Source organism: Biomphalaria glabrata, chromosome 9 (genome assembly GCF_947242115.1).
Source record: "Biomphalaria glabrata chromosome 9, xgBioGlab47.1, whole genome shotgun sequence".
Classification (NCBI taxonomy): Eukaryota; Metazoa; Mollusca; class Gastropoda; family Planorbidae; genus Biomphalaria; species Biomphalaria glabrata.
Genome location: NC_074719.1, coordinates 20,783,410 through 20,927,588, shown reverse-complemented (window position 1 = coordinate 20,927,588; position 144,179 = coordinate 20,783,410). Strand labels below are relative to the sequence as shown.

Sequence of the window (144,179 nt, the reverse complement as noted above, 5' to 3'; positions counted from 1 at the left end):
GTGAGGATTTTCTACTTTTATGCCGACGTTTCGGCGGGCCGGATGAAACCACGTCGCGCGCCAGTTCTGGCCTTCGGGCCGTACTTTGGGCATCACCGGTCTAGAAAATGTAACTATCTTATGTCATGAACTACAGACGTTTCTTCAAAAGAGAAGATGATTACGTCCTACTCGTGTTCCTAGGTCAGTCATATACGTTGATAGTAAGCATGTCAACAATTATAGACATGATGTCTGTACTACACACATTTTGTTCTACACTACTTATATTAATGTAAGATTTGAATGAGCTATGATACTCTATTTCTCTACATGCATTAACAGTTGTTGATTAAAGTTTATTAAGTCAAATGTTTAGGATGTTGTTTGGCAGTAACCACAGACCAGCCATGGTGACTATTTTATGATGAAGAAATGCTTTGTGTGTCTATGTGTCAACATTTTCCCCATTTCAAGTAGATTGAACTCCACACATGCTTCCAGATTGTATAAACAATTTATGTTTAAATGCATCAAAAGTTTTCTTCTGAGATAAGCCCCTTCACTTGGATCATATATCAAATGTAGCCATCATCTATGATGTTAGTGTCATGTGTGTGTGAAGCAGAAGTAAAGTTAGTGTGAAGCAGAAGTAAAGTTAGTGTGAAACAGGAGTGAAGTTAGTGTGAAACAGAAGTTAAGTTAGTGTGAAACAGAAGTTAAGTTAGTGTGAAACAGAAGTAAAGTTAGTGTGAAACAGAAGTTAAGTTAGTGTGAAACGGAAGTGAAGTTAGTGTGAAACAGAAGTTAAGTTAGTGTGAAACAGAAGTAAAGTTAGTGTGAAACAGAAGTTAAGTTAGTGTGAAACAGAAGTAAAGTTAGTGTGAAACAGAAGTTAAGTTAGTGTGAAACGGAAGTGAAGTTAGTGTGAAACAGAAGTTAAGTTAGTGTGAAACAGAAGTAAAGTTAGTGTGAAACAGAAGTAAAGTTAGTGTGAAACAGAAGTGAAGTTAGTGTGAAACAGAAGTGAAGTTAGTGTGAAACAGAAGTAAAGTTAGTGTGAAACAGAAGTAAAGTTAGTATGAAACAGAAGTGAAGTTAGTGTGAAACAAACGTGACGTTAGTGTGAAACAGAAGTAAAGTTAGTGTGAAACAGAAGTGAAGTAGGTGTGAAACAGAAGTGAAGTTATTGTGAAACAGAAGTGAAGTTAGTGTGAAACAGAAGTAAAGTTAGTGTGAAGCAGAAGTAAAGTTAGTGTGAAACAGAAGTGAAGTTAGTGTGAAGCAGAAGTGACATGAGTGAGAAGCAGAAGTGAAGTTAATATAAAGCACAAGTGAAACTAATGTAAAGCAGTGAAATAAACATGAAGCATAAGTGAAGTTAGTGTACGTTTGTTTTCAGGAAATTATCGGAATTTTAACAAATTAGCCAAATTACTCCGGGAATTTCCGCCAGCTCCGGCTCACTTTGCTTGACCTGTCAACATCAGAGAGTGACAACTTCCAAGCTAGTCACACTTAAGACCATCGTCATGTCACAGCAAAACCTACTTGACTATTCTGCCACTATAAAACTACACTCAGTTCCTAGATTTGATCATGAGAAAAGAGGTAACTAAATAGTGTTGACATCTGTTTCTATTAGCACCATACTGTTAAGTACTGTTCAATTATTGTGTGTTATACACTTTTGCTCTATTATTATTATTATTATTATTATTATTATTATTATTATTATTATTATTATTATCATTATCATTATCATTATTATTATTATCATTATTAATATTATTATCTTTATTTTAGCTCCTTTTTTTTTATCTTATTTAATCCCATTTGCTTTCATATTTGGTATTTTATTTGCTATCATGTCAAATTCAACTGCTTTCCTATAATCTCATTTTGTTTATTGAACTAAATCCCATGCTTTCCAATATAACTTAATCATTATTTTTGTTATTTTATTAAATCATCTTTCTTACAGATTTACTAGCATTTAATTTGTTCTTACTGAGTGTTTCTTTTTAATATAATTTTAATTATTTTTTTGTTACTCTTAAGTAGACTTATTAAGTAGAATCCACTGATAAACTTATATACTGGAATTTAAATCTAATTAACTATTCCTTTGTATGTCTATCATCACTCATTGGCCTCCTTCAGTCGTAGAACGACTATGGTTTATCTCAGAGCAAGTGAAATGAAAGCCTGGGCATTGTTTATGGTCGGAACGATGTCGCCCACACATCAGTTCCCCCCTCTCCGCGCAGGTGATGAGACCAAAGGAACGGAGTATCCAATACAGTTTGGGATCAGTAGCGCGCAGGATCTGCCAGGCTGTAGCACGGTGTGCCACAGTCTGCCCTAAGTCTATATATATTATATAAGCCGCATATTCTTTTGTTGGGAATACTTTGTTCTGTTGAGAATACATTGTTTTGTTGCTGCCAGGTCATGCGGTATGCGCGGTGGATGGTCGTTCAGACATTGCGATGGTTCTGGGTTCATCCCCTGCCCGCTCCCATTCCCCGTCGTCCTGCGGGAGGTTTGGACTAGGAAGTAAATTATCTTCAACTCGAAAAAACATCCGAAACATGAAAAACATTTGACAAACATTTTGTATTTAAGACAATCACATCAAGCTTCTAATATATTGAATACCTTAGCGGGACCATCATTGTTCTATGAAAGGCATGATGACACTGACCTATTTATTCTTCTTTCTTATAGCTTGTATTGATTTTTTAATAGTTTTCCTGCTCAGATCAAGAAGTCGAGTCCATTGTCAAAAGGTCCTAGCATGATACCCTCCATCAAAAAACCAGGTTTATTGAAGAAAGAATTGAAGAGATGGGTGAAGTACTATGTCTAGTCACTGGATGAAATCCTTTCCAACGTCTAATTGGGATAATCGCGCCTACCACGCCGATTCCATACTAAACGTTTTTCAAGGTAGAAACGTCATTAAAGAAGGTTTGGGGGGACAAACAAAATTCTCAACAGTTCTTAAGAATGTGAAGAAGATCAAAAAGATGCTCGCTCCTCTCCAGTCCCTATCCATCCTCACAATGGACGTGAAGAAGATCAAAAAGATGCTCGCTCCTCACCAGTCCCTATCCATCCTCACAATGGACGTGAAGAAGATCAAAAAGATGCTCGCTCCTCACCAGTCCCTATCCATCCTCACAATGGACGTGAAGAAGATCAAAAAGATGCTCGCTCCTCACCAGTCCCTATCCATCCTCACAATGGACGTGAAGAAGATCAAAAAGATGCTCGCTCCTCACCAGTCCCTATCCATCCTCACAATGGACGTGAAGAAGATCAAAAAGATGCTCGCTCCTCACCAGTCCCTATCCATCCTCACAATGGACGTGAAGAAGATCAAAAAGATGCTCGCTCCTCACCAGTCCCTATCCATCCTCACAATGGACATGAAGAAGATCAAAAAGATGCTCGCTCCTCACCAGTCCCTATCCATCCTCACAATGGACGTGAAGAAGATCAAAAAGATGCTCGCTCCTCACCAGTCCCTATCCATCCTCACAATGGACGTGAAGAAGATCAAAAAGATGCTCGCTCCTCACCAGTCCCTATCCATCCTCACAATGGACGTGAAGAAGATCAAAAAGATGCTCGCTCCTCTCCAGTCCCTATCCATCCTCACAATGGACGTGAAGAAGATCAAAAAGATGCTCGCTCCTCACCAGTCCCTATCCATCCTCACAATGGACGTGAAGAAGATCAAAAAGATGCTCGCTCCTCACTAGTCCCTATCCATCCTCACAATGGACGTGAAGAAGATCAAAAAGATGCTCGCTCCTCACTAGTCCCTATCCATCCTCACAATGGATGTGAAGAAGATCAAAAAGATGCTCGCTCCTCTCCAGTCCCTATCCATCCTCACAATGGACGTGAAGAAGATCAAAAAGATGCTCGCTCCTCTCCAGTCCCTATCCATCCTCACAATGGACGTGAAGAAGATAAAAAAGATGCTCGCTCCTCACCAGTCCCTATCCATCCTCACAATGGACGTGAAGAAGATCAAAAAGATGCTCGCTCCTCACCAGTCCCTATCCATCCTCACAATGGACGTGAAGAAGATCAAAAAGATGCTCGCTCCTCTCCAGTCCCTATCCATCCTCACAATGGACGTGAAGAAGATCAAAAAGATGCTCGCTCCTCACCAGTCCCTATCCATCCTCACAATGGACGTCTTCCCATGGCTGCCTTGGAGGTTTATTGTAGAAACGTCAGGATTAAGGTGAACTGCTTAACATGTAGCCTCTTATTATTTGGAGTTAGTATTAAGGATCAGGATACAAAATAAACAAGGCTGACATTTAGCGAGCCTGATGGTGGAATCCTTCAGAAAACGAAAACGCTGGAGATGAACGTTGGGAGCAAGTCTTTTCATTTGCCGAAGAGTCTCAAGAGTGAAACCTTGGCCTCAACTCATACAGGGGCGTATAAAGCATAAGACCAAAGGTTGCATACAAATTACTTCAGGTCCTCTCTAAAAATACATTAGGTTTCTCTCTCCCAACCCACTACCTCAAGCGGTTGTATACATTAATTATATTAAAGAAACACACAGCTGTTGTATCTTCAATACATTTATGGATTGGTTCCTAAAGACTGGGATTGTGAAACATTGTCAGCCCTTTCTCCTTCCATTCTCAATGCTCCCAAATCTATATTTAACACGGAAGCAGCTTTTTTATTTTTTAAATTGGAGAATCTCATGCATGGCGGATAACTATAAATAGCTAGCTTGTTGGTGTATCCGGTGTACGGGATATCAGTGTTGAAAAAGATATAACGGTATACAAGCTTTTTCGCCTGTAGTAAAATTTAATTTTTTTTATTTTATTGTCAACAGTGATCATTGAATAGGACATCGCTAGCATTGTTTATTTTATTTGATCATTGAATACGACATCACTAGCATTGTTTATTTTATTTGATCATTGAATACGACATCACTAGCATTGTTTATTTTATTTGATCATTGAATAGGACATCACTAGCATTGTTTATTTTATTTGATCATTGAATACGACATCACTAGCATTGTTTATTTTATTTGATCATTGAATACGACATCACTAGCATTGTTTATTTTATTTGATCATTGAATACGACATCACTAGCATTGTTTATTTTATTTGATCATTGAATACGACATCACTAGCATTGTTTATTTTATTTGATCATTGAATACGACATCGCTAGCATTGTTTATTTTATTTGATCATTGAATACGACATCACTAGCATTGTTTATTTTATTTGATCATTGAATACGACATCACTAGCATTGTTTATTTTATTTGATCATTGAATAGGACATCACTAGCATTGTTTATTTTATTTGATCATTTAATAGGACATCATTAGCATTGTTTATTTTATTTGATCATTGAATAGGACATCACTAGCATTGTTTATTTTATTTGATCATTGAATAAGACATCACTAGCATTGTTTATTTTCTTTGATCATTGAATAGGACATCACTAGCATTGTTTATTTTCTTTATTTCTTCTAAAAACTCTAACACACTTACTTCTCTTACTCATACTCTTTCTTCATGTCACTTAATGTCGCCTTACTTTATATGTGTACATATTGCTTTTTCTTCTTTATATGTTACTGTATTTATAACCGGATCCTTTAGTCATCCGAATTTGTTTATGTTAATTTTTTTTTTTCTTTAAAAGTTTTTTGAAATGTCTCTAAAACGCTCATGACTTCCTTGTATTTTTTTTTTATTACAATTCCTTAACTAACTTAATTTTCACAGAAAATGAAATCACGGATTCCAAGAGGATTTCTGATGTTTGCAAAACAAAGAAAAAGATTTGACATCTACAGATTGACTCCTTCAGAGCTGCTTTGGTTTCGCTGAAAGTCTTGTGGCACACAATTAAGAAAAGTAGGCTATATAATTAATCAAGTTAATGTATATGTTTCATTTGTATTTTAATGTGCACCAGGTTAAAGTGGATATTCCTTTTGGAGCTCACGATCACCTAAAGGTATTGACATTAAAAACACAATGACACAAGTATTTGTGATAATAAGGATGGCTGCCGTGTGGTATGCGCTCTGGACTGTCGTCTCGATGGATCTGGGTTTGATCTCTGTCCCCCTCGCCTGCATCCTGTAGGAGTTATGGGCTAGGGTGTAATAGTCTTCAATTCTGAATGAAGCCACAAGCTCTTTACCTATATGGTGACATAGCTGCATTACACACAACAGCAGGGCGTCTGGCCAGAGTTTTTTTTTAAAGAGACGATTTGAGCCTCTCAACTCTTCAGTCAAATAGAGTTTAATGATCATGGTGAAGGGTGATCCAAAACATGTAAAACATAAATCAAACTTAGTAAAAGAAGCCAATGTGAAGAGAATAGTGGGTCCCTAGATAATCTTTTAAATTATTGAAAACATTTCAGCTTTATAGATAGAAACAAGTGTAATATTATGAATCATCTTCATCATGCTAGTTTTTATGTTTTATTTTACAACTAACCAGTTATGGCCTGCGGGACTTATGTTGGGTAGTACTAATCTAATGGATTGAATTTAGATCTGTGTCAAACATGGCGAATGTTCCTTTCACATTTTTTTTTAAATTTTGCCACGAAAAAAAGTAGATTGTGAAAATGGGTTTAACCGTTCCGCCGATATATTCACATTTAATATACGAAATACTTTGAAAACGGGTTCACCCGATTAGTTAAGTTGTTTCATTTTTAAAAAGCGATTTACATATCTACCACCAGGCACTCCATTAAACCCAACAGACATGGAGGACCTATTGAAACAACTCTCCCGGTCTTATTTAATCCTTGGGGATTTCAACGCCCATAACACGATATGGGGATCCAACAATACCGACACAAGAGGTCGTATGCTGAAGGATATCTTCCTCCAACATGATTTATGCATACTTAATGATGCATTACCGACCTACTTGCACCCAGGAACTGGATCACTCACATGCATTGACTTCACCGTATTCGTCCCCGGACTTCTGGATGACTTTAAATGGTCAGTTAGCAATGATCTACGGGGAAGTGATCACTTCCCAATCATCATTACCAACAATCTCCCTTCATTAGGACGACCTCAGCGGTGGAAACTGAATAAGGCCGATTGGGAACAATTCCAAAAAAGATGCTCCGAGGATATCACAGAAAATATCCTCGATGAACAGAACTCAGCTGATACCTTTGCTAGCAAGCTACTAAGTATAGCCAGGAAAGTTGTACCCCTAACCTCTGCAAATCCAAAACGGCCTAGCAAACCATGGTTTGATACAGCTTGCAAAAGTGCTATTGGCGATAGGAAAAAACGACTGGCTGCATTTATAAAGAATCCTTCCCAGGAAAACCTAAAGCTATTCAGGATACCTAGAGCAAAGGCTAGACAAACCATACGGTCAGCCAAAAGGAATTCCTGGAGAAGTTTTGTCGGCGGTCTGGATGCCAAAACTTCTGCTAGATCGATTTGGAAGGCAGTAAGGCGAATCAAAGGGAAAGAATCAAATGCAATAGGGCATTTGAAAAACCAAGGACGAACTGTCACGTCCCCCAGAGAAATAGCTGACTGCCTTGCATCCTTAATAGCAGAAAAATCATCCACTGCACACTACACGCCAGAGTTCCAAAAAGTCAAAACCAGGGAGGAAAGACACCCCATTGATTTCAGGTCAGAGAACAATGAAGACTACAACAAACCGTTCTCGCTTGAGGAACTGAGGGAATCGCTGGACAAGTCACATGACACAGCGCCTGGAGAAGACGAAATCCATTACCAGTTCCTCAAGCACCTTCCCGAACCCTCATTGGCAGTCCTACTAGTGGTCTATAACTGTGTATGGCAAACAGGCGCTTTCCCAAACAGCTGGAGGAAAGCCACAGTTATACCGATACCTAAACCGGGAAGAGACGGCTCTGACCCAGCTAACTATCGACCTATAGCACTAACAAGCTGCATCTGCAAAACCATGGAAAGAATGATTAACAGTAGGCTGGTCTGGTACCTGGAAAGGAATAAAGTGATCTCAAACTACCAGTGCGGATTCCGGCAGGGGCGGACAACAACTGACCACCTGGTAAGGCTGGAAGCTTATATTAGAAATGCATTACTCAGAAGAGAACATCTAGTAGCTGTATTCTTCGATATAGAAAAGGCCTATGACACAACCTGAAAACATGGCATTCTACGTGACCTGGCGCTTATGGGGCTTAAGGGACACCTCCCCCGTTTTGTGGAGGAATTCCTGAAAGATCGAAAATTTCAGGTTCGAGTGGGCAACTCCGCTTCTGACACTCATGACCAGGAAATGGGTGTACCCCAGGGCAGCATTCTGTCAGTCACCCTGTTCAACATTAAAATAAATAGCATCATAAATGCGCTGTCCCCTGGCATAGAGTGCTCTTTGTATGTTGATGACTTTGTCATTTTAACTTATGGGAAAAACATGAACACCTTAGAAAGAAAATTACAGTTATGTTTAAACAAAATTCAGGGTTGGGCAAACGATAATGGTTTCAAATTTTCAGACTCCAAAACAGTTAGTATGCATTTTTGTAATCTAAGGGGACTCCACCCAGACCCTGAACTATTTATACACAAAAAGAAGATTCCTGTCGTGAAAACTACAAAATTTTTAGGCCTTACCTTAGATTCCAAATTTAATTTTCTTTCCCACATTAAGGAACTTAAGAAGAAATGCCAAAAGTCATACTTAGAGTACTCAGCCATACGGACTGGGGAGCTGACAGAGATACCTTGCTGCTGCTTTATCGGAGTCTAATTCGATCCAAGCTAGACTACGGATCCATAATATATGGAGAAGCAAGGAAGTCGTACCTAAAAATACTGGAACCAATACAAAATGCTGCCATGCGTCTCTGTCTCGGCGCGTTTCGTACATCACCTATCCCAAGTCTCCATGTGGAGGCTGGAGAACTCCCCATGGATATAAGAATGAAAAAGCTTGCAATGCAGTATATAGTCAAGCTATATCCAACCCCACAAACCCTGCTCTCGACTCCATATTTAACCCCACAGAGGTAGAATTATACAATCGAAGGCCTAACGTCATACAGCCGTTGGGCCTTCGAATGAGAGAACCCATCCAAAATTTAACCCCACCCATTGACCAAATCTCTAAAATAGAAACCCCTCAGAATTCTCCTTGGCTAATGAATAAACCCAAATTAAATTTATCCCTCCTTAATTTCAAAAAAGAAAATACAGACCCAAGCATACTACAAGTCCACTTTAGGGAACTACAGGAGAGCTACGGAGATTGTGGCACCATCTACACAGACGGATCCAAAATGGATGGAAAGGTCGCGTGCGCCTGCTCCTTTCGGAACAAAACAATCTCCCGTAGACTCCCCGATGGCTGCTCCATCTTTACGGCCGAATTGCACGCAATATCGCTTGCACTTATGGCCATTAAAGCATCAGAAAGGAGGAAATTTATAATCTGCTCCGACTCCAAATCTGCATTGCAAGCTTTGGGGCGGATGAAGACTGACATCCCATTGGTACATAAGAGCCTGAAGCTGTTGGACCAAATAACAGCCGACGTAGGGATGTCACCTTCATCTGGGTCCCTTCCCATGTTGGCATTGAGGGAAACAAAGCCGCATACAGAGAAGCAAAGAGAGCCCTAAATCATGCGGTGTCAGGAACCCAAATTCCCTACTCGGACCTGAGACAAAGTATTGCCTCTGCCACCTATTGAGAGTGGCAGAACCGATGGGAGGCTGAGATTCACAGTAAACTCAGGGAGATTGTGGCGGATGTCAGGTGGCGGCCCACATCTAAGGGTCTGACAAGGCGTGGTAGCACGACCATGTCCAGACTTAGGATTGGCCACACCTACATCACGCACTCTTTTGTACTGAAGAGAGAGGAGCCCCCACTTTGTGAGTACTGTGACTCTCGCCTCACCGTGGAACATATCCTCGTTGATTGCCCCAGATACCAGGATGTCAGGGCGAAATATTTTAGAGCCACTAATTTAAAAACACTATTTGATGATGTGGACCCTGGGAAGGTACTGGGCTTTATCCGGGAAGTGGGGCTATCTACGAAGATCTGATTTATGAATTTGTGAACATGCACTATTTACATTAGATTTTTACCAAATATTTAAATTATTACTACCTTTACTATTTTAACTGTGAATAGACCTTGATTTTAATGATATGACTGTATAGAATCTGGCCCTTGTTGTTTAGAGAGAGAGTGGTCCTTAAGGGACTGCAGGCACGACATGGCCTAAATTGTGCCGATGTGCCTCAAATCAAAAATCAAATCAAATCTTTTTTAGCCTGTCATAAAATCGTTTTATTTTAATTTATTTTATTTTTTTACAGAAACTTTCTCTCCATGGCTTTATCAACACCAAACCAGAGTAACACTGATGGTAAGTCTATTTCAAAGCTTAAATATAAAACAGAATCTTATGAGACTTAAAACTTATTTAATGTCATAGTACACCAGCCAACACAAACCTACATATTTTTCAGATTGTTCGCCGGTTTCAGACAAACAGACTGTTGATCAATGGACAGTTGAGTCTTGTCGGCTTAATGGTAAGAATTAGTTGATCTACCAAAAACCGAATGAGATTACATTAATGCATGTGGCCATTTCTCGAGCTTCAGGGCTGCAATGAGTTAATTTCTTGAAGCAACATTACGATTGGAGAAGTCTTTGTGGAGTCTCTTACTTTTCAAACAGTGGAGCAATTATTCGGTTAATTAACAAATGAGTTATATTACTCTTATTAAAGTTATTATTTTAAAATTTGTTAGATCTTGTCCTCTGTTATAAGTATGAGGAATGTTAAGAGATCAGTAATGGTCACAAACCCTGACAGGTCATACTAATTTCTTGATTCCCTTAAAAGTTCGATGGGATTTAATAGCCACCTTCTGGGCATTTCAGATTACACTAGCAGCGCGTGATCTACTGCCTGGTTAGCCAAGTATTAACGAACTACACCACGGACAAGAATGAGACCTCTTAACCTAAACTTTCGCTACTTGCGGCTAAGCCGAAACATGGGAAAGACTTTGGGAGTAAATTCTGACCCTTGGGTAGCTTGCAGCACATAGTGCTCCATTCTGTCAGACAGTGAGATGCTCCTCCTTCGAAACTTTAGCGGCTATTTATCGTTTTATTGGGCTCAACAGCAGCGAGGTGATAGGAAACTGCTGTCTGTGCGACCTATTGTAGCTAATGATCGTATTCTTATCTCGTTCAAAGCTCTTGTACAAGAAAAGTAGGCCAATGAGGAATGAACATTTTTCAATGACATTAGTTTTCATAAACATAAATAGGAATAAGTCCACCTAAGTCTTTCGGGTACCGGTCATTATTTGGGGAAAGTAAAGGCAGTTGGCCGTTGTGCTGGCCACATGACACTCTTGTTAACCGTCGGCAATAAAACGGATGGCCTTTATTATCATTATATCATCTGCCCTCTTTTTTGTCTTAAATAATAAGAGAAGGTTATTAATGACAAGTTTACTGTTAGGGAAAGAGTTGAAATAAGTTTGTTTTAACTCCAAAATATGTGGTCTTTAGTTCTCTTCTTAGCCTGCAAACTCTTCATGGCTGGAAAGGGGAAACTAAAACCCACCTGGTTGGACACTGATCTCAAAAACGGATGTATCAATTTTATTAAAACTTTGACAATTTATGTATATCTTTCGGGGGAACGGTGGCTGAGTGGTTAAGCGCTTGACTTCCAAACCGGGTTCCTAGGTTCGAATCTCGGTGAAGACTGGGATTTTGAATCTCGAGATTTTTAGGGCACCCTCTGAGTTCATCCAACTCAAATGGGTACCTGATTTTAGTTGGGGAAATTAAAGGCGGTTGGTCATTGTGCTGGCCACAGGACACCCTTCTCGTTAACCGTTGGCCAAAGAAACAGATGACCTCAACATTATCTGCACTATAGATTGCAAGGTGTGAAAGGGGAACCCTTTTTTGCATATCTTTTGGAAACAAATTACTAGGTCACGGAGGGAACACTCCGGTGATAGTTTTTCAAAATATAATCATCTTCAACTTACATTTTGCTTACGTATTTAGATAAAGAGTTGAATAATATACAGACGTCCAGAAACTTTATGAGCACCATCATATGTAGAAATCATTATCTACACTGCTAGAATTAATTTGTAACAATTTATACATAAGTATATATGTCTCTTTCTGTCTCGGACGACAATGGTTTTAGTTTCTTCTTGAGACGGGCAGAATCTGGTGTAACTAATCAAGCCAATTCTGGGGCAGCAAAGTTTGCCACAGTTCGTGCATGTGTACGCATCTGTTTTAGGGCTTATTGATAGGGCAGTTTTCTTTTTTTTTTCTCTTGACTAAGGCCGCTTTGTTTCTTTTGCTCTCGGTGAGGTTCGTACCAGAAGGCACAGTCTGTCTCCATGCACTCCGGTCTTGGGCTATTTCCTCCCACATACTTTCGTTGATGCCTGTAGTTCTCATGTCTTGCTTGCAGACATCACTGTGGGTTAGTATTGTGCTGCCCTGGGTCTGCTCCCTCTGAAAGCTCAGCATAGAGGATGTCTTTAAAAATTCTTCCATCTGGCATGTGGGTAACATGACCGAGCCAGCGTAGTCTTTTCTGTGTCAGGAGAGCATAGGTAATGTGCGTTTGGCCAATTTCAAAACGTCCTGATTGGAGACACAATCCATCCAGGAGATGCACATTATACGTCGCAGGCAGTGTAAGGGAAAACTATTTAATCTATGCTCTTGATACATTTGTATTGGCCAGCTCTCACTACCATTAGTACATAATGCAATTTATAAATAATTAATACACAGTCTCAATACTGTATCTCTAACTAGATCCAGTATTTTATTCTAGACTAATGTCTTCTATTTTTTCCAAGTCTGTCTCCATATCACCAAACTGTCTATACTCTTAGATTTATACAGGTTCGTGACCAGGAGATTTTCGGGGGAGGGGAAATTGGAGCGGGGAAAACAATGTTCCTTTTTTTTTTTTAATTTATCATTTTTTTTAGTTATTAAGAACGAATTAATCACTCTAATATATATTATTCTTAAATCTAGCATTCATTAGTTATCGCTCTTACTATACATTGTGAGCTTTATAAAGGAGAACTTGTCTTTTTAAACAAAATCATTTTGTTTCTTGTTTACTCTAATGTTATAAACTGGCTTGCTACAGGTCAACATGAAACTCAACTATCCAACAGTGAAGCTGCACTTCCAAGCCACTACAAGAACTGTTCCAAAAACCCAGGACATCGCAAAACTGTGAATGCTGCAGAGTTGACTGCTAATCATCTACCCGAAGGTTACAAAGACAATGATTTTTTGGATTTTGTCTTAGCTGCAAGTAAATTGACCGTTAGGCTAGAAGTGAAACAAACCAGTACGGCCAGGCCGGCCCTTTGGCCTGACAAACTTCCAGAAATCGCGTATCCTTTTTACGAAATAAGAAATAGTGCTATTAGTAGGTTTGGCAGCGGCAGAGTATGGCACGTTCTTAAATTCACGAGCGGATATGACGACAACAATCGTATGCATGGCGGGAAGTTCAAATGCTGTAGATGTCGCAAGTGCGAAACGTTAGACAACCCTAGCAAAGTGTGGTGGGAGGTGACCGTGTCAACAGCCACTCACGTGACCTTCGACGAGTTTGAAGCCAGACATACTTACCTGAGACTGTTCTATAGTCATCCAGACAGTCCTCTCGTTACTCTAGACTGTGTCAGTCTCAGAACGGCAAATATCGCCGACGACAGGAGCCACCTGACCTGCGTGACTTGCGATCCGACTCTCGGTGAGAAGCTGGTCCACCTGGTGGAAGAATACGAATCGTTGTGGAAGGTTGTGCACGAGAAGTTTAGTGGATATCTCGCGCGTGACAAGATCGCGTTCATCGTGTCTCATCCCCATGGGTGTCACGCGCATGTCAGCTTTGGGCAGTGTCAAAGCAAGTCTCAAGTAGGAGATGATGTATTTAATCACTTTTTGACCTACACCGTAAGCACGTGCCCTGGGAGTAGCGGGGCTTCGCTCCACGTCGTGGGTTCCACTGTTGGCTGGTTCTCAATAGTCCAACATGTCCATAGTGGCTCGGTGCGAAGTGGTCTCAATTTCAGTAGCGTGGGTTACAGTAAAGACACAGACGAGATCCCGTCCACGGGGAACCTATGAGAAATCTCACTTGACACGGAGTATGTCAGAATAAAGACACTGATTTACTAATGACTTTTACTGGTAGACCTAAAAGGACCTATAACAACTGTGCGTCGATTAGTGGTCTACATTAAAGTAGGTTACAGTAAACAAATTTACCAACAACTAACATCGACTAGTATAAAGATGAGGAAGAAATAACAGACTATGTTGAATAACGTTAAGTTACTATGAGCAATGTGTGTCCTGGTTGATGTGAACACATTCAAGTACTGTTATTTAAAAGTATATCTTTGATGTCTAACAAATCCGGTGCAAAATATATTTTAAAGAGTTATTTATTTACTTTATCAAATCTGTTGACTTTTTACCATGTAATACGACGCTCTATTTTGTTTAAAAAATATTTTATACATCACAAAACTATAAATCTAACTTTTTATTGAAACTGCACACAAAGATTTATATTTTATAGTGTTTATGCATTCTATTAGATGCTGTTTAATATTACCATTTTAACTGTATATGATGTGCAAACATTATACCTTATATCTTGTATATGTCTATTAATGTTTCTGTAATAACAAATACTTTAACAGCTTGCATATGAGAACTAACGGTTTATGCAAATATAAAAATATATACTTGAGATCCTCATCTGTTTCTGTTATCTCCCATACCTAAATAACATGAATAAACTTGAGATTCTATTACTGTTACTCAATGAATGTGGCGTGCATTACTTGGTTTTGGGATATTACGACATTCTTACATTATTGAAGCTGTAGCTGCATCCAGTGGCGCAGCTGTGCATTTGGGAACATCCACTGCCGAGGACAAACGCAGACGGCGAAAAGAAAATCTAAATCGACCACCTGCGGACAATGGTTATGCTTGCCCTGGATGTGGCAAAATATGTAGATCACAGCTGGGGCTTCGCAGCTCTCTTCTATGTCAGCTAAGAAAAGTTGACGCCTAAGTTGGTCTTTGAAGCGTTTCCGTTGGGCGCCTCTTTTACGTCGACCACCTTTTAGCTCACCAAAATAGACTGCCTTTGGCCTACTTTCGTCTCCCATACGGGACACGTGCCCTGCCCAGGGTAGGGGGAGGGGGTCCAAATTCGAAAGTCCCCCCCCCTCGGATCTTAATTTTTGTGTTTATGTTGAATATTACGCCACTACCAAGTAACGTTGCTATTCAATAATAAGGCTTGTCTTCGAGTTCGAAGATTAGTGAGGAATGCAGTATTTCCCGTGGCTGCAAAGCCCCAGCTGTGATCTACATATTTTGCCACACCCAGGGCAACCATAACCATTGTCCGCAGGTGGACGCCACTGTTTCTTCGACCACATTTTAGCTAACCAAAAAAGACTGCCTTTGGCCTACGTTCGTCTCTTATACGGGATACGTGCTCTGCCTAGCGTAACTGTCGGACAATAATCAAACATGGATGAATAACTATAATGAATATACTTTTTTCTTTGCCCCTCGAGAAAGAAATTGACCAGTTCCCACCTAATCTTTTTTTTTCAGGACGTCGCCGCCCCCCCCCCCCCTTGAAAGGAAATCTTCCACAGTTTGAGAAACGCTGGTTAAGCCTTTTGTCATGTTCTGTTGTTAATGTGATGAAGTCTTGCTACTTGTAAAACTATATATGTACACGAAATAAACTCAAACCAACTGTCTGGCCAAAGCACGAGGTCCTCAGAGCAAGCAAAGACATTACTGGAAACATTAGGGCCTATCATGGAAAGGAAGAAGAGACAGATTCTAGTCATGGCAAAAAAATAGAGATGAATGGAAAGAGACGGTCGACAGATCGTGTGTGGTACCCCAAAGACTAAGAGATAGGTGAGGGTGAAGGATAATTCTGTATAGTGATCTAGCTCAGTTAAATGTTAAAAAGTAAAGTTCCCCTTTCAGCCCTAGGTAGACTCAGAGGCGCGCAAAGCTCAATTAAATACTATTTCAAAATCAATTCGATCGGCCTCCTCCGAAAGAAATGTCTGAGATCATTTATACTTCCATAGCTCAAACTATAGATCCGCACTTTACCTACCTTATCTTGCCCCATATAGATTACAGAAGTTATTTCAGTGAAGAAGATAATTACGTCCTACGCATTTCATGAAACATTTATACAGTCAGTGTTACATGTTGCTAGTGATGGGCAAAAGTTAACTAAAAAGTTGCTAACTTTTAGTTTAACTAAAAAAAATTAGTTAAGGCCAAAGTTTAATTAAAAAAAAAAGTTTAGTTAAAATCCTAGTTTAATTATTTTTTTTAGTTACAAACTAAAAAGTTTAATTACAAATTTTACAAACTTTTTTAACATACATACCAATAAATATTTAGATCTATGTAATTTGGAGAATATATATCATAGATAAGAAAGAGGAGAATAAACTAGAGGGTGCACAGGTCACTAGAAAGCCTTTTGACCTTGACCCTATAATGGTCGCTAGGTATTTGAAAGGCGAGAAAAATAAACGTGTTCATTATATTTCTAGCAAGTTTCGCTGCTTGATAAATCCTGATAATTCCTTGCTTATATAGATCTAAATTTTGCTGCTTTTTATTAAACACCAGTGTGTTCCTGTATAGCTGCAGGCAAAGAATTTTGCTTTACTATAGATCTAAAAGAAATGTTGACTCTTTTTATTTTAAAACTTTTTACTAGATCTAGATTTTAGTGACGTCTAGTCTATTAGTATTAGTCTGTTACTACGATTAGATATATAGTCATAATAGTCTATATTTCTAAGTCTAATTCTAGAATAGTAGAATCTCTAAACTAATAGATGTAGTCTAATAAAGTAAAGTAATTTAGATTTCAATTAATAGATCTATATTATTGACTTATAATTTTAAATTTACATCTAGATCTAAGACTACTAAGAGTTAGACTAAACTTAAGACTAAAATAATTAAATATAGAGTCTAGTAGCTAGATCTAATTCTAGATCCAGATTATATTTCTAATCATTTTGTTTGTAGAAGATATTAGATCCAGAATATTCTAGAATCTAAAGTTAGTTAGAGAGTCAACATGTAGTTTTATCATTACTTCTAAAGTTATTCTATAATAATAGAATATGCATCCTCTGTTTGGGACCCCTCAACTCAAGAAAACATTAAGAATCTAGAACAGACACAAAATAGAGCAGTGCGATTCATAACAAACGAATATTCACATTTGACTAGAGTAACACCTTTAGTAAAATCACTAAATTTAGAAAGCCTTCAGGACAGAAGGCTCAAAAGTAAAGTAGCAATAATACATAAAACACTGAACCATAATCTTCAAATACAAAAACAAAATTTAATAAAATACTCTGAAAGACACAAAGATAAAGGCACATTCCTCGTCCCATATGCTAGGACAAATTTGTACAAATACTCCTTCTTCCCTAGTGCTATTAGAGCATGGAATGGGTTGCCTGAGCTAGCCAGGAAAACCAGTGACTTGGCAGAATTTAAGTCATTGGTTAATATGCATGACTAAATGCATGACGCGTAGGACGTAATCATCTTCTTTTCTGAAGTAACGTCTGTATTATATAAGATAAGATGAAGGTAACTCATATTAGAGCTTGGACAATTACTTCTAATTTCTTTCTATAATAGTATCATTCTAATTCTAGTGATTCTATTAAGATCTAGATCTACATCTATCCCATAAAGACATTTAAATCTTTTTTCATGTGCACAAATAAATGTTTATTACATTTTGCTAAAGAGATTGGTTGTGCTTTATACTTTATATTTTTCATGTTTGGCTGTTTCGTCCTAAAAAAAAATGGTCAAAATAGTTAGTAAAAGTTTAACTAAAGTTTCTTAGTTTAGTTTAACTAATTTTTTCAAGTTGTGATTAACTAAAAGTTAAATTACTTTTTTTTAGTTCAAACTTAGTTTTAGTTTAACTACAAAAAATTAGTTTAGTTTCCATCACTACTGTTGCCAATTGTAGAGTATTGGCTGTGATTTGTTAGACAGTAAAGTATAACGTTATTTTGGAGACATGAGTTGTCAAGTTTTTGAGTTGGTAGTTTCGTGTGGTGCAGTTTGCAGAGAGCCTGGGTAGGGAGCTTCGTTAACATATTTACGCAATGATAATGATATGAATGTTGTGGATAATGAGTAATTAAAGTTAAATATACAATTTCTTCGAGGTGTGATTTGGTTGTAGAATGAACAAGTGCTGGTAACATGGGTGTAGCCAGGGGGGGGGGTTCTTGGGGTTCAAACCCCCCCCCCCCCCGAAATGAATTTAGTGAATGATTTTTTGCTTTGATTTTGTTTATTTTAGGTGAGATTTTAATACTAAACAATCACTTGCCCTAGCACAACCAAAGGGGTTTTGAGTTTAAAACCCCCTACCAGGGGGGTTCGAGTTTAAAACCCCCTACCAGGGGGATTCGAGTTTAAAAACCCCTACCAGGGGGGTTCGAGTTTAAAAACCCCTACCAGGGGTTTTGAGTTTTAAACCCCTTACCTGGGAATTTTGCAGTTAACTCCCCCTCTTCTATAAAACAAAACAAAAAAAAATGCAAACGAAAATCCCCTAATTCCAAAAGCACAGTTAAGGAAGATTTTGATTTTAAAACCCCGTCTAAAATTTACGATAAACCCCCTCTTGAATATAAAAAAAGCTAATTACGCACTAAAAATGTTATGAGTGTAGCTAAATGGGTTTTGACTCAGTTTTGAATTTGAAGGAAAAAATACCTCTTTTTAATAATAAAAAAAGCAAATTATACACTAAAAATGTTATGAGTGTAGTCTATGGGGTCTTGAGTTTAAACTCCCCTCCAGTGGAGTTTGAAGCTAAAAAGTACCTCTTCAATATAAATAAAAGAAAATTACTCACTCTAAAATCTATGAGCGTAGTCAAAGGGGTTTTGAGTTTAAACCCCCCGCCATCTTCAGTGTAAGAAAAAAAGCAAATTACGCACTCAAAATGCTATGAGCGTTGCCTAAAGGGGTTTTGAGTTTAAACCCCCATTCAGAGGGGTTTGGTGCTAAAAATACATCTTCAATATAAAAAAAAAAGCAAATTACACACTAAAATTATTTGAGCGTAGCTTCTTCTACAGATGGCTTTTTTTTAAAGTTTAAAACCCCTCCAGATGGATTTGAGTCTAAGATCCCCCTACAGAGCATTTTGAGGTGGAAAACCCCCAACAGAAGATTTTGACGATAGAACTTCTCTTTTCTATATAAAATCTAAAGCAAACTACAGTCACTTAATTCCAAGAGCGTATTCAAGAGAGGTTACACATTTTTACCAGTGGCAGGGCTCCATTAATAAACTGCAGTGAATAGTCATCTACCGAAATCGAAAAACACTAAATGTGGCTCAACAAAGATGGCTAAGACAGATTTCAGGAGTCAGTTATAGAGATCGGATCTAAATCAAGGAAATCCTATGCCGAACTGGGAGTCGACCCCTTAGTAAGATTGTGAGAGAACGACGCATGAGGTTTGCGGGACATGTTCTCCGACAAAATGAATTACGCATAAGAAGAGTTGCAATGATATCCTAGTACAACTTGACGCCACTCATTCATGGAGGTCCTCATGGTAGGTGGGAAGAAGCTTCAGAAATTACCAGTGACATATTTTTATGGAAACTGCTTGACGTCAAATGCTCCGAACGGCGTGGGAGGGTCTAAGTCAGTAAGAATAGCACATTAGGTTTTTGAAATAAAACTTTTTAATAGCATTAAAATGGACTGTAGATACCTCAGAATATGCATTTTGTTGGCTTTCAATACCAGAAATAATGCTCCTGGTGCTCCCCCAGACCCCCTTGCTAGTAATGGCGGGGAGTCCACAATTTTATGGAAACAGCTTGATGGCAAATGCGCCGAACGACGAGGCAGGGTCTAAGTCAGTAAGACTAGCACATTAGGTTTTTGAAATAGAACTTTTTAATAGCAGGAAAATGCACTGTAGATACCTCAGAATATGCATTTTGTTGGTTTTCAATATCAGAAATAGTGCTTGGCGGCGGGGCTTCGCCCCGCGCTGGGGAAGCTCCTAGCGCTCCCCCAGACCCCTCATTTGCTAGTAATGTCGGGTTATCTACAATTTTTTCACTAACTCATGGAAGAACCTGTTCTAGGGCACAACAAACGTCTTCCGAAAGAATGAAGGGTCAGAATGTAATAAAGATTATGTACACACACACACACACACATAAATACATATATTTTTTTTTCGCGAAGGGGGGGGGGGGGGGAGGGAGGGGGGAGAAAAAAATTCACCCCCCAACCCCCCCCCCCCCCCAAAAAAAAATCCTGGCTACGCCCATGGTTGGTAAGCTATAAAAGCTATAAATCTTCGTTACCGAACAGCTTTATGACTCGATCTTCTATGCAGACGCTTCTCAAGAGAATAGTATGAAAGGTTCTTCTTAGGAGAAGATAAAAAGTATTTTTTTTTTATCATGAGCGTAGACAGGATTTTTTCTCCACCCCCGCCATATATATATGCATATGCTGAGGTGTCTACATTGCATTATTCTACTATTAAAATGTTTTAATTCAAAAATCTAATCTTCTATTATTACAAACTTAGGACTTAAATTCTCCCGCGCTGTTCGGCGCATTGCGTGGCAAGCTGCCTCCACAGAAATCTGTCACTGGTAATGTCTGAAGCCTCTTCCTACCTGGTGTCCACTGCTCTGTGGTCCTCCATGAAAGTTTGGCGTGAAGTTGTACTAGGAGGTTCCTGTTTGCGCTATCATCGTAATGGCCTCCATGTCATCACAACTCTTATTATGCGTAATTCATTTTGTCGAAGAGCATGTCCCGCAAACCTCATGCGACGATCTGTCACAATCTTACTAAGGGGACGACTCCCAGTTTGGCATAGGATTTCCTTGAAACCCGATCTCTATAACTGACTACTAAAATCTGTCTTAGCCATCTTTGTTGAGCCACATTTAGTGTTTTTCAATTTCGGAAGATGACTATTCACTGCAGTTTATTAATGGAGCCCTGCCACTGGTAAAAATGTGTAACCTCTCTTGAATACGCTCTTGGAATTAAGTGACTGTAGTTTGCTTTAGATTTTATTTCGAAAAGGGAAGTTTTATCGTCAAAATCATTTGTTGGGGGGGGGGGGGGGGTTAAGCTAACAAAATCTCTGGAGTTTTTTTTTTAACAAATTAAAATTGCCATAGCTACGCATATACAATTTGGTGACTGTAGTTCGCTTTAGAGTAATATTGAAGAAAGGGGGTTTTCATCCTCAAAACTATCTCTAGGGGGATTTTAAACTCAAAATCATCTGAATGGGTTTTAAACTTAAACTGGAGGATCGTAAAAAAAATCGGAGGGGGTTTTAAAATCAAAATCTTCCTTAGCTATGCTCTGGGAATTTGGGGATTGTGTTTGATTTTTTTTTGTTTTATAGAATTGTAGGGGTTTAACCGAAAAATCCCCTGGTAGTTTTTTTTAACTCACCCCGCCCCCCCCCCCTTTGGCTGCGCTGGGGCAAGGGATGGTTTAATATTAAAATCTCCCTTAAAATAAACAAAATCATTGCGAAAATCAGTGACTAAATTCCGACCCCGGGGGAGTTGAACCCCCAAACCACCCTAAGCTACGCCCATGATGTTGATAATATCATTTTTACTTGCCTAATACTTAAATATGGATTATAACTACACTGCAAATGCAAGAGTTTTTTTTTGTTTTTTTGTTATTAGAAAAAAAAATTCGCGCCCCCTTTTGTTATCAACCTAGGAAGTGGGGGGTGTCCTTTAGTGTTTGAAACACTGACCTAAACATTTTCTCAAATGAAAAAGAAATTACATTATTCTAAACTAGAAAAACAATATGTTGTTTGTAGATCTAGATGTAGCCTAAAATATTGTCTTTTTATTGTCTAATTATTTATTATTTTTTAATTAGATTTGTTATTAAACAAATATTTTTAAATTGAAAATATGATTATGTTATAGATGGCCATTATTAATAAGTTGTGATTAGACACAACACAATATATCGAACACGAGGAGTACATCAGTTACCAAAAAGACAACAAAGGAGATAGAGAAGTACAAGAATAGGAGATAGAGAAGTGCAAGAACAGGAGATAGAGAAGTACAAGAATAGGAGATAGAGAAGTGCAAGAAATGGAGATAGAGAAGTGCAAGAACAGGAGATAGAAAAGTACAAGAATAGGAGATAGAGAAGTGCAAGAACAGGAGATAGAGAAGTGCAAGAACAGGAGATAGAGAAGTGCAAGAACAGGAGATAGAGAAGTACAAGAATAGGAGATAGAGAAGTACAAGAATATGAGATAGAGAAGTGCAAGAACAGGAGATAGAGAAGTACAAGAACAGGAGATAGAGAAGTACAAGAACAGGAGATAGAGAAGTACAAGAACAGGAGATAGAGAAGTACAAGAATAGGAGATAGAGAAGTACAAGAACAGGAGATAGAGAAGTACAAGAACCGGAGATAGAGAAGTACAAGAACAGGAGATAGAGAAGTACAAGAACAGGAGATAGAGAAGTACAAGAACAGGAGATAGAGAAGTACAAGAACAGGAGATAGAGAAGTACAAGAATAGGAGATAGAGAAGTACAAGAACAGGAGATAGAGAAGTACAAGAATAGGAGATAGAGAAGTACAAGAACAGGAGATAGAGAAGTACAAGAACAGGAGATAGAGAAGTACAAGAACAGGAGATAGAGAAGTGCAAGAACAGGAGATAGAGAAGTACAAGAACAGGAGATAGAGAAGTACAAGAACAGGAGATAGAGAAGTACAAGAATAGGAGATAGAGAAGTACAAGAACAGGAGATAGAGAAGTGCAAGAACAGGAGATAGAGAAGTGCAAGAACAGGAGATAGAGAAGTACAAGAACAGGAGATAGAGAAGTACAAGAACAGGAGATAGAGAAGTACAAGAACAAGAGATAGAGAAGTACAAGAACAGGAGATAGAGAAGTACATGAACAGGAGATAGAGAAGTACAAGAACAGGAGATAGAGAAGTACAAGAACAGGAGATAGAGAAGTACAAGAACAGGAGATAGAGAAGTACAAGAATAGGAGATAGAGAAGTACAACAACAGGAGATAGAGAAGTACAAGAATAGGAGATAGAAAAGTGCAAGAACAGGAGATAGAGAAGTACAAGAATAGGAGATAGAGAAGTACAAGAATAGGAGATAGAGAAGTACAAGAATAGGAGATAGAGAAGTGCAAGAACAGGAGATAGAGAAGTACAAAAACAGGAGATAGAGAAGTGCAAGAATAGGAGATAGAGAAGTGCAAGAACAGGAGATAGAAAAGTGCAAGAACAGGAGATAGAAAAGTGCAAGAACAGGAGATAGAGAAGTGCAAGAACAGGAGATAGAGAAGTGCAAGAACAGGAGATAGAGAAGTGCAAGAACAGGAGATAGAGAAGTACAAGAATATGAGATAGAGAAGTGCAAGAACAGGAGATAGAGAAGTACAAGAACAGGAGATAGAGAAGTACAAGAACAGGAGATAGAGAAGTACAAGAACAGGAGATAGAGAAGTACAAGAACAGGAGATAGAGAAGTACAAGAACCGGAGATAGAGAAGTACAAGAACCGGAGATAGAGAAGTACAAGAACAGGAGATAGAGAAGTACAAGAACAGGAGATAGAGAAGTACAAGAATAGGAGATAGAGAAGTACAAGAACAGGAGATAGAGAAGTACAAGAACAGGAGATAGAGAAGTACAAGAACAGGAGATAGAGAAGTGCAAGAACAGGAGATAGAGAAGTACAAGATCAGGAGATAGAGAAGTACAAGAATAGGAGATAGAGAAGTACAAGAACAGGAGATAGAGAAGTACAAGAACAGGAGATAGAGAAGTGCAAGAACAGGAGATAGAGAAGTGCAAGAACAGGAGATAGAGAAGTACAAGAACAGGAGATAGAGAAGTACAAGAACAGGAGATAGAGAAGTACAAGAACAGGAGATAGAGAAGTACAAGAACAGGAGATAGAGAAATACATGAACAGGAGATAGAGAAGTACAAGAACAGGAGATAGAGAAGTACAAGAACAGGAGATAGAGAAGTACAAGAACAGGAGATAGAGAAGTACAAGAATAGGAGATAGAGAAGTACAACAACAGGAGATAGAGAAGTACAAGAATAGGAGATAGAGAAGTGCAAGAACAGGAGATAGAGAAGTACAAGAATAGGAGATAGAGAAGTACAAGAATAGGAGATAGAGAAGTACAAGAATAGGAGATAGAGAAGTACAACAACAGGAGATAGAGAAGTACAAGAATAGGAGATAGAGAAGTACAAGAATAGGAGATAGAGAAGTGCAAGAACAGGAGATAGAGAAGTACAAGAATAGGAGATAGAGAAGTACAAGAATAGGAGATAGAGAAGTGCAAGAACAGGAGATAGAGAAGTACAAGAACAGGAGATAGAGAAGTACAAGAACAGGAGATAGAGAAGTACAAGATTAGGAGATAGAGAAGTACAAGAACAGGAGATAGAGAAGTACAAGAACAGGAGATAGAGAAATACAAGAACAGGAGATAGAGAAGTACAAGAACAGGAGATAGAGAAGTACAAGAACAGGAGATAGAGAAGTACAAGAATAGGAGATAGAGAAGTACAAGAATAGGAGATAGAGAAGTACAAGAATAGGAGATAGAGAAGTGCAAGAACAGGAGATAGAGAAGTACAAGAACAGGAGATAGAGAAGTACAAGAACAGGAGTTAGAGAAGTACAAGAATAGGAGATAGAGAAGTACAAGAACAGGAGATAGAGAAGTGCAAGAACAGGAGATAGAGAAGTGCAAGAACAGGAGATAGAGAAGTACAAGAACAGGAGATAGAGAAGTACAAGAACAGGAGATAGAGAAGTACAAGAACAAGAGATAGAGAAGTACAAGAACAGGAGATAGAGAAGTACATGAACAGGAGATAGAGAAGTACAAGAACAGGAGATAGAGAAGTACAAGAACAGGAGATAGAGAAGTACAAGAACAGGAGATAGAGAAGTACAAGAATAGGAGATAGAGAAGTACAACAACAGGAGATAGAGAAGTACAAGAATAGGAGATAGAGAAGTGCAAGAACAGGAGATAGAGAAGTACAAGAATAGGAGATAGAGAAGTACAAGAATAGGAGATAGAGAAGTACAAGAATAGGAGATAGAGAAGTGCAAGAACAGGAGATAGAGAAGTACAAAAACAGGAGATAGAGAAGTGCAAGAATAGGAGATAGAGAAGTGCAAGAACAGGAGATAGAAAAGTGCAAGAACAGGAGATAGAAAAGTGCAAGAACAGGAGATAGAGAAGTGCAAGAACAGGAGATAGAGAAGTGCAAGAACAGGAGATAGAGAAGTACAAGAATATGAGATAGAGAAGTGCAAGAACAGGAGATAGAGAAGTACAAGAACAGGAGATAGAGAAGTACAAGAACAGGAGATAGAGAAGTACAAGAACAGGAGATAGAGAAGTACAAGAACAGGAGATAGAGAAGTACAAGAACCGGAGATAGAGAAGTACAAGAACCGGAGATAGAGAAGTACAAGAACAGGAGATAGAGAAGTACAAGAACAGGAGATAGAGAAGTACAAGAATAGGAGATAGAGAAGTACAAGAACAGGAGATAGAGAAGTACAAGAACAGGAGATAGAGAAGTACAAGAACAGGAGATAGAGAAGTGCAAGAACAGGAGATAGAGAAGTACAAGATCAGGAGATAGAGAAGTACAAGAATAGGAGATAGAGAAGTACAAAAACAGGAGATAGAGAAGTACAAGAACAGGAGATAGAGAAGTGCAAGAACAGGAGATAGAGAAGTGCAAGAACAGGAGATAGAGAAGTACAAGAACAGGAGATAGAGAAGTACAAGAACAGGAGATAGAGAAGTACAAGAACAGGAGATAGAGAAGTACAAGAACAGGAGATAGAGAAATACATGAACAGGAGATAGAGAAGTACAAGAACAGGAGATAGAGAAGTACAAGAACAGGAGATAGAGAAGTACAAGAACAGGAGATAGAGAAGTACAAGAATAGGAGATAGAGAAGTACAACAACAGGAGATAGAGAAGTACAAGAATAGGAGATAGAGAAGTGCAAGAACAGGAGATAGAGAAGTACAAGAATAGGAGATAGAGAAGTACAAGAATAGGAGATAGAGAAGTACAAGAATAGGAGATAGAGAAGTACAACAACAGGAGATAGAGAAGTACAAGAATAGGAGATAGAGAAGTACAAGAATAGGAGATAGAGAAGTGCAAGAACAGGAGATAGAGAAGTACAAGAATAGGAGATAGAGAAGTACAAGAATAGGAGATAGAGAAGTGCAAGAACAGGAGATAGAGAAGTACAAGAACAGGAGATAGAGAAGTACAAGAACAGGAGATAGAGAAGTACAAGAATAGGAGATAGAGAAGTACAAGAACAGGAGATAGAGAAATACAAGAACAGGAGATAGAGAAGTACAAGAACAGGAGATAGAGAAGTACAAGAACAGGAGATAGAGAAGTACAAGAATAGGAGATAGAGAAGTACAAGAATAGGAGATAGAGAAGTACAAGAATAGGAGATAGAGAAGTACAACAACAGGAGATAGAGAAGTACAAGAATAGGAGATAGAAAAGTACAAGAATAGGAGATAGAGAAGTGCAAGAACAGGAGATAGAGAAGTACAAGAATAGGAGATAGAGAAGTACAAGAATAGGAGATAGAGAAGTAAAAGAATAGGAGATAGAGAAGTGCAAGAACAGGAGATAGAGAAGTACAAGAACAGGAGATAGAGAAGTACAAGAATAGGAGATAGAGAAGTACAAGAACAGGAGATAGAGAAGTACAAGAATAGGAGATAGAGAAGTACAAGAACAGGAGATAGAGAAGTACAAGAACAGGAGATAGAGAAGTGCAAGAACAGGAGATAGAGAAGTACAAGAACAGGAGATAGAGAAGTACAAGAATAGGAGATAGAGAAGTACAAGAACAGGAGATAGAGAAGTGCAAGAACAGGAGATAGAGAAGTGCAAGAACAGGAGATAGAGAAGTACAAGAACAGGAGATAGAGAAGTACAAGAACAGGAGATAGAGAAGTACAAGAACAAGAGATAGAGAAGTACATGAACAGGAGATAGAGAAGTACAAGAACAGGAGATAGAGAAGTACAAGAACAGGAGATAGAGAAGTACAAGAACAGGAGATAGAGAAGTACAAGAATAGGAGATAGAGAAGTACAACAACAGGAGATAGAGAAGTACAAGAATAGGAGATAGAGAAGTGCAAGAACAGGAGATAGAGAAGTACAAGAATAGGAGATAGAGAAGTACAAGAATAGGAGATAGAGAAGTACAAGAATAGGAGATAGAGAAGTACAACAACAGGAGATAGAGAAGTACAAGAATAGGAGATAGAGAAGTGCAAGAACAGGAGATAGAGAAGTACAAGAATAGGAGATAGAGAAGTACAAGAATAGGAGATAGAGAAGTGCAAGAACAGGAGATAGAGAAGTACAAGAACAGGAGATAGAGAAGTACAAGAACAGGAGATAGAGAAGTACAAGAACAGGAGATAGAGAAGTACAAGAACAGGAGATAGAGAAGTACAAGAACAGGAGATAGAGAAATACAAGAACAGGAGATAGAGAAGTACAAGAACAGGAGATAGAGAAGTACAAGAACAGGAGATAGAGAAGTACAAGAACAGGAGATAGAGAAGTACAAGAATAGGAGATAGAGAAGTGCAAGAACAGGAGATAGAGAAGTACAAGAACAGGAGATAGAGAAGTACAAGAATAGGAGATAGACAAGTACAAGAACAGGATATAGAGAAGTACAAGAATAGGAGATAGAGAAGTACAAGAACAGGAGATAGAGAAGTGCAAGAACAGGAGATAGAGAAGTGCAAGAACAGGAGATAGAGAAGTACAAGAACAGGAGATAGAGAAGTACAAGAATAGGAGATAGAGAAGTACAAGAACAGGAGATAGAGAAGTGCAAGAACAGGAGATAGAGAAGTACAAGAACAGGAGATAGAGAAGTGCAAGAACAGGAGATAGAGAAGTACAAGAACAGGAGATAGAGAAGTACAAGAATAGGAGATAGAGAAGCACAAGAACAGGAGATAGAGAAGTACAAGAACAGGAGATAGAGAAGTACAAGAACAGGAGATAGAGAAGTACAAGAACAGGAGATAGAGAAGTACAAAAACAAGAGATAGAGAAGTACAAGAACAGGAGATAGAGAAGTACAAGAACAGGAGATAGAGAAGTACAAGAACAGGAGATAGAGAAGTACAAGAATAGGAGATAGAGAAGTACAAGAATAGGAGATAGAGAAGTACAAGAATAGGAGATAGAGAAGTACAAGAACAGGAGATAGAGAAGTACAAGAACAGGAGATAGAGAAGTACATGAACAGGAGATAGAGAAGTACAAGAACAGGAGATTGAGAAGTACAAGAACAGGAGATAGAGAAGTACAAGAACAGGAGATAGAGAAGTACAAGAACAGGAGATAGAGAAGTACAAGAACAGGAGATAGAGAAGTACAAGAACAGGAGATAGAGAAGTGCAAGAACAGGAGATAGAGAAGTACAAGAATAGGAGATGGAGAAGTACAAGAACAGGAGATAGAGAAGTACAAGAACAGGAAATAGAGAAGTGCAAGAACAGGAGATAGAGAAGTGCAAGAAAATGAGATAGAGAAGTACAAGAACAGGAGATAGAGAAGTACAAGAACAGGAGATAGAGAAGTACAAGAACAGGAGATAGAGAAGTGCAAGAACAGGAGATAGAGAAGTACAAGAATAGGAGATGGAGAAGTACAAGAACAGGAGATAGAGAAGTACAAGAACAGGAAATAGAGAAGTGCAAGAACAGGAGATAGAGAAGTGCAAGAAAATGAGATAGAGAAGTACAAGAATAGGATATAGAGAAATACAAGAACAGGAGATAGAGAAGTACAAGAACAGGAGATCCAATAACTATTAGTGAACATTACAGATTTTCTGATAGGCAGAGAACAAACTGTAATAGTAAATGGCTCTAAATCAACACCAATAACAGTTAACTAAGGCGTACCTCAAGGAACAATCTTAGGTCTACTACCATTTTTAATTTACATAAATGATTTATCAAATTGCATTAGTTCAAGAACAAAAGTCTGATTATTTGCAGACGATTGCATAATATATAGAACAATAAAAACAACACAAGACACACATTGTTTACAAAGAGAATTAGATGAATTACAGAAATGGGAATCAAACTGGAGCATGTCTTTCCACCTAGAAAAATTTCAGTTGTTAAGAGTAAAAAAAAAAAAATAAAACAAATTAATTCCTCTTATCTTATTCATGGCAAACCAGTAACACAGACTAAATACGCAATACTTAGGTGTTATAATAAATGAAAAACTGTCATGGAGTCCCCTCATAAATGAAACTATCAAAAAATCAAACAAAGCAATAGGGTTTATTAAATGAAATTGTTATAAATAAAAAAAGAACATAAAACTAAAATGTTATGTAACCTTGGTTAGGCCAATAATAGAATATGCATCCTCTGTTTGGGACCCCAAGTCAAGAAAACATTAAAAAACTGGAACAGACGCAAAATAGAGAAGTGAGATTCATAACAAAAGAATATGCACTTTTGAATATAGTTACACCATGGAACTATACTAATGGAACACCAGCTTCGAGATTTTATGATCAGAGTGCCGTCGCGCATTTTTTTTCGCGCACCATACCAATTTGAAAAATCGATGAGGATGCCAAAGAAGAAATTTACTCCGAGAGCCACTTGGATTGACCTTCATTGAGAGTAAAACTTCCCCACACTATATTTTATTAGATCTGTAAAAACTTTATCCATTTTCTGACTATCTGATAAAATAGATACAATTTCCCTGAATAATGGATCGTCACAAAAGATTTTTTTTAAAGGCCACTTCATTAAAATAGGTGTTTCCAGTACTTTCTCATTTGGGTATTTTACACAAAATCTGGATTTTTTTTATGTACATGTCATTTTTATCATCTGTCCCGCGCAACCAAACCATCCACTTTTCCCGGTCACCAATGTTCTTAACAAGATATCAAGAGAGAGAGGCTGGTCCATTATTTGCGTAGTCCAGCCAGCTTTTTTTTTTTGACAACCATTTTTCGTTCTCTCTCATGAAGGATATGTTTTGAAAATTAGTCTTACAAAATACAATTCCAAACCAACTCATGCAGTTATCGTCTTTTCACAGTATTGAGGAGTCATCCTTTTTGCTAGCCAGAGTATTAATTGGCAAAAGTGAAAAATTCATTTTCTTTAATTTTTTAAAGTAAATATTCATAACTATATCTTTTATATAATAATATATTTTTAAAATAATAATCTTTTATATAGACATGCTTTAATAGATCTAATAAATGATTAACTCGGACCTACCAATATGGGTATATAAATACTTAAATCTGGGTATTTAAAATTTCGAATGCGAATTTTTAAAAAACTGAACTTATATTGATCTAGATCTCTTGTATAATATCTAGAATAATATAGATCTACAACACCTAGGCCTAGACTAAAGTTAAAGACTAAGGTCTAGATTTATTTAACGTTTTAAAAAAAATCAATAGATCTAATATAGACAGTCATGAGATCCACTCTATTTTTATAAGATCTAGACCATAAATGAGATCAATAATTGTCAGTATGAATATTTATAGATCTAATCTAGTCAAATCTAGTGACTCTACTAGTCTAGAGTCTAGATCTATCGATCATCTATGATCTAGTCTGTCTATAGCTATACTTACTATTATACACTTTTACAGTATATGAGTATGCTCATACGAGTCATACTGGCTATACTATAGTATAGACACTATAGTTAGTATAGTACTGTATAGTTAATACTTTTTAATAGACTAATAGTAGATCTATAATCTATCAATTCTATCTAAATTATTCTAAATCTAGACTTCACTTTCACATCACATTCAGTCATTCACACGATTATTGATACAGACAGTGAATGAAACGAATGCAGTGGTTATACTGATTATACTTAAAGTGACAATACTACTTATTATAGATCTACCAGTTGATAAACATCATCATCATAGATAATAATCTACATCTATAATCATAGTGCCCTTTATTTAGTCAATATAGTCAAGTCAAGGTAGTGGAACGTAAACTCGAAGGTTTAATACAATATGGTATGAGTCTATGAGTTAGTATAAGATCTAATTATTTTGTTACTTTGTATGTGACAGTATGTCAATGTCTCAATTAAAATAATTAATATCACCAGCCATATCATTTTAAATATTTAAAAAGTAGACATAGATTTTTATTATATTATAAATAGATAGATTAGATCTACATATAATTTTACAAACTTTAGAAATGATTGATTTTATTTTTTATTGATTAGCCTTCTAGACTAGATCTAGCATCTCTAGCTAGACTCTAACATGTAGATTGTAGATCTTTGAATTGGATCGATATTCACCTTCCTAAATTGTCTCTAAAGTCTATAGCTGATTTGAGAGGCCCAACGAGGCAAGACAAGTCTATTAGTACTCTGTCTCTTGATCTATCTAGTAGGCCTACTAAGCTAGTGCATTAGCCATAGTGTAGTCAAATCTTGACAACTAGTCTTCTAGATCCAAGCTTCTAGAATAATTAGATCTAGATCCAGTTTAGATTTAGAGTATAAAAGTTTTTACTACCTAAAATACTAAATCTACTGATCTAAATTCTAGATATATAGATCCAGTTCAGATTAGGATATAAAAATATTCCACTAGCTAAAATTCTAAATCTACTGATCTATACTTAATATGTTAGATATTATATGACATCTATCTACAAAAATTATTATTAAGATATAATTATAGATTCTAGACTAGTTATATATGTACATAAAATATATAAATAAAAGATAAAATTTATGCAGGCCTAGGTCCCATACATTTATAATTGATCCAGATCTATCAGTAAAAGTTACCTTCTATTGGCAGTTTTACCCAATCTAATCTATACAAGACAATTTATAATCCATGCCTTGCCTACACCCCATATATATTAGTTTCCATTCCATGCCATACCCAGGAGTTCATGAAATAATAAATGATGTGGTGTCAAGTTGGATCTATCCCCTGAAATTCAGTACTTTAATATAAAACTCACATATCTAGTTAATTATTTGCTGACACTCGGATAAACTTGGACTTGTGTGATACATATATGTTTCTTATTAGATTTAATTAATGAAGTTTTGGTGCATTTTAACCAGTAATAAGGCTACAAAAGTAGCATCAGGTGTATTCTAACCATTGGTATTTTTCCCTGGCAACATTTCTATTCTAGTCTGTGATAAATTATAAATAAAAAAAAATGTTTGTAATGTTTCAGTTATTAACAAGTAGAACCATGGCAACCAGTTCTGATGATGTACCAGAATGGCTCAAGGATCATACTTATACTATTTCTACTCTCTGGGCATCCATTCAATATTTAATGTAAGTTGCTACTATACAATTTTTATTTTAGTTATCTAATAGATGTTTTATGAATTGTGTGATTTTCATGGTCAAGCAACATCCAAATATCTGGGATGGAATTTAACATTTTTCTCTAAGTTTTTTTTTTTTTTATTTATAACACTCTTAAGCACATTCTTCTTTCATGAATGCCTAATATACCTTGGCTGTTGTGCAGGCCATTCCTTTACAATAAACTGTTAGATGAAATTAGGCAAAATTGTCTGATAATTTGTATGTTTGATACAACGTTTTCAATTTAATAATATTATTTTTTAATTGTAATGTTTTCAAAAGAAATTAACCAATATGCCTAATTGTATAATTACAGTTATGTTTGGAAATGCAAGAAAAAGGCATGCATTCCTGAAAAGTCAATGATTGGTTGCACCTCTTAAAGGTAAGGTACTGCAATTTTTCCCATGTACTTTTCTCATAAGCTGAAGTACTTGTATTTTTGAAAAACTAGTTTTCCATGAAAATGTAAATCATAATATATGTTATAGTTGCTTTTAGATTAGTTCAATGTGCATCAAATTAACTGAACATCTGCCTTCACCTATAGTAATAATTCATAACTATTAAGGTCAGGGCCATGTCTACACATTAACGCAGTAGCTCCTTTTAGGTACAGACTATTTTTAGAATGGCAAAATTATATAACTATAATTAATAACATATATACGTTTAGCATGGTCAACACATATGTCACACATATTTTTTATTTTTTTTTTAAATCCTTTTATTTATTTTTATAACTAGATAACTTTCTGTTATGAGAAAAGATGAGATTCTTGGACTCCTGCATAGCACCACCAGAAAGGAAAATCCCATCATGTTGCAAAATAAAAGTCTTGGACCAATATTAATTTAAGATATATATATTATACTGTAAGCTGTATACATATTTATGTATATCCTGTCATTCAGCCAACAGGTTTGGATTTAGTATTTCTTTGAATCTGTTTGATATTGTACTTGAAAACTATTAATCTGAGCCCCATTAAAACAAGAGGGAGTGCAGTGGATGAGTGGTAAGGGAAATTTTACTTTTTTTAAATTAAAATAAGAATCTAACAAAAGTAAACATATAAAATATGGTGCATTCTCCTTAAAACTAAAACCTGGTGCAAAGGTTTAAAATGTTGGCAAAAAAAAAAGCATCAATTAAATATTCTTAATTCCCTTTGCAAAACTTACTGAGAAGAACATGCATGTTGTTCCCTCATAAGTTTCTTGACAGAGGAAATCTTGTTTATATTAGATTTGAATTAAGCAAATTAAGAAAAAAATTATAATCATTATTTCAAATGGTTGTATCTAAACCTTATGAATTATTTTTCAGTTATAAGTATATTGAAATGAATGGATAATCATGAAATTGTTAAATAATTGCTGCTATCATTCCATTGACTAAAGAACCATAATTTTTTTTAAAAATTAATTTCAAAATTAATTAATTAATTAATTTTCAAGCAGAGTTCACATAGATCTTGAGTGAAATTTTTCTTTTTTTGACTAATGCTTCAATTTTATTGTATCATTAGTTTTTTATTTTTATTACCCAGAATATTTTAAAAATGAGTACACTATTTTCATGTAATAATGTAACTTGGTATTCACACATCAAAATACGCTATAATCTTTAGGCCATATAGATTTGTATAAATATAAATTAACTTGCTTAAATACATTGTAAATGTATATTGTTTGGATAAGAATAAAGTTTTTCTGTAGACAATTATTGTTCAAGATTTGTTGATGCTCCTGCTTAATAAATTATATACACAGGTCATTAGTTTTAACACACTACTGACACAAGAAAAACTGGTCGCCCCCACTTCCATTACATAGATGTAATAAAACGTGACCTCAAATCAGTGAACATCAATACTGACAATTGGGAAGACATAGCTTTAGACCACAACAGATGGAGAGAGACAGTGACCAAGAAAGCTATGGACAGTGAAAGTACATAGGTCTCAGCTCAGGAAGAAAAACGTACAATCCGAAAAACGGCCAGCTCCTCTACCACCGAAGCAAAAACCACCTTAACCTGTGCTATCTGTGGATGGGAGTGTCTCTCCGAAATAGGGCTCAACAGCCACATGAGGAAGTGTGCTCTGAGATGAAACCTTAGTCTTTCTATTTCTACGACTGGTCTTTCTATTTCTACGACTGAAGGAGGCCAATGATGATGATACAGGTCATTAGTTTTAACACGTCTGATAATAAATGACAGTACAAGTTATTGAATGAAAATTTGTCATTATTTCAGGTGCTTTAGGCCTACATCGATGTGAGGTACCAGTACTTTGATTGTGTCATATAACAATTTAAAGCAACATTTTGAAATGAATAGTGTGTAGAATTGACAGTAAATACATTTAAGTGATGGGCTGTGATCTGCATGAATTGAATTTGTGTTTTTGATCTTTACTTCAAGTAAATGTTAATGAACAATTAATTTTTAATGAATAAATAATTTAAAAATAAATACAAAGAAACCATAAACATCTACTTTATTTTAATTTTTTTTTTCATCAGAACAGAATTTCCAACTTTGCATTCTTAAAATAAAATATAATTTATTTAGAGTAGAGTCAGAACACAAAATCATAGTTTTGAAATTAAGTAAATTAAGCTAAGCTGTGATCTCTTATAAACATTTGTATATAGACTACACACAATTTAATTATTATTTTTCATCAAATTGCAGGAACTAGTACATGTACTTATGCATATTTGACAATAAAAAACCTTAGTCAATGAAATAGTAATACTAGTAAATGAGATAAAAGTAAACTAAATATCATCAATGCTATTGAAGCCACACTTGTTTCTTTTTATCTTGTTTGGTGGACTGCAATTAAAGTTGCTATTAATTTTACTGATTGTCTTAGCTGAAATGCCAGTGTCGTCTCTTTGAATCCTAAGCTTATTTTCTTGGTTACTGGAAGTCCAGATGTTTGGAGTTTCATTTTAAACACCTATATATTCCGAAATGGCCTTCCGATAGGCAAAACCTATTTGCCTAACATGTCATATGCACATAAAGAGGTACCACAGAAATGCTTTAAAGACAAGCTTAGGCGCCAACTTGCTTTAACTGATATAGAATAAGAGAGCACCTGGTTGCATACAGCTTCAGAGCGAGACAGCTGGAGGTCACTTACAAAGGTGTGGTATACACCAATGAAAATTAATTGCCGAGGGTAGACGGCAAAAAGAAAAAAAACAACTGATTCTACCACAGGTGGACAATGGTTATGCCTGTGCTCAGTGTGGCATAATATGTAGGTCACAGCTGGGGCTGAGTAGCCACTGGAAACATAGCATTCCTCATAAGTCTTCGGAATCAAAGACAAGCCTATCATTTTTGTAGAATAGTTTGTAGCTTCTGTAAATGCATGAAATGCCGTCACAAATGACACAAGTCCTCTGTGAGTTTGATCATAGTTTGATGGATTATAAACATCTTACTTCTTTGCCTTATATTAAATGGTCCTTCTGTCTGTTCCACTAGGTTTATCTAAATATCATTGATATATCGTAACATGTCATCAAAATAAAAACTAGAATCTCTGCAACTGGTTTACAAGTCAGAAGTCATCAATAACACTTGCCATTTAAAAAAAAAAAAACAATTTAGATTACTGATTAGTCAAATTAGTGACTGATTATTCGATTCATTTTAGGCCTATAATTTTTTTTATGAATGTATAATGATCCTTTACACTTTGTTACTTTACTAGTAGATCTATACTTTGGAGTAGACTTGTTTGTTGAGCTAAAGTCGGAAGTACACATTGAATTTTACTGTGATCTAGTAATCATCTAGTCAAATGTAGTGATCTACTAGTACTAGATCTAGAGTCTAGTAGTAGAGAGAGTAGGTCAGTAGGCCTATCTGTCATATCGTGATCAGTAGGTGGCTGAAGTTTTATAAATCTATTCCATGACAAAAACCCTGGCTAGATTTAGATCTAGTGGTCTAGACATCTAGATCTAACTAGAATTAAACTAGAAAACTGAATTAGAGAAGTAGCTTTCTGGATCTAGAACTAGAATCTATATATTACTAATATTAGATCTAGTTGCGTCAAACGCTTAATTTTTGGTTGTTGTTTTTAATAAATGCACATAAAATACATTGTATTTTGGCAATAAAAATACCCAGATGGTAGTCAAGTAATTCTAATAATTAATTAATGAATGACTCTATCAGTATTTGTTTTAGATCTATCAGATTCATATGACTTATTATTTATACTTATTTTATATCATTCGTCCAAGAAAATCTAGCTAGATCTATTTCATTTTAGATTAGGCTATAGTTGTTTTTTTGTTGTTTTTTTTGTCATTTTATTTTGGCTACAATATTATCAAGATTAACTTTTTCTTTGTTTCCCACGAGACGTGTATGCCTATAGCCTAGTCCTTTCGATAATAAAAAAAAACGATTAGAAATGCGTAGCTTGGAGTGTCAAAACTGTATAAGCCTCCTATTTTTATTTCGTGCAATTTAGTATATCGTAACAAATACGCATTTGGCGGAACGGTAGACAGGTCTTCATCCAGATTTAGTGTAAATAAACCAAACACAGAAACACTGAAAGATTGTATTTTCGGAATTTAGATTCTATTTTTTGGAAAATAAGTGGCATTTTATAGGGTGATCGAAAAAAACACACTTTTGTGACGATCTCTTATTCAGGGAAATTATATCTATTTTATCAGATAGAAAACGGATAAAGTTTTTACAGATCTAATAAAATATAGTGTGGGGAAGTTTTACTCTCAATGAAGGTCAATCCAAGTGGCTCTCGGAGTAAATTTCTTCTTTGGCATCCTCATCGATTTTTCAAAATGGTATGGTGCGCGAAAAAGATGCGCGACGGCACTTCGACTCTCTTTGTCTTTGTAAAAAACTCGAAGCTGGTGTTCCATTAGTATAGTTCCATGGTTACACCTTTAGTAAAATCACTTTTGAAAGCCTTCAGGATAGAAGACTCAAAAGTAAAGTAGCAATTATACATAACACACTGAATCATAATCTTCAAATACAAAAACAAAATTTATTAAAATACTCAGAAAGACAAAAAGATAAATTCTTTCTCTTCCCTAGTGCTATTAGAGCATGGAATGGGTTGCCTGAGCTAGCCAGAAAAACCAGTGACGTGGCAGAATTTAGGTCATTGGTTAATATACATGACTAAATGCTTGACGCGTAGTATGTAATAATTCTTTTTGAAGTTACGTCTGTATTATATAAGATAAGAATATAAGATCAATTTTAAACGCGAATGAAAATCTCTTTTACATATAAAATAGACGAAATGGTAATTTATAAGACAGATCAAGTAACGAATATATTTTCCAGAACATAATTAAAACAAGGTTACAAAAGACAGTTTGTGTGGAAACACAAACTCAAAATCGGCCCCCGAACTAAAATGTTTTACATAATTCGGATAATCCTTCAGAGTTGAAGATAGTTTACTTCCTAGTCCAAACCTCCCTCAGAACGACGGGGGATGGGAGCAGGAAGGGTTTGAACCTTCGATCGTCGATAAATCCAAACGACAGTCCAGCGCGCAAACCACACGATCAGTGGTCCACCCAGGTAGGCTTCAATATTTTCAGAAAGAACATCTGAATGAAATTATATCAAAGACAAATGAGAGATAAGAATGGAGAAAGAAGGTTAACAGATCTTGTGTAGTGCCCCAACCGTCCCGCAGATCAAAGGATACGTGAAAGTGAATGTAAAGTTGAATGTGAACCTGGCCTAACTAGTTTGTGGTCTATAGGGCAGATGATGTAAAGTTCATCTGTTTTTGTGGCCTACGGTTAACGAGGGTGTCATGTAGCCAGCACAACGACCAACCGCCTTTGCTTTTCCCCAACTAATGTCAGGTACCCATTAGAGCTGGGTAGACTCAGAAGTTGAAAATCCCATAGACTCAGAAGTTGAAAATCCCAGTCTTCACCAGGATTCGAACCCGGGACCCTCGGTTCAAACTAAATAAATTAATTGTTTTGAATACGGATTGTCTCATATAGACAAAGAACACGAAAATGATGTTTATAAGATTACTATTCGTCTTAAATTAGGTCTAACATATAATGCATACTAATTAGCTTTTTCTTATAAAAAACTGTTTGCATAATTGATTTTAAAAATTAGAATTTTCGCTTTCAGGAAAAAAAAGTAGCCGTTGCATCAGAACTTTGAATGGTCTAAAATATTGTGAAGTCGGATTTTCAATATCTCTTCTAGTTTACGAGATCTAAACGGGACAGACGGACAGACATTTCGCACAAAACTAATAGCGTCTTTTCCCCTTTCGGGGGCCGCTAAAAAAGAAAGAAAATATCAAGAAAATCATATCTATCTTCAAAGTCTTTTGGTTCTCCTACGCTCTTCATATTTTAGAAATCAAAGTGGATCGGACATTTTCATACATGGCGAAAGTCCACAAATAGCAAGCCTTTTGGTGTATCCGGTGCACAGAATAAATAAAAGTGTTAATAAGTGATGTTCTTGAAAAGCACAGTCTACAGCAGCCCTTTCAAAACTAAAATAATTTGTAGACAAGGGCTTGGCCCTCGGCACCAAAAATCAGACTGATGCGCTCCATGGTCATGGCCACATTTTTATATGCTTGTGAGTCTTGGACGCTGACTGCAGAGCTAGAGAGGAGGATCCTGGCAATGGAATTGAGATGCTACAAAAGGATCCTAGGCATCACTTTCAAAGACCGCATCACAAACCAAGAGATTAGAGACAGTGTTACTGTAGCAATCGGACCCCATGGTGACCTGCTAACTATTGTAAAGAAAGGTAAGCTTAAAATGTATGGCCATATTTCAAGACCCACGGGGCTCGCAAAGACCTTCCTTCAGGGAACAGTACCATTAAAAAGAAGAAGAGGCAGACAGAGAAAACGATGGGAGGACAACATAAAAAAATGGAAGGGCTTACCATTGATAGAGGTTTTAAACAAGGCAAAAGACAGGGAGGAATGGAGAAAGACGGTCGACAAATCTTGCTTGGTGCCCCAAAGGTCCAACAGACTAAGGGATAGGTAAAGGTAAAAAAGGTTCTTGAAAAATGAAATGATAATATTTGTGTACTTTTAAACACTTCAGTTTTTACTTTGTTGGTAACATTGACATTTCTATTTAAAATTCTTAACATTGTTTAGTTTATCGTGATAAGGTCCAATACAAATACAAAATCTATTGTTATTAACCTATAGTGTGAAAATCCTCAATAAAAGACAGACTCGTATTTCTTGTGAAAAGAGTTGGAGATTTCTGAGTTCTGAGAATATGATATTTTGGGTTCTCAGAGACATTTTCTGCTACATGAGTTTAATATTTCAGTGTTCTGGGTGTCACGCTTGAATGCACACAGCGGCTACCAAACGTCTAGTAGCTGATCAGGTTAGAGATCAAGCTCTGCATGTGTAGAGCCAATTTGTTCTTACTTTTGGTCAGGAAGTCCTTGAAAAGGGATTTTAGCAACTAAAAATGTGAGTCGCCGTAGATAATTCACTAAAGGTGAATAAGGACGCATTCATCTAGAGAAGTCTTTCATTTTTTTTTGGTAGAGTAGAATATACATGGAAAAAGAGGCACGACTTCAGGATGGTTGGTCTGTAATTGTTAAAACATTTGCCATTATTCTTTGTTAACAGTGCTTTGATTAACAATTGATAGTTTTCAATCAGTCAAGTTATTTTACTACGTATATGATTTATACAATCTATGAATAGTATTCATCGTTGGAGTATTTATGTAATAGCATTGAGTTCGCAGATATTACACTCTTAGAAAATTCAATTCAACATAGTGTTTCCCCAGTGTGTTACTAATGTTACTATAGAGACACCTTCGAACCTTCAGATGGTACGTTAGTTGAAGAGCCAAAAAATTGAATTAATAGTGTGAATAACAAATAAAACAAACTAAGTCTTTTACATTCTTACCTTCATATATCCCGTATTCTTTTTGAGGCCCGGCCATTACCTGTTGACCATCTCTCTCCATTCCTTTTTGTTTGAAACTCTTTCATTGACAGACCCTGTCCATTCTTCAATGTTGTTATCCAATCGCTTTAACTGCCTGCCTCTTGTTCTTATCAATGGTACTATTTCCTGAAGAAAGGTCTTAGTGTGTCCTAAGGCGCTGGCGATATGGCCAAACAGTTTTAGTTTACCGGTACTTTTAAATATTATGTGGGTTATTAAAAAAAAACTAGCCCATCAGGCTATAACCATAGGCATAGCCTTGGGGGGGGGGAGGTTTGGGGCTCACCCCTCCCAAATGAAATCCCCGCAGGTGTGTGTGTGGTGGGGGTTAGGTGCAATTTTCGACTATTATTTTACTTTCTTTTGTTTGCAGATATTTGAATGTTAAAGCATCACTTGCCCCAGCGTTGATAGAGGGGTTTCGAGGTTAAAAAAAACCTCTTCAATAAAAAACTAAAGTAAACTACAGTCACAAGATTACATGCGCCTAGCCAAAGAGAGTTTGAAGATTAATCCCCCCTCTTAAATAAAAAAATAAAGCAAACAATAGTCACCTAATTCCATGAGCGTAGTCAATGTGGGTTTTTAGTTTAAAGCCGTCATCCAGAGGGTTTTGAATTTAAACCCCCTTCAGGGGGTGGAGGTTAAAACCCCACTCTTCAGTAAAAAAAATAAATCAAACTACAGTCACCATCTCAGATCTGTAGCTGGCAAGGGAAGGGTGTATACTATTCTTTTACTAACCTTAGAAAAAGCCTATTCTAAAGTACACAAAAAAAAAACGCCCGAAAATTAATTACTTGTATATGTATATATGTAAGTATATATGTATGTGTGTGTGTGTGTGTGCAAAGAAAAAAAATCAAACCTTTTATTATATAAACTATACATTTATTTACAGAGGCGTACTGCGTACTGAATCCGTGGACCTCAAAGGATGATGAAACAAGTGATACATATATTGTTTTCTGGAGAATTAAAAGGTTCAAAAAGAAGACAACAATTTAATAAAAAGATCCACCCTTTGTTAAGTGTGTATTTATATTGCTTTGTTTAATAGTCTACATAGTCTCATGACGCTTTGACAGGATTCAAATGATTTTTACAAATCTTATGTTAGTTTAAATATAACACTTATAAGCTTAATTCATAAGGGAACAAAATAGTAGTTGATAGTACCTCTGACTACCTCATGACATAAATAAAACTAAAACAAACAAAACATTGTCAATGTCTCTGTCTACTAAATACAATTCAATCTTTTCAAATATTCATCAAGGAGAATGTGTAGAGAATATAGCGAAACAAAACTGTCAACTTGAAAAAAGAAATATAACACTGTCCAGTATGTACAGAGTTGCCTCAGCAGTTCATTCAATAAACACTTGTACAGCAACATTGTAACTTATCAAAATAATAAATGTTACGTATACATAATGTAATAGAGTTGGTTACGAATATCAATATCATAAAATAAAATGATGGCATGATGTTAGACCTACACATGTACATGAATAGATTTGAGCTGTAGATGTCGAATGGTAAGTGGAGTCTTCTGGAGAGAAATAATCTGGATGTAGAGTGCATTCGGACAGTTTGTGACTTGTGGTCAATAACGAACAAATATCTAAATTTGAATAAAATGAAAACAAAAGTTGGTATCAGAAAAAACTAAGCAAAATGAACTGTGATAGAAAAATGTGTTTCTGACATCATAAAAATGACAGCAAAAATAATCTATTATCATGACGTAGCAGCCAAGATCATACAATATACATTAATAAAAAAAAATGAAAACAAGTTGAATTGCTGCTTCAGCAAGTCTTCTTTTTCCTCCTGTCTCAACTCATCAGCATTCCTAGTTGGTGCTTGGAGATACAGGCTTGGGTCACTCATCACAGGGCGATTCGTGTACCGTCGTATAATGTCAAACATAGGCTGCAGGTTGAAAACTACCAAACTGTGCAAATAGAATGGAGTCAATTGGAAGGACGCCATGAATGGAGTCAAAATGTTCTGAGGATGTTAGGTGGTTAGATGCCCCACCCAAAGACTTGTACAGTCAGTCGCCACCTTGTTTCTTCACTGTTTCTGTATTCTCTGATGGTAAAGTTGAAGTTGACAATGGCCAGTCTAGATCATCTGTCTGTTAGCAGCGATGTAAGCAATTACCAGGTAAACATTCTTCTCACACACAGAAGATCAAATATAATGGGGTAAAGAAATGTTAACAATGCTCTGTAGTCTGATCAAATGTAGTGGAGTAACGAGCTGTTTACAATACTCAGCAGTCTGAGCAAAAGTAGTGGGGTAACAAGCCTTTAGTGTTGGGGGGGGGGGAGGGGTTATTAACAATCTGCTCTGTTGCAGTGCTGTTCTCACACTTGATGAGCATTGTATGAATCAAGAGTGACTCAAGGGCGATACGAAACAGTTGTTAAGAAAACAAAAGCCTCTATACACATCAAACTTGTGACCAGAGCAGATAGATTCACATTGTCTCAGACTAACACACAGCTGTTTCCTTCTGGTCGCTAGTTCAAAAGTCACGTCGTAAAAACCTAAGTTTTCAACACCATTATGTTCACGTCGTTTTTCACAGCTACATGAACACACACACACACACATACATACACACACAAAAGGTCAGTTACAGTATGACAACTATAACGCGAAGAACTAGAGATTGCGGCACGAGCAGCAGTCGATGAGTTGATACATGTACAAACGTATACTTCCAGAAGATAGGTGAGTTACTACAGCAATAATGACACTTTTTGGTATTAAGTAGAGTATATATGTCTTATACTGTCTTATACTGTTCTCTATTCAAGTATGCATTTGTCTTTTTTTTTGTAATGTTGCTTAAATGCTTGAACTAATTAACATTACTATTTTATTGGTACATTTAAATTTTCTTATATTTGAATTCCTTGTAAATAAATGTATTATGTTCATAGAAACACCCAGTTGTCATTACAGTAATTAGTTTCTTGCATTATTGTTGCGCCAGCAGTGGTGTTTTTACGTCTCTCGTTTTGGAGGTCATTTTAGCTCTCGTGTTAGTGTTTGTAATGTTACAGCGCCTTGAGCCTACATTTTGTTTGTTAACAGTGCTTTATAAATAAAATTATTATTATTATTATGTTATTGACAAACACTGGCAATGGGGACGACAATACACCAACGTTTAAATGGGGAAAGCCAACACTGCAACCCTATAGAAATAAACAACAAGAGGATTCCTACCAAAAGAATTAATTAATAATTTAATACCTTTATGCGAGCAATTCTTCTATAATTAATTATTATTAATTATACAAGAATTGCTCGCATAAGGTATAGGATGTGTTAAGTTTTCTTCTCATTTTAATGCTGCTTCTGCTGTTGATTTCATTTGCTTATATTTAGTGTTTGACCATAGTTTTTTATAGTTATCCTTAGGTATTTTATTGATTATGTATTCACTCTTTAACTGTATGCTTACTTTTTGGGTTAGGTGTTTAATTTAATCTATGGCTTCCTTCAGTCGCTAAGCGACTATGGATCATGGAAAGGTTCGCCGGCTCCTGATCATTCCTCTGGGTTGACTCTTGAAGCCTTTCCTATGATTTGTTATAGCTGCAAGGCAACAGAGGTTTGAATTCAGAGTTTTCCTTCTCCTAGGTGGGTAGCCAGCCATGGCTAACGAGACCCTACTGTTTGAAGCTTACTGGTTAAGGTGCCAGTTACTCGCCTTTGTCCCGTCTCCTGTTTGGTGAGAACAGTTCCGCCGACTCAATATCTGAGCCACATGTGAAGGCCAGGAGTTGAACTGGTTGTCAGAGGCTATTTGAGACGCATGCCATTAGGAAGCATTTTATAGGTAGTGGAGTGCTTACATCCATTACCACTTCCGGTAATGACAACCTTGCGGAGCCTTAATTTTAATATACTTTTTATAAACACTTTCTGACGCAGGTTCTTAAAATTTTCTATATAGGTTTCCCTTCTGTTTACAAAGCTTCTTTAATTTATTTTTGTACCAGCATTTTTTCATTTGGTTTTATGAGTATTTAGTTGGTCTTTGATTTTCTAACATGTTTTTAAGAGGTCATCAACCGGTTGGTTAAAGTCTTTTTCTGATAAGAATGTTTGTTGAAAGTTTAATGCAGCTTAGTGTAATTGTGTTAGGTTGCATTTGTTCCAGAGTAAGATTTGTCTTTTGAATTTTATTTATCGACAGAGTCTTGACTGTGGCCTTTTGCTGTATTAAAACCATCAGCTGAATTGTGGGACAGTTTGGGACTTTTCACTTGTTACCTTTGTGTGAGTCTTCGTCCTAGTGCTTAGTCGCATTGAATTCAGCCGCACAAGAAAGCCAGTAATCTGTCGAAGCCAGACAGGCATCACTAACTACAAGGCAGTTAGGTACATCACAATTTGTTACTGTGTACATTAATGATATTACGGTCAGATAGTCCAGAGATTATTTAATAATCTATCACTAATGCAGATCTGTTATTTAGGAGTAGATCCGATGTGTTGTTTAGTCCAGTTTTTTTTTATTTTGATCTAAATTTAAATTGTGTAATGTTTGTATAAATTATTCATTTATAACCTTTAGGGATTTGATGATTGTCTATGGTCAATGATTTCCAATTAATATCGAAGGAAGTTGAAATGAAGAGTTATTCATTGAGGGATTTAATTAAGAGTGTTCCGGACCATCTCTCTTTCTCTCTCTCTCTCTCTCTCTCTCTCTCTCTCTCTCTCTCTCTCTCTCTCTCTCTCTCTATATATATATATATATATATATATATATATATATATATATATATATATATATATATATATATATATATATATATACCAACTATTTAAACCGTAGCGTAGCACGGGTATCAGTTAGTATATATACTGCGGTTTTGAGCCTCCTCGTGTGGCCTTTGCTCTTTTTCCCCAATAAAATAAATTATTATTTTACCAACAAGACAACATAAGCACACGCCTACCAAAGTTCTTTCATGCTTTTTGCAAAGTAGCGCTAACGTTTGGGAACACTGAGCGTAAAAGTTGACAACTGGTGGCTCGGGTTAATGAAATAATATCGATCAGACCACAGCCTTGACAAACAATTGTATTTTGTTTTGAAATTGTATTTTTCATGTGTTAAGTCTCATTCCCACTCTGTATAACATCTATGTTTCTTATACAACACAATTGTCACTCCGTTACTGAGATTTCCATTCATCTGTTAGAATTGTTTTTTGATTACTCCAAAGTTAAACCAACCAATAAGGTCCGTAACACCAGTAAGTTTATATTATTAAAAAATATACCAATCCAGGTCAAGGATAGATTACAAAATGATTACAAAAGGATATCTGACAATGAAATTCTTTGTCCGTCCGATTGCTTTCTTACAATCGTTCAATTTGTATCCATTCAACATTATTGAAATCTGATTGTATTGGTTACTGCCCTTCTCAAACAAAACAGCAAATAGGCGTTAGATGAGTTCAGTTTATCCAAAGAGAGATCTTTTAGGGACCGACTTTCAAAAAATGTCATCTTGACATTCAAAAAAACGTTACCTAGACTTTTTTAAAAAAGTCATCTCATCTCTGCCTGTGTCCCTTCTGGGCATAAGTCACTGTCACAAAACGCTAGCAGTGTGCTGGCGCCTGCTTGAACTGGTCGTAGTCTAGGGTGATTCTGGAGGCCCGACTGTTGACGCTGGAACTTTGGTGGCTTTAGCCCTGTCGCGATTTTGGTGTTAGTCTATATAATTAAGATATGAAACTAAACACCGGAATATAGTTAGAAACTATAACTTTAAACTGTAACTTTATTTACACACAACATATAAACTTCCAAATGAAACGTTATATACAGGTACATCAACTACTAAACTAAGGTCTCTAATCGCTATCAACGTTAGATTTCACTATCAGTTTCTCATACAATATTGAGAAGACAAGCAGAAGCGGGAAATACGACCGTCCGCTCTACAAGACCCACGCCAACTAACTCTGCCTTTCTCAGAGCAAAAATTCCTCCCACGTGGACTACCCCGCAACACAGTGGTTACGTCCCCTTGCATCATCAGTGACGCCTAACCTCAGTGGTTACGTCTACATGCATCATCAGTATCTGACCAGTGATGACCACTGCCCCTTTCCACAGATTTCCCAGATCACCCCGCCCTCGTTGTAGCCTAGGTACTCTGGTCCCGTGACAACAAAATAAACATTCCAATAATAAAACAAATCTAATTAAAATACATTAAAACATAAATAATGACATTAGATCTAAAATATAAATAACAGAAATCAACTTAAAACTTTACACAATAACTAAGGCCATGGTAGTGGACTGCGGTTGTTCTGCTACACACACACAAACGGTTGTGGGCTCACAGCGGTTTGTGACAGTCACTAACGTGCTTCCTCCAGGCGTGTCGGATTGGGCGAGTCTCTCCAACTCCCTTGTCTTGACGGTCTACCTCATCTTCTTGGCATCTGCTTTCTGGGTCGTCTTTAATCTTCAGTCTCTGAAAGATGATCTACTTCAGTGGGCTGCTATTTTGTTCTTTAACACAGTCTCTCATTCGAGATCTTGTCTGGATCTTAAGAGTTTTCCTTTGACAGGTATTTTTCATGGTGGTGACGATGGTTCTCCAGGTCTGTTCTGTACCTACAGATAATATAAATTACTGTAGACAATAAAACTTAAGAATTAATTAACATAGGCTTTATAATGATAGGAGTAAACATTAAAAGCCATCATTTTATTGCATCACATTCTTTCAAGTACTTTCTCACAAAACGTCCACAACAAATAATGATTAAATATATAAATATTAGCGCAAGCTGTACGCTCCATAAGTAGTATTCACTTAACAATGGTCTTGAAGAGCCTGATTTTGGTGGTGGTACTTATTGACCTGGATTCCCCTTGTGTTCTTCAGCTGAGTGAATCAATGCGGGTTCTGATATCTGCACCTCTTCCTGCATGCTTTTTCAGGATACTGCCAAAATAGATGAAAGTTTCCACCTTGGGCTGTAATGGATGTTTTGATGGACACCTATATCGTAAACACGTTGCTCTTCCCTCTGTTTATGATAAGAATAGGTCTATCTGTATCTAATCTTTTCATGCATCTGCAGTTGTTTGTATGAGAAAAGAGACAAGTCATCTGCGAAGTCGAGGTCGTCTAAATGTTACCAGTGTCCACTGCAAACAATTCAGCTTCTGGTCTGTTGCTGTCTTCGTGAACAATCATTGACAATCGAGAACAGGAAGGAAGAGAGTAAACAGCCTTGTCTAACTCCTAATCCAAGATTCTTTCACGTCCTGCAGATCTGCTATTCTTCAACAGCTTTATTATACTGCAGATCTCTTTCTTAGTGGGTGCACTGCATTCGAAAGGCAGATCTTTTGCAGCTTTCGGTATATGTAGAACATCTGCATTAGCTCCTTGAAATTCTCAATATACCTTTTCTTCTTTCTTCATCTTTTATCGCTTCTCCTTCTTGCCCTTTACTGCTAATCTCTCTTGCTTGGCAAATTGTCGTAGCACTTTGTTGAGGATAGACTACAGATCTTTAGTGCTGTTATAAAAAGCTGCTACTTCTGCTTTGTTGCCAGTGTGTTTATATGCAGTTACGGATGTATGTTCTGTTATTACGCTTAACGTTTATGTAGGCTTCTGTGTTTTCTATTTGTGCTTTGCTGCTCTTGTTTTACTGCTGTTCACGTCTGCTTTCTTCTCTCTTCTTTCCTTGGTCTTCTAAAGATTTTCTGCTGAAATTTACTCCTTGTGGGTGTAAGACTTGGGACCCACTACTTCTTGGCATGTAGAAGTCATTGTTTCCTTCATTTTCTGCCATGTCTGTTCTACTGTCTCCTCTTCTAGAAGCTTTTTCTAGGAGCTGGATTTTGTTTTATAAGGTGATCTTGAACTCTTCGTGTTTTGTGCAGCCTTTCAGCGTGAGGGTGTTGTAGTGTTGACATTGGCCGGATCCTCTGGTCCAACTCTTATACAACTTCAGTGTTACTCGGGCGACCTCGTTGGACACTCCATCCTGAAGAGAGTGACAGAACTTCTTCACAATGCGAATGTGATTTGTTTGTATTGGTGACCCGTCAAAATAGCGAGGACGAAATAGCGCAGACAAAATAGCGCGGTCAAAATAGCGCCGACAAAATAGCGCGGACTTATATATGATGTGTATGAAAGTAACAGATTATTAGTAATTTAAAAGTCCTGGGCATTAATTTTGTTGATGTCTCCATCTTTTTCTATATTAATAGATCTGAAATTATGTCATATTTGTAGAGAACGAGAGTACTTTAAATTTTATATCATTCCCCTTTTTCACCTTTGATTAAAAAGTATAACTTGCTAAAAATAGGATTTTAAAATGTGGTGACCCGACAAAATAGGATAGAAAATACGAAAGTGTGTTATACTATAATCAGAAATCTGCGGCATCTTTCTTTGATCAAAACAGGGCGTAAGGAATGTGTAGGACTATTGGGAGGACAACTATATTGATCGCCAGAGACGAAACCCCAGAGTTACTCCAAGATTTCCGATAGCATTATGGAATGTTAGAGATCGTGTGCAGGACAATCTACCACGAACAAACAATTCAGTGGAGAGATGGCACCATGCATTTCAACAGTCTATTGACGGTCATCATCCTAATGTCTACAAGTTAATCTCTCACTTCTTCAGAGAACACTGAGAACATGAGTATGAGGTACAATGCTGGAGAACGAAGTAAAGCTGCAAGCAAGACAAAGTACCTCCAACTTAACAGACGACTTGCAGCTATAGTGCCAATGAACGGAAACAAGCCAGAGATGGACTTGACATTTCCTACAATTTAACTTTGTGAAAGTTTGTGTGTGTGTAAATCTGACAAGTATCTTTGCGTGTTTTCTAAGTACCCTTTTATATTGTAAATAAATACTATATTTTGAATCTATTCATTTTACCTTAATATGATTTTTGCTTATTTGTGTTTTAAGATATCTAAAGTTTTTCCTGCAAAATGACGTAAATATTATGATAACTTTAAAAAAAATATATTAGTTCTGTTAATATTTTACGATATCTAAAGTATTTCTTTCAAAATGACTAAAATATATTTTTTTCTGCGCTATTTTGTTCGCGCTATTTTGTCGGCGCTATTTTATCCGCACTATTTTAACGGGGTACCGTTTTTATTCTCTATTGACAAGTCTGGTGCGTAGATAATATCTAAGTTAATCCTCTTCTTCTTAGTGTTGAACGAGGCTGCTTTGATCGTGGTTCATGAGCCTCACACCCAATAAATGTTCCCTGTGCCTGCTTGTACAGCATCAGTTTTAGCTACCTATTGGTATGTAACCTCCTGCTGATGTTCTGAGAATAAATGTAACTCATTGAAGTTCATTCACTTCTGCACGGAACCACTCCATCTTGACTTGATGATTCCTAAGATGGTGATGTGGAACGTTTTCAACTCTGCTGACACTTGCGCTGTCTTCAGATCAATGGTGGGGATAGTCCTGGTGGAGACGATGGTCTTCGGCCTGTTGGCTTCCAGATAACTTTCACTGACATGCGTCATACACATTCCAGCTCGTGGTCCATCTTCTACCAGGCCCAAAGACATCTGTTGATTTGCTGTTTAATGTATCTGTAGCTGGTATTTTTGACAAGGTAGAAGTAGGGTAACTATGCCCTTTTCCTTTTTCAGCCTGACTTGAGACCGTCCATGGCAGAGTTTATAAAATAAGCCGTTTTCTAATTTTAAATTTCTTTTTTAGCTTCGTGTCTTTGAAGGGTAGCACCTCTTGGGTCATACTGCCGTATCCTCTACAAGTGAGTAGTCAACATTTAGCAACAAACTCTCACCTGTGACTTCCAGTTGCTGAAACATGGCGCTTTGGGTACATCCCGGAAACTGTTTTGACAAGCCGGCTAAACCTGGTGGAGGCGTTCTGAATCATCCTCGACACTAAGTAAACTTTATGGTTTTGTCTGGACTTGTGCGTAATGTCCCCCTAGCAAGTCTAAGTAGACGGAAAGAAAATCCCCAGCACAACGTTGTGGAGCAAGTAAAAGCAATACATGACAAGTATAAAGACATAATCACTCGATGCGTCCAACCTTGCCCTCCCACACGTTTTGACTCAATCTTGTTATCGGAGAAGGATGATCTTTATGGTGTTATCGGAGAAGGATGATCTTTATGGTGAGAGAAAGAATGACGGGAATCCTCTTCACTCACTCTAAACCAAATCTCAAGGCAAGTCGTTTAGTCAACTCATCCAGCTAATCAAAATACTTTTGACGCATCGTCAATAACTTTAAGGACATGTACAGATTTCGGCCTCACTGTAGTATTAATAAGAAAGAGAATGTCAATCTTTACTTAAAAGCTCCAAGGCCAGGGAATCCTATAGAAGACTGTCAAAAAATAATTTTGAAACAGGCGAGGTTTTGCCACTAAAACAATGCTGTGGGTCTGTCGAAATGTTGTTATTTTTACCCTACATTGCTCTATGACTCTGAAACTTTGATACAGTCTAGAAAGCTTGCCAACAAGCTGAACTACTTCCACAGAAAAGATACCATAGAGTGGACTCGCAAAGCACTCGCACAATCCGTGTACTGGCTCAACTGCGATAGCTGCCATGTCTGCAGAATGGCTAACTCTCGCATCCCTAAAAGCAGTTTAATAGCCAGCTAACGAAAGGAAAGCGATTAAAAAGTAGTTGAATGAATCAAGCGTCCTTGAGAGACTTCAAAATTCCACCTTGAAAATTAAATAATTGGTAAGGCATCCTTCTAATTGCAGAGGACGCAGAAAAACGTAATAAAAGAAATGTATATATTGTGCAGTTTAACATTCAAAACTCAAATAGATCTCATCAGTTACATGGGAAGGCTTACAAATGTAGTGCAAAGCCCTCAGACCCCTGGATGAAAGCAATGGTGTTCAAAGACTTTCGATGGACGAACCAAAATTCTTAGTAAACTTTTCTCACGGACGTCAAGCTTTTAGTTGTTTTTTTTAAGCATTATCTCTTCCCTCCCAGTTTTTGTATATACCCTTGTCTCTTCAAGTCTCTTTCTGAATTGTTCAATCAATCAATCAATTAATCAAGATAGATAGATAGATGATATATATATATATATATATATATATATATATATATATATATATATATATATATATATATATATATAGAGAGAGAGAGAGAGAGAGAGAGAGATAGATAGATAGATAGATAGGATAGATAGATAGATAGATAGATAGATAGATAGATAGATAGATAGATAGATAGATAGATAGATAATAAGGTTTGTCTTGAAGTCCAAAGATCAATGAGGAATGCAGTATTTTCCGTGGCTACGCAGCCCTAGCTGTGACCTACATATTTTACCATAACCATTGTCCACCTGTGGTCGATTAAGATTTTCTTTTCGCCTTCTGCGTCTGTCCTTGGCAGATGATTTTCCTTTGGTCTCACATTTGATAGAGATAGAAAAGACCATTGTTAAAAAAAATTAGATTAAGCGTGCATGACAAAAGCTTCTTGGTCAAAAGTATTTTGTTTGGATCCAAACAGAATTACGCATTGTTTATCTACACTAAGCTTCTTCTAGTTTGGAAGTTTTAACTTATAGTATAATCATTATAATGTAATGTGATGGTTAATTATTTTTACACAAAGCAACATCTTCCTATCATAGTTGCAAATAAAGAGATTTGCAGTCAAGATCTAGAAAGACATAAAAGGACGCCATTCCATTGGTTGTCTCATAATTACCACGAGCAGACCTAACAGAACCTTGAATCCAAATCGTCATTCAAATTTATCAAAATCAAGTTCAAGTTATCACAGCTTCAAAGTGTGAGTAACCTAATTTTTGTTAACACACATAGAACAACTCGATCTATTAAACTTTTATACATTTTAAACCTTTTAATATTCAGTATGTAAATGCGACCATAATTTCAGTCTAAACGGATTTTCATCTGAAATTGTCTAGTAGAGTTGTGCGTCGCACTTGGAACTCTAAGCCCAGCAAAAGCGAACAAAAGCTCTCTTTCAATAGCATGAAGAGGGCGCGAGTTCCTCCTTCCCGCCACCCTGTCCGACGGGGGGTGAGACTCGGAGTAAAACTTAGAGTTTAATTTTGCGTTCACTTCCAGTGGACACGGACAATCCGGACTCGAGGACAAGAGACGCGGACTCATTACCGGGACCCCTGTCGTTTTCCTATACTATACCAGGCTAACCGTGCGGGACACGCCATTTATGTAACGGCCCCTAAAAGGACGGCGACTGGACGTTGATAGATCGCTGCGGGATCTTTTTTTACATCCCCGCACAGTGCAATGGAGATGCTCTCGCACCCTCTTAGGCCGGAGCCTTGTTTCGCTACCCTTTTGGCCTAGTCGTCCCCTCTCATAACCATTTCCACCTGGGCGCACTAGCGGATCCAGAACTTTGGAGTGGGGTGGGGGGCGATTTTTTTCCAAACCCTAACCCTAACGCCCAGTAAACCCTAACCCTACGCATAAACGTGCATACAGCGCGCGCGAGCGCGCGCGCGTACACACACACACACACACACGCACACACATATATATGTATATATATATATATATATATATATATATATATATATATATATATATATATATATATATATATATATATATATAAATATGAGAATAAAAAAAGCAGCATTTCTCAACCTTCGGCGAAAACCAAAACAACTGGGGCAGCACTATAAGGTTCTCTGGTGAAGTTCGGGGCGAAGCCCCGACACCATAAGCGTTTTCTTGCTTTTTTTCACTGCAGAAACGCATTCTCCTGACAAGTACAGCTCATTATTCATCAATGGAGTTCGGGGCGAAGCCCCGACGCCATAAGCGTTTTCTTGCTTTTTTGACTGCAGATACGCATTCTCCTGACAAGTACAGCTCATTCTTCACAATGTAGTTCGGGGCGAAGCCCCGACGCCAAAAGCGTTTTCTTGCTTTTTTCACTGCAGAAACGCATTCTCCTGACAAGTACAGCTCATTATTCATAAATGGAGTTCGGGGCGAAGCCCCGACGCCAAAAGCGTTTTCTTGCATTCTTCATTGCAGAAACGCATTCTCCTGACATCTACAACTCATTACCCATAAATGAAGTTCGGGGCGAAGCCCCGACGCCAAAAGCGTTTTCTTGCATTCTTCTCTGCAGAAACGTATTCTCCTGACATCTACAACTCATTACTCATAAATGGAGTTCGGGGCGAGGCCCCGACGCCAAAAGCGTTTTCTTGCATTCTTCACTGCAGAAACGCATTCTCCTGACCTGAAGCTCATTATTCATACTATTAAAAAACGACCTTTCGAATAATGTTGTACTTGAAAAATATTCTAATTTGAATTTATAGACCCATAATACATTGCAAATAAAACCGATTTGTTCCTTGAAAAGATAGGATACCCCACGTATTTAGATTTTTGCTTTGAGGATCGCCGCCGAAAAAAAACTTATTCGATAAATAGTATTCAAGAAAACTCTAGCATAAATTGTGAGTTATAGTCCCAAATTTATTTAGCTAGAAAAATATCAGATTGAGTAAAGGTTGGGAAAAGGCGGCTATGAAAACGTTATTTGAGTCTAGAACTCATCTCAATCATGACTCTTATACTGAAAAATTTCGTTTGAATTCTAACTTTTCCAATGCAAAGTCTTTCTTAAAATACTTATGATAACTTCATGTGAAATTACAAAAACTCTGTCTGGAAATGGGAATGGCGGTAGAGTGAAAACGATTAATCCTCGCTCCTTTACTAATTTCTGCTAAAGATTGCATTTGGCATTAAAGAATAGGGGTGGGGCGACTCGATATAAGAATTTTATTTATAGTGTATATAAATTATATTAGTGACAGATTTTTTTATTTTTGTAATTTCTTAACTATAATACAAAAAGAAAAAGTATTGATTTGTCTGATGGGGGAAATGCGATTGCATGTATCGCCCCTCCCACCTGGTACAACCCTTTTTCATTTAAATTTTCTAATGATACAATTTGAGATTAGAGTGTGGTACGACATATTTACAATGGGTCACATATCAATACGTAGTTTATATTATATAGATATTCAACTAATTTTATTCACAAACTATGATTCTCCACAAAAATAGGACCGCCCCCCCCAGCACTCAGAGGGCTAGATAGGGAAGGGAAGTACTTGCAATCGCCCCCCCCCCCCTCACCCCACCGAATCGGCCAAAATACCAGAAAGGGAGCGACATAATATAAAATTTATATATTAATTCAACTAATTTTGCTCACAAACTATGATTTCTCAATAAAAACGGACCGCCCCCCCCCACTCAAAGGGTTTAGGTGGGAAGGGCAGAAGAGGTATTCGTCCCCTCCCCCCACCAATCGACAAACAGGGAACGACATAATATAAAGATCGGTTAAAATATCAATAACAAGTTACAAGGATATAGATATTTAATTGATTTTGTTAGCAGGCTGTGATTTCTACTAATAAATTGGACCGCCCCCCCCACTCGAAAGTTAAGGGGGGGCGGGATTGATACCATCGCCCCCTCCCGACCCCACCAAATCGGCCAACATACTAGAGGGGGGGGGGGCGAAATAATCTAAAAATAGGTTGAAATATAAATAATTAGTATATATTTTTAACATAAGTAATAAATTCGTATACAAATTGTGTGAATCCTATACTAAAGTTCGTCGGCCCCTCCCCCGGTGTCGGCCGAGTGGGAGGGGATCGCCCCTACCGCCCCCCCCCCCTGGATCCGCCAGTGATTGGCTGTGATTTGTTAGACAGTAAAGTATAACGTTATTTTAGAGCCATGAGTTGTCAAGTTTTTGAGTTGGTAGTTTCGTGTGGTGCAGTTTGCAGAGAGCCTGGGTAGGGAGCTTCGTTACCATATTTACACAATGATAATGATATGAATGTTGTGGATAATGAGTAACTGAAGTTAAATATACAATTTCTTGGAGGTGTGATTTGGTTGTAGCATGAGCAAGTGTTGGTAAGCTATAAAAGCTATAAATCTTCGTTACCAAACAGCTTTATGACTCGATCTTCTATGCAGAAGCTTCTCAAGAGAACAGTATGAAAGGTTTTTCTTAGGAGAAGATAAAAAGTATTTTTTTGATCATGGGCATAGACAGGATTTTTTCTCCACCCCCGCCATATATATATGCATATGCTGAGGTGTCTACAGTGCATTATTCTACTATTAAAATGTTTTAATTCAAAAATCTAATCTTCTATTATTACAAACTTAGGACTTAAATTCTCCCGCGCTGTTCGGCGCATTGCACGGCAAGCTGCCTCCACAAAAATCTGTCACTGGTAATGTCTGAAGCCTCTTCCTACCTGGTGTCCACTGCTCTGTGGTCCTCCATGAAAGTTTGGCGTGAAGTTGTACTAGGAGGTCCCTGTTTGCGCTTTCCTCACAATGGCCTCCATGTCATCACAACTCTTATTATGCGTAATTCATTTTGTCGGCCGAGTGGGGGGGGGGGCGATCGCCCCTACCGCCCCCCCCCCTGGATCCGCCAGTGCCTGGGCGCCACGATGAGGCAGGGCAGGGTTTTGAAGAGGAATTAAGAGGAATTAACAGATATAGAAAGAAGCTTTGAGCTGTGCAAAATATTTGCTAAGACACCATCTCGACCTGAAGTGGCCTTCCCTATGGCCAGAGTCTTTAATGAAAAGATTGCAATGGATCTCAAACAATACAAAGGTCAATGGATAGGCCTACTGCACATGGTTGATATGTGGTCGAGGTACAGTGTTTCTGTACTAATCAACCGGAAAAAAACGTCTATTATGTCATTGATGCCTTGATGACAAACTGGGTAGGAATATTTGGAGTGATGAAGGCGTTGATGACGGATAATGGCGGCGAGTTCAATTCTGATGAGTTTCGAGAAGTAGCATCAATCCTGAACATTCAAGTTGGTACAACTACAGCTTTCAGTCCATATCAGAATGGCTTGTGTGAACAAGTCCACGCTATTACTGATCACATGCTCATGAAACTTAAGGCTGAAAATTCAGACTTACATCTGGAAACTCTCTTATTCTGGGCAAATATGGCTAAAAACTCTTTGCAAATGAGAAATGGTTATAGTAGCCATCAACTTGTGTTTGGGAGAAACCCTAATGTACCTAACATTCTGCAGGCAAAATTACCAGCTTTAGAGGGCAGCACAAGTGAGGTCTTTCAGAAGGACCTGACCGCTCTCCACGAGGCACGTAAAGCTTACATTCAATCAGAGTCAAGTGAAAGAATACGACAAGCCCTGCGTTCTAAAGTTCGGGCATCAGAGCAGGTGTTTCAATGTGGTGACAAAGTGTTTTACAAAGTGTTTTACAAGCCTGAAGGCAAAGAAAGATGGTTAGGACCCGGAAAGGTGGTATTTCAAGATGGAAAAGTTCTTTTGTGAGACATGGCGGTGTGTTTGTCAGAGTGGCACCAAACAGACTTTATAAAGCGAGCGTGGAGGAGGAAGAGAGTACAGAAGATAATGAGGAGAACACAAAAACGATTCATGACGTCATCAAGAGTGGTGTAAGCGAAATATTTGATGGAGATCGTGAACTTATTAGAGATGAAAGTAACACAAGGACAGACATTCATTCTGTAACTTGTTTGAAACCAAATGAACAAATAGAATACAGAATGGACGAATTAGAACAACGGACCATTCTCGAAAGAGCAGGCAAAGCCACAGGAAAGTATAAGTATTGGTATAACATAGACAATCATGTGGACAAAGAAAGAAAAAGTGTTGACCTTGAACGAATTGAATGGAAATATTCAAGGGAAGACAATAGCAACAATGTATGTTTATCAATGGTTGAATCAAGCAAGGAAATAGATGAAGCCAAACAATTGGAGTTATTGAAATTAAAGCAGTTTGAAATATATGAAGAGCTTGAAGACTGTGGACAAAATGCTATTTCTACACGTTGGGTTATAACAAGGAAAAATGGTTTACCAAAAGCACGTCTTGTTGTAAGAGGATTTGAAGAGCAAGACTTAATACCACAACTGTTGCCAAAGGTTCCATGAGAATATTTTTTGTCAATTGTGGCTAGTAAACAGTGGCAGATTAAAACAACAGACATCAAATCTGCATTTTTACAAGGAAAGCCCCTGGATAGAGAGGTACATATTATACCTCCAAAAGAGTAATACTCCAAGTAATGTTATTTGGAAACTGAAGTATGGACTCAAGGATGGTGCAAGACAGTTTTATTTAAGTGTCAAAGAAGAGCTTATTGAACTTGGTTGCAAACAGTCAAGCCTTGATCCAGCACTGTTCACATTAACGACTGATGGAGTTGTATGTGGCATCATTTGTTGCCACGTCGACGATTTTCTTCATGCTGGCAATGATGTTTTTGAGAAGATCATGTGTGAATTGCGTCACCGATTTGTGGCAGGAAAGATCAGCAAAATTTTTATTACATCGGATTCGACATCAGACAAGTCGCAGATAGGATCATCCTGGACCACACAGCAAAAAACTTGATCGCCCAAAGTTAGACCCAGCAAGATGTTTGCAAAAGGATTTGCAGTTGAATGATACAGAAAAGTCTTTGTACAGAAAACTCATTGGTCAGTTAAATTGGGTCGTTCAAGGCTCTAGACCTGATAAAGCTTTGGTTACAGACCTAATGCGAGCTTTGGTTACAGACCAAATGCGAGCTTTGGTTACAGACCTAATGCGAGCTTTGGTTACAGACCAAATGCGAGCTTTGGTTACAGACCTAATGCGAGCTTTGGTTACAGACCTAATGCGAGCTTTGGTTACAGACCAAATGCGAGCTTTGGTTACAGACCTAATGCGAGCTTTGGTTACAGACCAAATGCGAGCTTTGGTTACAGACCTAATGCGAGCTTTGGTTACAGACCAAATGCGAGCTTTGGTTACAGACCTATTGCGAGCAATAAAAGCCATCGGAAAGCTAAAAGACTTAAGACCCATACAATTGTATAGAGGTCTAAATGGAAAAGCCCAAAGAAGACTGGGAACTGCTTCTGTTCTGCGATGCCGCCTTGGGTAATCTTAGTGGTGGTACAGGAAGTACAAGTGCCCATATTGTATGGATTAAAGACAAAGACGGGCATTACTGTCCATTTTTTTTGGAGAGCCTCGAAGATCAAAAGGGTAGTGAGATCTACCATAGCTGCTGAGGCATTAGGCTTGCAAGAAGGCCTAAAGTCTGCCATCTTTTACAGAACTGTAATAGAAGAACTCTGTGGTGTTGAGAAACAGTAGTTGCCTATCACAGTTTTCATTGACAACAAAAGTGACATTGAAGCGCTGCAGACCACCAACCTAGTGGAAGATAAAAGGCTGCGTATTGACATCACTTCCATCAATGAGATGCACAGGACTGAAATAATTGAATTCGCTGGTGTCCTTGAAGAACACAACTAGCTAATGTGATGACCAAACGTGGCGCATCTGGACTTCTACTTCTGACCATACTGCTATAAGAAAGACTCCCGGATGAGTTTGTGTAAGCAGCACTGTTATTTCATTGTTTTCCCTTATTCACCATATTTTGAATTTCTAGTAATGTAAATATACCTTTGTGTAAATAGCCATGCCATATTTTGTATTTCTAGTAATGTAAATATACCTTTGTGTAAATAGCCCTGCCATATGTTTTTTTCAATATATCATTATTCCTAGTTATGTGAATATGCCTACTATTTCATTTTGTTCTTCATCATACTTGTTAAAAAAATGAAGGGAAAAAAAAAAAAACAAACACCAATGAGGTATGTGGTGTACTTTATTTGATTTTGAGTTATTTTACTTTACACAACTCTTTTACATTGTAACTATCGTCATGTATGTATGTATGTATTTTCGATTTACTTGTGAATATAATATGTATTTGTATTTCTCGGTTGATTTTTCTACATTTTTTTTTCTGATTCTGGATTTTTGCCTTTAAAGTTGAAAGAAAGATTGAGTGAGAAAAAGAAAAGAGAAATTGTAATGAATGTTGACTTTGTTTATATGAGTAGCTTGAATGATTCCCCTTGACTAAGGGAGTAAATGTTGGAATATGTGTCATGTGTGTTAACAAAAGTGTGTAAATAAATTCACTCATAAATCTGGCGTTATAGTGTTGGCGTTGTTTATTAAGAGTAGCGTTCCTTGTTTAACAGTATTTGCTCAGTATCATCTAAACCTTTTGAAAAATCATCAATTAATCCTATTAGTTGTGTGTTTATAATGTTGCTACATATAATGTGTCCTAGGATTTTACATGTGATGCTGGTAAAAGATTCTGATCTGTAGTTTCCTGTGGTTTTCTTTCTGGGGAAAGGTCACGGTTATGCATCATTTTGTATAGCGCTATAATAAACTTTATTTTAGCGAAATAATTTCTAAAAAAAAGGCCTACAAAAGGAAGAACATAGAAAATTTACACAAAAATTATTATAAAATTAAACTTTATTCTGTTTACATGATACACAAAAAGGCTAGCTTATTTTATTTTACAAAGCTTATATCAACTTACTCTGTCTGATTTCTTTTTCACCCACATCATTCACGGATTAAGTTTACACTTTGTATAATTATTCATTGACATAAGGAGGACATAAATAGAAAAATTTAACCAATTACACGATTAATTACTGGTAATTAATTATTTTGTTTAATAGCAACAAAATTTAATACTTCAGCATTCACATCTATGGCTAAATTTGTTTGGTTTAGTCCTCTCAAATAATTGTTGACGCTATTTCTCACGTTTTCCCATCAACTTGATACTTTCATCATTTATTTATTGTACCTAACAAAACATGAATCAATAAAAAAATTACTTAATTATTTAATTAATTATTGGTAATTAACTATTATGTTTGATATCCAATAATAGAAAAAAACTTTTACATTATAGGTAGATTTGGTTTTAAGGACGCAGTTTTTACCTTTGTTTTTTTTTTTGTTTTTTTTTAAGGTTTTAAAAAATATTTTGCTTGTTCACTTTATGGATGAAACTCTCTACTATCACAAGTTCACTTTCATTTCATTTAGTAATATTTTCCAATTTTGACGACTGAGTGATTTAGTTTATATTCATCAGTAGTCTTTAAAATCATTATTAAACTGATGGCCTTATACCTTTTTTTTCATTTATATGCAGACAATCTAGAGCTGAACAATGAAGATGTACTCACTTGTGTGTTGCCGTCTTATTCTGTGTGTTTGGGAGGAAACCTCTGCTTTACCAAGTAATAACAGACATCTGATTTTACTGTATGAGGCAAAACATGAATAATTTACAGACTTATCTAAGTATTACCCCACTAAAACTCAAACTAAACTAAAGAACTCTTGTCAATTTTAGTGTCCCTGAAAGGGGAACAGATTCGATTCGTTTTGTGTGGTCTACCTGTCCGTCCTTCCGTCCCTATAAGATCTCGTAAACTAGAAAAGATAGAGAAAATCCGACTTTAGACCATTCAAATTTCTGATGCAACGGCTACTTTTTCTTTTCTGAAAGCCAAAAATCTAATTTTTAAAATCAATTTTTTTTCTAAATGTGATCAGATACTATTGAGTGAAAGATGTGAACATTATACTGCATTAAATAAACATAATGGATTATAGTTATACCAATGGAAAGTCGGGTGTTGTTCCTAGCTTTATTCTGTTTCTTATGGCCGGAACATATATTACAATGAAATGTCACAATCTCTTTCCTTCTCTTTCCCTTTTTGCTCTCTGGAACCCCATTTTGTTAGGGTTTTTTTAAATGCCCCCGACACACATGTAGCCTACTGCAAAAGGAATGCCATCTAATATAGATTACGTCTGCATTCTAGATCTAGAAGTAGATCTAGACTAGTTCTTAAGAATTCAAAATGAGAAGTTTAGGTCTAGAGTCTAGTGTTAGATCCATATACTTATAGTAGTAATAAATAATCATTAACCCATGCATTAAACGCTGACCGATTTGTTAACGCTGTACATTACAAAACTGTCTGTGTCAAAATCAAGGGTTCGTTACCCGGTGTGAACCAAATGTTGGAACTACTTTTTTTGTCCTATTCTATTTGAAATTGTAAATAGAGGTATTGTCTTTTTTTAAATATTTTTTTTTATTGTAAATGATGTTCCACTCTGGCAGTATTTCAAGAGTAAATAGTTGAAACATAGATTATAGAGAAGGCCTATGATAGATTATAAAGTATTAAGATGAGCTAGGCTATATACGCCTGGTTTAACCTTGTGTTAGCGTTAAAACTCATTAATGAAATGCAATGAAATAACATTAAATGCTTTTTTTTCTTTGATTAGCTAGGGATACTGCAGAGCTAGCAACCTTACTTTTAGGACGAAACAGAGCTAGAGATCCCCCGGATATGTTTATTCAATTAACCGATGCCTTTTGGAAAAACTTTACTATTTTTTCTGAAGATGTTAGTAACAAAAATTTTATTTTAAAAGTATGTTTAATTAGTCTAAAATGTTTTTTCAGAATAGAGCCTACACTACGTCATAATGATAATAACAAATGGTATTCTGCCTATTTAAGAGTGGAAATAGTCCACGGTATTTCTCTATCTCCGCTTTGGTTTTGCCTACCAATTAATTCTTTGCCTAAATTTCTCCATGTTACTGTATATGGTTTCATGGTTGATACGTAATATACCAACTATCTCTTCTATTGCTAAATGAATGATCTGAAATGTAAATTCTGAAAGTAAAAAAAATATTACATGCCTTCAGCAAAACTGTAAAGTCCTTTTGTGATGATGTGTGTCCTTTGGCTAAGAAAAGTGTGGCATGATAAGCTTAAGTATATTTTTTAAATGTAGAGCAGCCTATATAAATAACACATTTGAAGGGGTTGAGGAATTGAAGTCTACTACTAAAAAACTAAAGAAAGGACTTTCATTCCTAATACTAACAATTTACTAATATAAGTTATATACTCTTGCAAAAATGTCATATCGGATTAAATATTTAGGTCGTCCGAAAACTAATTTATAGTTTCGGTGTCAAAATAAGTAACAAAAAAGGTTCGTTTTTTCAATTAATGAAGCATATTTCTCATTCGTATTATTTCCTGTAATAATGATTCATTATTGCAAGGCAAGGAGTCTTTCCAGTGTGCTTGCACTATCAAGTTCTTCTATTACAATTCAACTAATTTCTACATAAGACGGTGCGCAAAATGTTCAGGAACACCTATTTATTTCATTAACTCATCTCTAAATACAAAGAAACATTTGAGTCGAGTGCGGGAATACCCTCTGAAAAAGTGTTCAGATAAAAGAAGCATTTGAACAACTATAACAGTCAATCTAAACACTTCACAGTGTGGCCAATTAGTTAGCAATTTCTTTCCAAGAAAATAAAAAAAAAAACAACTCTCAAATCGTTAGAACCGTTTTCAAAATGTCGAAGTGTCCTGGATTCATCCAGTTTTTAACTTTTTTAACGCATGAATAACCAATAAGATAATAGGAGGAATTTTAAATAGGAATGACACTGATTTACATGATATTGAGAGATTTCATTGTTTTCTAAGTCTTCTACAGTTTTTATCAGTTTTTGTTCAAGACGGAGTTATTAGGACCAAATATTATAAAAAGCATCAAGTAAAACTCAAAAGTACAGACAAATATTAGAAAAACGATTGAGCTCATAATGGGAGGATGTTATGCTTTGTCTATCTAGATCTCCATAGCCAACATGCGAAAGTTGGCTAATCCTAGAGTACCTGGCCCGGACACATGATTCCATTTTGTAAATTACGCCGCCTTACTACAAATAACTACAATATTATTAATTGCATTAGGTTTTCGATTCAACCAGCTACCTATTGTAATTAGCAATTGACGCCAATCGACCAGATCTACTTTTTTATTGATAAGCAAGAAAAATCCGCACAAATAATCGATCTTGAAGTGCTTTTCTCCCATACCGTTAAAATAAACGGAAACTAATAAAACTAATAAAACTGTCCGCTATTAAACGTGTCGCTGCTGAACATGAGGATGATCTTAGGAAGATCAAGCCCATTCACAACGTTCTGCACTTCAATATCACCTCATCTCACCTTTACATAATCTAGTTTAGTTGCGCTATTCATATTACGAAAAAAAGGAGTTTAATGCAACAAAATGTTTCTGGAGCTCCTCTCCAGACCCCGATGAGGGAGGAGGAGCTTAAAAGATTCTCCCATATCGCCTAGCTTTTGAAGTGATCAGGGTTGATCACCTTCAACTTTTGTTAGTCTTTTGAACCGTGGGAGAATCATTTCTCTCTGTCGTTTGTCTTGAGTAGAATAATTTTTTTTATCACAAACCCGTCCATTCTTTTGTTTTGTCTTCTAATCTCTCTCTGACTCTTCTTCTTTTTTTTTCTGCTATTGTTCCCTAAAGGAAAGTCTTTGCAAGCCCTGAGGACTCTCATATAAGATGTGAATTCCAGTTTTCTTATCTTCCCGTTAGTCGAGAATCAAATATGTTGACCTGTGTTGATGGTCAAAATTATTCAAATATTTTTTTAATGATTATGGTTAAGCGCCACCCAACATTTATTTGTTTAGTAACACCATAATGCCATACTGACTAAATGTTTGTAAAATGTTTTACATGTTTCGGATGTTCCTTCAGAGTTGAAGATAGTTTACCTCCTAGTCCAAACCTCCCGCAGGACGACGGGGGATGGGAGCGGGCAGGGTTTGAACCCTCGACCGTCGATAAATCCGAAAGACAGTCCAGTGCGCAAACCGCACGACCAGGCAGCCATCAAATTCGATAGTAGTTCTTTAAACGATTACACCTTCACCTTTCTTACGCGCTAACTTTAGAAACAGAAAAAGTTGTAATAAATTCTGATTGATCTCCCTATTTGAGAGGCGCTGTCTGTGATGTGTGATGATACCTTTACAAAACTCAGAGTATCATATTACAATTCATTTGAGAATTCATGATTCAACTGAGTGCACATATGACCAGAAAGTGCATCTGCCTGAACATTTTTTTTTAGATAACATCACTTCTTATATTGTCTGATTGTAGCGTCTTGTTAAAACAGATAATCAGTTTAGTCATGAAAATGTTTTGGACTTTTAATGACACATTTTACTGCCATGTATTGCTTCGGAATTGTAGATTAATTGTATGTTGAATGCATCTTTCTAATCAGGTAATCCCTCTAGTTTTTATACAAATAAAACAAAACAACAGTCTACACAAAGAGGGCATTGCTGTGGTGGAAAAAGACAATGGTTTCAAAGTCAAAGAATATTTTTATAAAGATGGCGGAAAAAATTATAGGTACAAATTATAAACCTAATAACATGTGATAAAATATAATAAATGATACTAGACAGATACTACCCGCTACCCGCGGGTCTTAACTTGCGTATTGCTGATATAGTCTCCTTTAGTGCATTAGAAACAATTAAAGAAAATAATAATGTTATAAGTAAAGCGAATGCATGAATTCATGAATAAAAATATCTATATTATAAAGTAGAATGTGTGGTGTATGTATGTATGGATGTATGTTACTTATAGACATCAAAACCGCTTGACCAATCTTGATAAAACTAGGCAGGAATGTTCCTTGGGTACCAACTTAGACCGTAGTGTATGTATTGTAGCCCTAAATCAAACTTAAGACCCTCAAAAAAAAAATAGTTGTCCGACTCTATTACAGCTATAGTATTTTATGGATCTAGGCCATGTCTACAATGTTGACATGAGAAAAGATAGAAAGGATTTAGCCCTAGATCTAATTTTAAGAAATACACTTTGCGCAGATAGTTTTTTACTTTGACACACGAAAAGACAAAAGAAGATCCATTGATTTCATTATATAATAAAATTAACCCTCAATTTTGTGTTTCAAAAGCATTTTTTACATTAATTAGTTCCTTATATCTGTGATTACAGATTTCCTGACGAACATTCTTTCATTAGACAATTCCGTAATGAATCGCGTACTAAATATTAATTCGTTTAATTGTTTACTTTATAATCCATCCCTAGATCTAAAACTCTAATTCAACTCTAAGATGATAAAACTTCTCTTCGCACAGATAGTTTTATACTTTAACACATAAACATATTAATTAAAGTCCATTCATTTCATATTTTGATCAAATAAACATTCAAATTTGGTTTTCTAAAGCTACATCTGCTTACGAAAGCTGCGAAGCCGAGTTGAGATTGGCCTAGATCTATATTCATTCATGAATCGCGTACTAAAAATTATTTCGTTTAATTGTTCACTTTATAATCCCATTTATTTAACAAAGCTATTGCTCTTTTCGTTTTTAATAGATAAGAATGTATCGACTTCGCGTAAACCATTTTCGCAAAACTAATTTTATTTTCGTAGCCAAAGAGAAATAACGTGAAAGGATCATTAGCTACGTTTAACATACATCTAAATCCAATCCACTAGATTATTCAAAAGCAAATGTTTTAATTTAAAAAAAAATGGATTTAAGCCTATTAGCTATTTTTACATTGACACATTCGCTTTACTTATTACATTATTATTTCGTTTAATTGTTTACAAAACACTCTCAGTGACTATATCGACAGTAATGCGCAAATAAAGACCCGCGGGTCGCGGGTAACATATGTCTAGTTATGAATGTAGCTAAACATAGCTAATTGACCTGAATCCAATTTTTTATGAAAACATTGGCTTGTGTATAGATCTATATTTAGAAGCACGCGATATCAAGAATAGATATGCACTCAAGGCGTACGAATGTAGGCCTATGTAAAAATGCTTTAGAAAAACAAATTTGAATGTTAATTTGATTAAAATATGATATGAATGGACTATAATTAGTATGTTTGTGTGTTTAATTTAATTATAAAACTATCCTTGCGAAGAGAAGTGCTTAGAGTTGAATTAGAGTTTTAGACATAGGAATAGAGAGATCTGCAACATTTCGGGTAATGTCTAATGAAAGAATGTACGTCGGGAATTCTAAATTCGCAGATATAAGAAACGAATTTATTGGAAAATGCTTTTGAAACACAAATTTGAAGGCTAATATTTTTTTTTAAAAATGAACCTAATAGACTATATTTTGTATTTTCGTGTGTCAAAGTAAAAAAACTATCTGCGCAAAATAAAGTTTTTAAAATTATATCTAGATCCTTTCGATCTTTTCTCATGTAAACATGGCCTAGATCGATGAAGTTATAATGCTTTCATAGAGTTGGTCAACTTTTTTTTTGATGGTCTTAAGTTTGATTTTGGGCTACAATACATACACTACGTTCTAAGTTAGTACCCAAGGAACATTTATGCCAAGTTTTATCATGATTGGTCAAACGGTTTTGATTTCTATTCGGCACATACATACATACATACATACATACATACATACATACATACATACATACATACATACATACATACATACATACATACATACATACATACAGACATACATACATACATACATACATACAGACAGACAGACAGACAGACAGACAGACAGACATACATACATACATACATACATACATACATACATACATACATACAGACATACATACATACATACATACATACATACATACATACATACATACATACATACATACAGACAGACATACATACAGACATACATACAGACATACATACATACATACATACATACATACATACATACATACATACATACATACATACATACAGACATACATACAGACATACATACAGACATACATACATACATACATACATACATACATACATACAGACATACATATGCCTTACTTTCTACTTAATAACAGATGGGATTTTATAGGGCAAACAAATATTATAAATAGTAATACACAAATGTAATACAACAAGGAAAAGAATAATGAATGGATTGTCAATGACTTTCACGCTGCTTTAAAATGTCCCAGCCGAGTAATCTTACATCTAATTATTGCTTCTACCTTCATATCATATTTCAATTGCTAATTTTTTTTGTATTGACTGATCCTCGTTAATTGTTACAGTTACTTTTAATATATATATATATATATATATATATATATATAGTTTTTCTAATTATCAAAAGTGTAATTCACAAACTGTAGCTTGGGCCTCCCCCTTAACCAAATTTTGTTTTCATTATATAGGTTCTTATATATCAAATAGCCTTTATAAGTCTAAATAATGGGCATAGCCGGGGGGTGGTTGGGGTTCAAACGCCCCCCACTGAAATGAAATTCTCCTGCGGGGGGCGGGTCGAAATTTAGTGACTGATTTTTTGCTTTGATTTTGTTTATTTTAGGTGAGATTTTAATACTAAACCATCACTTGCCCCAGCGCAGCCGAGAAGGTTTTGAAATTAAATCCCATCTACCAGTGGGCTTTGCAGTTATATCCCCCTCTTCTATAAAAGAAAACAAAAAAATGCATACGACAATCCCCGAATTCCAAGAGCATAGCTAAGGAAGATTTCTATTTTAAAACCCCTTCCGAATTTACGACAAAACCCCCTCTTCAATATAAAACTATCCATACATCAGTCACCAGATTCCATGAGCGTAGCCAAGAGGGGTTTTGTGTTTAAACCCCCCTCCAGTGAGGTTTTAAGCTAAAAAATACCTCATCAATATAAAAAAAATAAAGCAAATTACACATTCAAAATGCTATGAGCGTAGCCCTCATCCAGAGCGCTTTTTTTAAGTTTAAAAAATTCCTTTAGATGGTTTTGAGTTTGAAAACGCCCATCAGACAGTTTTGAGGTTGAAAACATTTCTTTAATATTATTCTAAAGCAAACTACAGTCACGAATTTCCATGAGCGTAGCTCAGGGGCTTTTGAATATGTTTAGTTTAAAACCCACCAGATGATTTTGACGATAAAACTTCCTTTTTTGATATAAAATCTAAGGCAAAGTCACCTTATTCCAAGAGCGTAGCCAAGAGAGGTTACACATTTCTACCAGTGGCTGGGCTCCATTAATAAAGTGCAGTGAATAGCATGGAAGTCATTTGCCGAAATTGAAAAATATTTAATGTGGCTCAACAAGGATGGCTAAGACGAATTTTAGGAGTCAGTTATAGAGATCGGGTCTCAATCAAGGAAATCCTTTGCCGAACTAGGAGCCGACCCCTTATTTAGGTTGTGACAAAGCGTCGCATCAGGTTTGCTGGACATGTTTTCCGACAAAATGAATTACGTATAATAAGAGTTGCGATTACATGGATGCCTGCCATTACGCGGAAAGCGCAAACATGGGACATCCTAGTACAACTTGGCGCCACTATTTCATGTAGATCCTCAGAGCAGGTGGGAAGAGGCTTCTGACATTGCTAGTGACAGCAGCTTGCCGGAGTTGCCGCCCAGTGCGCTGAACGGCGCGGGAAGATCTAAGTAAATAAGAATAGCAGATTAGCGTTTTGGAATAAAACTTTTTAATAGCAGGATAATGCACAGTAGTTACCTCAGAATATGCATTTTTGTTGGCTTTCAGTACCGGAAATAGTGCTTGGAGATGGGGCTTCGTCTTGCTGGCAATGGCAGGGAGTCTAAAATTTTTTTTTCTAATTCCAGAAAGAACCTATTCTAGGGTACAATTAACTTCTTCCGAAAGAATGAAGGGTCAGAATAAAATAAAGATTAATTATGTGTGTGTACACACACATAGGCCCTACACACGCGCGCGCGCAAAAAAATTCCTGCCTACGCCAATGGTCTAAATACACCACTGTCAGTGAGTAGGACGTGCCCTATAATTTTGTGCTACACACACTTTCTTTGTTATTATCTAGATCTATGTGTGTGTTTCCATGTGTGCTAATCTGATATTGAATATTTGACACACAGGACAAATCACGAGGAAGTCAAAAAAGAAGAAGTGGAGTACATTAAAACTTGTGACAAGACTTTTATCAAAGCTAGTACACATGTCTACCATTTCAGATGGACAGTTTGTACCTTTGGTGGAGAAGTAAGATGAAAAGATACTGTTTCCTTCAATTAATATATATCCTGTACTCTTAAACGAGCATTTCTTTATGTATGTATGTATATATGTATGTATGTATGTATGTATGTATGTATGTATGTATGTATGTATGTATGTATGTATGTATGTATCCTATACCCTTAAGCGAGCCCTTCTTGTATGTATGAATGTACTTGTGTATGTATGAATGTATGTATGTACGTTTGTATGTATGTATATATGTATGTATGTGTATATGTATGTATGTACGTATGTATGTATGTATATATGTATGTATGTGTGTATGTATGTATGTATGTATTTTAGTATAGAGACGGACATACATATATACATTTATACGCCTTACTTTCTGCTTTATATATATATATATATATATATATATGTCAGGGTTCTTTTATATATAGATATGCTTGGCTCTTGTCTTTCTAGACTTTGTCTTGGCTCGCTAGGGGGTTCTTCAATATTCAATTACAATTACTTAATACTTGCTTAGTTACTCACAAAAGAACAATTACTACTAGATACACTGAAACTCCAACTATAGATGCCCATTGAAATGCGAATAATACTTTAATATTCAATAAGCACATAATGAAATCTACTCGCAAATGTTATTAATCAACTATCACCAGTCCATCGACTTTCATGTTGTATACATATATAAACACCAGTCCAGGAAGCAACTATCCAACCTTCCTGGACCGGGAGCAAGACCTCACTAACTTAACACATTCTCTCGCACATTCAACCGAAGACTAACTCATTCAGTTCATAACACGTGCAACACTTCGCATTCATAACAAGGGGATATAACAATCATACCAAAATATCAAACTAACATTCATTCTCGCCATACCTCCCCCTGACAATATATATATATAAATGAAATTCTATATCTTGATCTTCTCTATACAAAATGTTTTATTGTAAAATGTTTTCCATGTTTCGGATGTTACTTCAGAGTTGATGAAAAATGACAAAAAAATATTCCCGAACCATTGGCCACATTGGGAAAACTCTAGGTCGACTGTTATATAGGTTTAAAAATGTTTCATTGTAAAATAAATGCTGGCCTAACATCATTTTCTTCGAATGAGTTCAAAAGAGAAAAAAAAAGACTGCCGACTTTTTGCTGACATCACAGGTTAAAGCACTAGACTAAACCACTTCTAATACTCTAAATCACTCTAATGATTTTCTGACATTAGTTGGGGGAAAAGTAAAGGCGGTTGGTCGTTGTGCTGGCCACATGACACTCTCGGTAACTGCCATCATCTGCCTTATAAACCACAAGATCTGAAAGGGGAACTAAAACAACAATTCTCGTATTTATTTTCTAGGGCGAAAATAAAATAGAAAAAAATGTGAGAGTAGATTTTGGAAGAGCGTTTTTTTTTTCTTGATAGGTACAAATTGAAAGTGACGAATATAATTAGCGCTGTAATACTTTAATTGTAATAATTTTTAATGATCCCTGAAAGGTGGAAAAGTCGCTAAGTTTTTTGTATTCTGTCTGTAACGGAAAGATGTTTGCGCTCCATCAAGGACATAAGGTGAAAAAAAAAACGCAAATGCCTGTATAAACAATAGATAGGGACTGCTTATAGTTACGCTGGGCAGGGAAGAACGTATCTCGTATGGGGGGACAAAGGCTGTCTTTTTTTTTGTGAGCTGAAAGGTGGTCGGTGCAAAAGAGGTGCCAGGAAAAGCTATAGAGACCAGCAAAGGTGCCAACTTGCTTTAACTGACATAGAAGAGAGCATCTGGTTGCAGGTGGCTTGGGAACGAGACAGTTGGAGATCACTTACGAAGGCCACGTGATGCACATTTGAGGCTAGAAGAAAATCTACTGCCCATGTTTGACGTAGACAGCAAAAAGAGCATCTAAATCGATCAGCGGCGGACTACGGTTACGTCTGCGCTGGATGTGGCACAACAAAAGTGGGTCGGAGCTGGTAGTTCGTATGTACTCTGCATACTGCACTCCGCAATACTCTTTGGTCTCTATAACAAGCCTTATTATTATATGTATAGAGTTTGGGTGTATTTACTCATGATTTTCTAATGAAGCTTTACATTCAAAAGTTGGACTACTCAAAGAGGTTCATTTAGTACAGTTTTATATAGGCAATGTTTGACATTTGTTTTAACTATGATCTGTTGCACGCCTCCTCCACCCACCCTTTTTTCATTATTCATATTAAACGAGCTGTTATTATCATCTGAATGATTTCCCTTGGAAGAGAAATCGGCTCGTTAAATTTTAGCATTAGGCTAGAAGAACAATGGCGTTAGCCTATATTAAGTTTACATTAGTAGAAAAATAATGTGTAAATAAATTAGTCACTGTGGTAATTTATATTTAATCTTTATTTCTACTTCTAGAACCCGCCGGTATTTATAGGAACATTGACTAGGAAAGGAATGTATTTCTCGAATGAAAATAGAACAGCCTTTATGGAAAAGGAAACCAGGTTCGTCCTTTACAATGTACTAGCTAATATAACTTTTTAAGGTTTTCTGTGTTCGGTCCGATTTACTCCTTTTAAGCAATAAAATACAGTAACATACACAAAGAGGAGAAAGCGATACGAAGAAATGTGGGAGGCAATATAAGGAAAGAAAAAAAAGAAGAATGTTGAAGAATCAGATAGATTTTGAAATACATATTTAAATAACTAAACATTATCGAATACTTGATATTAAAATATTTTTTTTTCCAAATAAAGAATAAAAATTACTTTGTGCAACAAGAGTAAGGGTTGGGTTAAAAATTTGATTTAGGCCTACGATAAGAAAAAAAAAGTGCATAGTAATATTATAGTATTAAAAGCTTCATTATCTAATAAAGGTTATGTGTTTTAAAGAGAAGGAAATGTTTTTTTTTTTTTTTTTTCATAAATAGAATGACACTTACGCACATTTAAAAGTATGTTTGTTGTTAAGCTATAAAAGCTATAAATCTACGTTAAAAAACAGCTTCATGACTCGACCATATATGCAGACGCTTCTATAGAGAACAGTACGAAAGGTTCTTCTTAGGAGAAGAAAAAAAATTGTTTACAAAATATAACAAGTTTTTTTTTTGTTCTTAAAAAAATAAATTCACGCCCCCTTTTTCAGAAACTTAGGAAGTTTTTGTTAGTAAAAGATTTTTAAATTGGAAATCCGATTCTGTTTTAGATGCTTATTGACCAATTGTAATAAACACAGCGGTGATTACGTCATATTTAACGAGAGTGGGAATCTCTTATACAATTAAAATAGACGAAATCAAGACTGATTAAGTAACGAAATTAGTAATTATCTAACAACAGTCACCAAATTCTTTGAGCGTAGCAAAGGGGGCCTAGAGTAGACCTATATATAAAAAAAAAAAAAACTTCCATAGATGTTTTCGTACTTTTGGTCAGGAAGTCCTTGAAGAGAGATTTTCATAACTAAAAAGGCGAGTCACTGAAAAGGAGAAAGTTTGAACTAAGGTGAAGAAGGACACAAAGTCTTGTGAGAGGGGTGGGGGGCTATACGAGGAAAAAGAGGCACGACTTTAGGATGGTTGGTCTGTAATAAGTGTCACGAGTCGATACTGTGACCTAATTCGACCAGTTGTAGAAGCCCAGGTCAGGTCAGAGATGACAGGAGTAAACAAGTTAATTATAGTCATCCAATCAGAAAAAGAGGTTAAGGGGAAAAAATAGCATACGTCAGCGTCAAGAACAGGGGTTCTCAACCTGTGACTCGCGATCCCCATGGGGGTCGAATGACCATTTGCCAGGGGTCGCCTAAGACCATTGGAAAATTGAGGGGGGGGGGGGATTTTTTTATCGGATTTTTTTTCTTTTTGTTTCTAATGTGTTGTAACAAGCGTATTTGTACCATAGTGGTGGTAAGAGAGTGAGACATTACTCAAATTACGTGTTCATTATTACCAAACAAATTGTGAAACGATCGTCAAGCTTCAATGAAAAAAAACAAAGCTGGGGTGACAACTATAAACACGACCTACTGGCAGAGGATACAGAGGACATTTTGAGTGAATGTAACATCCTTGTTGAAAAGTAGACATGTTTTTCTAAATTGGTTCTTTGTTTTTTTTTTGTTTTTTTTTTAATATAATTGTCATTCAAAAATAGATGCTGCGGTCACATCTCCGTTGTTGCAGAATACATTTTACAACAAATGAATTTACTGTCCAACAATGCGTCGAAACACTATTGCGCGATCAAACATTTCTTTGGTGAAGATCTAATCGCGTCAATAATACGCCATCGTAATATAGTTAAAGGAAATAAATTCATTTTGGACCAACTCATGAACACGGACTTCGAACAAAAGAAAGTTAATCAAAGAAAAGAGAATGACGATTATTTTGCGTTTAGTTTTACTTCAATAGTTCAAGCAGAAATTCAGAGACCACGATGCAGCATTTGTAATGAAGTTCTCTCTGCCGTATGTATTGAGGCCGAACAAACGTCCGAGCTTTGTCGAAAACGACATCCAGTGGTTTAGTTTTGAATTCTGATGAAATTCAGACTTGACTCAGATGGAAAGCACCATAATTAAAACATATCAGCCTAAGAAGCTTCTTATTTTGGTAGCTCCCAGAGATCCGAAATCTCACACCACTAACAAGGAGTTATTGTCAGCAACCACAGACATTGCTTGTTAATAAATTTAGTGCAATTAGCATACCTGATGACACTTTACACAGGAGATTAGTGACATGTCTTCTGATATTAAGGAAATAATGTTTTCTTCCTTTCCAATATTTAGCATTCAGCGTGATGAATCCATAGGCGTTTGCAGATTGTAGATTGATTACTAGTTGCGGTATAGATTAGTCTCTATGCAAACCTCTATAAACGACCTCTACAGCGATTGATGTAACTGACAAAGTTGGTTAAATTTGAAAAAGTAAAAGACCTCTTGGAAAAATACTTGTGGTGTCTGCACAGATGGTATTCTAACTATGCTTGGATGTAGGTCTGGGTGTCAATGTTTGGTACAGAATGAGTAACCATAAGAATACATTGTAACTCATTGTATGATTCATCGACATATTTTAGCAACGTCAATAGCAATGCATCTAAATATTACTCTTCAATGTTAGTTACACAATTTTGGATCAATTGTTAGCAGTCATTCTGTTCTATATGAGATTTTTTCTAGACTTCCTCCTCCATTTCCTACACTGTATCTTTGTGAAACAAGTTGTTTTTTTTTTTTTTTTGCCTGTCAGTTATCAAGTCTATATCTAGAAATAAGCTTGAATTCCTAATCTAGTGAAATAAAAACAAGCTCAACATTCGCACCAACTTTGGCGTGTTTGAAAATTCAGTCTCATCGTCTTCCTTGATTAGTAATACTTTTTAAATTGTAAATTATGTGAATATTATAAACATGCAATGAAAAGTAAATAAATAAAAATCATAAAATCTGATTATAAAAAATTAAATCAATTTTTTTTACACTAAATAAATAGGATACGTTTGTAACAATTAAATTAACATCATGGATATTAGTTATATACATTTTGATAACCATTTTATATCATTAGCTAAATCACATTTACCTAGACCTATGACAACAAAAATTACGGTTGGTGTTCGCCTCTAGTAAAAAATTGTATTTGGGGTCGCGGATCTAAAAAGGTTGAGAACCGCTGGTCTAGAAGGTCACAGGTAATAAAATAATTAAGGGAGAAGTGTCTATAATTCTGGAAAGTACGATTGAGAAAAGTATAAATTAGGGGAAAGTTAGTTAGTAGGGATCCTCGTATTGCAAGAATTTGTTATAGTAACGGTCTTATGTTTACTGTTTGCGGGTCGTAGTTGAAGTTATACTAGTTGAGGTCGTTGTATCTTTAAGTTATTTCAGTAATTAGTTATAACAGTTAGAGTTAGCATTAGAAAGTTTCACTCTATGAAGATATTTCAGTCAAGTTATGGAATTGAGAATTTACTTCTATTTGTAATTTGAAGAAGTTTATTGAAGAAGTCAAAAGAGAACACCGATGTTTCTTGAGTGTCTTATCAAATCATTCATATAATCTCCGGTGTGATGATTCTGTTTAATCAATAATTAATATAGGAAGCATTACCAAGAAATAAATAAACAAAAATCGTCACAATAAGTATAAACATTGGCAATTATTCTTTGTTAACCGTGCTTTGAATTACATTGATAGCTTTTAATCAGTCAAGTTATTCTGCTACGTATATGATTTATACAATCATACAATTTATGAATAGTAGGCCTATTCATGGTTGGAGTATTTATCTAATAGCATTGAATTCACCACAGATATTAAACTCTAAGAAAATTGAATTCAAAATAATCCCTCTCCAGTGTGTTACTATATATGCACTGCCGAACCTTTAGACGGTACGTTAGTTTATATATATTGCTCAAGTGTTTGGACGAGAAGAAGTAAAGGAAAGTTCACTCTTTTATTTCTGCGGATAGAGTTACCCAACGAAAAAAACAAGAGGGGGGAGAACAAGTAGTATTCACCCGTCACCACGGATGACTGCCTGGTCGTGCGATTTGCGCGCTGGACTGTCGTTTGGAGGTTTGGACTAGGAAGTAAACTATCTTCAACTCTGAAGGAACATCCGAAACATGTAAAACCTTTTACAAACAAACATTTTACAAACACTAAATAGCAGCGCCGGACTTAACCATTGTGACCAAGAAGTCATGGAAAGAGAACATGTAATCTACTATGTACATTCACCCGTCACTAAATAGCAGGGCCGGACTTAACCATTGTGGGGCCCTATGCGAAACGGATTTCGCGGGGCCAAGTTTGGGTAGGGAAGCGGACAATAAGTGAAATTTAAGAGTTTGTATTAGAAAATAAATTCATCTATGCATTTTATTCATTCTTTACTATGTACAGAATTACTTTACGAGCCTTTCGTGTAGCAAAGTCATACAGTATATCATAAAATTTTTATTTCCTACATAGATCACGCTCAATAGCGAGAATGTTTCAATCTAGCTTTGAAAATTGTTGACCTCAAGTAATTCTTCATTAGTTTGAGGCGCAAGAAGCTTCTCTCACCAGATTACACAATTACGGCTAATGCATAATGCCGTTTTTATTTATCGCGCGTAGGATTGGCGTTAACCATATTGAATGACACCCCAAAATGACAATTGTTGTATATATATTACCGTATATTTTAAGGATTTTTTAGTATATTTTGCAATTTCGGGAGATTTCCAGGAGCTCCTGGTAAATCGACAGGAGGGCGCGGAAATCTGTTTTAAGTTATAAAATGATTTAATTTTAATAATTTATACACCTTGAATTAGCGCGGGTCCTATGAAAGTGCGGGGCCCACTGCGGTCGCAAAAGGCCGGCCCTACAAAATAGCGGCATATTGTTACAAATGAACAGTGATAGGTAGAGGTTAACGTATGACCCCGACGAGATAACACAGCAGCGGGTGTTCCCTGGAATGTACATGTATAAACAGAGACAGGATGTTACGTGTCCTTACATGTTATTCCAAAAGGTACTAGCAATGTCCAGTGACAGATAGAGGTCACAACTTGTGACCCCGGCAAGATGACACTGCAGCCGATGTTTTCTGGAATCTACATGTATAAACAAAGACAGGATGTGACGTTTCCTCACGTGTTATTCCAGAGGATATTAGCCGTGTTTGTGCAACTTTGGACAAGCGATTAGGGACTCTATATAAGCCAGAGAGTTAATGTGAAAGTCAGTCGTATGGAGTCGTGAGTGAGTCGTCGGTACTGTTGTCTACTGTGCGAGACAGTAGAAGAGAAATGTGTACGACTCGATGCAAGGTAAGTAGGGTAGAGTTAACTGGAGTGGACTACTGTCGTTAAAGTCTATACAGCGAACTACAGTGGACTTGAGCCGTTACAGTCGATACAGTCGATGTAAGACGTGTGCGGCTCTGATGTGGTAGACTTGAGTACGTCTTGGTTCAGCTTTGGGAGACCTGGAGCGACACTGGAAAGTGTGTCGTTGGTCTGTTCTGTGGAATACGGCTCGATGCAAGTTAAGAAGAGATGAATTGCAACGAAGTATAGCTAACTGTAAACTGACAGATATTGTACAGTCTTCTACGCTACATGTTACAGTAACGAATTGTTAGAGTTAATAGTCATTAAAGTTATATGAAGCTGAAAGTTTAGTCGTCAAGTTCTTTACAGTGTTTTCATTTGTGTGCCTACTAGTACATTTAGCCAGAAGATTCAGAAATACGTAACAATATGCTACGCCACCGGTCGACTAGTTCTATGTAATTTACTATGGATATAACCATGGGCATAGCCGGGAAGGGGGAGATTTTAGGTTCACTCCCCCCCCAATGAAATCCCCCCGTAGATGGTGGGGGTTGGTGCAATTTTGTGACTATTGTTTTACTTTCATTTTTTTTTTTATTGCAGGTGAGATTTTAATGTTTAAACACCACTTACCCTAGCGTTCCAATGGTGTTTCGAGATTAAAAGCCTCCTTTTTAATGAAAACAAAATAAAGCTAACTACTGTCACAAAATTACATGAGCGTATCCAAGAGGGGGGGGGGGGGTGGAGATTAAAACCCCCTCTTCAATAAAAAATAATAAAACTAAACTAAAGCTAACAATTCCATGAGTGTAGTCAATGTGGGTTTTGAGTTTAAAGTCGCCTTCCAGAGGGCTTTGAGTTTAAACCCTCCTCCAGGTGGGTTTGAGGTTAAAGCCCCACTCTTCAATAAAAAACTAACTAGCAAACTACAGTCACCAAATTCTATGAGCTTGCCAAGGTGATTTTGAGTATAAAACCCTATCCAGAGGGTTTTGGCGCTGAAACCTCTTCTTCAATAAAGAAAACTAAAGACAACTGTAGTCACCTCAAGAAGTTGAGGGTAGCCAATATAGTTTTGAGTTTAAAACCCCTCCTGTCACTGGGCTCTATTAATAATTTTCGTTGAATAGCAAATTTGATATTTCACCTACAATTTGTAAATAGTGGAGTAGCAGGATATTGCGATGTAAACACTCAGAATATGCAATTATTGTAGTATAGTGCTTGGCGAAACCAATGGAGCTCACAGCGCTATCCCAGACCCCCTAGCTGGTAAAGGAAGGGTGTCTACTGTCGTTTCACTAATCTTAGAAAGAGCCTATTCTAGGGTACAAAAGACGCCCGAAAAAGTGAAGGAACCGGATGTTATGAAAATTAATTTAATGTACTAGACATATGTTACCCGCGACCCGCGGGTCTTTATTTGCGCATTACTGTCGATATAGTCACTGAGAGTGTTTTGTAAACAATTAAACGAAATAATAATGTAATAAGTAAAGCGAATGTGTCAATGTAAAAATAGCTAATAGGCTTAAATCCATTTTTTTTAAAATTAAAACATTTGCTTTTGAATAATCTAGTGGATTGGATTTAGATGTATGTTAAACGTAGCTTATGATCCTTTCACGTTATTTCTCTTTCGCTACGAAAATAAAATTAGTTTTGCGAAAATGGTTTACCCGAAGTCGATACATTCTTATCTATTAAAAACGAAAAGAGCGATAGCTTTGTTAAATAAATGGGATTATAAAGTGAACAATTAAACGAAATAATTTTTAGTACGCGAGTCATGAATGAATATAGATCTAGGCCAATCTCAACTCGGCTTCGCAGCTTTCGTAAACGAATGTAGCTTTAGAAAACCAAATTTGAATGTTTATTTGATCAAAATATGAAATGAATGGACTTTAATTAATATATTTATGTGTTAAAGTATAAAACTATCTGTGCGAAGAGAAGTTTTATCATCTTAGAGTTGGATTAGAGTTTTAGATCTAGGGATGGGATTATAAAGTGAACAATTAAACGAAATAATTTTTAGTACGCGATTCATGAATGAATATAGATCTAGGCCTATCTCAACTCGGCTTCGCAGCTTTCGTAAACGAATGTAGGCCTAGCTTTAGAAAACCAAATTTGAATGTTTATTTGATCAAAATATGAAATGAATGGACTTTAATTGATATATTTATGTGTTTAAGTATAAAACTATCTGTGCGAAGAGAAGTTTTATCATCTTAGAGTTGAATTAGAGTTTTAGATCTAGGGATGGGATTATAAAGTAAACAATTAAACGAATTAATTTTTAGTACGCGATTCATTACGGTATTGTCTAATGAAAGAATGTTCGTCAGGAAATCTGTAGTCACAGATGTCAGGAACTAATTTATGTAAAAAATGCTTTTGAAACACAAAATTGAAGGTTAATTTTATTATATAATGAAATCAATGGATCTTCTTTTGTATTTTCATGTGTCAAGGTAAAAAACTATCTGCGCAAAGTGTATTTCTTAAAATTAGATCTAGGTCTAAATCCTTTCTATCTTTTCTCATGTCAACATTGTAGACATGGCCTAGATCAGTGTTTCTCAAACTGTGTGCCGCGTGCCGCCGAAGATTTGCAGGTGTGCCTCGGGAGTTTTTAGAACTCCACACGTGCAGGCGTTACACAGGTCTGCCTACTATTAAATTTTTATTTTACGTTGCGATGACATCTCCACTTGCAATGACCAGTAATAGAAGTGGAGCGCTCCATAGTGACGGAAAGGGGTGTTAGCTATTCAGGTTATGGAATTGTCCACTATACATATATTATTATAATGACTCAAATGTAAGCCGCCTTAGCAGACACACAGCAGTTCTTGAATTGATAACGATACGATAATAATAAGCGATGCGTTTCATGAAAATTTTTTAGGTGTATGCTAATAATAACAAGTTATCACTAAGCCTTATTCATTGTTATCCATGGAGAAATACGTTAGCAAGAATGAAACTGCGAAAGTGTTAAATGAAAAGCAAGGAACCAAACGAAGGTACAAAGAAGATCACATCGGATATGGTTTCATATCTTCGGGACCTGAAGATGCTCCATTGCCATTCTGTCTGATCTGCAATGCAACTGTGTCGAATGAGGCGCTTGTTCCAAGCAAATTGAAGATACACTTGCAAACAAAATATCCAGCTATAAAAGTGCAACCGAAAAAATACGTTGAAAACATCAGGGATCAACAAAATAAACAAGCTAAGAAACTTACAAAGAACCTAAAGCTGCCAGAAAAGGGATTAATTGCAAGTTATAAGGTTGCTCGGTTATTAACAAAAACGCAAGAAAGCACACACAGAGGCTGAATCAATCATTGCACCAGCTTTAGTAATAGTTGTTGAAACTATCCTTGGAACCGATGCCGCCGAAAAAGTTAAAAAAGTTCCTTTGTCAAATGATAATATCTCGCGCAGAATTGAAGACTTATCGTCAGATTTACAAGATCAAATCTGCGAACACTTCGACGTGACTGACGATGAATTGTCTCTGCTGTGGTCTCTTCAGGTTGATGAATCCACTGACGTTAGCGGCAAAGCCCAGCTGCTAGCTTTTATTCGGTTCATAAAGGATGAAAAATGTGTCAACGAATTCTTATTTTGCAAAGACTTACCAACTACGACCAAAGGCGAAGATATTTTTAAAGTGGTGAACGAAAACATTTTGCTCTTCAAACTACAGTGGAAAAACTGTGTCAGCGTTTGCACCGATGGCTGTCCTTCCATGCAGGGAAATAGAAAGGGATTCGTCACTCTTGTGCGTCAAGAAAATTCAAATGTAGGCCTATTAGTTGTTCACTGCATGATCCACAGAGAAGCTCTTGCCTTTAAATCTTTACCGAAAGATTTGATGTCTGTTCTGGATCACTTGATTGAAGTTGTAAACTTCATCAAATCTCGACCGCTTGTATCCCGACTTTTCTCAGAGCTTTGTGAAGCAATGGATTCAGACTACAAATGTCTCCTGTATCACACCAACGTTCGTTGGCTCTCCAGGGAAAAATTGTTAAAGCGTGTCGTCCAACTCAAGGCTGAGCTGGTTTCATTCTTGGAGGCTGAAAACAAAAAAGACTTTGGATTTTCTATTCATGACGAGATCTGGTGGGTTAAGGTGACATTTCTCTCTGATTTATTTGTCAAATTAAATTCATTGAATTTAAGTCTTCAAGGACCATCGGAAACCATCATCACTGCATCCTCAAAACTAAAGTCATTTGGTGAAAAATTGTCTTTGTGGCAAAGTAAGATTTTGAAAGGAGTCTTCGACTGCTTTCCTACGTACTATGAATGTGCTTCAAATAAAGAAATCTCCCCCGAAATTCTGGACACTTTGACACACTTCTCGGTCAGCATTGCAGCATTACTTTCCAATAGTTGGAAGTAATGAATATGGATGGGTCAGTTATCTATTTGGAAACAATGAAGCTACAAATCTGACAACTGAAGAAGCAGAACAGCTCATTGATTTAAAAAACGATGCAGTTCTTAAGTCAAGTTTTGCCGAGAAAAGCCTTGATGTCTTTTGGATTTCAATCAACAAGTTATATCCTGCAATCAGTTTAAAAGCAATCAAAATAATTCTTCCATTTGATCTTCATGGTTTTGTGAGTTTGGATTTTCAGCATTGACTAAAATCAAATCTAAGAAAAGAGAGAGACTTCTTACAATAGACGATGAAATACTAGTTTGTTTGTCGACTCTGGAGCCTCGATTAGATCGCATTTGCTCTAAAAAACAAACAAACCGGCAAACCCTTCAAATTAAATGTAATACTTCAAAACAGGTAAAATACTTTTTTTTCCTTTATATTATAAAACAACTGTTGCTCTTCGTGATGTGCCGCGAAATTTTTGTTGTTTTTTTACTGTGCCGCCAGACAAAAAAGTTTGAGAAACACTGGCCTAGATCCATAAAATACTATAGATGTAATAGAGTCGGACAACTTTATTTTTTTTGAGGGTCTTAAGTTTGTTTTGGGGCTACAATACATACACTACGGTCTAAGTTGGTACCCAAGGAACATTCCTGCCTAGTTTTATCAAGATTGGTCAAGCGGTTTTGATGTCTATAAGTAACATACATACATACATACATACACCACACATTCTACTTTATAATTTAGATATATGTTTGTGTGTGTGAAAGGAAAAAAATTCACACCCCCACCCACAAGAAAAAAATCCTGGCTACTCCCATGACTGTAACATGTCTGTTCAGCTGGTAGTGGAATAATCTAACCCATGATATGCATATAGGCACACACTAGTTACATGCTACGTGTATATATCCATGAGTCACAATTCATTGGTTTCCCAAGCTGACTGGCACTTGTGACAAAGATCACTTAGAAGTATTTGTTCTAGATTTTTTGAAATAAGATTGACTTTTTCTTTGTGTCTCTAGTATTTCTTTTCCGTTGTAGTTTTATATTTTTTTATATTTTGAAGTAATGATTCACTGATTTAGACATAAGCCTAAGTGAACTTTTTTTTAAAAAAAAAGGGGGGGGGTCTGATTTGAGAGATGTTGTATTTATTATATAAACTATTCATTTATTTACAGAGGCATACTGCCGAAACATTTGGATCCGTGGACCTCAAAGGATGATTAAACAAGTGATACATATATTGTTTTCTGGAGAAATAAAATGTTAAAGAAGAAAACAATTCAATAAAAAGATAAAAATATCAACCCTTTGTTAAGCGTGCATTTATGTTATGTTTTTTTTTTTTTAGTGGCCCCCGTAAGGGGAAAAGCTGCTATTAGGTTTGTGCAAAATATGTCTGTCTGTCATACTCAGATCTCGAGAATTAGAAGAGAAATGAAAAATATTATTTCACCATGCGATGCGGCTTGAAAAGATTAGGTGCAACGGCTACTTTTGGTTTTCTAAAAGCAAACCATTTAGTTTATAAAATTAATTATGCAAGCGATTTTTTCATAAAAATATACCAATTCTAAAACAATATATAAATTTAAGGGAGATAATGTTACGATATGTTAACAAAGAAAGACATTTTTTTTTTTATATTCTGTATCACAAAGGCAAATATATTTATAAAATGTAGGAAATGTTCACAACAAATATAAATTTTAAAGTTTTTTTTTCTGGTCAACTATCTGCTAAAATTGAAAGAAAACATTTATGTTTGTTTAATAAAGGCTAAAAAATACACTTTGCATGTAAATATCACGCACATTTTTTAAAATGGACTTTTTATGCTGCGACTTTCGTGCAGTAGCGTGACAAGCAGTGGCATGACTTGGTACTAATTAGTTCCCTCAAAATTTTTTAAATAATCAGATTTTATTTATTTTTTGTTAAGTGCCCCCCCCCCCACCAGAATAAAAGACGCTTATTTTTGGTGCATTTTGTCTGTCGGTCGGTCTGTCCATCACATTTAGATTAAAAACAACAATTCTAAAAGCTAATGAAAATCTGATTTAACCTTAAATATTCCTTCCGAAACATCTCAATAGTTATAAGCATCTATAATATATTGTTCCAGATGTTTTTGTGAAAAACAAACCAATGTCAACGAATGTTTGTTTGCTCTTCTTATATTACATTTAATTTCCATGCATAAACATTGCAAAAACACATGATCATTAATATGTTGTTCCGTTTTTTTTATGTAAATAGCATATAAATGCTAAATGAAAATCTCTATAATGACCTGTATTTCATTAACAATAAAGTTGTTCCGGATATTGTTTTATGAAAAACAAATTATGTCAAATGATTGTTTGAAATCGCATAATTGTCCAATATTAAACTTATATTCCTGGACAATACGTCACTATAGTTAAATTATCGATATCAAATTGTTCCTTATTTTCATCTTAAAACAAATTTATGTCAAATGACTTTATTTTTTTTTTAAAAATCGTCAAAAGGTTGTTCAGGATTTTCAAATATGAAACTAATTTACTAGAAACGATTATTGAAAATCACTTTTTAGACTTATTTTACAATTAATTTTCTTGCTGAAACATTACGAAAGTTTTTTAATAGGTAAAGAATGTTCTGGATTTTGTTTTGAAAAAGAAATCGACCTACATTACTTTAATTTTCTTAAAAATTGTCGCCGAAAATTTCCGAAATTTATATGAAAAATCGACTAACGCCAAATAACTGTTTGATATTCCTCAACTAATAAATAAAACAAATAATCTTCTTCTCATTTACGAAAATAGGTTGTTCTGGATTCTTTATGTAAAATATTTTATGTAGAATCTCACTTCACTCTTACACTTCATTTAATTTTCTAGCTAAAATGTTACAAAATCTAATTATCGTTTATATTATGTTCCGATTTTTAGTGAAAACAACTTCCTAACACTAAAGTATATGGTATGAAAATCTCTAAACAAGGCTATGGTACATCTAATACGAGACCATCCCGAAAATTTAATTAACGATATTAGACTTATCTGGAATTCTCTTTTTCTCTCACTATATATTTACAAACATCCGGAATAATCTATTATACATACTTAAAATTATTGCGATGTTTCGAAAGGAAAATTAAAGGTTAATCAAATTTTCAATAGCTTTTAGTTTGTTATTTCTTATATCAACATGATGGACACAGACTTACAGAAAAAATGTACAAAAAATGCGGCTTTAATACTCTTTAAATGAATTCTATTAGATCTTAGTGTAGGCCTACCAATGTCTATGAACCCTCGTTAAATCTCTTGTGTTAATAAAGACATTTTTTTGGGTACTAGCCCATTGTGACATAACTGATTTTTTTCCCCCTTTAACGTCATGTGAATGAATACTTTAAATGCAATGCTAAAAAAACTCGGTGCACCAATGTATATGAACCCTCAACGACTTGCTTGTATTGATGAAGACATTTTTTAGTCTAACTAGACTGTGTGACGTAGCGTTTTTTTTCCTTTGACGTCATATTGAATTGATTAAATGAAATGCTAAAAAAACTCACTCGGTGCACCAATGTATATGAACCCTCGACAACTTGCTCGTATTGATGAAGACATTTTTAGTCTAACTAGGCCGAGTGACGTAGTGGATTTTTTTTCCTTTGACGTCATATGGAATTAATTCTTTAAATAAAATGCTAAAAGAATTCACTCGGTGCACCAATGTCTATGAACACTCGACAACTTGCTTGTATTTAAAAAAGACATAATTACATAGATTTAGATCTAATCTAGATTTTTTACACTAGATCTACATTTTCTACATTATATCTTGATTTTTTAAAACTAGATCTATATTTATATTCTAATTAAAATCTTTGTGAATTCTAGATCTAGAATTTCTAGTTTAGAATTATATAGACTAGATCAAGATATGGAATTTCAATTTCTAGATTTAAAGTGTGATCTAGTAGATATATAGTTTAGGTAGACCCTACATCCTCATTATATAGTTCCATTTAAATTTAGATGCCAATAGCTCTGTTGTCAACTGTGCTGATTCGAGGCATTGAAGTACAAGCATGATATCTGTTATTTTCTTTTTTAATTTCAAATCAATGCTGAAAGATTATCTGAAATCGCTTGTCTGACATATTGTACAAATTCGGTAGATGTCATGTCGTAATGTGTAATATATCTTTTTATCAATAATAGGCTATTAGTTTGTAACCTGCCTGGCCGTGTGGTTAGCGTGCTGGACTGATTATCTTGATGGTCCCGGGTTCATACCCTGCTCGCTGCCATCCCCCGTCCTCCAGCGGGAGGTTTGGACAAGGAAGTCAATTATCTCTAACTTTGAAGGAATATCAGAAACATGTAAAACAGAACAAAAAACTTTTTTTTTACAACGGTTAATGAATCTGCGAATAGGTGGATCTGACGGGTCCGCGTATGAGTTTGTACATTAATATAATATTTTTTGACAACGATTTTTTATTTATTATAAACGACTATAAGCAAATGAAAAGATATCTGCAGTCCTTATCATGTATTTATTGTGTATTTGAGATAAATATCTAGATCTTTAGCAATCACACATAAATCATAACTGACAATCCATTTAAGCTGTACTAACTTTGATATATTTTTTTTCCACAACCTATTTTACAAATGTGCATGCTTAATATCAAATAACATTGACTGGGCAGATAATAACCCACTCATACAACATGACCAGAACCACTGTAATTAATTCCAGATTCTAAAGCTCCACGGTGGGTAGGCTGATACCAACCCATTCCAAAGTAACCAATGCAGAAAATTTTGGCTCCACTACTTCCTGGACAAGTGCATGTTGTGTAAGTAAACCTGTAAATGTTTTCTCCTACACTTTGCTTGTCCACCCAATGACCGATGCTGACCTGCTTGGTACATCCATGAGGATGTGAAACAATAAAGTTTAACTTGATCTCATCTCTAGATATCCAATACTTATCCCGCACTCTCCTCCAGTTATTGTCAAACTGTTGGACCAGCTGTTGCAATTTATCAGCTAGCTTTGTATCACAGGTCATGTAACTTACATTACACCAGTCCTCCTCAATGTTCAAACTGCTGGTGGCATAGCTCAAGTTATCAAGAATGACACACGGACTATCTTGTGAATCGTAAAACAATCTACAGGCTGAGTGCTGAGCTTCAGTTTTGTCAAAGACTACGTGGGCTGCTGTCTTGACTACCACATCCCACCAAACACTACTGGGCACATCTGCTTGTTGGCATGTAGAACATCGACAAGTCTTGTACTCCATGAGATGCTTACGTCCATTTTTACTGCACCCTGTGGTATATTGCTCCACACTGCACACCATCCCTGTCCCTGTCCTACAATTAGTCTTTCCTCTCAACTGGTATAAAGGATAAGGAACGTTAGAGTTAGGCCACAATTTTGGTCTGTTTACACTAACCATTTCAACATTTATTCTCACAGTTAGGTCAGCTACAGATTGAATTACGTCATAGAGGTCAGAGTCCCGGTGTCGTTCAGGAAGATGGTTAATGTTGAATTTGTCAATGGGGATAAATTCACTATGACCTGGATTCTTCTTGCATTTTGTCAAATGTCTATGTAAATCAGCTTCACTGCCTTCTGATAATTCAATTTCAACAGTACCTGCAGGCTCTGAAATAAATAAATAAATAAATAAGACTAAATATTTTATTTGCACATACTGCAAACTTCCAAAGACCTACCCACACACTAAAAAAAGCAACAACAAAGGGTTTTATTGGGAAAAACAAATAATATTTCTATTGTAAGTAGAAAATTATCAGAGGCAGAGAAAAAATATAGTGTCATTGAACGGGAAGCGTTAGTTGTAATATGGGTAATTACTAAGCTAGAGAGTTACTTAATAGGGAGGAAATCCATATTATTAACTGATCATAAACCTATTCAGTATATACAGCAAAAGAGTATGAAAAACAGTCGTGTATATAGATGGTTCTTAGCACTACAGGAATATAAATTTGAAGTGAAAGCTATTAGTGGATCTGTGAATATTGTAGCTGATTTGTTATCTAGAATGACATGTTATGGAAAAGGGAGATAAGTAAATTTGATGTTAAACATTTGAAAGTAAGTATGGATATATTTTTTGTGAATCATTTCATATATCATTGACAAAAGTTAGGTCGATGGAAAAGGGTGAGTATAAAAGAAAAATGGACAAAAGCGTATAAAAGGGTGGTAAGGAAAAGCTTATTGAATGTGGAAATAAAGTTTATAATTGTTTTTGAAATATTATATTTTGTCAGATTACTGCCAGTGGAGAACATTTGTGAGAGGTGATACTGTATGACGTGCCCATGAGATGCCACATTTTCATGATGAACTGTTTATTAAATGAAGATGATTTTGGAACTTTGGAAGTCTACACAGTGTGATTTGATTTTGATTTGATTTTGTTGATTTGAGGCACATCGGCACAATTTAGGCCATGTCGTGCCTGCTGTCCCTTAAGGACTACTCTCTCTCTAAACAACAAGGGCCAGATTCTATACAGTCATATAATTAAAATTAAGGTCTATTCACAGTTAAAAAAGTAAAGGTAGTAAAAATTAAAATATTTGGTAAAAATCTAATGTAAATAGTGCATGTTCACAAATTCAGAAATCAGATCTTCGTAGATAGCCCCACTTCCCGAATAAAGCCCAGTACCTTCCCAGGGTCGACATTATTAAATAGTGTTTTTAGATTAGTGGCTCTAAAATGTTTCGCCCTGACATCCTGGTATCTGGGGCAATCAACGAGGATATGTTCCACGGTGAGGCGAGAGTCACAGTACTCGCAAAGTGGGGGCTCCTCTCTCTTCAGTACAAAAGAGTGCGTGATGTAGGTGTGGCCAATCCTAAGTCTGGACATGGTTGTGCTACCACGCCTTGTCAGACCCTTAGATGTGGGCCGCCACCTGACATCCGCCATAATCTGCCTGAGTTTACTGTGAGTCTCAGCCTCCCATCGGTTCTGCCACTCTCGATAGGTGGCAGAGGCAATACTTTGTCTCAGGTCCGAGTAGGGAATTTGGGTTCCTGACACCGCATGATTTAGGGCTCTCTTTGCTTCTCTGTCTGCGGCTTCGTTTCCCTCAATGCCAACATGGGAGGGGACCCAGATGAAGGTGACATCCCTACGGTCGGCTGTTATTAGGTCCAACAGCTTCAGGCTCTTATGTACCAATGGGATGTCAGTCTTCATCCGCCCCAAAGCTTGCAATGCAGATTTGGAGTCGGAGCAGATTATAAATTTACTCCTTTCTGATGCTTTTACGGCCATAAGTGCAAGCAATATTGCGTGCAATTCGGCCGTAAAGATGGAGCAGCCATCGGGGAGTCTACGGGAGATTGTTTTGTTCCGAAAGGAGCAGGCACACGCGACCTTTCCCTCCATTTTGGATCCGTCTGTGTAGATGGTGCCACAATCTCCGTAGCTCTCCTGCAGTTCCCTAAAGTGGACTTGTAGTATGCTTGGGTCTGTATTTTCTTTTTTGAAATTAAGGAGGGATAAATTTAATTTAGGTTTATTCATTAGCCAAGGAGGATTCTGAGGGGTTTCTATTTTAGAGATTTGGTCAATGGGTGGGGTTAAATTTTGGATGGGTTCTCTCATTCGAAGGCCCAACGGCTGTATGACGTTAGGCCTTCGATTGTATAATTCTACCTCTGTGGGGTTAAATATGGAGTCAAAAGCAGGGTTCGTGGGGTTGGATTTTAGCTTGACTATATACTGCATTGCAAGCTTTTTCATTCTTATATCCATGGGGAGTTCTCCAGCCTCCACATGGAGACTTGGGATAGGTGATGTACGAAACGCGCCGAGACAGAGACGCAGGGCAGCATTTTGTATTGGTTCCAGTATTTTTAGGTACGACTTCCTTGCTGCTCCATATATTATGGATCCGTAGTCTAGCTTGGATCGAATTAGACTCCGATAGAGCAGCAGCAAGGTATCTCTGTCAGCTCCCCAGTCCGTATGGCTGAGTACTCTTAGTATGTTTAATGACTTTTGGCATTTCTTCTTAAGTTCCTTAATGTGGGGGAGAAAATTAAATTTGGAATCTAAGGTGAGGCCTAAAAATTTTGTAGTTTTCACGACAGGGATCTTCTTTTTGTGTATAAATAGTTCAGGGTCTGGGTGGAGCCCCCTTAGATTACAAAAATGCATACTAACTGTTTTGGAGTCAGAGAATTTGAAACCATTATAGTTTGCCCAACCCTGAATTTTGTTTAAACATAACTGTAATTTCCTTTCTAAGGTGTTCATGTTTTTCCCATAAGTAAGAATGACAAAGTCATCAACATACAAAGAGCACTCTATGCCAGGGGACAGCGCATTTATGATGCTATTTATTTTAATGTTGAACAGGGTGACTGACAGAATGCTGCCCTGGGGTACACCCATTTCCTGGTCATGAGTGTCAGAAGCGGAGTTGCCCACTCGGACCTGAAATTTTCGATCTTTCAGGAATTCCTCCACAAAACGGGGGAGGTGTCCCTTAAGCCCCATAAGCGCCAGGTCACGTAGAATGCCATGTTTCCAGGTTGTGTCATAGGCCTTTTCTATATCGAAGAATACAGCTACTAGATGTTATCTTCTGAGTAATGCATTTCTAATATAAGCTTCCAGCCTTACCAGGTGGTCAGTTGTTGTCCGCCCCTGCCGGAATCCGCACTGGTAGTTTGAGATCACTTTATTCCTTTCCAGGTACCAGACCAGCCTACTGTTAATCATTCTTTCCATGGTTTTGCAGATGCAGCTTGTTAGTGCTATTGGTCGATAGTTAGCTGGGTCAGAGCCGTCTCTTCCCGGTTTAGGTATCGGTATAACTGTGGCTTTCCTCCAGCTGTTTGGGAAAGCGCCTGTTTGCCACACACAGTTATAGACCCCTAGTAGGACTGCCAATGAGGGTTCGGGAAGGTGCTTGAGGAACTGGTAATGGATTTCGTCTTCTCCAGGCGCTGTGTCATGTGACTTGTCCAGCGATTCCCTCAGTTCCTCAAGCGAGAACGGTTTGTTGTAGTCTTCATTGTTCTCTGACCTGAAATCAATGGGGTGTCTTTCCTCCCTGGTTTTGACTTTTTGGAACTCTGGCGTGTAGTGTGCAGTGGATGATTTTTCTGCTATTGAGGATGCAAGGCAGTCAGCTATTTCTCTGGGGGACGTGACAGTTCGTCCTTGGTTTTTCAAATGCCCTATTGCATTTGATTCTTTCCCTTTGATTCGCCTTACTGCCTTCCAAACCGCTCTAGCAGAAGTTTTGGCATCCAGACTGCCGACAAAACTTCTCCAGGAATTCCTTTTGGCTGACCGTATGGTTTGTCTAGCCTTTGCTCTAGCTATCCTGAATAGCTTTAGGTTTTCCTGGGAAGGATTCTTTATAAATGCAGCCAGTCGTTTTTTCCTATCACCAATAGCACTTTTGCAAGCTGTATCAAACCATGGTTTGCTAGGCCGTTTTGGATTTGCAGAGGTTAGGGGTACAACTTTCCTGGCTATACTTAGTAGCTTGCTAGTAAAGGTATCAGCTGGGTTCTGTTCATGGAGGATATTTTCTGTGATATCCTCAGAGCATCTTTTTTGGAATTGTTCCCAATCGGCCTTATTCAGTTTCCACCGCTGAGGTCGTCCCAATGAAGGGAGATTGTTAGTAATGATGATTGGGAAGTGATCACTTCCCCGTAGATCATTGCTAACTGACCATTTAAAATCGTCCAGTAGTCCGGGGACGCATACGGTGAGGTCAATGCATGTGAATGATCCAGTTCCTGGGTGCAAGTAGGTCGGTGATGCATCATTAAGTATGCATAAATCATGTTGGAGGAAGATATCCTCCAGCATACGACCTCTTGTGTCGGTATTGTTGGATCCCCACATGGTGTTATGGGCATTGAAATCCCCAAGGATTAAATAAGGCCGGGGGAGTTGTTTCAATAGGTCCTCCATGTCTGTTCGGTTTAATGGAGCGCCTGGTGGTAGATACAGGCTGCAGCAAGTGATAACCTTGTGAAGGGTTATCCTAGCTGCTACGGCCTGTAGTGTGGTCTGTAGTTCTACCCTCTCATGGGGGATGCTATCCTTCACAAGGATACAGACTCCACCTGATGCTCTCTCTGCATCCTCAACATTCTTGGTGTAAGCACGGTAGCTTCGGAAGCTAATGCAATCTTTTAGAAATGTTTCCTGTAAGCAGACAGCTACAGGAGTCTCAGAGTCCATCAGTAGCTGCATTTCCTCGTAATTGGCCTTGAGGCTTCTACAATTCCACTGTACAATTCTGGAATCCATGGCTTATTCTAGATGACCTACTTGGAGCTATTTGGCCTTGGGAGGCCCCCGGAGGGGTTTCCCTTTATTCCAGTGACCTTGGTATTTTTATTCTTGGGTTTGGATGGAGAGGAGGACAACCCCCTTTTGGGGGAAGTCTTTCTCTCTGGAGAGGGGAGATCCCTCTGGTTAGAGCGGAGGTTATTTCCTCCTCTCTCACCTCGGGCATCCTCTCCGCTTTGATTTCTCCCCTTAGGGAGTTGGTCAACCTCTAACTCAGTAGAGGTTGGGGTGTCTGGCTGGGTTCTCTGAGGAGAACCTGTGTCAGACATGATGTCTCCGGGTTCTCCCGGAGTATTGGTTTTGACATGCTGCTCAGTCTCCATGCTCTCATCAGCGAGCACAGAGAACCTGTTCTTTAGCATGACAACAGGGCTTTCTTGTTTCTTCAGAGGTGTGTTCTTTGGCGGTGTTTTCTTCTGAGTTGGGGGAGGAGGAGGGGGTGGTGGGGTCAATGTGTCCGTCTGTGTGGCTATGGATCTTCCTTTCTTAGCAACAGCCTGGGCGTAGGTCTTTGTCAAGCCGAATTGGCCCTTGGGTAGGGCCAGTACAGCCGATTTCGCCTGGCTAAAGGTACATCCGTTTCTTGCCTTGTACTCCTGCACGGCAACCTCCTGTTTCCACACAGGGCAGTCCTTGGAGTAGGCTGAGTGGCCAGCTTGACAGTTTGGGCATTTGAACTGGGCTGTGCAGCCCTTGTCCTCATGACCCTCTCCAGCACATCTGGCACACACAGTGTTCCTCTTACAGACTGCCGCGCCGTGTCCATAACCCTGGCACTTGAAGCACCTCATGGGGTTAGGTATGTAGGGCCTCACTGGAACTCGTAGGTATCCTGCCTTCACATACTCTGGCGGTGTCCTAGTTCCGAATGTGAGGATAATAGTGGCGGTTTTGACCTCCTCACCCTCCCTGCGCCTGGTAATGCGCCGGGCATGGGTGACTCCTTCAATGCCCTCCACTATTTCCTTCTCGGAACATTCCAGTAGGTCCCTAGAGCTGATTACACCTCTGCTGGTGTTCAGACTCTTGTGTGGCATGACTTCCACTTGGAGATCACAGAGTCTTCTGCATCTTAAAAGCCCATCAGAGTGTGTCTTGCTATCTACTTCTACAAGGAGTTCCATTGTTTTGTGTAGCTTAGACACACTCTTGGGCTCTCCCACTACTGACTTGAGTCCCTTATAGATAATAAAAGGGCTCAACTTGGTCAGGCTTTTTCCCTCCTCTGTGCATCTAACCACCAGAAATGATGGCCAGGTGGCACAGCTTTTTGGGACCTCCTCTTTTTTATCGTCAATTCGTCGTTTCTTGCCCAGACATAGGTCTGGGGCAAGTAGTTTTGTGTGTGTTTTTTTGTCCATATATATTTTGGTTAATTCGGCACCTGTGCTCCCCACCCGCCATCGAGTCCAACAAGGGGACGGGCCATTCGGATGTCCAGAATGAGCCCGCCAGGGCTACACAGGTGCTATACTCAGTCAGCTGCTACATCGGACATGTGTCCGATACAGCAGCTCCCTGATTGACCCTCCAGCCACCGCCCTCCAGCATAGGTCGACGACCTATGCTGGTAGCTCGGCATGACCAGCCGGTTGACCCAGAGCGGGCCATCTGGGTCTCAGGTCTAGGGGAACTTGGAGCCAAAGTATTGTGTTGTTGTGGTTTATCCTCAGATAGCCACCACTCAAACACCAGGATCTCTTTATCCCCCCTTACCCGTCGCAGTCCACGGCAAACGGACTGGTCTAGGACGTAGTGAGAATTTAAAGTTAAGGAGACAGTGTGATGATCAATGAAGGCAGACTTAGGAAAAGAGGAGGCAGACACAATGATAGAAAAGAAGTAGGGCACTTTTGAGCTCCAAAAGTGCTAAGGAAAGAGGAGCGCAGTTTAACGTCATGTCTCGGGACGATCTACACAGTGTAATGATATGAACATTGGCATGAACATCATGAACTGTCAAGCCAAGATGAAGATGTAAAGATTTTATGTTTGTTGTCTTCCCCATAAATTGCAAATGCCCTTGTAAGACTTGACAGTAGTGGAAAAATATTGACATATTTTTTTTTCAAGGGGGGGGGGGGAGGAATCTGTTAGACACCTTATTTATAGTATTAGTTATTTAGCGATGCACCATAGAAGACGTATATTGAACGGGACTAGTGATGTTTGGGATATTTTGTGTTAGAGACCGGAAAGTCAGTTAGTGATAGAATCCTCTAGGGTAAAGACGTGTTTAGTTGACAGAGACTTTACTGTGGCTTTTTATTAGAATAAATATAGGATAAATTGTTCATCAGTGTTGACTACATCTCTTTACTCGTTAAATCGATCGTCTTGTTTATTCTGTATTGTTGATCAACTACATTGAATACACCCCAACAATAAAACTCAAATGCTTGTAGAGTAATTGGTTAAAATTCAACAGTCATCTATAGTTGACCTCAAGACAGCCTGAACAAGTACATCACACTATACAACTTGATCCAATTGCTTACTAACTAGCAGAAATACATGGCGTTGCCCATGTACATTTAAAAATTAAAAACTAATTTTTTTTTTTTTAAATTTAAAACCCTTTAGGGAATGCAGAAAATGTTAATGGACTCTGCAATGGTCTAAGGACTACTCATGGAAAGTTCCATTGAAACTGGTTAAACAGGGTTAATTTCTATAAAACAAACACATTCATCTTACATTTCACTTAACATATTTTTTTGTATAAAAACTTTCACTTAGCTTGAAATGTATAATTGTATAGAAAATACAGACTATTATTTCATTCATTGGCCTCCTTCAGTCTTAGAACAGCTATGGTTCATCTCACACACTTCCTCTTGTGGTTGTGGAGCCCTATTTTGGAGAGACACTCCCGTCCACAAATATCGCAGGTTAAGGTGGCTTTTGCTTCAGTGGTAGAGGAGCTGGCCATTTTTTTGCATTGTCCGTTTTTTTTCTAGGGCCCATGTTCTTTCGCTATCCATAGCTTTCTTGGTCACTGTCTCTTTCCATCTAGTGTGGTCTAGAGCAAGGATCGGCAACCTGTGGCTCGCAAGCCACATGCGGCTCTTTGTATGTGAAGCTGCGGCTCTTTAGTTCCATATGCAAATATTATTTATTTTATCGAAACATTTTAAAAAAAAATACTTCAGAATAGTTTAACAAAGATAAGGTGCCGATTCGATCTCTCAGCCACTTGTACTCGCTTTTCATCACACCCCTCACCCATTACACACGTCGTCACTGTTGTCAGTCCATTGGAAGCTCTATGCCGTCATCAGATGATACTATGTAGGTTTTAATTCGCTTTGACGCATCTTAACCACATGCTTTGATTGTGAAGTATAGTTTGTTGTTTCAAGTAGATGAGTTAGAAGTGAATTATCTTCTTAAAGTTAAAAGTAATCTACAAGTAATGTTATCCTGGCAAGCTTTGCGTACCTCTACAATTGCACAAAAAGGCAAACCATTTACAGATGTTGAGTATGTCAAAGACTGCTTCCTACGTGCATTGGAAGAACTGTTTTGTGATTTCAAAAACAAACCAGAAATCTTGAAAAGAATCAAAGATTTGCCACTATCAGCTAAATCAGAACAAGATAGAATAGCTAAAGTATATTCATATGTAACATATTTGCCTTATCACTTGCTATAGATGAGTCTTGGAACATAAAGACACGGCACATGTTGCCAATTTTGTCAGGTATATGTCTTCCCAAGGTTCAAAAGAAGAACTTCTAGGACTCATTACAAACTAGAGGTGACAATAGAGCAAATGCCTTGAAAAAATACCTTGAAGACAATAAGATTGATTTAAATAAAATCATTTCAATAGCAACTAATAGAGCCAGAAGTATGACATGAAAAAAAATAAAAGGGCAACAACGATTCATCGAAGCAAAATAAACCAAGTAATTCCTGTCAAGAAACGCTTTGTGCACAAAAGGATTCTGACCAAAATAGATGAGGTCATGAATTTTGGTAATCAAGATTATTAACAGCATCTTGTCAAAAGCTGTTAGTGTAGATTTTGACGAGCTTCTCGTCGCATTTGCATACACGTCAGTATACCTTAGAAGTGGAGGACCGGCTGCTCTCTTGCCTTCTGTAAGATCACCATACATAATGTCTTGTACAAGTGGAAGTCGACCAAGTGGCATTCTATGTAAGTGACCAAGCCAGTCAATGCTTCTGCTGTTGATTAGAACACATATAGACATAGAACATCAGTGGCATTTTACTTCTAAAGGAATGATCTTTTCCCTTTGCAAATTCTTGTGTGATTAAAGAGGCCAATCCTTGATACACAGCTGCGGTCGCAGGGGCATATGTTTACATAGAACATATAGACACACAAAACACCAACAGCTTGGATAAAATTTCAAGGGAGACAATACAACTAATTAATTAGCTATAATTGTCTAATTAATGTTTAACAATGTTTTTCATACATTTTAAAATTATTTATATATATTTATGATCTGGACAGTGTTGCTGTTTTATTACAGACATGTATTTAGTTGGTTGGTTGCTGTGTGGTCTACTAGGATTTAAAATAATAAGTCAGGAATGTTTCAACTTTACCCATGTCTTCTTATTAAATAATCAATATTCACACAGTAATTCAATCCGAAGTGACAATGAATTGAAATGGTATCTATTTCTACACTGGAATGTTTCATTAACTTCTTCTCTCAGTGTTCTTCATTCTTGTGAATCCTTTAAATACAAAAAATATCATAATTTAACTACATGTTTACTGCATTACATAATTTATATTTCGTTAATTAATAATTTAATTATAAAGTTTAACATTTTTTTCCGTAGTAGCTCAAGTACTAGCTGTTGCTATCATCATTCAATCATGGCGGCCGTTTATAAATACGCCAGCTCAAACATGATCATAGTCATAGTACCTGACCTAATTATATTTATAATATTATTATTATAATTACTTTACAGTGTATACACTATACGAGTATATCATATACTATGATATACTATGTAACTATCCTTTAGTCATATAATGATATATAGATCTTCTATCATATAGTCACACTACTCGTCACTAGTCATAGTATTACTATAGAAGACTATTATTCTATTATATAATTATACTATACTACTATTCTAGTAGTACTACTACTAGTCACCGTGTCATGATGATGATAACTAGTGTTATATAGTTAATAGTTATACTCTCAGTTATAGTTTAAAGTAAAGTTATAGTACCAACTAAGACTCAGGACTCAGTATAATAAGTCTAAGTAAGAGTTAAAGAGTAAGACTAAGAATCTTTATCTTAGTAATGTATAGGTATTAATTATTCGATTGTAGATCTAGTCAATCTATTCTAGATTAAAAAAGAATATGTTTATATGGTATGCAGAAAAAGCAGCATGACTAAATTATAGTTTAGATTACTCTAGATTAAAAGATTCTCTCATACTTGTAACTTTAGACTTCAATATTGTTGTTGACAAAGTTACAAGTAAAGCAGAATGACCCCCCTTGTCATGTGACCCTTGTCTATATATATAATACTTTCAGCTTATGTGTTGTCTATTTTTATGTGTTTTGATTTTTATTCACACAAAGACTGTAAACTACCCTAAAGTCTAAAGCGCTCCAAGCCTAGTTACAAAATTAAATTTCCTTACCTCTAAGATTACTAACCCTTAGAATAAAGGTAATTTCTAGATCTAGATCTAGTACATTTGACAGAAGTTGCCAAATCCTAAAAAAAAAAAAAAAAAAGGTTAAACAAGGGAGATTATCTTAAACAGGTCCTTATAAAAAAAATGGTGTAAGTCTAATAAATCTAGATCTATAATATAAAAATATATACTTAGATCTACAGATCTATTTTTATAATAATAATTATACTATAAAAATTACTAGACTAGATCTAGTCTAGAGCTAAGTATCATGTAACTACTAGACTCTAGATCTATGAATGACGTGATGATAAAATGACTCGAATAGTTTCAATCAAGACCCAGACTGACTAATGATACTAATCGTGTGTCTAAGTTCACTAAGACTAAGCAAGCTTCAAGTCAAGCTTGTCGGCTTGACTAGACTAGAGATTCTAGTATTTCTACTAGATTAATCTAGATCTAGATCTCTACAGATCTAGAAAAAAAGAAATAGAAATCTATATATAGTAGCTTCTTATATTAGGCACAGGTCATCCAATTCTCCTTTAAGAAACACGTCGCTTTTTTTGTTTATAATTAATTTGTTTTTATGTTTGGAGCTAAAAACGATGTTTCGGGACAGTGTATGTCCAATTTTAGATAAGTTCCTGTATTTTTGTTCCGCTTTTCCAAAGCAGATGGCAGTTTTTTCCGCTCATACAATGAACACTATTTCTTACGTCATTTTCAGTTCTCTACCACATTCTGACCATTATTTGACGGCTATAGAAGCCTCCCCCTCTTCCGCTCTCTCTTTGAATTCCATATAAGGGATGAAGGCTATATTATGAGCCTGTTTGATCGTAGGCTGGTGGATCTATCAAAATAAGCTTCCAAACATCTTTAGAAAGACATTCTGATCTTTCCTGAAAATAAGCACTTCAAGATAAGTGTGATATATCTGCTCAAACTTTTTGAGGCAGAACTCAAACCTGATCACCATAGCATTACAGACAGGTGAAAACAAGCTCTATGGCAGAACACAAGCACCACCAGATAATATTGTCCACTCTTCAAGCAGTCACTAGCAAGACCTCATCTACCCCATGAGAGTTGACAACACTAATCATGATAATCCATCATATAGTATTAAAATTTAATGTAACAGACATACTACAATGGATCCCTGGGCACATAGGCATCATGGAAAAGGAAAAGGCTGATTGATAGAAAAACTAAACAGACCAGTAAACTACCTAACTCTCAAGTCAATGTTAGCCAGCAATCACAAAGAGGAGTGGCTCAACCATTGGGCATCAGAAAGTACAGGCAGCCCTATCACAAAGAAATGACCACACCAAAAAAACTGGATAGTATCAATTTCCTCCCTTGCAAAGAGCAATTTACTATCTTCCAACTAAGAACAGGACACATGTTGTTGGTTGGTCATTGGCTTGTAGCTCCAAAATTAGACCAAAGATTGTCTCTAAAACACTTTATGGCAGATTTTTAAAAAAAGGCATCACAAAGATTTAACATAATAAAACACCTAGCAGGAACATCCTGGGGAGCTGAAAAGAAAACCTTAAGACAGTTATACACTGGATATGTCAGATCTGTAATGGATAACTGTCTCTCCATACAAGTAGCCGCCAACAAAACCTATCAATCATCATTAGACACAATCCAAAACCAAGCCTTGCATCTAATTAGTGGAGGTATGAGAACTAGTGCCTGTGAAATAGGCTCCATTATTGAACCTCTTAAGTTAAGGTGCAACAGAGCAGCATTAGAAGCTATTGAGAGATACAAAAGATTGGAGGACGATCATCCTAATAAACTATAAACACAGAGAAATAAGAAAAACAACCAAGAAAAAGCAAAAAACTCTGATCCAACTTACTGACTAACTAGCCCTAAAACACCACCTACCCAATAACAGAAAAAAAATAATCCTAACCCTAACCCCAAACAAAATGCCCAGAATAAACTACAAACAACCTACCATTAAAACACATTTACTAAATAACACCTTAACAAAAGAATCAAATCTACTGGAGCTCAAAGTTGGCACACCAAAAACAGCTATCCATATATATACAGACGGATCAGCCTTCAAAGCCACCATCAAATGCTGGTCTTGTACCTTCCTGGTCTCGCCTAAAAATAAACACTTTGAAATAAGTGCACCCTGAGGCGATTACTGCTCAAACTTTCAAGCCGAAATTGAGGCAATTACCATAGCACTACAGACAGTGGAAAACAAATTATATGAAGGAGTGCAATCACCATCAGATATTGTTGTCTTTACAGACTCCCAATCCACTCTGCAAGCACTTAACAGCAGCACCTCAAACAGCCCAAGAGAGTTGACAACACTGATTGTGATAATCCATCAAATCAGATGATATCAAAATATCAAAATTACCCTATAAACATGCCCATTACGGCCCAGTATCAGTTTCAATTAGGGTTATCCCCCTTTGCCCTAATTGCAGCCCTAAATAGCCCAAATCGGGCCCTAATGGGCGCGCATACCGTTTGCACATTGGCGTCATTAAGTTCCCATAAGGGACCAATACGGGCAACCCTAATCGTGCCAATATCGGCCCAGTATGGGTAAACCCACTTCCGGATTCATTGGGGATTTCCAGAATCGCGCCCAAATCAAGCCCATACTAGCCCCAATGGTTTAGTAACTGAGATTTTCATTGGGGTTTAATTAGGGATAACCCTTATTGTGCCAATATCGGTCCGATGCTGGCCTGAATGGTTTAGTAACTGAAATATTTATTAGGGTTCAATTAGGGATAACCCTTATTGTGCCATTATCGGTCCAATGCTGGCCCTAATGGTTTAGTAATTGAAATATTAATTAGGGTTCAATTAGGGATAACCCTTATTGTGCCAATATCAGTCCGATGCTGGCCCTAATGGTTTAGTAACTGAAATATTTATTAGGGTTCAATTAGGGATATCCCTTATTGTGCCATTATCGGTCCAATGCTGGCCCTAATGGTTTAGTAATTGAAATATTAATTAGGGTTCAATTAGGGATAACCCTTATTGTGCCATTATCGGTCCGATGCTGGCCCTAATGGTTTAGTAACTGAAATATTTATTAGGGCTCAATTAGGTATTATCATGCAAATACTGTCTCCGATGGTTCAGTCATTAAATTTTATTATGGCTTAATTAGGAATAATCTTGAATGTTTTTCAATACTGTAGTTTAAAACAAATTCATTAGTGATTTTTTGTTTATAATGCCCTTTTTGTTCAAATGCAGCTCAATGGTTTAGTATGAGATTTTTAACCTTTTACATAGGTCTACTTTCACACTGATGATTTAGATCTAGCAATAGAATTATTTGACATAATTGTTTGGAAATTATAATAATTGAATCAGTGCATGATTTCTATATACATCTAGCAATAATGTCAACATATTTATAAAGTAATGGACAAGTTAAATTACATTTTTGGGTTTGAACACTATCAAACAATACAATTTTTGGTAACGTACTATAGAAGACTTGCATGCTCTGATCATTTATTCTTAAATCAAACTTACACAATTAACTTTTTTTTATTTTTTATTCATGGAATAATTAACCAACACAAAAGACAAATATAACAGCACAAACAAGATATCAAGACAGCATTTTCATTCAATTCTTAGCATTCTTTACAAGCTGACTTCAAGACTGGTGGCAATAATTCATATTTTGACTTCCATGCAGCAGCTGGAACAAACAAACAAACAAATAAATATTATAGTCATGTAATAAAACTACCTTCAAGCTGTATTAATAATAAAAAGAATCTAACAATTAAACATCAGAAGACCTTACATTTATCTATTACATTTATCTATGTGGACATACTATTTAACGGTTATATTTCCAGCCCTTGATGATAAACGGTGCTCAAAAATTAGGTTGCTTCTAAAGCCTATTAAGCAACACAAAAATTAATGGTATTTCAAAATTTGGAGTTCAATCTTCTCCTTAAATTAAATGTTATGAATTGGTGTCAGCAAATGTGGCACTGGTATTTGACTATGCTAAAAGTGCAATGGCAGACTAGATCGAGCTAGGCTTCAATTCATTCAATATTATATTTTGTCCAATTTATTTATATTAACTTTATCACAGGCTCTTACTAATACAACTATATTCTGTTGTAATTAGAGTTCTATGGTAATTTTAAAAATAAGTTGGCTGAAAAGTTATTCTAGAATTAAAATAAACAATTATCACAGTGAAACTTAAAAAAAACATTAAAAAAAAAACCACAACCAGCATATTTCAAAATTAGGATAGCATTTCTTTATTTACATTTAATAAATTCCATCCCATTAACAATTTACTTTCAGATTGCTGATCAGTAATCTAAAAGCAAAATTTAATTCTTACCTTCTTGAGCAGGCTTGCTTATGAAAAGATGATGAACAGCATCTGTACTGCATGCATAGGTTATTATTAACCTAAAAGATTAATGTCAACTTCCCCTAAAGAAAATGTGGCGATCTGTTAAAAAAAAATAAATAAATAAATAAATAAAAACATAAAAAATGTTTAAAGAATGCAAAAAAAAATAATATTACAATAGAGGCAAAACACAAAATGTTTAAGGTAAGGTATACAAGAAGGATTGTTGCTATATAATGACATTAGGTCAAAAACAATTCTATGTAGGCCCTATTTTCATTGTATAAATGTTCATTATAATTTTTTATGCAAATTAATAATGAACTTAAATCTCAGTGAAATTACAAAAAGCTGAAGATATTGCTCTCGAACATTGTTTCACAAGATTAACATTTATTTTACATTTTCTTTATTTAATCGATTTGATCTCATTAAAATTTTCATTTGGTTTGGGGGGATGGGGGGGGGGGGGGGGGTGTGTGTCACTGATCAGTAATCTTAAAGAAAAATTTATTCTTCGTACCTTTTTGAGCAGGCTTCCTCATGAAAAGATATTGAACAGCATCTGTTGTGCATACATAGACAATTCTTATTGTCAGCTGCCCTTAAAGAAAACTGGCATTCTAAAAAAAAAAAAAATAAAAAAAAAAAAATTACAATAAAGACAAATCCTGAAATATTTATGGTATGGTGTATAAGAAAAACTGTTGCTATAGCCTAATGATGAGACTGTATTTTTTCTTTAACAGTATCCACACAATGAAATTTTAAAAAGCCTAAGCCTTAGCTAAGCCTATAGAATGAATCCTAGATCAAATGGTAGAAAAATGTATAATATAATAATTAGTATTAAGACCTCTAGATATTCTAGCTAGATCTAAATATAATCTAGATCTATGTCTAGTTTATAGATCTAGAATTTCTAGATCTGTATAGATCTATTTAATTCTATTACATAGAGCCTAGAGTCTTTAAAATTTACAAAAAATAAAATCTAACATATATTGAGTATTGGTGAATAAAGATGTAACGCTACCTGGACCTGGTTATGTGGTATGCACGATGGACTGTTTGGTCGCCTCGTTGGTCTCTGCATGGTCGTCTGGTTCATACCCTGCATCTGCCATCACTTCCCTAAGCTCCTTTGAGGTTTAGACTACCAAGTAGATATCTTCAACTCTGAAGGAACATTTAAAAAAAAACAAAAAACAATGTCAATATAGGGCTATAGTCTATAGCAGCTATAGGGTTAGCCGTTAGTGGCGTTAGTCTATTAAAATTTTTTTTTATATAGGCCCCTAATATAGATATACTATATATATACATATTTTTCTAGACATATCTCAATATCTGATTTTTAAACCAATATAAACGTTTGATTTTATTTATTTGTATAAATTTAAACATTCTAAACTCTAGACTAGATTTTCAAGATCTGGAGTGTAGGCCTAATTGCCCTAATATTGTACATTAGTCTCTACAAAGTAAATATCTATATTATAAGATTATAAGTCTATACTATAGGTCTATGACTATAACTAGTTACTAGATCTAGAATTATTTAATCTAAATGACCTATCGCCTATAGTATGAAAAAATTAAAGATTAGTCTGTATTAACAATATATTAATTAAATATTATTCTATATCTACTAAATTTTCTAATAACAACTAGATTTTAGAATCTAGACTATTCTAGACTATCTTTTATTAGATCTAGATCTAAGTTTACTAAGTCTTAGTATATCTTATAAGTCTAGGTCAATTTTTTCTAACCTCAAAATATTTGAATTAGAATAGAACTAAAATCTATATATGAGTATGAGTACTATGAGTATAATAATTATTATATTAATATAACAAAGTGTCCAAAGTCCTAAGTCTAAGTATTAGTTTACAGTTACGTGACTAGATAGGCATATAGACTAGATCTAATATTCTGCCCTAAAAGTTAAAAGGTAGTAGATTTAGATTTAAGATCTAGTAAGTCCTTAACTAAATCTAATTCTATGCTGCAGTTGCATTAGCCATTTCATGGTAGATTCTAGAATCTAGATCTAGAATCTATTCTAAATAGTAAATCAGTAAATCTAGTCATAACGCATGAATGTTAATCACTTATAAGTTAAGTCTAAGTCGTCTAGGTCTAGATTTAATAGGTCTCAAGTCTAGATATAATATATATATTAATAATATTATATCGTACTAGATCTAGTAGCCTATTACTACTATTAGATATTATAATAAAACTAGTCTAGAGAGATCTATAGAATCTCTAGATCTAGATTCTTAGCATTCTAGATTATCTAGATATATCTATAAATCTATTCTAAGTCTAGACCTAATCTACTATCTAGATTAGATCTGTTAGTAGTGTTAGAGTACTTAGAGATTCGTCATCTGATGATGATCTGTACTTGTGATAGGCTTAAGACTTTAACTTATAAGTTACGACCATTCCAATTGAATTTCCATGGCTGCTGCCATTGCTGCCATGAGTTGAAGAACATATGCATTGATATCAAGAAGTACAGCTCATATAATTATTTATAATAGATCTATTATATTAATGAAAGTCTAGATTGACTAGACCTAGACTAGAGTGACTATAGCTCTATAACTTGTAGTATAACTAATAACTTAACAGATTTAGATCTAGATCTAGCTAGCTCTAATTTGATCCACGTGTGTACGCTCTAGAGTGAAGACTGAATAATCCAGTTTGTGCCGAATATCGCGAGCTTAAAAGAAATAAATGCTTCTTTTTCATTGGTCGAAAAAAATGTTAAAATGTATAAAACTTTTTTTAAAAATCTAAATCTAAAAAAAAAAAAACAACAAAAAAAACAAATATGTTCTCCTTTAACTTTAGATTCTATGTGTGATTAAATATTAATAGATATATATTTTTTTAGTGTGCACATTAAAAAATCAGACACACACACTATTTGATTACGAAAAGTCTGCATTGGGCCCATACGGGTAAAACTTCACTATTCCAGTTAAGGATTTCCCCAATAGAACCCTAATTAATTATTTTTTAAAATCTTAATATTACTTACAAAAAGGATTCAAAGCAACATTTAGCTTTAAGACGATTAATACTACATTTTAAAACATCATAATATTGCTTTTTATGTTATAATAAAGATTTCATCATGTTGGTTCTGGCGTGATTGGGGAAATCCCACACCGGCTCGAAAGCGGAAAAACGTTAACGGCCCAATAACTAAAATCCCACACCGATCCGTTAACGTTTTTATAGGGGCGATTGTAAGTAGGTCAATCTACCCAATGAAACCTTATTACCCCACACCGCGCCAGAATGGTTTCGATGGGGCTTTGTTTATAGGGTAAATATCAATATCACACTACAGTGGATTCCTGGACACATTGGCATCATGGGAAATGAAAAGGCAGATAAGCTATCAAAGGCAGGCTCATCTATGGAACAACCAGATAGACCTGTAAACTACCTCACCCTAAGGTCAATGTTAGTCAACAATCACAAAGAGGAGTGGCTCAACCAATGGGCATCATGAAACACAGGCAGAGCCATGTACAAAGAAATGACTATGCGTAACAAACTGGTCAGTATTAACTTCCTCCCCTGCAAAGAACAATCTACAATTTTCCAACTAAGAACAGGACACACACCTCTTTTAAATTACCATCTGAACAAAAAAAACTCCACACAACTACCCCTTTGCTGACACTGCGCCCATCCTTATGAAACCGTAAACCATATCCTTTTTGAATGCCCCTTCTTAATCCACCTTAGGCAGACCCTACTACCACTACAGCTTAACAAAACCAAAACCCTGTACGGCAGTGCTGTACAGCTGAAGAGAACAGCACACTTTTTTTCCTTGGCACAGTCTGCAAAAGAGCTCACAGCTCAGCAGCAATAAAGCTGGCTAGAAGAAGAAGTAGCTCCAAAATGCTAATACAACTAAACTGATGTAGACATATTATATTTTTAATAAGTAAACTTTACATGACTTGAACAGACTTCTCTTGTGAACAAAAACTTAATATTAACTTTTATTACAATATTTACAGATTTAACTTGAAATAAGATATAGATATAATCATGAAATAAAATGATATCTTAACAAAATCTCACAACAAAAACACATCCTTACTCCTTCTTGATTGTATATATTCTTTCATCATTCTACACCCCTCTGTAGAAGAAACTAAATCATATCCTATTTGAATGTCCCATTTTAATTCCACTTTAGGCAGAACCTACTACCAATACAGCCCAACATAACCAGCACTGTTTATGGCTGTGCTGAACAATTTAAAAAAAAGCATACTATTTTTACATGGCACATACTGGAAAAGAGCCTTTTACCTTAGCTTTGCCCCCACCCTCACTTCAATTTGGGCTTACAAAGTTGTTTTTTCTTTCAGAAAGTGAGGCAATACAGTAGTTCACTGCTTTCAAGTTTGTAACTTATGACATGTTTCTTTACTTGTACTTTGCTAAATATGTTAAATGTTACATCAAAAATGTTGTTTTTAAATGTATTGCATTTGTAAATAAAAAATAAAAATAATCATTAAACTTTTAATACATTAAGCCCATTATAATCTAATAGTTAATGCAAATAGCATTTGTAATATTTCAATTATATCAATTGCCGTTATTCAAAACATTTTATTTTACTGGTAGGTCATCTATGAGTAAAAGTGTATGTAATAAATTAAGGTTCTAGCTCACGTTTAATTTTAATAAAAGTTGAATTTTTGTTTTAGACTTGTATATAATTTTGTTAAAATACCAAATTAATATATTATATATGCTACTTATTGATGATTGCAATAAATTCAAATTCAAATAGAAAAACTAATAAAGATTAGATAAAGCAGTTTATTGTTCTAAATATTACATTACAGAAGTAATAAGATTAATCTTTAGTAAAAAGAAAATAAATGATTAAGCTAAAGTGGAAATAATTCAAATGATAAGCTACAGTGAAAAGCTTAGCAAGTTAGAATTCCATGGCATCTGATTGCATGTGATCACAGGAATGTAAATTGGCAAGAACACAAAAAAAAAGCAAACTTGTTTCTCATACTGTGACACTATGTGTCTTAAGTGATCCTTGTTTATAAATCCATTAGTATGAACAATTCAATGGGCTTATAAATTCCTTTATGTATAAAGTTTTGTTTAAAGAAGGACAGAGAGAAGTAAAGTAAAAATTGAATGATTATGATTGTAAAAAAAAAAATAATGGGAATGGATACAATTTGAAATAGACCATGATCAAGCCAGACAATAGACTTTCTCTCTTGAGTGAATATACAGAGAAATTAGTAACTACTCAATTAATGGCCTTTATATAAATAAAAAAAACAAAAAAACATGACAATAGCAGGCATTTTCTCTAACAATAATACATTGTTCTTGATAATCAAAATTAGCATACACACAAATTAGATAATAATAATAATAATAATTCTTAAAAATTAGGTGTATCAATTACCAATGCTTAAACAGGCATTAATTTAGAACAGCTGTTAAAACAGTAATAACCATTGTTGAATTACAGTGCTTATCACTTCTAGCTGGTAGTGGCAACCAACTTGCATATTATATAGACATTAACTTTCAAAATAAGTATCTTATTTTCTGCCCATTCTTGGCTGCTAGTTGAGGGTTTAAAGCAAGAACAAAAAAATCCTTTTTACAAAGCTTATCACTCTGTCAGTGTTTTTGTCTGACAGGTCAAAAGTTTGTACGTTATTTCTCCTACACCCATTCTTGGATCAAGTTGAAATTCTGCACAATTGTTTCTTACACCTGACAAAACAAGAATCAATAAAAGAAATTATTAAACAATTAGCTAATTAATTTTTGGTAATTATTCATTTGATTGTCATCAAACAAGGGAAAGAAATTGTACTTGAAAGATATAGTGTTATATGTTGAATTAGTGACCTTTATATTTTGATAGATAGCTATGAAACATTCTGTTTTCATAAGCACTTTGCTGGCACTGTGGTTAGTGTATCGGCTTAAGGAGGCTTCATCCAGACCCCTACCCTTCTTTCTGCCCCCCACCTTCCCAACTTGCCCACACAAGTGATCATATCATAGAGCAGTGAGAAAGCTAAAGCATGATATTGCTCTCAACAAAAGCATATGGTAAAAATATATCTAATTGCACAGATTTATTATTTTTAGTGATCCTAACTAATTGATAAATTACAGTTAGTATAAGCTTTTTTTTATTTGTAAGTATTTTTTAAATATTTTTCTTGTCTTGTTTTACAAACAAAGCCATATCTTAGGGGAAGAACTTTGCACTTACAATTATATATATAATGTACAAGTTATTTCCCTTTTTTAATGCTTATTGACATCTTTAAACACTGAAGGATTGATTTCCCTTGTTGGCATTAAACAAAATAATTAATTATTAGTAATTAATTGGTAAATTTTTTTTATTGATTCATGTATTGTCTAGACCAATAAATAATTGTGCAAAGTTTCAACTTGATCAGAGAATGGGTATGAGAGATAAAACTTTAAAAAGCATTTTACCAGACAGAGTTAGTTGATATAAGCTTTGTAAAAAATTATCAAGGTTATGGAAATAAAAATGTGAAATTAAGATAAGTCTCTTACACTTTCATTTCAGCTTAAAAATATTGGAAACAACATTCAAGTTAGCTTCATGTAATTAGTTTTGGCATGTTTTATTTTTCTAGCTTCTTTTCTCATTTAATTCCTGGTTTACACATCTATTCATGCTTGATTGGAATCAGCTTATCCCTGTAAGTGTCAGTTATTGGTAGGGGAGCTTCAATAGTGAGAACACCTTCTCTGTTCAGCTTTGACACTAGAAGCTCTGGGTTTAAATCCTGTCGTACAAAAGAAATACCAAAAGAATTATTAAATAATTGTTTGGACAAAACTATTCTATCATTTTTTTGCCAGTAAGTGTGATTTTAGCTGGGTGTGCCATGTATAAGAAAACATCACCTCTCATAGTGTTGAGTCAAAGAAACTTTTTCCTACCTTTGGAAGAACATACTGTCTATTATATTCTCTGTGTACAGATTTGCCCTCTTGGTTGTCATCATGAATGGCATGTACGGTCAGTTGACTTCAGGAAGTTAAACAATGTCATTAATATTAACATGACAGTATATATCAATAACTACTTTGAAGGAGTTTTTTTTGTGTGTTTACTATGATGTTGAGTTTTTATTATATTATGATAAAATTTGATCTAGATAGCTTAAGTGTGTTTTCACTTACTTTCCAATTGTTTTTACAAAAATTTCTTCTGGTTTAAATTGTCTGACATCAAACTGAAGTCTGAAAAATCGTTGACCAGAATTCTGGTCCTGGCGTACAGGGTTGTCTAGGTAGAAATTTTCCTGGAAGATGTAATTAACATGCAATGAATATTCTAACATTGTTTAAACTTATGTTGTGAAAGGCTACTGAGTAAGTTTATTTTGATGAACCTTGATTCTCCAGTTGTCTGGGTTTGAATCTGCTGGCATGAGATGTTGCATATCACTAAACATTCTCCTCATCTCAGTGGCCATTCTCTGGAGCTCAGTGTCCATTGTACTTAGTTGACGTTCTGGGTTGAAAAATGACCTGGCCAAAGGCAATGTGCTGATTGGTTGTTGATAAGCTAGAAGAAAATAATTGGTAGTTGACAATAGTCGTTGGAGCATTTTTAATGTTATGTTGACTAAATGCATAATCATAATCATCTTCTTTTTTTAAGTAATGTCTGTATTATATAAGATAAGATAAGAATTTTGTATTTATTTAAAAAAAAATATTTATAAACAATGAGAAAAAAGAGAGACAAGAAATGGTCTGGAAGCTCTTTTCACATCTTAAAAAATTCAATTGTGACTTAAAAAGTGACATATGTTCATGCCAATTTTCAACCTGAAAGCAGCATTTCAACAAATACTTGCTTGATACATCTCTTATAGGATCCCTGACCAAACTTTGATGAATGTATGGGTCTCTTGTTGTATAGACAGCAGGATCTCTGAAACTAGAGAGTGTAGGTTCCCTGAAGAAGGGATCTGAAAAATCCATTCTGCTAGGCTCCATGGTAACTGGCACCTGTCGTGGTAGTGACATATTTGCTGCAATATAGAATGACTTAAGTCAGTTGATAGATTTGTATTTTTATTATGTACTATTTAGTGCTCTCTTCTCTGTGACGAATGGCTATATGAGGAGGCCACAAACCTAACACTTTAATTAAAGAAAGTTCTGCAATGGCCATCTAATGAATAGATAAATTTTCCTATAAACAGCTATCAGGGAGTAGCTTGTGCAATTACCAGCCATCTCAGTTCCCAAGCTGAGGTTTGATTCCCTTGCATCATGGATGAACAAAAAAAAATGTCTTTGCCAAATCAAATATCAAAGCAATAATTCTAGTGTGATGAACTGCTCCTGATATTTATTTATCTTGAACATTTAAATTGGGAATAAATGTTATTTGTAAGGCCACATCCAACATTATCTTAACATTGCTAATCTCTTTCCTTTAAACTCATTTTCATTGTTAGTCATCTAACTTAGAGTAGATGGGTAAAGTTCAAATTAAGATTAAAAGCAACAATTATGTATTTTTCGGCCAAGAGACCCAAGATCAATACCGGTATTAAAAAGAATATTTGATACTTTTCACTTTATAAAAAAAACAATAAAAACTACTTTCCAGGCATACATTAAACTTACTTAGATGTTAACGCTATAATCCTGTGATAGTAGATAGATAAGGCTTAATAAAGTTGAACAATGTTCCTCATCACCAAGAGACTGTTGTCAGTAATGGTGTACAGAACTTGTCTGTTAATTTAACCTCTTCTTATCTGTAGTGTCCAAGTTGGCAGTGGGAGGATGATGTCAAACTAAATTCTATTTTTTTCAGTGGTTCTTACATTATTTTTGCTGGTGAAATAATTAATTTAGGACCAACTTCTGTATTTTTTTAATAGATAGTTTTATGAGAGTAAATATTTTGGGGGGAAATAAAACTTTTACTTAACACTTGATAGTTTTTACAAAGCTTATATTAACTAACTCTGTCTGGTAAAAATTTTGTAGACGTTATATTTCCCACACCCAATCGCCCATCAAGCTGAAATTTAGCTGAATTATTTCTATCAATGTTAAAAAATTAACCAATTAGTTATAAAATTAGTAGTAATTAATTATTTTGTTTGTATTGAACGAGGGAAAGAAATTGTATTTAACAGATGTAGTGGTATAAGTTGAATTAGTCCCATTTATACTTTGCTTTAAAAGTATGAAATTGTACTAAATAAAAACTATTGGTAAAAATATTTCTAATTGCACAGATGTATTATTGTTAGTCTAGATCTAGTCTCCAAATGTTATGACATGACTGATCCAAACAACGCTTACAACAATTACACTTAATATAAACTTTGTTGTTTTTTTTTTAAATATTTCTTACACTTTCTTGTTGGATGAACTCTGTTCAAGCAATATAGCTAGAGAGTGTGAGATTGGACTTAAGGTTTATTTTAGTGTCTGATAAAAACATTGCTATGTAAATCTAAGATCAAATGTTAGCAACTTTTTTAGAACCTTTACAGTAGAGCTGAATAAATGGGGAAAAAATCACTGCTAGACTTGTTTAAGTAGTTGGATGGGTGAAATAGTTAAGTCTTGAGTCAACTCATGTTGTATAAACAGTTGGTCAAGTATTACCTGTACTGGAACATCTTGTTTCTTTTAAGTCACTATCCTGTCTACTCCACTTTCAACATCATAATGATTATGTATGAAGCCAAAGTTGTTGCCAACAATCTTTGATGTAGATCATTCCTTAGTTGTATTTGATGGTACATCTTTCAGACCATGCTTTCTATAAGAGGAGATAATGTAAAACCTGTTTCTTGTCAGATTTAAGATATGAAACATTATTTTTTATTTTCTCTAACTTTCTATAACCTTTTTTTTTTTTTTTTTACATATTTTTGAAAATGCATAATATATATAAATATAGTAGACCCCTTTGCTACACAATTTTGTGTCAGGGCTACGGTTGACATGAATTTTCATAATTGTGGGGGTTAGAGTTTAAGATTTTCTCTCATATATATAAAAATTAGTATTAAATTTAGTTGTAATAAATTTAAAATTTTGAACAACTTAAAAAAATGCCACAATTCTTTGTTTTACATTTATTATATATAATTGTTTGTAAGATTTTAATCATGATGAAATAACTAGCTGAAATATCTGTAACACATCTACGTTTGTAACTTCTAAAGCACCTACACATGTACGAGTTTCTTACCTGGCCTTTACTTATGTATGTTGACTTAAGGAGGGGGGAAGAAAACTTGTTGATCTAGTGGTGGGATGTAAAATGTTTGAAAAACCTTTTACCCCAACTTGTTAGCCAGCATTAATTCACGGTGTCCTTGTGTCCTGCTTTTGATGGCCAGAATTTTTTGTAAAGACTTGCAACAGTAACCTAAATATATATAGTTCCCATTTATATCCCATTTAGATTTATAGGTAGATATTATATAGAATCAACTTATTATGATGACAATGAGTTTAAAAAGTTAAAGAGCTGGAAATTTTAATACAAACATTTTGTTTCACGTGATTCATTTTTACTTTTGAATATTTATTAACACTTAATGGAATGTGAAGTATTATTATATATGGATACCAGTATCAAGATTTTTTTAAACTTAAAAATGTTAATGACTTTTTTTTCATTTAGGATGAAAATCTTTCAAAAGAATATTTCAAACTTCAAAATAAGTTAATAAAATTTATTAAGTTAAATATCCTGTACTAACTTTTCAGTTTGGTCTAGTTAATTATGATTTATATACATTTATTTTTATGTTTCTTCTTTCTAGATACATTGCTAAGAAACTCTGAAACTCAACTGTATGAACAGCTTAAAATAAAGAAATAGCTTTACAAAAAGAATAATTGCCTAATACAGACACTTTTGTGACAATTATATTGGTCTTAATAGACTGCCCAAATAAACTTGACATCCATCATCACAGTCTTCTAGTCTATCTCTGATTGGTCACAAAGCTAAGATTGTCCATGATCACAGGATCAGAACTAGGAGCAGACGCCAGTGAACACATTGAGGTGCCAGAGGATCCATACTATGAAGATGATGATGACAAGAGACTCTGGATCGGAAATCTGGATCCCAGAATGACAGAGTGAGTTTTTGTTTGGCTTGATTTCCTTTTTTTTTTCAGCAAATTTATTTAATCTTCTAAAGCAGTATTTCCCAAAGTGGGGTACGCATACTCCTAGGAGTAGGGGAAAACTTTGAAGGGGGTACCCGTTGTACTTCAATAACTATTATGATTTATTATATTCTGTTATTCAATTAAAATAAATTAGTAATAATTTTTAATTCATATTCTTCAATATTATTTTGATTTTATATTTACAATTCATAATCAGTGTTGTTATAAATCTTGAAAATAAATATCACAAAGATTGGATAATGAATTGGGATGTTTTTCAAGGTTAAAAAAGATTAAATTTTTTTAACTTTCTATGTAATTGTCAGAAAGGGACAAATTAATCCCTCCATTTGAATAGTTAACTGTAAAAGATTTATAGTTTTTGATGTACCAATAAAAATGGCATTAGAGAATTGCTTCGCTATATGTCTTGAAAATACATTCATTACATGTCTCAAAATATAAGTATCATTTGTGTATTTAAAAAGGTTAGGATCGCCATGCATTTTAACTCTGGTATCTGTGACACGTGTATCCAGTTTTAACAGAAAAAGTTGTTTTCTCCAACTTCATGTGAGGTTGCTTTTTCAGCATTTGTAGTCATTAAGTAAAAAAAAAAAGGAACAGACTATAGGACAAGGAACTGCATCTTAGATTGAAATTAACAACCATGAGACCAAATTATATGCTCTGAATATAGAAACAGGTACATAGAAAGGGGGGGAGGGAACAAGGGGTACTCAGCCTTAAAAAAAATTTAAAATGGGTACACATAGGTCAAAAGCTTGGGAAACACTGTTTTAAAGCATTGAACATGAATGTTTTTTGAATAGAGAACTGTGTTATTCTTGTATAATTTATTTTTAGCTTTAAAGAAGGCCTAAATCTAGAGTGAGTGTAATTGTTATGCTGTCTTTACAGATAATGGGATGTAGATATGTATATATGTTTGAAAAGAACAAAGTTGATTATTATTGTATGATATTTTTTATATGAGGAGACCCAACACTACTACACACAGACACAAGTGGAAGAAATAATGTTGATATTATGTTTATATATTTTGTTTTGAAAACTATTCATCCATAAAAAATGAGTGCATTTGTCAGTGATGTTCTTTTGTATTTTTTATATTGCATTCTGTAAACAAACTTTCATTATTATTTAATTTTCACAGATTTGCAATATTAAAACTTGTACAAAAGTTTGGCTCCATTAGAAAGATGGACTGCATTTATCATAAAGCAGGTCCAGACAAAGGCAAATCTAAGGGATATTGCTTTGTTAGTTTTCATACTTGGGAGGTCAGTTAAGTTTAGTTTAGGATCCTTTTACGGTCAAATTCATTTTGTTTCACTTTTTTCTTTGCTGTACTTCAGTTGCTTGATTTGTTTCATTTTGTGAAGTGTAAAAATTATTTTTAAAAAACTATTCCAGGCTGCTGAGAAAGCTAGAAAAGCGCTGGATGGGAAACTGATTTCTTCAAGGCCAATGTATGTCAAGTGGGCCAGGGGCTCTAAACAGGTAAACACTGTGTACAAATGGCATGAGAGAACCTATCACTTTTATTTTTTTGATGAGATAAATATTTTATTTTCATTATGGGATTTTTTTTTTACTTAAAAGTCAATGAGAAATTATAAATTTATCAAACCTGTGTATTGCTTCAATTGAGTTGAAATATTGTGGTGATTTGTGTTACTACATTTAAACCTATTCCTAATATATAATGTATTTCTAAATTATGTAACTTGTTTAAAGCTTTTTTCACTTTTTAGTTTTTTTTGTTTGTTTTTTTTTTACTTTATGTAACCAATAGTTGTCTAGTAAAGTCCCCAACAAACAAAAACCAGCAGAAGTCTCCACCAGTCAAACTTTACCACCTGTGGCAGCAGCTGTCTTGTCTTTATCAGAGTCATTAGCTGTGGCAGAGTAAGTAGACCTTATCGTAAGTGCTTTCATTTTGCTGAGATATTTTCAAATGAATGAAGGTCAGGGATAATTTCTTCTCTTAGCCTCATTATTTGTAAATTTTCATCAGGCTTATTATTCTAAGCATAAGGTCGTGATTTATATAAGAACAATATTTTTATCTAAATGTGAAATATTCTAATTTTGATTAGACAGAATGTTTATAATATGTATAATTGTTGGGAAGCGTGGTCGAGAGGCCAAGTGCGCTTGAACTTGGCTTGGCTTGGCTAGGCTACCTAGAAGGGGGCTCGAGGTTCGACACCCGACTCGGGCAGAGTTGTGTTTACTGAGCGCATAAAGGCAGCACAGAAAACCAACTCCTAGATACTCCCTCCCCCCCACTGGTCCACAAATGAGATTGGACCAAAGCGCTCTGAGCATGCTATAAGCATGAAAGTAGCGCTTTATAAAAGCTATAAATATATATAATATCTATCTGGGCTGTATTTTTGCATTGGCTCATCTGCCCAGGAACCGCTGACAATCAACTTAGTATTTTAATTAAGTCAAACAAGTAATGTCAATGTGCTAACGTACAGCATTTGACAACAAGTGGTGAGGTAACATATTTAATGATAACGATATGAATGGTAGCTCATGCATAACCATTAGAGGAAAACGAATAATCCATATAACATGTTAAGTGCTATTTTAGTGAGCATGCATTACTTACAAATAGATTACTGGCTTAACACAATATCACATCTTAGTCACAATGCCAGCGATACATCTGGGCTCACACTGCCCACAACCGAATACACTTTGACAAAGTATGGCCCATATGAAGCCAACAGTCTATGCTCAGATCAAGCTTGACTATCACATAGTCCCTACCAAGACAATTCTTAATTCCTTGTGATCGCCACTCAACATGGCTATAATGACAAACCAAAGAAAATAACATAAAACTTAACTTACCCAATATTGGGGGGCAACAAAAAAGGCTACATCAGAAAATGAGCCATCCAAGCCAAAACAAAAGAATCAATGATGTTTACATAATGCATCTTTGGTAAACAGCACATCAAATAATGTGGTGCATAAAATAGAAACGCAGAATGAAGAACCAACTCAATATGCACAAGCTCTACATTGAAATATAAATTGTTACTGTTATTACTTTATGCAGGTACTGTTGATAATTGAAGCAAGCTTTACAAAATTAATTATTCCTGCTTGAAGATTCTCATTTCAAGTTTCTTACAAACAAAGACTTCTATACATTTGGTTATTCAGTTTCTTTTAAAGGACTTGTGTGTGTACATGTATTATTATTTCATTGTTTTATCTCATCTTTCTAGCACTGAAACCAAAATAGAAGCCATTGAGGCCAAACTTCGTTTGATGGAGCAAAATGATTGTGACTTAAGTCTTCACTCAGTGCTGGCTCCTATTCCTGGTCTCAAGCCTGTCAAGACCAACTCTTCCTTAGCCAAAACAGATTCCCATTCCTACAGAAAACTTCCCTATAGGAGACCCAACACTACTACACACAGACACAAGTGGAAGAAATAATGTTCATATTATGTTTATATATTTTGTTTTGAAAACTACTCAACCATCAAAAATGAGTGCATTTGTCAGTGATGTTCTTTTTTTTATTCAAATATTAACTCGTTTATGTGAGTGAACTAACCATTGTCAGTTAATCCTCCAAGATAGACTTCTGGTTTAGAATATACAGTATTTGTTAGATACAAAACAAAGGCTTTTTTTTAGTTAAAATATTTGGTTCTCAATACACTATACCAGGCAAGACCCCAGCATAACAATAAAATCTATAACCTGTTCAAAAGTACACAAACAATGTTACATTATGACTGTTATCAAAACTTTTGTAAAGAATATCCTTATAAATCAGATTTTCTTGAGAATGAAATATATATCCTGTGTACCCACTAAAATTGTAAGTGAGGAGTTGAGGCTTTTAGTAATTGATCATTTGAATAGTTTTTGACTTAAAACATCTTGCTTATTTTTACATTATGTGTAGTGAATGAAAGTACTGAAGTTTCAGACTTAACTCTGTGGTTTAAGCATTCATTTGTCCAGACCTTGTTTCTAAAGCACTGAAGTGTTACAATCTTTTTTTTTTTTTAATTTTTATTCATATTTCATGTAAGCTCTTATATCTCCTAATCTTTAAGAATATTAATCATGAAATAGTAAATCTATGAAATGGTATAAATTACAGTAAGTTCTTCAAATGAAGGCGTAAATTATGTGTCACTTCTTATTAAAAACTAAAATATTCAGTTGGGGTACTTATTCTTTGCCAAACTGCCTAACCTTACAGTTTGCATATAAAAAGTACAGATGCATATTCTTCAACATTTGATACATTAGACTTTTCTTGCTGTGTGATTAGAATGTAAATTTAAATATCAGTTTAGCCTCTTTTCTAAAATATTAGATTGTGGGATTTGAATTTTTCCTTTCTGTCACAATTTTGTTTAATAACTTGTCAAATTTAAGTTTTTATATATTTATTTATTTCACAAATGTCTTAAACTAGAGAGAAGTCATCAGTTGAATCTGTATATCTTATGTTCTTGCATGAAGGAAAGGAATGCCATTATCTGTACCTTGCCTCATGATATATCTGTGGCAGACTTCACTGAGCAGATGCTGTGAGACCAAGGTTAGGGTGTTCCCACTTGTACATGGAAATTGAAAACAGCTTCAATTGAATGCCTTTCCGTAAATAGTGTCGGTTTAAACTTTTGCTGTGTGTGCATGACATTGGCTCATAGTATTTTGATCTCAATGACACTCAATGCTCCCAGCAAATGTATAAAGCTGACCTGCAATGGGATAGACACAAATGTAGAAGTGGACTATGTCAAAAAAGAAAAAAAAAATTTAACTCTGGTTTTTGTCAAATATCAATTCAATAGAAAATCAACTGAATTTTCTATGAAAACTCTTGAAAGATTAATATAATTTTGTGTGTATGCTAGTGTGCTTTGTAAATTTAAATGCAAGTACAATTAATGTTCTGAAACAAATCTGATTATAAATGTTTCTTCCCTTCAACCAGTTACAAAAGAGAATTCACAAGATTATTGTATCTGTAAATAATTGATCATCAACAGATTTGAAACATAATGTATAAGTGAGAAATGTTTCTGGTAAAGTGTGCCTGTTTCTATATCTATTTAATATTATTAGATCTGAAGTTGAAGAGAAATGAATGAGTGTTACGACATTGCCATTTACTAACTATGCAGTGACAGAAAGGTTTATAAATAATACATCCCTTTACTGTAATCAACCTTTACTCTGATAATTTTATGGTTCACTCCTATTTCTGGAAAAGTCTCTATTGTTTTTACAGTCTATTTGTTCATATTTCAGTTTGTCACAGTAAGATCTCAACAAAAGCACACAAGTGTTATAGAAAATCTGATTTTGGATAATTTGTATTGGGCTCAAATAAGTACAACCACTACTTTTTGGGTCTTCTGAAAGTGAATGCTTTTGTTTTTAAAATATGCAAAAATGTTTTTTTTTCATACATGCACCATTTTTAAAACATGATTTAAAAGTCTTGTATAATTATACTACCACTCTGATTGCTGTGGTTCACTAGAGTACATAGTTTTTTGTTTTCTGGCCATATATGTACAAAGTTTCATTATTGTAAAATAAATATAAAAAAACATTATTATACTAAAATAACATCTAAAATATGTTAGTGGGTGCATTGGCTACTTATTGTAACTAATAGGCTTTTGAAAGCAACCATCTTTTGTTAAAAAAAACAACTTTTGCATTTGTCTGCATATACAGTCTGGCTTGATCCACAAGTTTTATGGGAAATATAATTATGCACGAGTACAACTAACCCCAAGGGGCTGCTCATGAGTTTGTTTTAAATATTTTTGTGTGTTGTGTGAGATCACAAAATATAATAATAATACAAACATGATTTTTTTTTTGTTTCTTTTTTGTATTATTTTATTACTGAATATTTATATAGGAAAGTTGAAGAAGCTAAACCAGTACATGTACTTTCTGTATTCATAAAAAAAATAAAAACAAGTAGCAATTATTTCTTATATGACTTATCCTGACAGGTTGACATTGCTAAAGAAATATCAGTCAGTAACATACAAGTCATTGATTGTAAACACATGTCATATTTAAAGGTCCAGACTTTAGCTCAGTGTAAAGCTGGCTGGATATTGAAACTTTCATGAATCTCAGGATCAAACTTGTCCTACAGCCTCTCTAATTATCAGACGACTTGAAGAGCTTGAGGAGGACTGCATGCAGGGCCGGCCTTAGGCCACTACAACCTATGAGGCTGCAGTGGGTCCCGCACTTACATAGGCCCCGGGCTAATTCTAAGTGTAAATTATTAAATTAAACCATTTTAACTTATTATTAAAGGGTTTCCGCGGCCTCCTGATTTTCCAGGAGTTCCTGGAAAACTCCAGAAAAATGCAAAATATACGAAAAAGTGATGAAAATCTCCTGAAATAATCAAAATCTTCTGAAAAACTCATACAAATCAACTGAAAAATAGACAAAATTGTCATTTCGGGGTGTCATTCAATATGGAAAATACCAATCATACTCGCGATTTAAAAAAAAAAACGGCATCGTCAGCTCTCGTTTAATATAAATGTAAACGTAAGGTCAGTTTGAACCAAAACAGGAAGTTCCAATACTTAATTTACTTTAATAGTAACTGGTATATAAATATAATTGTATGTCTATCTCGACCTCTTAAAAATATCAAATGCAATATTTTGGTAGTCGATAGTAAATCTAAAAGGCAGTTTATCGGCTTTTTTGTTGGAAAACAATCATCTACTGTAGATGGCTCATGAAGTTAATTTGATCGAGATTTTGTACTTAGTAAAGTATGAATAAAATGCAAAGACGAATTTATTTTCTAAAACAAAATCCTAATTTTCACTTATTATCCTTATCCCTACACAGACTAGGTCCCGCGCAATCCGTTTCGCATAGGGCCCCGCAATCTGTAGGACTGGTCCTGACTGCATGGAAAGGATTGCAATTTTTTTTTTAAAAATGGATTTATGAATCCTGGTATATATTTGCTGATGAAGCAAATGGTTTAAATTTATAGAGATTATCTCCCACTTTTTAAAAATGCTTCATTTGTCTTTTTTGTTTACCATCAAAACTTGTCTGAGAGAAGTGTTTCATCTCCTATAGTCTAATGCCAAAAAAAGAAAGAAAGAAAAGAAATAAACAAGTAGCCTACAATTCCAATCAATGCAGTCTTAGATTTCTTTGTACATTAGACCATATATCACACGCTAGTGAACAATTTACATTAAAAACATTAGTTATAAAAATAAAGTTTTATCAATATGCTTAACTAACAAATAATGATGTCATGTATGATCTTTTTTTTAATGTATGGACCAATTTGTTTTTAAATAGCTGTTGTGATGTCTATTTATGTAAATGAGTTAAGTTCAAAGATGCAATTACAAGTTGCCTTTGGCCATAAGGCAATATACTTGCGGGAGATGTTCAAATGCATCTCCGTTTCAACTATTTTGGGCCTCTTTGATTTGTGTAGATGAAAGTGTGCTTATGCAAATGTCTGTCCTGGTTGAAATATCTTGAGACTAAAATGTTAAAAATATTTCTATTTGAAACACAGAAGAAAAAAACATAACAAAAGCATAACAAAGACCTGACTGAGTTGTGTGTGTGTGTGTGTGTGTGTGTGTGTGTGCAATTCTGAAGTCTCCGTCTAAAAAAAAACAACAAAAAAAAACACAATATTGTGAGGGGTGAAGATGTGGCTATCCCATAGTCTTCCTCGACCGATACAACGCTGTGAAAAATGTTGATCAAGCCATAGTCGTGCTGAAACAATGAAATGAGGCGGGGTACCATCGTGTTGATACCAATGTTGATTCGTCATTTCCAATGAAGGACAACAGGTTTTGATATAAAACAGTGACATACTACGTCTGATGCTAAAGGTTACACCAAGATCGTATGAAATAGCCGTTTAAACGGTCAGGCCAGGAGATTTGAACGGTGCAAATAACACGATGTTCATTCTCTTAGGTGCGTTTTGTTTTTAGTTTTAAGAACGGAGAGTTATGAATCGCACATATATATATATATATATGTATGGTATTGTTGTTGTTGTTGTTTGTTTGTTATCTCGTTGTTCAGTTGTGTACTTTGTTAGTTTTCTTGTCACTCCAGTGTGTCCTCACTGCCCGGGTCCAAACTGTTGTAGATGAAGTACTTGTTTACAGCTGGCTGTGTGACATCAGACTTACAACGCCACAGCAGATACTTTCTATAGTTGAAGTAGAAGCCAATCTTAGTTCTACCTGGGAACAATGACAGGATACACGCGTTACTCATACGCATTGTATACAAATCAGGTTTTAAATGCGATTTTGGTTTTATTAATAGTCGATTGATAAATCGACTGTCGAATCAAATGCTATTTAGTCGAATCAATTTGCTATCCTCCAAATAATATCATCTTTTTATCTTATTTATTACAGACGTTACTTCTAAATTAAAAAAGGAGATAATTACGTCCTACGCATTTCATGTGTCAATCTAGTCATCTCTCCTAAGTCGTAGGTTTTCCTGGCTGATTCAGGCAACTCATTCCATTTTCTAATGACACTAGGGAAGAAATAGCAGAATTTGTTCTAGCGTATGGAATAAGAAATGTGCCTCTATCTTTGTGTCTTTCTGAGTATTTTATTAGGTTTTGTTTTTTTTCTACATCAGCAAGACATGTCATCACTGACTCTCAGTCCCCATCAGTAGGCCTATATTGTATTAAAATATCTCCATTGTCAAGTTAATAAACTACTTTGTACTAAAACGTGTCGACCAATTATTTATTACTAATTTCTTATTCTCTACACTCGATACACAGGAGACTGTGTTGACAACAATCTATCATTGTGAAGATATCTATAGGCCCTGCCACCTGTGTAACCTACCGTCAGCATCATCTTCACTGATAGATTCAATCTTCACTCTGTTTGGTTCTATGACTTGATCCAGACAAGTTTTCAACTAAAAGATAACAAATTATTACATTATTTAATATCTATTAGAAAGTGCTCTTTTGTTGCTTTATGGCAGTTAAATCTCTAAAAGAGAATAGTCTTTATGTCAATTGTGATTTTGTTGACAGGTGAAATGAAAAAAATAAACATATATAATCATATAGAAATGTTTAAAGTTCATATCTCGTCGTGTCATTACTATCAGCATTAGACAAATAAGCCACAGTTGTCTTCAAATCTGCTATAAATCATAAAGATAGATAGATAGATAGATAGATAGATAGATAGATAGATAGACAGACAGACAGATAGATAGATAGATAGATAGATAGATAGATAGATAGATAGATAGATAGATAGATAGATAGATAGATAGATAGATAGATAGATAGATAGATAGATAGATAGATAGGCAGAAAAATTTATACCAGACAGACGGAGTAAGTTGAAATAAGCTTTATAAATATGTTATTCATTAATTATCCTAGTCAAAGCTGACGTGTCTATACACAAGGACCATAACTGACCAGTTCTGCTTGCTTTGTTCCTTGCAATTGACAACCAATCACATGGATGCACGCACTTTCTGGCGTAAGTTTACTTATGAGCTGTCCCAGACAATGCCAGAATCTAGGAATGGATTAGTTGTACAGTATGTTATTGAACGAAATAATAGATATCGAAGCAATGTGCATAAATAGTATATGTGGAATAAGATAATCATTTAATCATGTCAACTTTGAGTATGTATGATCTGTTATTTTTCTACAATTGTCTCTCTCATCGACCCATAAAATTAATATAAAAACCCTAAAATTATAACGTATGAAAATCGAAGCCTTACTCTCTGGCTCTGTGGTATTGTGGCTGAAAGATCTTCTGTGAAGTCAATACATAATGTTTCAATAAATACATATAGCCTGGTCCCCCCTGTTGGCAGAAAAAAAACTCTAATTAAACTATAAAGTTATTACAGCTACAGAAGAGCATATAACAAAGGAGATAACAAAGAAAATCAAATAAAGAAACAAAAAGACAGAAAGAGCAAGAGATTTATAAACAAATATTTTTTTTAAAAAGTTTATGTTAAGCGTAGCTGTATCACTTATCAGTTATGTCATTCAATTTGTAATAGAATTAGACTAACAATAACGCATCAGTGTGACTAGAAATGGTTTAACCACTGTTTTCCTTTAGCCCAATTGTGATGCTTTTAGCTTTCTCACGATCAGGGCCGGTCTTAAGCCACTGCAACCTATGCGGCCGCAGTGGGCCCCGCGCTTTCATAGGCCTCGCGCTAAGTATATCAGTAATTGCATAATGATGCAAAATATACGAAAAAAGTCGTGGAAATTATTTTTAAAATCTCCTGAAAAAATAGACAAAATTGTTATATGGAAAACACAAAATCTTACGCGAATAAAAAAAGCATTGTCAGTTTTCATATTTAAATAAAAATATAATAATAGTGCGAATTTTAACCGAAACGTAAGTTCCAATAGAACTAGAATATGTTTTTAAAATGATCAAAACCCGAAAATGAGAACATAATCACTTCTAGTGAAACAACTGAAACAGATTCTATGAAGAATGCAAAAACTGCAGTGGTGAATGTCGTAAGAGAAGAAGAAAATGATGTAACACTAACAACTGATCAACATGTCGTAGGAAATGAAGACAATAATGTAACAACTGATCAACATGTAGTTATAGATAATGAGCTAAATGTGGTCGATTCATTGAGAAATCTGGATTATCCTGCCATGTGTCTAGAAAAAATGGTAAGATCTTGTATTGACTATTTATTACAAAAAGGTCCACCTGAGATTACTTTGGAGAATTTTCCGAAAAATAAGGATGGTAAACATTTCTCTTAAGTGCATTGCAAACCAAACCTGAGTAATGGTGAAAGTGTTTTGCGTCCTTGGCTGATATATTCTGTGTCAGCAGACAAGATCAATTGTTTCTACTGTCGTCTACTGGAAAAACAAAAAAGTTCCTTTTTAAATGAAGGATTTGACCAGTGGCAAAGCTGTACCACAAGGCTAGCAGAGCAATGGCATTTAGACGCCATGATCAGTTACTATGAAGCTGGAGCAAGACCAAGTAAAAAAAAAATAGGCATTGACAAAGTTCACCATGAGATGCTTTATTCTAAAACTAAACGTTGGACTAGTTGCAATTGTAGGATTTCTAGCGAAGCGCAATTTAGCTTTAAGAGGGACCATTAAAAGACTTAAAGAGCCACGTAATGAGAATTTCCTGGTCTAGTAGAATTACTCGCAAAGTTTGATCAAGTAATGTATTACCAATGCAGAAATTCATGATCATTACCTGGGAAAGAAGATTCAAAACGAACTCATTACTGTAGTAGCTGATGCTGTGGTGAATGCTATCCTTCGAGACATCAAGAATGCAGTGATTTTGGATTGTACTCCATACATAAGTCACAATGAGCAGATGTTATCGGTATCTCTCAGATAAGGGTTAATGTGAAAGAGCTTGTGGTTGTGTATGAACGTTTAAAGTTTCTTCCTGTTGTTTCTTCTTGTGACAGCAAAAAGAAGTTGGCTGGAAGCATGGATGTTGTTGCAATCTTTCCAGCCAAAAGTCAAAGGAAAAGGCAGTATGATAAATCTGAGGAAAACTTCACACCTGGAAATGCTGAAGATGGCTACAGGGTAAAATGCTTCAACAGAATTTTGATCACTGCAATTTACTCCTTGCAGCTGAGATTTGAACTCTAACTGTGGCATCTTGTGAAAGAAGTTTCTCGCGTTCTTAAGCTAATCAAGAATTACTTAAGGTCAACAATTCACGAAGAGAGATTGAACAATGTGGCAATTCTTGCTATTGAGCGTGATCTATGTAGGAAACAGAATTTTGATGATCTACTGTATGACTTCGCTACACACAAGGCTCGTAAAGTAAAGTTAATTTGATCGTGATTTTGTACTTAGTTAAGAATGTATAAAATGCAAAGACGAATTTATTTTTTAATATACAAAATCTTAATTTTCACTTATCCCTACCCAGAATAGGCCCCGCGCAATTCATTTCGCATAGGGCCCCGCAATTGCTAGGACCGGCCCTGCTCACGATCTAATAATCCTATCACTTTTTTGGACCAGTTAGGAAAGGGATGGAGGGAGACAGAAGTGGGTATTTGGGTGAATATTACAGTGAATGTTTTTTAAGGCATTTAATACTTATTTAATTTAATTAATATTAATTAATTTTAAAAGTTGAACGACCGGGATTCAAACTCAAAGGCTCTAGCTTCCTCAAGCCAAGACAATTACTGTACCAGAGAAGCGCTTACAAGAATAGAAGGTTATATAGTTATCTATTGTTAGTTTGAAACCAAAGGTTGTCAAGGCCATGGGTGTCAATTGGGTTAAGCTCCCATTGTCTAAAATACTCCTAATGGCATGCGTCTCAAATAGCCTCTGACAACTAAGTCCAGCACCTGGCCTGCTCGTGTGGCTTAGATATTAAGCCCGGCGAAACTGCTCTTACTAACAGGTGAAGGGGTGAAGGCGGATACCTGGCGCCACAAAACCGGGAGTTTTGGGCAGATGGAGCTCGTCAGCCCAGTAAGGCAATTCATCTAGGAGAGGGATACTTTGACTTCAAACCCCCGCTGCCTTGTGGTACTGAAGCTTTAGGAGACAATCTCGAGGAGAAATCAGGAGTGAAGCCCCTTAGGCGTTGGGAGTATCAGCTATGAAATTCCCTCCGGCAGCTTCTGCAACTGAGTTGGTGCCAAATGTAATGCGATGCGTTTCTTTGGATCACATCAGCAAGGTCGAGAGAGGGATCATGACGCACGGGCCACCCATGACCCCTTTATCCAAGGCCCAGGAATGCGCCCCGGAGAGGAAACTCTGGTGCTGCTGCAAAGCGGCTAAAACAACACGGGTGACAACAGTTACGAATTATAAGTCCAACTTGATTGGCGTAATGTATGGACGCCACGGGTTGTCTCTGACGGTGGGAGAGGTCTTCGCGCCTCACTGATCAGCTACCGCCCGCTTCAACCTGGGCAGCCCCCAGTCAGTTAGGTGCTGATCCGCCACAGCCTGCCTGCTCTAATGGGTGCTTAGAGCTTAGTTTAAAACGACAAGTAGGCTGGAAACTTGCACCAAGCAACAAAAGAAGAAAAATTAAACTGAAAAAGAAAATCCCTGTCATGCGTCTGGCCACTTGGAATGTCAGGACAATGTGTCCTGGTCTCACTGATGATCTTAGGCAGATCGACGATGCAAGGAAGACGGCAGTTATAAACAACGAGCTAAAAAGGCTACATATTGACATTGCAGCCCTGCAAGAAACCCGACTGGCCGAAAACGGCATGCTCTGCGAGACGGACTACACTTTCTTTTGGAAAGGGAAAGCACAGGATGAGAGTCGAATACATGGTGTGGGCTTTGCTGTCAAGAACAGTCTTCTTCCCATGATAGTCCCTCCAGTTGGTGGCTACTAAGCATAAGTATGATGACAGCATCTGGAAAAGTCACTCTAATTAGTGCCTATGCCCCCACACTATGCTCGCTTCAGGAGGAAAAAGACAAGTTCTATGAAGACCTCAAAGAAGCCATTGCAAACATTCCTCAAAAAGAACATATGATCCTTCTAGGTGACTTCAATGCCAGAGTAGGATCAGATCACACTACCTGGCCAGACTGCCTTGGGCTTTTTGGAATTGGAAAGATGAATGAGAACGGACAAAGATTGCTTGAATTCTGCACATACCATAAGCTCTGCATTACCAACACATACTTCAGAACAAAACCACAGCACTGTGTCTCATGGAGGCACCCTAGGTCTGGGCACTGGCACCAGCTGGATATGATACTGACACGAAAAAAGGACATTGGAAATATACTGCTGACACGTAGCTACCAAAGCGCGGATTGTGATACTGATCATACTTTAGTGTCCTGCCGGACAAGACTGCTGCCAACTAAGATCCACACATCACAGGGAAAAAGAAAATCACGCCTGAATACCACAAGCACAAAAAATCCTGACCTTTGCACCGAATTTGAGAACAAATTAGAGAAAGCTTTTAAAAACTTCTCTGTGACTGAGGTAGAAAAAAGCTGGACGTTTATGCGTGATACAATCTACCAAACATCATCACTGGTCTTTGGAAACAAAACCAAGAAAAGCGAAGACTGATTTGAAGCTAGTCTACCAGAAATGGAAACTGCCACTACGAACAAGAGAGCAGCCATGCTTATCTACAAGAAGGATCCCACCCCAAGCAACTTAAAAAGGCTCAGAGCTGCACGTAACAATACCCAAAGAGTAGCGAGACATTGTGCTAACAAATACTGGCAGGAGCTATGCGAAGATATTCAATCTTGTGCCGACTGTGGTAACATAAGACGACTATATGAGGGCATGAGAAAAGCTTTTGGACCTCACACCAGCAAGTGTGCTCTGCTCAAGTCAAAAGATGGCTAAATCATCAGCGATCGTGCGCTGCAAATGGAGCGATGGGTAGAACACTATGCAGAACTCTACCAGATTGAAAATGCAATCCCACTAAATGCTGTTTCCAACTTCCCATCACTTCAAGTTTTGACGGAATTAGACGAAACGCCCCCAGAATCGGCTGCCCAAATAAGTTAAGAAAACTAGTGTCAGCTTTTCACGAAAATATGCAGGGCACTGTTCAGTTTGAAAGTTCTTCCTCCAGGCCATTCTCCATTAAGAGCGGTGTAAAACAAGGATGTGTACTGGCCCCTACACTATTTGGCATCTTCTTCTCAGTCGTACTAACCAGTGCTTTTAAATCCCTGGAAGACGGAACATATATCCATAGCAGATCCGATGGAAGGCTCTTTAACCTGGCACTTCGTAAAGCCAAAACGAAAAGGCGTCGTATCTTGATAAGGGAGCTGCTGTTTGCCGATGACGCGGCACTCGTATCTCACTCACAAGGAGGTCTACAGAAGCTAGTGAACAAACAGCTGCTTGTCAAGAGTTTAGCCTTACTATAAGTCTCTTCAAGACCGAAATCCTGGCACAAGACGTCTCAGAAATACCTATAATACCTATTGGGAACCACACCCTTTCAGTGGTGCAGGAATTTACCTACTAGGGTTCAACAATTGTCAGTAACCTAGACTTAGACATCGAGATGACAAAAAGGATAGGAAAAGCTACCACAGCATTGGCAAAACTCTCCTAGCGCGTCTGGGAAAATGGTAAATTGACCACAGCAACCAAAATCCTAGTCTACAACGCCTGTGTTGTGAGCACTCTTCTTTATGGCAGTGAAAGCTAGTCAACATACATGTACCAAGAGCACAGATTGAATAGTTTCCACTTGCGCTGCCTGAGACGCATAATGGGCATTTCTTGGAGGGACCATGTCTGCAATCAGGAAGTTTTGAGATTGGCCAATATAAACAGCATGTATGCTCTCCTGACACAAAGAAGATTACGCTGGCTCGGACATGTCACCTGCATGCCAGATGGTAGAATCCCGAAAGATATCTTATATGCTGAGCTTGTGGAAGGAGTCAGACCCAAGGGCCGCCCAAGACTAACATATAGAGATGTCTGCAAGTGAGGCATGAGAGCCACAGGCATCAGCCAAAGTATGTGGGAAAACATAGCCAAAGACCGGAGTGCATGGAGACAGACTGTGCGTGCTGGGACAACCCTTGCTGAGAACAAAAGAATTGAAGCGGCCTTAATCAAGAGGGAAAAAGAGAAAGCTGCCCTTTCCGCTAGCCCTGAATCAGATGCATACACATGTACGAATTGTGGCAAAGTCTGCCGTTCTAGAATTGGCTTGATTAGCCACACCAGATTCTGCCCCGTCTCAAGATTAAGCCAAAACCAGTGACTCAATTGGGCGCATCCATTGCCTTTCGAGACAAAAGAAGTCATATATTGTTAGTTTCAAACGTTAAAGCAAAGTATAAAGGGGACTAATTCAACATTTACCACCACATCTGTCAAGTACAATTTCGTTACTTTGTTCACTACCAAACTAAATAATTAATTACTAATAATTTATTAACTAATTGGTTAATTTTTTAACATTGATTCTTTTTTTTTTTTTGTCAGGTGAAGAAATACTTGTGCGACATTTTAGCTTGATCAGCGTTTGGATGTGGACGAAATAAAGTGTACAAAATGTTGTCCAGACAGACAGAGGAAGTTGATATAATCTTCTGTAAAAAGAAATTGAAGCAGTTCAACAGAGAAAGTGAAGGAGTGTCAGGAAGTCAAACTTAGAAGAAACACAAAAAGAATGTCAAGTTAATAGAGAAAAAAATAAATAAAAGTCACATGTTACGAAGTAAGAAAAAGATTAATGAAAGGAGTGGAAATTAAAAATGAGAAATTTCAGCTCAAAAGATAGCACAGACAAAAAGAGTCAGGCAGAAAGTAAGGGAGAAAGAGACTAAAAATAGAATGAAAAGGAGAAGCTAACCCTCGGTAGAAAATGTCAGCAACAAACTTTTTTAAGCACTTAAAATTCAAAACATGAGTTGCCAATAAAAGAATGGGGTGAACCTGATAACATTTAACAAGAATTGATTCATTGAAGTTACGGTTGACCTACTTACATTACAAAAGATGAGGATCGATTGCGCCCTGCATCCTCGCATGTAGTCATCTAGTTTGAACTGGCATTCACCTGGTACAGAAAGATAACAGGAAAGAATATAAGATGAAAGTGAACCAATCAGCGCTTCTCACCAGAATCTAAAATATTTTTCAGAATAAATGAACATTGTTGCTTAAATTATCTCAACACTGATTGTAGGCCTACTCAGTTTTGAAAAAGACTTTTTTTTTTAATTCAGTATTCTTGAAGTTACATCAATACCTTATACACAACACAAAGGAAAACAAAACAAATGACGAAGACTCCTGAAAGCGCAGTCGTTATAACTGAATCTTCCACTATACGCCCTTCACCGGAGCCAAAAGTTTTGATTTATATTGTAGAGCCAATACTGTAATCTTCTGCTTTTGGTCCCTGCACCTCGATTAGTATTTCTCGTGGCTTTAGCCCAAATACCATTTTTGTTCCAGAAATATTGGTCACTTTAACATTGTTATACTCAACACTGAGGGCAACAGACTGTGCAGTAAACACATCCGAGGTCGCTGTCGTTCTGACTGCATGTTTATAATCTCCACTTCACCGCGGACATGACGGGTTACTTAGTCCTAAATGTCAACAGTTCGCTGCCTATTTTTTTTTCGATCCTATGCTTTTGGTCCCTGCACCTCGATAAGTAAGTCTTATGGCTTATGTTCAGGAAGTATAGTTCTAGAGTTTCATTTTCCATTCCTGCTTATTTCTTTGTATTTATCGTCATTTTATTTGTTTATTGGCGACCGCTCTTAAATCGCGGCTCACTTCTTTCATTTCCTGTTTGCTTATATATTTGAGAAATGTCTTTTCAGACAATCCTAATAGAGAAGAAGGACCTGGAGGATGGGCTTGTCCATCCCATGGGGGACTCTTCTCTTAAGGTTGTCTGGCGGTAATGCCATGAAATGCTCTATGGGTAGTCTCTTAATTTATCTGCTACTGATTTCACCTCCTTATTTCGCTTAATATTTATACCACTTTGAGAACCCTTATACGTGGTTCCAAGTGCCGATATATGAGAGTATGTGATAGATAAAAGAATATAAAGCAACTATTTTAATATAACAAAAATGTATGTAATTTTGTAAGTATGTAATAAAATACATATAAAACAAACAGTATCTATGATACACAAAAATATCATTGAATTAAAATGAGGAGTCTTAAAGAATTGAAAATCAATTTCAGCTACAGACACTATCAAGAGAGAACGAAAAATCTAGTCCATGTGTTAGATCTATCAGCTAGACCAGTGATTCCCAAAGTGGTCTATATAGACCCCCAAGGGTCTACGAAGAATTCCAAGGGGGTCTACGAAAGTGAAAAAAATAAATTGGGGGTCTATAAGCTGTCCATGGGGGTCTACGAAAATGGATTTAATTTAAGCAGGTCGTGGACTTTAATTTTCACATCTCATCAATGTAATTACTTTCTACACTAATGTATGATTTGTACCTTAGTTAATCCAATCAATATTTATCCTGCTATTCAAAAGAAAATTTGTTATATTTAATTTCAATACTTATTTAAATAGCTTAATTTTTTTTACATGTAACAAAAAGAAATATAGATTATACAGCGTTGGTTATTTAAAATTGGGATTCATTTCTTTGTCAAACATGCGGTGGTCTAAGTGACTATTTATGACGATATGAAACTAATTACATTGGAAGATCATTTGTGACGATGCCGCTCTGATAAAAAGTAAAGATTTGAAAAACTTTCGAACTCTCAAAGATTAGACCCACAAAATCTCTCTTCAACACCATGTAGAGAAGATGGTAGTTTGTGAGCGTCTTACAAGATCTCTTTACTTATAGCCGAATACGGAAAACAATAGATAAAACATTGATTTTACCAGCTATTATAGTCGTTTTAAAAACTGTTTCACACAAACGTACATGTGATATTATTCAACAAATTTCTTTAGGCAACAATACAGTAGGCACATCGGTGGTATGAGTTATATGTAATTCTTTGCAAACAACATATACAGTTTGGGATCAGTGGCCTCACAAGCTCTGACTGGGTGTAGCGCTGTGTGCTGCTTACTGCCTAAGGGTCATCTGCTTCTTATTTTTTCTCGAGGTTGACATGGGAACTGACACCCTCGTTAACCGTAGGCCACAGAAACAGATGAAACTTTTCATCATCTGCCCCATAGACCACAAGGTCTGAAATAGGAACTTGACTTCTTTTTTACAGTGCTGAGAAGTGCACACAATTATACCGTTTATTGCAATACTTCACTTATTCTTACTTATACTTCCCTATACAGTACACCGATACCCCAAGAAGCTTGCTAGTTATGGAGACCATTCGTTATCTCGTATTTATGGACAGGCTTCTATGTATGAAAATCTCCGATAGAAACTTGAAATTAAAATGTTAGGAAAAAAGTTTTTGTCAGAAAAAAATGTGTTTATGGCGGTGAGTGTGTACGTTTGTGAAATATATATATACAGAGAGAGAGAGAGAGGCACTTAAAATGAATGTCCTTGTATTACTGACCTCACGTCACATCATTCATAATTCCTTATGATGAAAAAAAAAAAAAAACAGGTGAAGGCGATGCAGAAACCTGAGACAACTGACACGTGAACACGTCATGTGCTGAATGTTAGGAGTACAATCTAATGCACTTCAAAATGAAAACAAAGCCATGAAATGGTGCAGCTATTTTAATATTTTAACTTATCACAGCAAGACGAGTAAGTTAACCTGGGGCAAAGTGCTCTTGATGATAATTTAAAATGATGGCAGTTTTAAATGTCTACTTTTGTTCTTATGGTGTTAAGACAAAACATATAGCAGCGTTCTTCAGATGTTAATGATGGTCTGGGTGTGTTCCTGTTGGGAAATGGTGATCCATGAAATAAACAAAGCATTAAGAGACAAAATATAAACTAGTATCTTCGTGTGTGCATTGGTGAAAAGAAGAACGGATAGGGATTTTAGATTTAAAATGTCGACATGGAATGGGTTGCCCGAGCCAGCTAGGAAAACCAATGACTTGGCAGAATTTAAGTCATTAGTTAACATGCATGGCTAGATTGACCTAGGAACACCTAGAACGTAATCATCTTTTTTTTTTTTTTAAGTAACGTCTGTATTTTATAAGAGAAATACTTAGAAGTTGACAGAAAAAGTTTAAAATTCTCTTTCTAAAATGAAACACTTAATTATAATGTTTTTATTAAAATAAAAAACAAGTATTAAATAAATAGTAACTGAGTTGCATGAACTGTTTTGCTATTTATTAAAGGGGCTTAAGATCGAATCCAGATTCCAGCTGAGATGTGTTTACTAAGCACTAAAAGCAGCAAGAAATCTTCTCCCAGATACATCCTCCTATAGAGTAACCACAGATAAATTTGTACCACAGCTCAATGAGCATGCAAATTTAATTTTAACCTATGTTTACGACATCTGTACAAATGTCACGAGTTTGACATCTAGGTCTGAGTATTGGTATGTAAACACAGATTCTGTTCATCATTAATGGTGTATATGCAAGGTAACTTAATAGGATAAAATGAAACTCTTTTACAAAAATACAAATGCTTGATCTATTTTTCAACTATACCCCCACATCCCCCCCCCACATAAAAAAAACTATTAATAACTTTATGGTGTAACCAGTGCACGGAATAATTATTGACAAAGATATAGAATAATTGTATCATACATTTCAGCACTGAAGAATCCAATTGTCTAAGCTCTATGTAGCTCAATTATTTGTTGTCTCTTACTTGACAACAGTTGATGTTCACTTTAGCGTCCTTGGCATTGTCGTGAAACTCTCCACTCTCTTACAACGAGAGTTAATTGTAGAGAGGGGCAAGAGATTTGAATGAAGTTTTTTGTTTTGTTTTTGAAGGATTAAAGTAAAAACTAAAGTTCCTCTTTCAGACCTTGTAGTCTATAGGGCAGATGATGTAAAGGTCATCTGATTCTGTTGCCTACTGTTAACGAGGGTGTCATGTGGCCAGCACAATGACCAACCGCATTTACTTTTCCCCAACTAATGTCAGATACCCATTAGAGCTGGGTAGACTCAGAGGCGCCCGAAGATCCCTAAATTAGAAATCCCAGTCTTCACCAGGATTCGAACCACGGTCCCCAGTTCGGAAGCCAAGAGCTTTACCGCTCAGCCAACGCGCCTCCTTTTGAAGAATCAGCTAAACAAAAATTCTAATAAATTTCGTTTAAATTTGAAGAATGATTTACTTACTTATAATGTCATACTTACTTATAATGTCATACTTACTTATAATGTCATACTTACTTATAATGTCATACCTACTTAGACCTATATTGTCATGCTTACTTATAATGTCATACTTACTTATAATGTCATACCTACTTATAATGTCATACCTACTTAGACCTATATTGTCATGCTTACTTATAATGTCATACTTACTTATAATGTCGTACTTACTTATATTGTCATAATTACTTATAATGTCGTACTTACTTATATTGTCATATTTACTTATAATGTCGTATGTACTTGTAATGTCATACTTACTTATAATGTCATACTTACTTATAATGTCATACTTACTTATAATTTCATTAAAACTCCACGTCTCGAAATCCTGATCATAAAGATAGAAAAACAAAGTTGTAGCATTGGAATGTCTAAGACTATCAAAAGAAGGTATACAGCATGGGAGCATAGTGATTCATGTGTAGTGATCCAACGTTTTACACTGAAGGCATTAATATGCAGACTTAAGATCCCTGGTTTATAAGATCCTTTCTTACATTTCCAGTTGAGGCCAAATCCCCATTAGGCCTATAACATTTGACCATAACTTCTCAGAACACAAGATGTCCTAGGACTCCTAACCAACAACTTAAACAAGAGCCATTCAGCAAGTCAACTACACACTTAGCCACTCATCCCAAAATGACTGATTTTTTTCTTTACTTATTAGTAATACTAAAATTAAATTAACCTTTTATATTTGAGGATCTTTTTTTCAAAATTCGTCTTATGTGTTATGGGAAGAATTTATTAATATAAGTATTTACTACAACTATTAGAGATATGTTTCAGACAAATAGTCTGTCTTAAATACAAAAAACATCCTATCAATTCTTTCTCAAAGACATGCGCTCAAAAAACTTCTGCGCCAAGAACAAACAAGTTATGTGCGACTGATTGGATACCTGGCATGAGTGGCGTCTGTAAAGCTGAAAACTCTGAACTGTTGTAGCTAGTGAACCTAGTAAGTCAATGCCTTTGTATGCACCACGAGATGCCGACATTTTTTTTACTAACCTCATGGAACCATTTTGGGGATTCGTTTTTTTTTTCTAAGATTTAAATTTAGAAAGTCTATTCAAATACTTTTTTTGAAAACGATTATTTTGTATTTTTAATATGAGCTTGATGAACTAGTCCATTTCGTAAAAATAGACGCATACGTTGTGTGTCTATGATCAGTTTATGCAAAAAAAAAAAAATTTGCTAAGTAATGATTAACTTAACAGATTACTATTATTACCTTGCCAGCCATGTCAACTTAATAGACTAGATACACCACACTTCCCTCTTTTTTTGTACAACCCTATTTAACTTACATAGACTACAAATAGAACATGTCCGTCTTTTTTCACAGCCCTTGTCATGGAAATACATCTTGACACTTTCGATGAAATAATCTGAGGGATAAGGAACAAAAAAAACATTTTGTATTAATAGTTTCAAATGTTGATTAATTAATGCTGATATTTAAATAATTTCTTTCTAGGAACCGTTTTCGAGATCCGTGTTTAGGTTTTTCCACCCAGGTTTTGACGATGAATTTGTAAGCTAAATAGAGGAATAGTAATAGTAGACATTGTGTCTTGCAGACTCTCTTAATCGACTTATTGGGCCTATCTTTTTTTTAAATAATTAAGCAGAAATACATTATTCCATCCATGATATGCATGTAGGCCTACATTGAAAGCTTTTTTAAAAAATATATCCTCTATTCAGCTTGCTAATTCTCATCGTGTTAAAAAAAACAACCTAGGTGGACAAAGTTATCGACAATGGCTCAAATGATTTCTCAAACGATTGTCATTTAATGAATCTCTTTGGGAGTAGATTGCCAGGTAACAAGCCTCACAGGGAAACGTTATAATTGTTCAAAGTATAATACAAAAATATTTAAATTTAGCTTGAGCTCTAGACAATCTATAATATTGCATATCTTGAACGCACGTATGTCAGTACTCCTTGGAGCATTAGTTCTCACCACGAGTCTGGGTCTTGTTGTGCCCTGCATAAGTTGTCGCTCCTGATTTTGTTCTGTCAGCCACTTCTGGTCAGGCTCACGTAATTGTTGTAGTTGAGGTGACTGACTTGTGACTTCTTCATGAGTTGAACCTTTGAATGAGTTAAACAAAAATACTAGGGAAAGATGAGCACACAATATAAACCTAATTGTTATCACAGATACTGATGTATTTCAATTCAATAATAATTAAAACAAGAAAAATATAATTAGGGCGACATTTGGCGTTTTTTGCATTACCCTATAAGCTAAATGACGAATAACTCGAATATATATATGGTTTACAATGGCTAACAATACTAACGTAACAGTAACATCATGCAGTCGTGTAACTGTAGTCTGTCTTAGTCCAATCTTTGCATCGAAATCTGTCAGGAGTGTTGGTTTGTGTCAGCTCTGTTGTAATTAACCCTGAGAGGTTTTTAGTGATTTTATATTGTCTAATTATTTCTATACTTTTCTTAATTTTTAAGATCTAATCCTGCCATATGGACAAAACTAATAGTGGCCGCTAATGGATCAAGAATCTAGACATAACAGTGCATTCAAGAAAGACGTAATCATCATTTTTGAAGTAACATTGGGCTATATGACGCAAAACTATACCACTATACCTGACAAGTTTTGTGTATCTAGTATTGAAGTGTTAATCTTAACCACTGTCTGCGCGTCTATTGTCTCTACACTGGATACTAAAGGTTCAGTAGAGGGCACATACGAGGTTACCCTGGTGGAGGTGTGCTGTGAGACCAGTGGTGTGTTCTTATGAAGAGGTGGCAACGGCCTCACTCGACTTTCTCTTCTGGGTTGAAGAAACATTTGTATTTCATTATTATTAAATTAAATATTAATTGTTTCAAGATAATAATAACTGAATTCAAGGAGACGGAGTCGGTATTTGGCTGATGTATTGCATAATATATTATGAGTAAGATAGATAGATAGATAGATAGATAGATAGATAGATAGATAGATAGATAGATAGATAGATAGATAGATAGATAGATAGATAGATAGATAGATAGATAAATAGATATATAGATAGACAGACAGATAAACAGATAAACAGATAGATAGATAGATAGATAGATAGATAGATAGATAGATAGATAGATAGATAAATAGATAGATAGATAGATAGATAGACAGACAGATAAACAGATAGATAGATTGATTGATAGATAGATAGATAGATAGATAGATAGATGCAAAAGTAATGAAACAATTATTTTTAGCTTGTACATGCCTGGGTCGAAGTGACTCATAATGTTGCATGGCCTGTGCTCGCTTGTGGCGCCCCTCTCTGTTCTGGAGCCACGAATCCACAGTGGTGCTGCCAACGCCCTCTGACAACAAGATGTCCCGCACGTGCGACGGCATGACGTAATCCTTGTCTGAAAAGTTTAGCCAGTCCTTGGCAGTGTTGACACGTGGGGACGGCAGAATGTGCCTGTAGGTGGCAGAGTAATCCTGCCACTGGTCAGACTCCATGTTATCATCGCTGTCCGCAGTGTCTGGCCTTTTAATCATGAACTGACCAGGGTAACCTCGGATGACCTGGGGTAAGGCGATGGCCATTTTTTTGGCCACGGTCGTCTCCGGCATGTTTTGAGCTCTTCTGTGAGCGTTTGCCGGCTGATAGCAGTAAGAAAGTCTGACTCTAAGATTTGTTGGGCGCTCCTTGCCTTCATTCACATCACTGAACTTCATTCTGGCTGTAACTTAGAGACGAAACAGCTTCGGAAGCTTCATAACTGTTTTAGCTGACCATCTTATCAACAAGTTTTCCCTAACGCAGTGTTTCCCAAACATTTTCCTTAACGGAACACATCACACATTTTGAGTATTTAACGGAACACTTTGATTATTTTTGTTTAGAGAGATTCCTTCCAGTGGTTACATACTTGTGAATTCTTCCAGTAGTTTGTGGAACAGCTAGTTAGGCCTCATGTACCACTAGGGTTCCACGTAACACAGTTTGGGAAACACTGTCCAGCGGATTAGGAAGTACGTGTTTGTTAGTCATTAATCAAAGATGGTCATAGAAAGCCTTTGAAATTTGTATATGACAATGTAGATTGTGTTTCGTGGTTATAACTGAAATTTTACAAGAATACATTCTATTACATGTCAATAGTTCTATCCGTTGACATTATAAGAAATATTAATCATGGAACACTTCAAAGAACCTTGACAACACACAGATTTGATAGACATAGACCAGCTAATACTTGTACGATACAAACAGGGCACATCATTTTTTTAAAGAAATTTTTCATAGCAATACAAAATGCTCATAGCGGCAAGTTACACAATCATATTTCAAGATAAAGGATTCGTCACGGTAATACAAGACTTCTAGTCTGTAATTTGTACAATAAATCAATCAATAAATAGGAAACAAAGTCGATATCGTTTCCAAACCCTGGAATACAGAAATAGAAGAAAAATCTGTAGAACACATTAGGTATTCACTTCCTGTATGATTTACTGGAGTAAACCTACAATGTCCTATGTGTTTATTGAAAGGACAGAACTGTAGAGTCTACAAATAATAGGCCTACACGTGATAAAAAATACCACAAAATTTACTGATATTTCAGGAACACTATAGTACGCATGAAAATCTGGATACAGAGTAGAATAGAAAAAAAAGAGCAAAATCTGGACAAGTTACGCTTGGAGCATGAGAGAGAGAAAACAAAAATCTGTTCACCAGTGCAATGGCTGACAGATCATGATTTAAATAATTAGATAAAAAAAAAATAAAACACATTTTATTTAAAGAAATACTCACCACAAGAGTTCATCGAGTCTACCATGAATTTTCATATTAGCATAGCCATAGATTAACAAACAACACATATTTTGATCGACATTTAGCTTCTATCGACGATTAAGACAAATCCTTATAATATTTATCATTACATTGACACCATCTCTAAATTAAATGACGGCAAAGAGAGTTTGTGTTTATACACTAACTCAAAAGACTTATTATAGTAGTAGTATATGTTAATATAAAGAAATAAGCGTAGCTTTAGGTTAGCAAAGAGTCAAAGGAAAGCTCAAGCCTGGATATTAGAAACTATGAACTACAAACTATCAATAATCACAATCCTATCTCCTTTTATGCAAAATGTACATTCAAACCATGATTGCCTAGGATCAATCACGCCCAATGCTTGAAGTTCTGCTTGCCGCCTGTCTGAATGTGGCTAGTGGGAACTTTGCATGATACTCTACGTCTAGACAGAGAGACGCACAAACCGATGGCAACATTAGATGACCACAAGGGACAAGGAATGTACTGATTAAAAAACAGGAACCACTGTCAATTATATTTTGTTTTTAACTATCTCTCCGTAATTATTTTCCGTGTTCAGAAGGAATTATTCATTTTTCCCATTTTGTATTTCTCTACCCTGTTAGGGTTAAACTTCAATAACATTGTTCTTTTAATCAGAAAATGCTATAATTGGTATAGATAATGCATGCCCTTTTATATAACACCAATTGAAGTTTATGAACCCACAAAATTAAGTTAATTGGGTTAAATCAACGATCGTATCGTCAATCCTGAAAGAGTTAAAATATGTATTAATATATGCACACAATGTGTTACGTTTCTTTTTTGAAACAGAAATAAACATTTTCGGCAAAACCTTTAAGAAAAGATTCACACACATACACATACATAAATCTATGTGTAATAGTCAACAACATTTTTATTCAAAGGTAGCCCAACGTAGCGTAGAACAGTACAAGATATAGTGAAATCCATTGTTAGCCAGAAATCTTATGCAATGTGAGAAAACAACATCAACCAATATGGGAGATAGCAATAAAATGTTGAATGATACAACGTCTTACTGAAACCAGACTCTGTGTCTCAGTGGCTGTAGACTCACGCTAATGAATATTTCAGATCAATGGCACATTAAAGTCTCAATGCTCGCCACAAAGTTTTGAAGAGCGGGCACCATGTCAACCGAAAAGTAAACACCCAGGTATAGTGTTGATAGAATTGAAGTGCCCTACAGGTTTTTTTTTTTTTAAATATGGAGGTATTAAGTCTGAGTTTTTATTGAAATAATGACTTTAAATACAATTATATTATAAAAACTAACAAAAAAATTAGAAATACTCTAAAGAAAGAGAGAGGAGAGAGAGAGATCGGTCATTTGAAAGAAAAGTTTTACTAAGATTGACGTTGTTATGTGAAAGATGTATAAAACGTTTTATTGAGAAAATACAACAGAAAATTTGCTCAATAATAAATTGCTTGTTTCCTTCATCTAAAAGATAGACCAAACTAAAAGATAGATCAAGCAACAATAAATACTTTTGTTATCCCTTCTCGGATTATACTTGGACATATTTGTACAGATTCTCTTTCTTCCCTTGTGCTATTAGAGCGTGGAATGGGCTGCCTGAATCAGTCAGGAAAAACTAGGACATAACAGAGTTCAACTCACTGATGAGCATGCATGCCTAGATTGACACAGGGATACGCGTAGGGCATAATTATCTTCTCTTTTGAAGTAACCCCGGGGTAATTTAGAAGATAAGTACAACAGTATGGCCGCGTATATAACCCGTGGGCTATACAAAGGTTGGCAGTTTTCCAAATGCATTTTACTCATAGGCGTGGTCGAGAGGCCAAGTGCGCTTGAACTTGGCTTGGCTTGGCTACCTAGAAGGGGGCTCAAGGTTCGAGACCCGACTCGGGCAGAGTTGTGTTTACTGAGCGCCTAAAGGCAGCACGGAAAACCAACTCCTAGATACCCCCTCCCCCCCCCCCCCACTGGTCCACAAAAGAGATTGGACCAAAAGCGCTCTGAGCATGCTATAAGCATGAAAGTAGCGCTATATAAACGCTATAATAATAATAATAATAATAATAGGCAAAGCATAACGGAAACTATGGCCATACCAGTGGGTCTTTATATCTCCTAAGTTCACTGTGTGGTTGTGAAATGTACATTGGAAATATTTATGAATATTCTAAACCTTAAGAAAACAAAAAGTACTAATACTGCAGAGAATCTTTAATAAACCAAAAAGTAATGAATTGGGTCAAGTTTACGGCAAGTCATAATTCGCACATGCGGGGTATATAAAAGTGCGGGTTGTACAATTAATTAATTTTACTTATTTTATACTTTGTGCGGGGTATACCCGTATGTAGGTTATATGCGCGAAAATACGGTATGCCTATATACGAAATAGACTTTTTCCCTTTAACACTTTACATGTAGTAAAGTATTTTTGAGTATTGCAAAGTTTTTATTATGTTGCACTTTGTTTTCCTTAAACCAGTTAAACCTATTATTCTTTCATTCTTCTTCTTCTTCTTAAACTGTCAGGTAGAGTTGAGCCTTCGGCTCTTGGAACTCTTGGCCAGCAAAAGTGAACAAGAGCTCGCCCTCACCGGCCTGAATGAGAACAGTGTACAGCATGGGCGTAGCCAGGATTTTTTTTCGGGGAGGGTTGGGGGGGGGGGGAGGAGAATTCCCCCCCCCGACCTCCCCCCCCCCCCCCCCGCGAAAAAAAAAAAATATGTGTGTGTGTGTATAATTAATCTTTATTACATTCTGACCCTTTCGGAAGACGTTTATTGTTTATTGTAGACTCCCCGCCCTTTCTAGCAAGGGGGTCTGGGGGAGGTCGCAGCGCTCCCCCAGCGCGGGGCGAAGCCCCGCCGCCGAGCACTATTTCTGGTATTGAAAGCCAACAAAATGCATATTCTGAGGTATCTACAGTGCATTATCTTGCTATTAAAAAGTATTATTTCAAAAACCTAATGTGCTATTCTTACTGACTTAGACCCTCTCGCGCCGTTCGGCGCATTTTCCGGCAAGCTGTTTACGCAACTCTTATTTTGCGTAATTCATTTTGTCGGAAAACATGTCCCGCAAAACCTCATGCGACGCTCTGTCACAACCTTACTAAGGATTCGACTCCCAGTTCGGCATATGATTTCTTTGATTTAGACCCGATCTCTATGACTGACTCCTAAAATCTGTCTTAGCCATCTTTGTTGAGACACATTTAATGATTTTCAATTTCGGCAGAAGACTATTCACACTTAATTAATGGAGCCCAAGCCACTGGTAGAAATTTGTAACCTTTCTTGACTACGCTCTAGGAATTTCATGCCTGTATTTCGCTTTAGATTTTATATGGAAAAGGAAAGTTTTTGCGTGAAATCATCTGTTGAGGGGTTTTAAACTAAAAAATCTCTGGGTTTTTTTTTGTTTTGTTTTTAATTCAAAACCCCATTTAGCTACGATCAAAGAATTTGGTGACTGTAGTTTGCTTTAAAATAATATTGAAGAGAGAGGTTTTCAACTCTAAACGCTCTGTAGGGGAATTTTAAACTGAAAACCATCTGGAGGGGTTTTAAACTTTAAAGAAAAAGCCATCTGGAGGAGGGGGATTTAAACTCAAAACCCCTTTGGCTACGCTCATAGATATTATAGTGTGTAATTTGCTTTTTTTTTATATTGAAGAGATACTTTTTAGCTTCAAACCCCAACTGGAAGGGGGAGGGGGGCAGTGGCGTAACTAAGGGGGGGGGATGGGGGGGGAGAATTTTAAAATCCCCCCGGGCCCCCCAAATGGGTGTCCGAAATTTATTTGTAAATGCATAAATTAATATGTTTGATAGACAAATAGTGTCAACGGGTGTCTTTTTTTTTTTCAACTTTTATGGATTAAATTTATCACAAAGACTAAACCTAGATCTAGGTCTATCAGTGCGTTGACTTTGTTGACATTTTAAAAATATTTTTTCCCACAGAGATCAAATTAAAAAAAATAAAAATTAGTCTTACATTTTAAACTTTGTTGCCACGAATTAAACTGCATGATATACAGCGAATTCCAGGTATCTTGTTACATTTACTAATAATAGATCTAAATCTTATCTTATCTTATATAATACAGACGTTACTTCAAAAAAGAAGATGATTACGTCCTACGCGTCATGCATTTAGTCATGCATATTAACCAATGACTTAAATTCTGCCAAGTCACTGGTTTTCCTGGCTAGCTCAGGCAACCCATTCCATGCTCTAATAGCACTAGGAAGAAGGAGTATGGCGAGTATTATATGGCTACACTAATTAACCTTGAAGCAAAATTTACAGAATCAAGTGTAACAGATCTAAAAGTTATTCTTAATAATGCTAGAATAGTCCATTATTCAGGTTTGGCGTCTATAATTTCAGAATTAAACTTCACACTCGAGTTATTACCCCTCTATTCATCTTTCCTCATTCCAATGGAAACTCTCTTTTTGTTTACATCTAATCCTTTTACTTTCGCACAAAACATAAACAAAAAATAATGACGTAATATCATATAATATTAGCACATCCTTCCTTTTTGAAGTTATTATCACACCCTTCCTTTTA

General features: G+C 36.0%; 8 protein-coding genes and 2 long non-coding RNA genes across 20 annotated transcripts; 6 read left to right on the top strand and 4 right to left on the bottom strand.

Annotated features, from left to right (window-relative positions):
* The first annotated feature begins 1,405 nt into the window (after nt 1-1,405).
* LOC106075893 (uncharacterized) lies at nt 1,406-14,929 on the top strand. 3 transcript variants are annotated; one of them, XM_056041603.1, is made up of 5 exons: nt 1,407-1,590; nt 5,785-5,916; nt 10,385-10,434; nt 10,538-10,603; nt 13,234-14,929. In XM_056041603.1, the coding sequence occupies exons 3-5, from the start codon at nt 10,398-10,400 to the stop codon at nt 14,226-14,228; spliced, it is 1,098 nt and encodes a 365-aa protein (XP_055897578.1). In that variant the 5' UTR covers nt 1,407-1,590; nt 5,785-5,916; nt 10,385-10,397; the 3' UTR covers nt 14,229-14,929. The 3 variants fall into 3 exon arrangements, with proteins under 3 accessions (XP_055897580.1, XP_055897578.1, XP_055897579.1); XM_056041604.1 differs by lacking the exon at nt 1,407-1,590 and adding an exon at nt 1,613-1,633; XM_056041605.1 differs by lacking the exon at nt 5,785-5,916 and having other exon boundaries at nt 1,406-1,590.
* Nucleotides 1,512-6,043, top strand: LOC129928367 (sarcoplasmic reticulum histidine-rich calcium-binding protein-like). The gene is made up of 3 exons (XM_056042582.1): nt 1,512-1,590; nt 3,030-4,243; nt 5,978-6,043. Exons 1-3 carry the CDS (start codon nt 1,512-1,514, stop codon nt 6,041-6,043), a joined length of 1,359 nt encoding a protein of 452 aa, XP_055898557.1.
* Nucleotides 14,930-31,133: 16,204 nt separating the features above from the next.
* LOC129928021 (uncharacterized) lies at nt 31,134-34,481 on the top strand. The gene is made up of 4 exons (XR_008779610.1): nt 31,134-31,411; nt 32,613-32,719; nt 33,072-33,140; nt 33,503-34,481. It is a non-coding gene; the product is annotated as an uncharacterized LOC129928021 (long non-coding RNA).
* A 22,231-nt stretch (nt 34,482-56,712) lies between these two features.
* Nucleotides 56,713-57,273, top strand: LOC129928366 (uncharacterized). Its single transcript, XM_056042581.1, has one exon. The coding sequence runs from the start codon at nt 56,713-56,715 to the stop codon at nt 57,271-57,273; it is 561 nt and encodes a 186-aa protein (XP_055898556.1).
* Nucleotides 57,274-61,006: 3,733 nt separating this feature from the next.
* LOC106060184 (uncharacterized) lies at nt 61,007-83,386 on the top strand. Its single transcript, XM_056040202.1, has 6 exons — nt 61,007-61,094; nt 62,164-62,285; nt 65,026-65,156; nt 69,682-69,805; nt 72,209-72,297; nt 83,258-83,386. The coding sequence occupies exons 1-6, from the start codon at nt 61,025-61,027 to the stop codon at nt 83,304-83,306; spliced, it is 585 nt and encodes a 194-aa protein (XP_055896177.1). The 5' UTR covers nt 61,007-61,024; the 3' UTR covers nt 83,307-83,386.
* A 3,239-nt stretch (nt 83,387-86,625) lies between these two features.
* Nucleotides 86,626-98,221, bottom strand: LOC129928060 (uncharacterized). 4 transcript variants are annotated; one of them, XM_056040196.1, is made up of 3 exons: nt 98,135-98,221; nt 97,059-97,193; nt 86,626-87,770 (listed from the first exon to the last, which is right to left on the bottom strand). In XM_056040196.1, exons 2-3 carry the CDS (start codon nt 97,060-97,062, stop codon nt 86,809-86,811), a joined length of 966 nt encoding a protein of 321 aa, XP_055896171.1. In that variant the 5' UTR covers nt 97,063-97,193; nt 98,135-98,221; the 3' UTR covers nt 86,626-86,808. The 4 variants fall into 4 exon arrangements, with proteins under 4 accessions (XP_055896171.1, XP_055896170.1, XP_055896172.1 ...); XM_056040195.1 differs by lacking the exon at nt 98,135-98,221 and adding an exon at nt 97,924-97,993; XM_056040197.1 differs by lacking the exon at nt 98,135-98,221 and adding an exon at nt 97,899-97,929.
* On the top strand, nt 98,025-119,720 carry LOC106060183 (probable RNA-binding protein 18). Of its 2 annotated transcripts, none has more exons than XM_056040200.1 (6): nt 98,025-98,163; nt 113,459-113,782; nt 114,993-115,119; nt 115,253-115,339; nt 115,635-115,747; nt 117,091-119,720. In XM_056040200.1, exons 2-6 carry the CDS (start codon nt 113,658-113,660, stop codon nt 117,302-117,304), a joined length of 666 nt encoding a protein of 221 aa, XP_055896175.1. In that variant the 5' UTR covers nt 98,025-98,163; nt 113,459-113,657; the 3' UTR covers nt 117,305-119,720. The 2 variants fall into 2 exon arrangements, with proteins under 2 accessions (XP_055896175.1, XP_055896176.1); XM_056040201.1 differs by having other exon boundaries at nt 98,156-98,280.
* Nucleotides 101,691-105,367, bottom strand: LOC129928061 (uncharacterized). 4 transcript variants are annotated; one of them, XR_008779656.1, is made up of 5 exons: nt 104,930-105,367; nt 103,588-103,724; nt 103,069-103,168; nt 102,531-102,644; nt 101,691-101,858 (listed from the first exon to the last, which is right to left on the bottom strand). It is a non-coding gene; the product is annotated as an uncharacterized LOC129928061 (long non-coding RNA). The 4 variants fall into 4 exon arrangements; XR_008779653.1 differs by having other exon boundaries at nt 103,582-103,724; nt 104,930-105,364; XR_008779655.1 differs by having other exon boundaries at nt 103,582-103,724; nt 105,000-105,364.
* Nucleotides 107,410-112,998, bottom strand: LOC106060182 (heat shock protein 30C-like). Of its 2 annotated transcripts, XM_013217980.2 has the most exons (7): nt 112,879-112,998; nt 112,287-112,443; nt 110,507-110,683; nt 110,036-110,211; nt 109,824-109,945; nt 109,581-109,668; nt 107,410-109,423 (listed from the first exon to the last, which is right to left on the bottom strand). In XM_013217980.2, exons 3-7 carry the CDS (start codon nt 110,676-110,678, stop codon nt 109,304-109,306), a joined length of 678 nt encoding a protein of 225 aa, XP_013073434.1. In that variant the 5' UTR covers nt 110,679-110,683; nt 112,287-112,443; nt 112,879-112,998; the 3' UTR covers nt 107,410-109,303. The 2 variants fall into 2 exon arrangements, with proteins under 2 accessions (XP_013073434.1, XP_013073431.1); XM_013217977.2 differs by lacking the exons at nt 112,287-112,443; nt 112,879-112,998 and adding an exon at nt 111,288-111,689.
* Nucleotides 119,721-121,516: 1,796 nt separating the features above from the next.
* LOC106060195 (uncharacterized) lies at nt 121,517-138,842 on the bottom strand. Its single transcript, XM_056039917.1, has 10 exons — nt 138,005-138,842; nt 137,373-137,560; nt 136,720-136,850; nt 136,058-136,138; nt 135,033-135,066; nt 130,425-130,495; nt 123,674-123,759; nt 123,357-123,459; nt 122,761-122,836; nt 121,517-122,127 (listed from the first exon to the last, which is right to left on the bottom strand). The coding sequence occupies exons 1-10, from the start codon at nt 138,466-138,468 to the stop codon at nt 121,988-121,990; spliced, it is 1,374 nt and encodes a 457-aa protein (XP_055895892.1). The 5' UTR covers nt 138,469-138,842; the 3' UTR covers nt 121,517-121,987.
* Nucleotides 138,843-144,179: the final 5,337 nt, after the last annotated feature.

What these genes read in the sequence shown, in the direction of transcription:
- LOC129928367 (XM_056042582.1), top strand. Translation starts at nt 1,512, where the DNA reads ATGTCACAGCAAAACCTACTTGACTATTCTGCCACTATAAAACTACAC. An exon ending in ATTTGATCATGAGAAAAGAG is followed by an intron (nt 1,591 to 3,029) that starts GTAACTAAATAG and finishes GCTCCTCTCCAG; the next exon opens with TCCCTATCCATCCTCACAAT. An exon ending in GTAGAAACGTCAGGATTAAG is followed by an intron (nt 4,244 to 5,977) that starts GTGAACTGCTTA and finishes AATGTGCACCAG; the next exon opens with GTTAAAGTGGATATTCCTTT.
- LOC106075893 (XM_056041605.1), top strand. Translation starts at nt 10,398, where the DNA reads ATGGCTTTATCAACACCAAACCAGAGTAACACTGATG. An exon ending in AAACCAGAGTAACACTGATG is followed by an intron (nt 10,435 to 10,537) that starts GTAAGTCTATTT and finishes CATATTTTTCAG; the next exon opens with ATTGTTCGCCGGTTTCAGAC. An exon ending in TGAGTCTTGTCGGCTTAATG is followed by an intron (nt 10,604 to 13,233) that starts GTAAGAATTAGT and finishes GGCTTGCTACAG; the next exon opens with GTCAACATGAAACTCAACTA.
- LOC129928366 (XM_056042581.1), top strand. Translation starts at nt 56,713, where the DNA reads ATGACGGATAATGGCGGCGAGTTCAATTCTGATGAGTTTCGAGAAGTA.
- LOC106060184 (XM_056040202.1), top strand. Translation starts at nt 61,025, where the DNA reads ATGAAGATGTACTCACTTGTGTGTTGCCGTCTTATTCTGTGTGTTTGG. An exon ending in GGAAACCTCTGCTTTACCAA is followed by an intron (nt 61,095 to 62,163) that starts GTAATAACAGAC and finishes TTCTTTGATTAG; the next exon opens with CTAGGGATACTGCAGAGCTA. An exon ending in TTTGTACCTTTGGTGGAGAA is followed by an intron (nt 69,806 to 72,208) that starts GTAAGATGAAAA and finishes TTCTACTTCTAG; the next exon opens with AACCCGCCGGTATTTATAGG.
- LOC106060182 (XM_013217980.2), bottom strand. Translation starts at nt 110,678, where the DNA reads ATGTCACTACCACGACAGGTGCCAGTTACCATGGAGCCTAGCAGAATG. An exon ending in CAGACAACTGGAGAATCAAG is followed by an intron (nt 109,946 to 110,035) that starts GTTCATCAAAAT and finishes TACATCTTCCAG; the next exon opens with GAAAATTTCTACCTAGACAA. An exon ending in GACAGTATGTTCTTCCAAAG is followed by an intron (nt 109,424 to 109,580) that starts GTAGGAAAAAGT and finishes TTTGTACGACAG; the next exon opens with GATTTAAACCCAGAGCTTCT.
- LOC106060183 (XM_056040200.1), top strand. Translation starts at nt 113,658, where the DNA reads ATGATCACAGGATCAGAACTAGGAGCAGACGCCAGTGAACACATTGAG. An exon ending in CTGGATCCCAGAATGACAGA is followed by an intron (nt 113,783 to 114,992) that starts GTGAGTTTTTGT and finishes TAATTTTCACAG; the next exon opens with ATTTGCAATATTAAAACTTG. An exon ending in GGGCCAGGGGCTCTAAACAG is followed by an intron (nt 115,340 to 115,634) that starts GTAAACACTGTG and finishes TGTAACCAATAG; the next exon opens with TTGTCTAGTAAAGTCCCCAA.
- LOC106060195 (XM_056039917.1), bottom strand. Translation starts at nt 138,468, where the DNA reads ATGAAGTTCAGTGATGTGAATGAAGGCAAGGAGCGCCCAACAAATCTT. An exon ending in GAGTTTTAATGAAATTATAA is followed by an intron (nt 130,496 to 135,032) that starts GTAAGTATGACA and finishes TTTCTGTACCAG; the next exon opens with GTGAATGCCAGTTCAAACTA. An exon ending in GAACAAAGCAAGCAGAACTG is followed by an intron (nt 122,837 to 123,356) that starts GTCAGTTATGGT and finishes GTTATCTTTTAG; the next exon opens with TTGAAAACTTGTCTGGATCA.